The 144,179-nt window shown below is 43.1% G+C and overlaps 1 protein-coding gene across 1 annotated transcript; it reads right to left on the bottom strand.

Moving 5' to 3' along the window:
- Nucleotides 1–71,614: 71,614 nt before the first annotated feature.
- LOC105690834 (SKI family transcriptional corepressor 2) lies at nt 71,615–143,753 on the bottom strand. Its single transcript, XM_048656442.1, has 12 exons — nt 142,278–143,753; nt 131,167–131,465; nt 127,335–127,364; nt 92,284–92,449; nt 90,120–90,317; nt 79,662–79,915; nt 75,622–75,707; nt 75,163–75,487; nt 73,955–74,050; nt 73,358–73,588; nt 73,064–73,159; nt 71,615–72,520 (listed from the first exon to the last, which is right to left on the bottom strand). The coding sequence occupies exons 2-12, from the start codon at nt 131,336–131,338 to the stop codon at nt 72,243–72,245; spliced, it is 1,932 nt and encodes a 643-aa protein (XP_048512399.1). The 5' UTR covers nt 131,339–131,465; nt 142,278–143,753; the 3' UTR covers nt 71,615–72,242.
- Between the last annotated feature and the right edge of the window lie 426 nt (nt 143,754–144,179).

Here is a 144,179-nt window from a genome sequence, read left to right as displayed (position 1 = left end):
GTATCTCTTGAAGTGCTGAAGTTTCTTCTCGATGTTTCCTCTCAGTTGCGTATAAACTAATTTTACAATAAGACTCTGAACTAGGCTTGGAGTATGATATAGCTAGCTCCTCTTGATGTTTTTATCCTGAAGAATCTTCCCAAAATCATAATGCTAATTATAAAATCTATGTTAAAATCTAGACTTGGAGAAATGATGTTGCTTGTATCTCTTGAAGTGCTGAAGTTTTTCTCTTGATGTTTCCTCTCAGTTGCGTATAAACTAATTTTACAATGAGACTCTAAACTAGACTTGGATGTATGATATAGCTAGCTCCTCTTGAAGTTTTTATCCTGAAGAATCTTCCCAAAATCATAAGGCTACTTATAAAATCTATGTTAAAATCTAGACTTGGAGTAATGATGTTGCTTGTATCTCTTGAAGTGTTGAAGTTTTCCCTTGACGTCTCTTCCTAGTTGCGTATAAACTAATTTTACAATAAGACTCTAAACTAGACTTGGATGTATGATATAGCTAGCTCCTCTTGATGTTTTTATCCTGAAGAATCTTCCCAAAATCATAAGGCTACTTATAAAATCTATGTTAAAATCTAGACTTGGATGTATGATATAGCTAGCTTCTCTTGATGTTTTTATCCTGAAGGATCTACCCAAAATTATAAGGCTACTTATAAAATCTATGTTAAAATCTAGACTTGAAGTAATGTTGTTGCTTGTATCTCTTGAAGTGCTGAAGTTTTTCTCTTGATGTTTCCTCTCAGTTGCGTATAAACTAATTTTACAATGAGACTCTAAACTAGACTTGGATGTATGATATAGCTAGCTCCTCTTGAAGTTTTTATCCTGAAGAATCTTCCCAAAATCATAAGGCTACTTATAAAATCTATGTTAAAATCTAGACTTGGAGTAATGATGTTGCTTGTATCTCTTGAAGTGTTGAAGTTTTCCCTTGACGTCTCTTCCTAGTTGCTTATAAACTAATTTTACAATAAGACTCTAAACTAGACTTGGATGTATGATATAGCTAGCTCCTCTTGATGTTTTTATCCTGAAGAATCTTCCCAAAATCATAAGGCTACTTATAAAATCTATGTTAAAATCTAGACTTGGATGTATGATATAGCTAGCTCCTCTTGATGTTTTTATCCTGAAGGATCTACCCAAAATTATAAGGCTACTTATAAAATCTATGTTAAAATCTAGACTTGGAGTCATGATGTTGCTTGTATCTCTTGAAGTGCTGAAGTTTTTCTCTTGATGTTTCCTCTCAGTTGCGTATAAACTAATTTTACAATGAGACTCTAAACTAGACTTGGATGTATGATATAGCTAGCTCCTCTTGAAGTTTATATCCTGAAGAATCTTCCCAAAATCATAAGGCTACTTATAAAATCTATGTTAAAATCTAGACTTGGAGAAATGATGTTGCTTGTATCTCTTGAAGTGTTGAAGTTTTTCCTTGACGTCTCTTCCTAGTTGCGTATAAACTAATTTTACAATAAGACTCTAAACTAGACTTGGATGTATGATATAGCTAGCTCCTCTTGAAGTTTTGATCCTGAGAAATCTCTCGAAAATTATAATGCTACTTATAAAATCTATGTTAAAATCTAGACTTGGAGTAATGTTGTTGCTTGTATCTCGTGAAGTGTTGAAGTTTTTTTCCTGATGTCTCCTCTCAGTTGCGTATAAACTAATTTTACAATAAGACTCTAAACTAGACTTGGATGTATGATATAGCTAGCTCCTCTCGATGTTTTTATCCTGAAGAATCTTCCCAAAATCATAAGGCTACTTATAAAATCTATGTTAAAATCTAGACTTGGAGAAATGATGTTGCTTGTATCTCTTGAAGTGTTGAAGTTTTTCCTTGACGTCTCTTCCTAGTTGCGTATAAACTAATTTTACAATAAGACTCTAAACTAGACTTGGATGTATGATATAGCTAGCTCCTCTTGAAGTTCTGATCCTGAGAAATCTCCCGAAAATTATAATGATACTTATAAAATCTATAGTAAAATCTAGACTTGGAGTAATGATGTTGCTTGTATCTCTTGAAGTGCTGAAGTTTCTTCTCGATGTTCCCTCTCAGTTGCGTATAAACTAATTTTACAATAAGACTCTAAACTAGGCTTGGAGTATGATATAGCTAGCTCCTCTTGATGTTTTTATCCTGATGAATCTTCCCAAAATCATAATGCTAATTATAAAATCTATGTTAAAATCTAGACTTGAAGTAATGTTGTTGCTTGTATCTCGTGAAGTGTTGAAGTTTTTCTCCTGATGTCTCCTCTCAGTTGCGTATAAACTAATTTTACAATGAGACTCTAAACTAGACTTGGATGTATGATATAGCTAGCTCCTCTTGAAGTTTTTATCCTGAAGAATCTTCCCAAAATCATAAGGCTACTTATAAAATCTATGTTAAAATCTAGACTTGGATGTATGATATAGCTAGCTCCTCTTGAAGTTATTATCCTGAAGACTCTCCCAAAAATTATAATGCTACCTATAAAATCTATGTTAAAATCTAGACTTGGAGTAATGTTGTTGCTTGTATCTCTTGAAGTGTTGAAGTTTTTCTCTTGATGTTTCCTCTCAGTTGCGTATAAACTAATTTTACAATGAGACTCTAAACTAGACTTGGATGTATGATATAGCTAGCTCCTCTTGAAGTTATTATCCTGAAGACTCTCCCAAAAATTATAATGCTACTTATAAAATCTATGTTAAAATCTAGACTTGGAGTAATGTTGTTGCTTGTATCTCTTGAAGTGTTGAAGTTTTTCTCTTGATGTTTCCTCTGAGTTGCGTATGAACTAATTTTACAATAAGACTCTAAACTAGGCTTGGATGTATGATATAGCTAGCTCCTCTTGATGTTTTGATCCTGAGAAATCTTCCGAAAATTATAATGCTACTTATGAAATCTATGTTAAAATCTAGACTTGGAGTAATGATGTTGCTTGAATCTCTTGAAGTGTTGAAGTTTTTCTCTTGACGTCTTTTCCTAGTTGTGTATAAACTAATCTTACAATAAAACCCTAAGACAATAAAATGTTGTCTCCTCTGTCGTTCCAAGAGTTGCTCCGTCGACGTCGTTTTGAAAGAATATAAAACTTACGCGATAAATAATCTAATGTAAGCCTAATTACAAATAAAATACCCTATGGAACAGGTTTTGTTTTATATCTCCTCCAGGAGTGGGATAATTTTTTAAAACCGATGACGATTATCGCACACTATTCGCGTGACGAACACACACATTAGAGCACATTTGGATTTATATCTCCTCCAGGAGTGGGATGAATTTTTAAAACCGATGACGATTATCGCACACTATTTGCGTGACAAACACACACATTAGAGCACATTTGGATTTATATCTCCTCCAGGAGTGGGATGAATTTTTAAAACCGATGACGATTATCACACTCTATACGCGCGCAAAACACACACATAGACACATATTTTGATTTATATCTCCTCCAGGAGTAGGGTAGATATTTAACATCGATCGAACTGATCGCACATGTAACGAACACAACTCACACCATCGCTGCTATCCTGCGGATCCTCGATCTCTCCTGCTCCAATAATCCAATGACTCCGGCTCCGTGGTCGGCTTCCTCTCCGGATCCGGCCAAAGCTCTGTGTTCCGCTGCTCCTCGGGATTCGTGTCCACTCCGGTAAGACCCTGCTTCCAGTAGGTCCGAGCTGGCTGCGAGAGGTGTGGGTCGCGGCGTGACTTCGTCTCCAGGAACTCCTGGATATCTGGAAAAATCAGATACAATGTAACATGGATAAAATTCGAGAAAGAACAAACAAAATCAGACTTCCTTTTTTCGGAGATGTGGCTGCTCAGCAGTGATGAATTTCGATGTCATCTAATGAGCCCTTGATCCGGGGGGATGAGCGCATTTGCAGAGTTCCTCTCGTGGTCCTGATGTCCTCTTCTTGGAGCAGCAACCAAACATCATGACAACTACTATTCTAATCTATCGTAATATCTAGACTTGGAGTAATGTTGTTGCTTGTATCTCTTGAAGTGTTGAAGTTTTTCTCTTGATGTTTCCTCTCAGTTGCGTATAAACTAATTTTACAATAAGACTCTAAACTAGGCTTGGAGTATGATATAGCTAGCTCCTTTTGATGTTTTTATCCTGAAGAATCTTCCCAAAATCATAAGGCTACTTATAAAATCTATGTTAAAATCTAGACTTGGAGTAATGATGTTGCTTGTATCTCTTGAAGTGCTGAAGTTTCTTCTCGATGTTTCCTCTCAGTTGCGTATAAACTAATTTTACAATAAGACTCTGAACTAGGCTTGGAGTATGATATAGCCAGCTCCTCTTGATGTTTTTATCCTGAAGAATCTTCCCAAAATCATAATGCTAATTATAAAATCTATGTTAAAATCTAGACTTGGAGTAATGATGTTGCTTGTATCTCTTGAAGTGCTGAAGTTTTTCTCTTGATGTTTCCTCTCAGTTGCGTATAAACTAATTTTACAATGAGACTCTAAACTAGACTTGGATGTATGATATAGCTAGCTCCTCTTGAAGTTTTTATCCTGAAGAATCTTCCCAAAATCATAAGGCTACTTATAAAATCTATGTTAAAATCTAGACTTGGAGTAATGATGTTGCTTGTATCTCTTGAAGTGTTGAAGTTTTCCCTTGACGTCTCTTCCTAGTTGCGTATAAACTAATTTTACAATAAGACTCTAAACTAGACTTGGATGTATGATATAGCTAGCTCCTCTTGATGTTTTTATCCTGAAGAATCTTCCCAAAATCATAAGGCTACTTATAAAATCTATGTTAAAATCTAGACTTGGATGTATGATATAGCTAGCTCCTCTTGATGTTTTTATCCTGAAGGATCTACCCAAAATTATAAGGCTACTTATAAAATCTATGTTAAAATCTAGACTTGGAGTAATGATGTTGCTTGTATCTCTTGAAGTGCTGAAGTTTTTCTCTTGATGTTTCCTCTCAGTTGCGTATAAACTAATTTTACAATGAGACTCTAAACTAGACTTGGATGTATGATATAGCTAGCTCCTCTTGAAGTTTTTATCCTGAAGAATCTTCCCAAAATCATAAGGCTACTTATAAAATCTATGTTAAAATCTAGACTTGGAGTAATGATGTTGCTTGTATCTCTTGAAGTGTTGAAGTTTTCCCTTGACGTCTCTTCCTAGTTGCTTATAAACTAATTTTACAATAAGACTCTAAACTAGACTTGGATGTATGATATAGCTAGCTCCTCTTGATGTTTTTATCCTGAAGAATCTTCCCAAAATCATAAGGCTACTTATAAAATCTATGTTAAAATCTAGACTTGGATGTATGATATAGCTAGCTCCTCTTGATGTTTTTATCCTGAAGGATCTACCCAAAATTATAAGGCTACTTATAAAATCTATGTTAAAATCTAGACTTGGAGTCATGATGTTGCTTGTATCTCTTGAAGTGCTGAAGTTTTTCTCTTGATGTTTCCTCTCAGTTGCGTATAAACTAATTTTACAATGAGACTCTAAACTAGACTTGGATGTATGATATAGCTAGCTCCTCTTGAAGTTTATATCCTGAAGAATCTTCCCAAAATCATAAGGCTACTTATAAAATCTATGTTAAAATCTAGACTTGGAGAAATGATGTTGCTTGTATCTCTTGAAGTGTTGAAGTTTTCCCTTGACGTCTCTTCCTAGTTGCGTATAAACTAATTTTACAATAAGACTCTAAACTAGACTTGGATGTATGATATAGCTAGCTCCTCTTGAAGTTTTGATCCTGAGAAATCTCTCGAAAATTATAATGCTACTTATAAAATCTATGTTAAAATCTAGACTTGGAGTAATGTTGTTGCTTGTATCTCGTGAAGTGTTGAAGTTTTTTTCCTGATGTCTCCTCTCAGTTGCGTATAAACTAATTTTACAATAAGACTCTAAACTAGACTTGGATGTATGATATAGCTAGCTCCTCTCGATGTTTTTATCCTGAAGAATCTTCCCAAAATCATAAGGCTACTTATAAAATCTATGTTAAAATCTAGACTTGGAGTAATGATGTTGCTTGTATCTCTTGAAGTGTTGAAGTTTTTCCTTGACGTCTCTTCCTAGTTGCGTATAAACTAATTTTACAATAAGACTCTAAACTAGACTTGGATGTATGATATAGCTAGCTCCTCTTGAAGTTCTGATCCTGAGAAATCTCCCGAAAATTATAATGATACTTATAAAATCTATAGTAAAATCTAGACTTGGAGTAATGATGTTGCTTGTATCTCTTGAAGTGCTGAAGTTTCTTCTCGATGTCTCCTCTCAGTTGCGTATAAACTAATTTTACAATAAGACTCTAAACTAGGCTTGGAGTATGATATAGCTAGCTCCTCTTGATGTTTTTATCCTGATGAATCTTCCCAAAATCATAATGCTAATTATAAAATCTATGTTAAAATCTAGACTTGAAGTAATGTTGTTGCTTGTATCTCGTGAAGTGTTGAAGTTTTTCTCCTGATGTCTCCTCTCAGTTGCGTATAAACTAATTTTACAATGAGACTCTAAACTAGACTTGGATGTATGATATAGCTAGCTCCTCTTGATGTTTTTATCCTGAAGAATCTTCCCAAAATTATAAGGCTACTTATAAAATCTATGTTAAAATCTAGACTTGGATGTATGATATAGCTAGCTCCTCTTGAAGTTTTTATCCTGAAGACTCTCCCAAAAATTATAATGCTACCTATAAAATCTATGTTAAAATCTAGACTTGGAGTAATGTTGTTGCTTGTATCTCTTGAAGTGTTGAAGTTTTTCTCTTGATGTTTCCTCTCAGTTGCGTATAAACTAATTTTACAATGAGACTCTAAACTAGACTTGGATGTATGATATAGCTAGCTCCTCTTGAAGTTATTATCCTGAAGACTCTCCCAAAAATTATAATGCTACTTATAAAATCTATGTTAAAATCTAGACTTGGAGTAATGTTGTTGCTTGTATCTCTTGAAGTGTTGAAGTTTTTCTCTTGATGTTTCCTCTGAGTTGCGTATGAACTAATTTTACAATAAGACTCTAAACTAGGCTTGGATGTATGATATAGCTAGCTCCTCTTGATGTTTTGATCCTGAGAAATCTTCCGAAAATTATAATGCTACTTATAAAATCTATGTTAAAATCTAGACTTGGAGTAATGATGTTGCTTGAATCTCTTGAAGTGTTGAAGTTTTTCTCTTGACGTCTTTTCGTAGTTGTGTATAAACTAATCTTACAATAAAACCCTAAGACAATAAAATGTTGTCTCCTCTGTCGTTCCGAGAGTTGCTCCGTCGACGTCGTTTTGAAAGAATATAAAACTTACGCGATAAATAATCTAATGTAAGCCTAATTACAAATAAAATACCCTATGGAACAGGTTTTGTTTTATATCTCCTCCAGGAGTGGGATAATTTTTTAAAACCGATGACGATTATCGCACACTATTCGCGTGACGAACACACACATTAGAGCACATTTGGATTTATATCTCCTCCAGGAGTGGAATGAATTTTTAAAACCGATGACGATTATCGCACACTATTTGCGTGACAAACACACACATTAGAGCACATTTGGATTTATATCTCCTCCAGGAGTGGGATGAATTTTTAAAACCGATGACGATTATCACACTCTATACGCGCGCAAAACACACACATAGACACATATTTTGATTTATATCTCCTCCAGGAGTAGGGTAGATATTTAACATCGATCGAACTGATCGCACATGTAACGAACACAACTCACACCATCGCTGCTATCCTGCGGATCCTCGATCTCTCCTGCTCCAATAATCCAATGACTCCGGCTCCGTGGTCGGCTTCCTCTCCGGATCCGGCCAAAGCTCTGTGTTCCGCTGCTCCTCGGGATTCGTGTCCACTCCGGTAAGACCCTGCTTCCAGTAGGTCCGAGCTGGCTGCGAGAGGTGTGGGTCGCGGCGTGACTTCGTCTCCAGGAACTCCTGGATATCTGGAAAAATCAGATACAATGTAACATGGATAAAATTCGAGAAAGAACAAACAAAATCAGACTTCCTTTTTTCGGAGATGTGGCTGCTCAGCAGTGATGAATTTCGATGTCATCTAATGAGCCCTTGATCCGGGGGGATGAGCGCATTTGCAGAGTTCCTCTCGTGGTCCTGATGTCCTCTTCTTGGAGCATCAACCAAACATCATGACAACTACTATTCTAATCTATCGTAATATCTAGACTTGGAGTAATGTTGTTGCTTGTATCTCTTGAAGTGTTGAAGTTTTTCTCCTGATGTCTCCTCTCAGTTGCGTATAAACTAATTTTACAATGAGACTCTAAACTAGACTTGGATGTATGATATAGCTAGCTCCTCTTGAAGTTTTGATCCTGAGAAATCTCCCGAAAATTATAATGCTACTTATAAAATCTATGTTAAAATCTAGACTTGGAGTAATGTTGTTGCTTGTATCTCTTGAAGTGCTGAAGTTTCTTCTCGATGTTCCCTCTCAGTTGCGTATAAACTAATTTTACAATAAGACTCTAAACTAGGCTTGGAGTATGATATAGCTAGCTCCTCTTGATGTTTTTATCCTGATGAATCTTCCCAAAATCATAATGCTAATTATAAAATCTATGTTAAAATCTAGACTTGAAGTAATGTTGTTGCTTGTATCTCGTGAAGTGTTGAAGTTTTTCTCCTGATGTCTCCTCTCAGTTGCGTATAAACTAATTTTACAATGAGACTCTAAACTAGACTTGGATGTATGATATAGCTAGCTCCTCTTGATGTTTTTATCCTGAAGAATCTTCCCAAAATCATAAGGCTACTTATAAAATCTATGTTAAAATCTAGACTTGGATGTATGATATAGCTAGCTCCTCTTGAAGTTATCATCCTGAAGACTCTCCCAAAAATTATAATGCTACCTATAAAATCTATGTTAAAATCTAGACTTGGAGTAATGTTGTTGCTTGTATCTCTTGAAGTGTTGAAGTTTTTCTCTTGATGTTTCCTCTCAGTTGCGTATAAACTAATTTTACAATGAGACTCTAAACTAGACTTGGATGTATGATATAGCTAGCTCCTCTTGAAGTTATTATCCTGAAGACTCTCCCAAAAATTATAATGCTACTTATAAAATCTATGTTAAAATCTAGACTTGGAGTAATGTTGTTGCTTGTATCTCTTGAAGTGTTGAAGTTTTTCTCTTGATGTTTCCTCTGAGTTGCGTATGAACTAATTTTACAATAAGACTCTAAACTAGGCTTGGATGTATGATATAGCTAGCTCCTCTTGATGTTTTGATCCTGAGAAATCTTCCGAAAATTATAATGCTACTTATGAAATCTATGTTAAAATCTAGACTTGGAGTAATGATGTTGCTTGAATCTCTTGAAGTGTTGAAGTTTTTCTCTTGACGTCTTTTCGTAGTTGTGTATAAACTAATCTTACAATAAAACCCTAAGACAATAAAATGTTGTCTCCTCTGTCGTTCCAAGAGTTGCTCCGTCGACGTCGTTTTGAAAGAATATAAAACTTACGCGATAAATAATCTAATGTAAGCCTAATTACAAATAAAATACCCTATGGAACAGGTTTTGTTTTATATCTCCTCCAGGAGTGGGATAATTTTTTAAAACCGATGACGATTATCGCACACTATTCGCGTGACGAACACACACATTAGAGCACATTTGGATTTATATCTCCTCCAGGAGTGGGATGAATTTTTAAAACCGATGACGATTATCGCACACTATTTGCGTGACAAACACACACATTAGAGCACATTTGGATTTATATCTCCTCCAGGAGTGGGATGAATTTTTAAAACCGATGACGATTATCACACTCTATACGCGCGCAAAACACACACATAGACACATATTTTGATTTATATCTCCTCCAGGAGTAGGGTAGATATTTAACATCGATCGAACTGATCGCACATGTAACGAACACAACTCACACCATCGCTGCTATCCTGCGGATCCTCGATCTCTCCTGCTCCAATAATCCAATGACTCCGGCTCCGTGGTCGGCTTCCTCTCCGGATCCGGCCAAAGCTCTGTGTTCCGCTGCTCCTCGGGATTCGTGTCCACTCCGGTAAGACCCTGCTTCCAGTAGGTCCGAGCTGGCTGCGAGAGGTGTGGGTCGCGGCGTGACTTCGTCTCCAGGAACTCCTGGATATCTGGAAAAATCAGATACAATGTAACATGGATAAAATTCGAGAAAGAACAAACAAAATCAGACTTCCTTTTTTCGGAGATGTGGCTGCTCAGCAGTGATGAATTTCGATGTCATCTAATGAGCCCTTGATCCGGGGGGATGAGCGCATTTGCAGAGTTCCTCTCGTGGTCCTGATGTCCTCTTCTTGGAGCATCAACCAAACATCATGACAACTACTATTCTAATCTATCGTAATATCTAGACTTGGAGTAATGATGTTGCTTGTATCTCTTGAAGTGTTGAAGTTTTTCTCTTGATGTTTCCTCTCAGTTGCGTATAAACTAATTTTACAATAAGACTCTAAACTAGGCTTGGAGTATGATATAGCTAGCTCCTTTTGATGTTTTTATCCTGAAGAATCTTCCCAAAATCATAAGGCTACTTATAAAATCTATGTTAAAATCTAGACTTGGAGTAATGATGTTGCTTGTATCTCTTGAAGTGCTGAAGTTTCTTCTCGATGTTTCCTCTCAGTTGCGTATAAACTAATTTTACAATAAGACTCTGAACTAGGCTTGGAGTATGATATAGCCAGCTCCTCTTGATGTTTTTATCCTGAAGAATCTTCCCAAAATCATAATGCTAATTATAAAATCTATGTTAAAATCTAGACTTGGAGTAATGATGTTGCTTGTATCTCTTGAAGTGCTGAAGTTTTTCTCTTGATGTTTCCTCTCAGTTGCGTATAAACTAATTTTACAATGAGACTCTGAACTAGACTTGGATGTATGATATAGCTAGCTCCTCTTGAAGTTTTTATCCTGAAGAACCTTTCCAAAATCATAAGGCTACTTATAAAATCTATGTTAAAATCTAGACTTGGAGTAATGATGTTGCTTGTATCTCTTGAAGTGTTGAAGTTTTCCCTTGACGTCTCTTCCTAGTTGCGTATAAACTAATTTTACAATAAGACTCTAAACTAGACTTGGATGTATGATATAGCTAGCTCCTCTTGATGTTTTTATCCTGAAGAATCTTCCCAAAATCATAAGGCTACTTATAAAATCTATGTTAAAATCTAGACTTGGATGTATGATATAGCTAGCTCCTCTTGATGTTTTTATCCTGAAGGATCTACCCAAAATTATAAGGCTACTTATAAAATCTATGTTAAAATCTAGACTTGGAGTAATGATGTTGCTTGTATCTCTTGAAGTGCTGAAGTTTTTCTCTTGATGTTTCCTCTCAGTTGCGTATAAACTAATTTTACAATGAGACTCTAAACTAGACTTGGATGTATGATATAGCTAGCTCCTCTTGATGTTTTTATCCTGAAGAATCTTCCCAAAATCATAAGGCTACTTATAAAATCTATGTTAAAATCTAGACTTGGAGTAATGATGTTGCTTGTATCTCTTGAAGTGTTGAAGTTTTCCCTTGACGTCTCTTCCTAGTTGCTTATAAACTAATTTTACAATAAGACTCTAAACTAGACTTGGATGTATGATATAGCTAGCTCCTCTTGATGTTTTTATCCTGAAGAATCTTCCCAAAATCATAAGGCTACTTATAAAATCTATGTTAAAATCTAGACTTGGATGTATGATATAGCTAGCTCCTCTTGATGTTTTTATCCTGAAGGATCTACCCAAAATTATAAGGCTACTTATAAAATCTATGTTAAAATCTAGACTTGGAGTAATGATGTTGCTTGTATCTCTTGAAGTGCTGAAGTTTTTCTCTTGATGTTTCCTCTCAGTTGCGTATAAACTAATTTTACAATGAGACTCTAAACTAGACTTGGATGTATGATATAGCTAGCTCCTCTTGAAGTTTTTATCCTGAAGAATCTTCCCAAAATCATAAGGCTACTTATAAAATCTATGTTAAAATCTAGACTTGGAGTAATGATGTTGCTTGTATCTCTTGAAGTGTTGAAGTTTTCCCTTGACGTCTCTTCCTAGTTGCGTATAAACTAATTTTACAATAAGACTCTAAACTAGACTTGGATGTATGATATAGCTAGCTCCTCTTGAAGTTTATATCCTGAAGAATCTTCCCAAAATCATAAGGCTACTTATAAAATCTATGTTAAAATCTAGACTTAGAGTAATGATGTTGCTTGTATCTCTTGAAGTGTTGAAGTTTTCCCTTGACGTCTCTTCCTAGTTGCGTATAAACTAATTTTACAATAAGACTCTAAACTAGACTTGGATGTATGATATAGCTAGCTCCTCTTGAAGTTTTGATCCTGAGAAATCTCCCGAAAATTATAATGCTACTTATAAAATCTATGTTAAAATCTAGACTTGGAGTAATGTTGTTGCTTGTATCTCGTGAAGTGTTGAAGTTTTTTTCCTGATGTCTCCTCTCAGTTGCGTATAAACTAATTTTACAATAAGACTCTAAACTAGACTTGGATGTATGATATAGCTAGCTCCTCTTGATGTTTTTATCCTGAAGAATCTTCCCAAAATCATAAGGCTACTTATAAAATCTATGTTAAAATCTAGACTTGGAGAAATGATGTTGCTTGTATCTCTTGAAGTGTTGAAGTTTTCCCTTGACGTCTCTTCCTAGTTGCGTATAAACTAATTTTACAATAAGACTCTAAACTAGACTTGGATGTATGATATAGCTAGCTCCTCTTGAAGTTTTGATCCTGAGAAATCTCCCGAAAATTATAATGATACTTATAAAATCTATAGTAAAATCTAGACTTGGAGTAATGATGTTGCTTGTATCTCTTGAAGTGCTGAAGTTTCTTCTCGATGTTCCCTCTCAGTTGCGTATAAACTAATTTTACAATAAGACTCTAAACTAGGCTTGGAGTATGATATAGCTAGCTCCTCTTGATGTTTTTATCCTGATGAATCTTCCCAAAATCATAATGCTAATTATAAAATCTATGTTAAAATCTAGACTGGAAGTAATGTTGTTGCTTGTATCTCGTGAAGTGTTGAAGTTTTTCTCCTGATGTCTCCTCTCAGTTGCGTATAAACTAATTTTACAATGAGACTCTAAACTAGACTTGGATGTATGATATAGCTAGCTCCTCTTGATGTTTTTATCCTGAAGAATCTTCCCAAAATCATAAGGCTACTTATAAAATCTATGTTAAAATCTAGACTTGGATGTATGATATAGCTAGCTCCTCTTGAAGTTATCATCCTGAAGACTCTCCCAAAAATTATAATGCTACCTATAAAATCTATGTTAAAATCTAGACTTGGAGTAATGTTGTTGCTTGTATCTCTTGAAGTGTTGAAGTTTTTCTCTTGATGTTTCCTCTCAGTTGCGTATAAACTAATTTTACAATGAGACTCTAAACTAGACTTGGATGTATGATATAGCTAGCTCCTCTTGAAGTTATTATCCTGAAGACTCTCCCAAAAATTATAATGCTACTTATAAAATCTATGTTAAAATCTAGACTTGGAGTAATGTTGTTGCTTGTATCTCTTGAAGTGTTGAAGTTTTTCTCTTGATGTTTCCTCTGAGTTGCGTATGAACTAATTTTACAATAAGACTCTAAACTAGGCTTGGATGTATGATATAGCTAGCTCCTCTTGATGTTTTGATCCTGAGAAATCTTCCCAAAATTATAATGCTACTTATAAAATCTATGTTAAAATCTAGACTTGGAGTAATGATGTTGCTTGAATCTCTTGAAGTGTTGAAGTTTTTCTCTTGACGTCTTTTCGTAGTTGTGTATAAACTAATCTTACAATAAAACCCTAAGACAATAAAATGTTGTCTCCTCTGTCGTTCCGAGAGTTGCTCCGTCGACGTCGTTTTGAAAGAATATAAAACTTACGCGATAAATAATCTAATGTAAGCCTAATTACAAATAAAATACCCTATGGAACAGGTTTTGTTTTATATCTCCTCCAGGAGTGGGATAATTTTTTAAAACCGATGACGATTATCGCACACTATTCGCGTGACGAACACACACATTAGAGCACATTTGGATTTATATCTCCTCCAGGAGTGGAATGAATTTTTAAAACCGATGACGATTATCGCACACTATTTGCGTGACAAACACACACATTAGAGCACATTTGGATTTATATCTCCTCCAGGAGTGGGATGAATTTTTAAAACCGATGACGATTATCACACTCTATACGCGCGCAAAACACACACATAGACACATATTTTGATTTATATCTCCTCCAGGAGTAGGGTAGATATTTAACATCGATCGAACTGATCGCACATGTAACGAACACAACTCACACCATCGCTGCTATCCTGCGGATCCTCGATCTCTCCTGCTCCAATAATCCAATGACTCCGGCTCCGTGGTCGGCTTCCTCTCCGGATCCGGCCAAAGCTCTGTGTTCCGCTGCTCCTCGGGATTCGTGTCCACTCCGGTAAGACCCTGCTTCCAGTAGGTCCGAGCTGGCTGCGAGAGGTGTGGGTCGCGGCGTGACTTCGTCTCCAGGAACTCCTGGATATCTGGAAAAATCAGATACAATGTAACATGGATAAAATTCGAGAAAGAACAAACAAAATCAGACTTCCTTTTTTCGGAGATGTGGCTGCTCAGCAGTGATGAATTTCGATGTCATCTAATGAGCCCTTGATCCGGGGGGATGAGCGCATTTGCAGAGTTCCTCTCGTGGTCCTGATGTCCTCTTCTTGGAGCATCAACCAAACATCATGACAACTACTATTCTAATCTATCGTAATATCTAGACTTGGAGTAATGTTGTTGCTTGTATCTCTTGAAGTGTTGAAGTTTTTCTCCTGATGTCTCCTCTCAGTTGCGTATAAACTAATTTTACAATGAGACTCTAAACTAGACTTGGATGTATGATATAGCTAGCTCCTCTTGAAGTTTTGATCCTGAGAAATCTCCCGAAAATTATAATGCTACTTATAAAATCTATGTTAAAATCTAGACTTGGAGTAATGTTGTTGCTTGTATCTCTTGAAGTGCTGAAGTTTCTTCTCGATGTTCCCTCTCAGTTGCGTATAAACTAATTTTACAATAAGACTCTAAACTAGGCTTGGAGTATGATATAGCTAGCTCCTCTTGATGTTTTTATCCTGATGAATCTTCCCAAAATCATAATGCTAATTATAAAATCTATGTTAAAATCTAGACTTGAAGTAATGTTGTTGCTTGTATCTCGTGAAGTGTTGAAGTTTTTCTCCTGATGTCTCCTCTCAGTTGCGTATAAACTAATTTTACAATGAGACTCTAAACTAGACTTGGATGTATGATATAGCTAGCTCCTCTTGATGTTTTTATCCTGAAGAATCTTCCCAAAATCATAAGGCTACTTATAAAATCTATGTTAAAATCTAGACTTGGATGTATGATATAGCTAGCTCCTCTTGAAGTTTTTATCCTGAAGACTCTCCCAAAAATTATAATGCTACCTATAAAATCTATGTTAAAATCTAGACTTGGAGTAATGTTGTTGCTTGTATCTCTTGAAGTGTTGAAGTTTTTCTCTTGATGTTTCCTCTCAGTTGCGTATAAACTAATTTTACAATAAGACTCTAAACTAGACTTGGATGTATGATATAGCTAGCTCCTCTTGAAGTTATCATCCTGAAGACTCTCCCAAAAATTATAATGCTACTTATAAAATCTATGTTAAAATCTAGACTTGGAGTAATGTTGTTGCTTGTATCTCTTGAAGTGTTGAAGTTTTTCTCTTGATGTTTCCTCTGAGTTGCGTATGAACTAATTTTACAATAAGACTCTAAACTAGGCTTGGATGTATGATATAGCTAGCTCCTCTTGATGTTTTGATCCTGAGAAATCTTCCGAAAATTATAATGCTACTTATGAAATCTATGTTAAAATCTAGACTTGGAGTAATGATGTTGCTTGAATCTCTTGAAGTGTTGAAGTTTTTCTCTTGACGTCTTTTCCCAGTTGTGTATAAACTAATCTTACAATAAAACCCTAAGACAATAAAATGTTGTCTCCTCTGTCGTTCCAAGAGTTGCTCCGTCGACGTCGTTTTGAAAGAATATAAAACTTACGCGATAAATAATCTAATGTAAGCCTAATTACAAATAAAATACCCTATGGAACAGGTTTTGTTTTATATCTCCTCCAGGAGTGGGATAATTTTTTAAAACCGATGACGATTATCGCACACTATTCGCGTGACGAACACACACATTAGAGCACATTTGGATTTATATCTCCTCCAGGAGTGGGATGAATTTTTAAAACCGATGACGATTATCGCACACTATTTGCGTGACAAACACACACATTAGAGCACATTTGGATTTATATCTCCTCCAGGAGTGGGATGAATTTTTAAAACCGATGACGATTATCACACTCTATACGCGCGCAAAACACACACATAGACACATATTTTGATTTATATCTCCTCCAGGAGTAGGGTAGATATTTAACATCGATCGAACTGATCGCACATGTAACGAACACAACTCACACCATCGCTGCTATCCTGCGGATCCTCGATCTCTCCTGCTCCAATAATCCAATGACTCCGGCTCCGTGGTCGGCTTCCTCTCCGGATCCGGCCAAAGCTCTGTGTTCCGCTGCTCCTCGGGATTCGTGTCCACTCCGGTAAGACCCTGCTTCCAGTAGGTCCGAGCTGGCTGCGAGAGGTGTGGGTCGCGGCGTGACTTCGTCTCCAGGAACTCCTGGATATCTGGAAAAATCAGATACAATGTAACATGGATAAAATTCGAGAAAGAACAAACAAAATCAGACTTCCTTTTTTCGGAGATGTGGCTGCTCAGCAGTGATGAATTTCGATGTCATCTAATGAGCCCTTGATCCGGGGGGATGAGCGCATTTGCAGAGTTCCTCTCGTGGTCCTGATGTCCTCTTCTTGGAGCAGCAACCAAACATCATGACAACTACTATTCTAATCTATCGTAATATCTAGACTTGGAGTAATGTTGTTGCTTGTATCTCTTGAAGTGTTGAAGTTTTTCTCTTGATGTTTCCTCTCAGTTGCGTATAAACTAATTTTACAATAAGACTCTAAACTAGGCTTGGAGTATGATATAGCTAGCTCCTTTTGATGTTTTTATCCTGAAGAATCTTCCCAAAATCATAAGGCTACTTATAAAATCTATGTTAAAATCTAGACTTGGAGTAATGATGTTGCTTGTATCTCTTGAAGTGCTGAAGTTTCTTCTCGATGTTTCCTCTCAGTTGCGTATAAACTAATTTTACAATAAGACTCTAAACTAGGCTTGGAGTATGATATAGCTAGCTCCTCTTGATGTTTTTATCCTGAAGAATCTTCCAAAAATCATAATGCTAATTATAAAATCTATGTTAAAATCTAGACTTGGAGTAATGATGTTGCTTGTATCTCTTGAAGTGCTGAAGTTTTTCTCTTGATGTTTCCTCTCAGTTGCGTATAAACTAATTTTACAATGAGACTCTAAACTAGACTTGGATGTATGATATAGCTAGCTCCTCTTGAAGTTTTTATCCTGAAGAATCTTCCCAAAATCATAAGGCTACTTATAAAATCTATGTTAAAATCTAGACTTGGAGTAATGATGTTGCTTGTATCTCTTGAAGTGTTGAAGTTTTCCCTTGACGTCTCTTCCTAGTTGCGTATAAACTAATTTTACAATAAGACTCTAAACTAGACTTGGATGTATGATATAGCTAGCTCCTCTTGATGTTTTTATCCTGAAGAATCTTCCCAAAATTATAAGGCTACTTATAAAATCTATGTTAAAATCTAGACTTGGATGTATGATATAGCTAGCTCCTCTTGATGTTTTTATCCTGAAGGATCTACCCAAAATTATAAGGCTACTTATAAAATCTATGTTAAAATCTAGACTTGGAGTAATGATGTTGCTTGTATCTCTTGAAGTGCTGAAGTTTTTCTCTTGATGTTTCCTCTCAGTTGCGTATAAACTAATTTTACAATGAGACTCTAAACTAGACTTGGATGTATGATATAGCTAGCTCCTCTTGAAGTTTTTATCCTGAAGAATCTTCCCAAAATCATAAGGCTACTTATAAAATCTATGTTAAAATCTAGACTTGGAGTAATGATGTTGCTTGTATCTCTTGAAGTGTTGAAGTTTTCCCTTGACGTCTCTTCCTAGTTGCTTATAAACTAATTTTACAATAAGACTCTAAACTAGACTTGGATGTATGATATAGCTAGCTCCTCTTGATGTTTTTATCCTGAAGAATCTTCCCAAAATCATAAGGCTACTTATAAAATCTATGTTAAAATCTAGACTTGGATGTATGATATAGCTAGCTCCTCTTGATGTTTTTATCCTGAAGGATCTACCCAAAATTATAAGGCTACTTATAAAATCTATGTTAAAATCTAGACTTGGAGTCATGATGTTGCTTGTATCTCTTGAAGTGCTGAAGTTTTTCTCTTGATGTTTCCTCTCAGTTGCGTATAAACTAATTTTACAATGAGACTCTAAACTAGACTTGGATGTATGATATAGCTAGCTCCTCTTGAAGTTTATATCCTGAAGAATCTTCCCAAAATCATAAGGCTACTTATAAAATCTATGTTAAAATCTAGACTTGGAGAAATGATGTTGCTTGTATCTCTTGAAGTGTTGAAGTTTTTCCTTGACGTCTCTTCCTAGTTGCGTATAAACTAATTTTACAATAAGACTCTAAACTAGACTTGGATGTATGATATAGCTAGCTCCTCTTGAAGTTTTGATCCTGAGAAATCTCTCGAAAATTATAATGCTACTTATAAAATCTATGTTAAAATCTAGACTTGGAGTAATGTTGTTGCTTGTATCTCGTGAAGTGTTGAAGTTTTTTTCCTGATGTCTCCTCTCAGTTGCGTATAAACTAATTTTACAATAAGACTCTAAACTAGACTTGGATGTATGATATAGCTAGCTCCTCTCGATGTTTTTATCCTGAAGAATCTTCCCAAAATCATAAGGCTACTTATAAAATCTATGTTAAAATCTAGACTTGGAGAAATGATGTTGCTTGTATCTCTTGAAGTGTTGAAGTTTTTCCTTGACGTCTCTTCCTAGTTGCGTATAAACTAATTTTACAATAAGACTCTAAACTAGACTTGGATGTATGATATAGCTAGCTCCTCTTGAAGTTCTGATCCTGAGAAATCTCCCGAAAATTATAATGATACTTATAAAATCTATAGTAAAATCTAGACTTGGAGTAATGATGTTGCTTGTATCTCTTGAAGTGCTGAAGTTTCTTCTCGATGTTCCCTCTCAGTTGCGTATAAACTAATTTTACAATAAGACTCTAAACTAGGCTTGGAGTATGATATAGCTAGCTCCTCTTGATGTTTTTATCCTGATGAATCTTCCCAAAATCATAATGCTAATTATAAAATCTATGTTAAAATCTAGACTTGAAGTAATGTTGTTGCTTGTATCTCGTGAAGTGTTGAAGTTTTTCTCCTGATGTCTCCTCTCAGTTGCGTATAAACTAATTTTACAATGAGACTCTAAACTAGACTTGGATGTATGATATAGCTAGCTCCTCTTGATGTTTTTATCCTGAAGAATCTTCCCAAAATCATAAGGCTACTTATAAAATCTATGTTAAAATCTAGACTTGGATGTATGATATAGCTAGCTCCTCTTGAAGTTATCATCCTGAAGACTCTCCCAAAAATTATAATGCTACTTATAAAATCTATGTTAAAATCTAGACTTGGAGTAATGTTGTTGCTTGTATCTCTTGAAGTGTTGAAGTTTTTCTCTTGATGTTTCCTCTCAGTTGCGTATAAACTAATTTTACAATGAGACTCTAAACTAGACTTGGATGTATGATATAGCTAGCTCCTCTTGAAGTTATTATCCTGAAGACTCTCCCAAAAATTATAATGCTACTTATAAAATCTATGTTAAAATCTAGACTTGGAGTAATGTTGTTGCTTGTATCTCTTGAAGTGTTGAAGTTTTTCTCTTGATGTTTCCTCTGAGTTGCGTATGAACTAATTTTACAATAAGACTCTAAACTAGGCTTGGATGTATGATATAGCTAGCTCCTCTTGATGTTTTGATCCTGAGAAATCTTCCGAAAATTATAATGCTACTTATGAAATCTATGTTAAAATCTAGACTTGGAGTAATGATGTTGCTTGAATCTCTTGAAGTGTTGAAGTTTTTCTCTTGACGTCTTTTCCTAGTTGTGTATAAACTAATCTTACAATAAAACCCTAAGACAATAAAATGTTGTCTCCTCTGTCGTTCCAAGAGTTGCTCCGTCGACGTCGTTTTGAAAGAATATAAAACTTACGCGATAAATAATCTAATGTAAGCCTAATTACAAATAAAATACCCTATGGAACAGGTTTTGTTTTATATCTCCTCCAGGAGTGGGATAATTTTTTAAAACCGATGACGATTATCGCACACTATTCGCGTGACGAACACACACATTAGAGCACATTTGGATTTATATCTCCTCCAGGAGTGGGATGAATTTTTAAAACCGATGACGATTATCGCACACTATTTGCGTGACAAACACACACATTAGAGCACATTTGGATTTATATCTCCTCCAGGAGTGGGATGAATTTTTAAAACCGATGACGATTATCACACTCTATACGCGCGCAAAACACACACATAGACACATATTTTGATTTATATCTCCTCCAGGAGTAGGGTAGATATTTAACATCGATCGAACTGATCGCACATGTAACGAACACAACTCACACCATCGCTGCTATCCTGCGGATCCTCGATCTCTCCTGCTCCAATAATCCAATGACTCCGGCTCCGTGGTCGGCTTCCTCTCCGGATCCGGCCAAAGCTCTGTGTTCCGCTGCTCCTCGGGATTCGTGTCCACTCCGGTAAGACCCTGCTTCCAGTAGGTCCGAGCTGGCTGCGAGAGGTGTGGGTCGCGGCGTGACTTCGTCTCCAGGAACTCCTGGATATCTGGAAAAATCAGATACAATGTAACATGGATAAAATTCGAGAAAGAACAAACAAAATCAGACTTCCTTTTTTCGGAGATGTGGCTGCTCAGCAGTGATGAATTTCGATGTCATCTAATGAGCCCTTGATCCGGGGGGATGAGCGCATTTGCAGAGTTCCTCTCGTGGTCCTGATGTCCTCTTCTTGGAGCATCAACCAAACATCATGACAACTACTATTCTAATCTATCGTAATATCTAGACTTGGAGTAATGTTGTTGCTTGTATCTCTTGAAGTGTTGAAGTTTTTCTCTTGATGTTTCCTCTCAGTTGCGTATAAACTAATTTTACAATAAGACTCTAAACTAGGCTTGGAGTATGATATAGCTAGCTCCTCTTGATGTTTTTATCCTGAAGAATCTTCCCAAAATCATAAGGCTACTCATAAAATCTATGTTAAAATCTAGACTTGGAGTAATGATGTTGCTTGTATCTCTTGAAGTGCTGAAGTTTCTTCTCGATGTTTCCTCTCAGTTGCGTATAAACTAATTTTACAATAAGACTCTGAACTAGGCTTGGAGTATGATATAGCCAGCTCCTCTTGATGTTTTTATCCTGAAGAATCTTCCCAAAATCATAATGCTAATTATAAAATCTATGTTAAAATCTAGACTTGGAGTAATGATGTTGCTTGTATCTCTTGAAGTGCTGAAGTTTTTCTCTTGATGTTTCCTCTCAGTTGCGTATAAACTAATTTTACAATGAGACTCTAAACTAGACTTGGATGTATGATATAGCTAGCTCCTCTTGAAGTTTTTATCCTGAAGAATCTTCCCAAAATCATAAGGCTACTTATAAAATCTATGTTAAAATCTAGACTTGGAGTAATGATGTTGCTTGTATCTCTTGAAGTGTTGAAGTTTTCCCTTGACGTCTCTTCCTAGTTGCGTATAAACTAATTTTACAATAAGACTCTAAACTAGACTTGGATGTATGATATAGCTAGCTCCTCTTGATGTTTTTATCCTGAAGAATCTTCCCAAAATCATAAGGCTACTTATAAAATCTATGTTAAAATCTAGACTTGGATGTATGATATAGCTAGCTCCTCTTGATGTTTTTATCCTGAAGAATCTACCCAAAATTATAAGGCTACTTATAAAATCTATGTTAAAATCTAGACTTGGAGTAATGATGTTGCTTGTATCTCTTGAAGTGCTGAAGTTTTTCTCTTGATGTTTCCTCTCAGTTGCGTATAAACTAATTTTACAATGAGACTCTAAACTAGACTTGGATGTATGATATAGCTAGCTCCTCTTGAAGTTTTTATCCTGAAGAATCTTCCCAAAATCATAAGGCTACTTATAAAATCTATGTTAAAATCTAGACTTGGAGTAATGATGTTGCTTGTATCTCTTGAAGTGTTGAAGTTTTCCCTTGACGTCTCTTCCTAGTTGCTTATAAACTAATTTTACAATAAGACTCTAAACTAGACTTGGATGTATGATATAGCTAGCTCCTCTTGATGTTTTTATCCTGAAGAATCTTCCCAAAATCATAAGGCTACTTATAAAATCTATGTTAAAATCTAGACTTGGATGTATGATATAGCTAGCTCCTCTTGATGTTTTTATCCTGAAGGATCTACCCAAAATTATAAGGCTACTTATAAAATCTATGTTAAAATCTAGACTTGGAGTCATGATGTTGCTTGTATCTCTTGAAGTGCTGAAGTTTTTCTCTTGATGTTTCCTCTCAGTTGCGTATGAACTAATTTTACAATGAGACTCTAAACTAGACTTGGATGTATGATATAGCTAGCTCCTCTTGAAGTTTATATCCTGAAGAATCTTCCCAAAATCATAAGGCTACTTATAAAATCTATGTTAAAATCTAGACTTGGAGAAATGATGTTGCTTGTATCTCTTGAAGTGTTGAAGTTTTCCCTTGACGTCTCTTCCTAGTTGCGTATAAACTAATTTTACAATAAGACTCTAAACTAGACTTGGATGTATGATATAGCTAGCTCCTCTTGAAGTTTTGATCCTGAGAAATCTCTCGAAAATTATAATGCTACTTATAAAATCTATGTTAAAATCTAGACTTGGAGTAATGTTGTTGCTTGTATCTCGTGAAGTGTTGAAGTTTTTTTCCTGATGTCTCCTCTCAGTTGCGTATAAACTAATTTTACAATAAGACTCTAAACTAGACTTGGATGTATGATATAGCTAGCTCCTCTCGATGTTTTTATCCTGAAGAATCTTCCCAAAATCATAAGGCTACTTATAAAATCTATGTTAAAATCTAGACTTGAAGTAATGTTGTTGCTTGTATCTCTTGAAGTGTTGAAGTTTTTCCTTGACGTCTCTTCCTAGTTGCGTATAAACTAATTTTACAATAAGACTCTAAACTAGACTTGGATGTATGATATAGCTAGCTCCTCTTGAAGTTCTGATCCTGAGAAATCTCCCGAAAATTATAATGATACTTATAAAATCTATAGTAAAATCTAGACTTGGAGTAATGATGTTGCTTGTATCTCTTGAAGTGCTGAAGTTTCTTCTCGATGTTTCCTCTCAGTTGCGTATAAACTAATTTTACAATAAGACTCTAAACTAGGCTTGGAGTATGATATAGCTAGCTCCTCTTGATGTTTTTATCCTGATGAATCTTCCCAAAATCATAATGCTAATTATAAAATCTATGTTAAAATCTAGACTTGGAGTAATGATGTTGCTTGTATCTCGTGAAGTGTTGAAGTTTTTCTCCTGATGTCTCCTCTCAGTTGCGTATAAACTAATTTTACAATGAGACTCTAAACTAGACTTGGATGTATGATATAGCTAGCTCCTCTTGATGTTTTTATCCTGAAGAATCTTCCCAAAATCATAAGGCTACTTATAAAATCTATGTTAAAATCTAGACTTGGATGTATGATATAGCTAGCTCCTCTTGAAGTTATCATCCTGAAGACTCTCCCAAAAATTATAATGCTACTTATAAAATCTATGTTAAAATCTAGACTTGGAGTAATGTTGTTGCTTGTATCTCTTGAAGTGTTGAAGTTTTTCTCTTGATGTTTCCTCTCAGTTGCGTATAAACTAATTTTACAATGAGACTCTAAACTAGACTTGGATGTATGATATAGCTAGCTCCTCTTGAAGTTTTTATCCTGAAGACTCTCCCAAAAATTATAATGCTACTTATAAAATCTATGTTAAAATCTAGACTTGGAGTAATGTTGTTGCTTGTATCTCTTGAAGTGTTGAAGTTTTTCTCTTGATGTTTCCTCTGAGTTGCGTATGAACTAATTTTACAATAAGACTCTAAACTAGGCTTGGATGTATGATATAGCTAGCTCCTCTTGATGTTTTGATCCTGAGAAATCTTCCGAAAATTATAATGCTACTTATGAAATCTATGTTAAAATCTAGACTTGGAGTAATGATGTTGCTTGAATCTCTTGAAGTGTTGAAGTTTTTCTCTTGACGTCTTTTCCTAGTTGTGTATAAACTAATCTTACAATAAAACCCTAAGACAATAAAATGTTGTCTCCTCTGTCGTTCCAAGAGTTGCTCCGTCGACGTCGTTTTGAAAGAATATAAAACTTACGCGATAAATAATCTAATGTAAGCCTAATTACAAATAAAATACCCTATGGAACAGGTTTTGTTTTATATCTCCTCCAGGAGTGGGATAATTTTTTAAAACCGATGACGATTATCGCACACTATTCGCGTGACGAACACACACATTAGAGCACATTTGGATTTATATCTCCTCCAGGAGTGGGATGAATTTTTAAAACCGATGACGATTATCGCACACTATTTGCGTGACAAACACACACATTAGAGCACATTTGGATTTATATCTCCTCCAGGAGTGGGATGAATTTTTAAAACCGATGACGATTATCACACTCTATACGCGCGCAAAACACACACATAGACACATATTTTGATTTATATCTCCTCCAGGAGTAGGGTAGATATTTAACATCGATCGAACTGATCGCACATGTAACGAACACAACTCACACCATCGCTGCTATCCTGCGGATCCTCGATCTCTCCTGCTCCAATAATCCAATGACTCCGGCTCCGTGGTCGGCTTCCTCTCCGGATCCGGCCAAAGCTCTGTGTTCCGCTGCTCCTCGGGATTCGTGTCCACTCCGGTAAGACCCTGCTTCCAGTAGGTCCGAGCTGGCTGCGAGAGGTGTGGGTCGCGGCGTGACTTCGTCTCCAGGAACTCCTGGATATCTGGAAAAATCAGATACAATGTAACATGGATAAAATTCGAGAAAGAACAAACAAAATCAGACTTCCTTTTTTCGGAGATGTGGCTGCTCAGCAGTGATGAATTTCGATGTCATCTAATGAGCCCTTGATCCGGGGGGATGAGCGCATTTGCAGAGTTCCTCTCGTGGTCCTGATGTCCTCTTCTTGGAGCAGCAACCAAACATCATGACAACTACTATTCTAATCTATCGTAATATCTAGACTTGGAGTAATGTTGTTGCTTGTATCTCTTGAAGTGTTGAAGTTTTTCTCTTGATGTTTCCTCTCAGTTGCGTATAAACTAATTTTACAATAAGACTCTAAACTAGGCTTGGAGTATGATATAGCTAGCTCCTTTTGATGTTTTTATCCTGAAGAATCTTCCCAAAATCATAAGGCTACTTATAAAATCTATGTTAAAATCTAGACTTGGAGTAATGATGTTGCTTGTATCTCTTGAAGTGCTGAAGTTTCTTCTCGATGTTTCCTCTCAGTTGCGTATAAACTAATTTTACAATAAGACTCTGAACTAGGCTTGGAGTATGATATAGCCAGCTCCTCTTGATGTTTTTATCCTGAAGAATCTTCCCAAAATCATAATGCTAATTATAAAATCTATGTTAAAATCTAGACTTGGAGAAATGATGTTGCTTGTATCTCTTGAAGTGCTGAAGTTTTTCTCTTGATGTTTCCTCTCAGTTGCGTATAAACTAATTTTACAATGAGACTCTAAACTAGACTTGGATGTATGATATAGCTAGCTCCTCTTGAAGTTTTTATCCTGAAGAATCTTCCCAAAATCATAAGGCTACTTATAAAATCTATGTTAAAATCTAGACTTGGAGTAATGATGTTGCTTGTATCTCTTGAAGTGTTGAAGTTTTCCCTTGACGTCTCTTCCTAGTTGCGTATAAACTAATTTTACAATAAGACTCTAAACTAGACTTGGATGTATGATATAGCTAGCTCCTCTTGATGTTTTTATCCTGAAGAATCTTCCCAAAATCATAAGGCTACTTATAAAATCTATGTTAAAATCTAGACTTGGATGTATGATATAGCTAGCTCCTCTTGATGTTTTTATCCTGAAGGATCTACCCAAAATTATAAGGCTACTTATAAAATCTATGTTAAAATCTAGACTTGGAGTCATGATGTTGCTTGTATCTCTTGAAGTGCTGAAGTTTTTCTCTTGATGTTTCCTCTCAGTTGCGTATAAACTAATTTTACAATGAGACTCTAAACTAGACTTGGATGTATGATATAGCTAGCTCCTCTTGAAGTTTATATCCTGAAGAATCTTCCCAAAATCATAAGGCTACTTATAAAATCTATGTTAAAATCTAGACTTAGAGTAATGATGTTGCTTGTATCTCTTGAAGTGTTGAAGTTTTCCCTTGACGTCTCTTCCTAGTTGCGTATAAACTAATTTTACAATAAGACTCTAAACTAGACTTGGATGTATGATATAGCTAGCTCCTCTTGAAGTTTTGATCCTGAGAAATCTCTCGAAAATTATAATGCTACTTATAAAATCTATGTTAAAATCTAGACTTGGAGTAATGTTGTTGCTTGTATCTCGTGAAGTGTTGAAGTTTTTTTCCTGATGTCTCCTCTCAGTTGCGTATAAACTAATTTTACAATAAGACTCTAAACTAGACTTGGATGTATGATATAGCTAGCTCCTCTTGATGTTTTTATCCTGAAGAATCTTCCCAAAATCATAAGGCTACTTATAAAATCTATGTTAAAATCTAGACTTGGAGAAATGATGTTGCTTGTATCTCTTGAAGTGTTGAAGTTTTTCCTTGACGTCTCTTCCTAGTTGCGTATAAACTAATTTTACAATAAGACTCTAAACTAGACTTGGATGTATGATATAGCTAGCTCCTCTTGAAGTTCTGATCCTGAGAAATCTCCCGAAAATTATAATGATACTTATAAAATCTATAGTAAAATCTAGACTTGGAGTAATGATGTTGCTTGTATCTCTTGAAGTGCTGAAGTTTCTTCTCGATGTTCCCTCTCAGTTGCGTATAAACTAATTTTACAATAAGACTCTAAACTAGGCTTGGAGTATGATATAGCTAGCTCCTCTTGATGTTTTTATCCTGAAGGATCTACCCAAAATTATAAGGCTACTTATAAAATCTATGTTAAAATCTAGACTTGGAGTAATGATGTTGCTTGTATCTCTTGAAGTGCTGAAGTTTTTCTCTTGATGTTTCCTCTCAGTTGCGTATAAACTAATTTTACAATGAGACTCTAAACTAGACTTGGATGTATGATATAGCTAGCTCCTCTTGATGTTTTTATCCTGAAGAATCTTCCCAAAATCATAGGGCTACTTATAAAATCTATGTTAAAATCTAGACTTGGATGTATGATATAGCTAGCTCCTCTTGAAGTTATCATCCTGAAGACTCTCCCAAAAATTATAATGCTACCTATAAAATCTATGTTAAAATCTAGACTTGGAGTAATGTTGTTGCTTGTATCTCTTGAAGTGTTGAAGTTTTTCTCTTGATGTTTCCTCTCAGTTGCGTATAAACTAATTTTACAATGAGACTCTAAACTAGACTTGGATGTATGATATAGCTAGCTCCTCTTGAAGTTATTATCCTGAAGACTCTCCCAAAAATTATAATGCTACTTATAAAATCTATGTTAAAATCTAGACTTGGAGTAATGTTGTTGCTTGTATCTCTTGAAGTGTTGAAGTTTTTCTCTTGATGTTTCCTCTGAGTTGCGTATGAACTAATTTTACAATAAGACTCTAAACTAGGCTTGGATGTATGATATAGCTAGCTCCTCTTGATGTTTTGATCCTGAGAAATCTTCCGAAAATTATAATGCTACTTATGAAATCTATGTTAAAATCTAGACTTGGAGTAATGATGTTGCTTGAATCTCTTGAAGTGTTGAAGTTTTTCTCTTGACGTCTTTTCCTAGTTGTGTATAAACTAATCTTACAATAAAACCCTAAGACAATAAAATGTTGTCTCCTCTGTCGTTCCGAGAGTTGCTCCGTCGACGTCGTTTTGAAAGAATATAAAACTTACGCGATAAATAATCTAATGTAAGCCTAATTACAAATAAAATACCCTATGGAACAGGTTTTGTTTTATATCTCCTCCAGGAGTGGGATAATTTTTTAAAACCGATGACGATTATCGCACACTATTCGCGTGACGAACACACACATTAGAGCACATTTGGATTTATATCTCCTCCAGGAGTGGGATGAATTTTTAAAACCGATGACGATTATCGCACACTATTTGCGTGACAAACACACACATTAGAGCACATTTGGATTTATATCTCCTCCAGGAGTGGGATGAATTTTTAAAACCGATGACGATTATCACACTCTATACGCGCGCAAAACACACACATAGACACATATTTTGATTTATATCTCCTCCAGGAGTAGGGTAGATATTTAACATCGATCGAACTGATCGCACATGTAACGAACACAACTCACACCATCGCTGCTATCCTGCGGATCCTCGATCTCTCCTGCTCCAATAATCCAATGACTCCGGCTCCGTGGTCGGCTTCCTCTCCGGATCCGGCCAAAGCTCTGTGTTCCGCTGCTCCTCGGGATTCGTGTCCACTCCGGTAAGACCCTGCTTCCAGTAGGTCCGAGCTGGCTGCGAGAGGTGTGGGTCGCGGCGTGACTTCGTCTCCAGGAACTCCTGGATATCTGGAAAAATCAGATACAATGTAACATGGATAAAATTCGAGAAAGAACAAACAAAATCAGACTTCCTTTTTTCGGAGATGTGGCTGCTCAGCAGTGATGAATTTCGATGTCATCTAATGAGCCCTTGATCCGGGGGGATGAGCGCATTTGCAGAGTTCCTCTCGTGGTCCTGATGTCCTCTTCTTGGAGCAGCAACCAAACATCATGACAACTACTATTCTAATCTATCGTAATATCTAGACTTGGAGTAATGTTGTTGCTTGTATCTCTTGAAGTGTTGAAGTTTTTCTCTTGATGTTTCCTCTCAGTTGCGTATAAACTAATTTTACAATAAGACTCTAAACTAGGCTTGGAGTATGATATAGCTAGCTCCTCTTGATGTTTTTATCCTGAAGAATCTTCCCAAAATCATAAGGCTACTTATAAAATCTATGTTAAAATCTAGACTTGGAGTAATGATGTTGCTTGTATCTCTTGAAGTGCTGAAGTTTCTTCTCGATGTTTCCTCTCAGTTGCGTATAAACTAATTTTACAATAAGACTCTGAACTAGGCTTGGAGTATGATATAGCCAGCTCCTCTTGATGTTTTTATCCTGAAGAATCTTCCCAAAATCATAATGCTAATTATAAAATCTATGTTAAAATCTAGACTTGGAGTAATGATGTTGCTTGTATCTCTTGAAGTGCTGAAGTTTTTCTCTTGATGTTTCCTCTCAGTTGCGTATAAACTAATTTTACAATGAGACTCTAAACTAGACTTGGATGTATGATATAGCTAGCTCCTCTTGAAGTTTTTATCCTGAAGAATCTTCCCAAAATCATAAGGCTACTTATAAAATCTATGTTAAAATCTAGACTTGGAGTAATGATGTTGCTTGTATCTCTTGAAGTGTTGAAGTTTTCCCTTGACGTCTCTTCCTAGTTGCGTATAAACTAATTTTACAATAAGACTCTAAACTAGACTTGGATGTATGATATAGCTAGCTCCTCTTGATGTTTTTATCCTGAAGAATCTTCCCAAAATCATAAGGCTACTTATAAAATCTATGTTAAAATCTAGACTTGGATGTATGATATAGCTAGCTCCTCTTGATGTTTTTATCCTGAAGGATCTACCCAAAATTATAAGGCTACTTATAAAATCTATGTTAAAATCTAGACTTGGAGTCATGATGTTGCTTGTATCTCTTGAAGTGCTGAAGTTTTTCTCTTGATGTTTCCTCTCAGTTGCGTATAAACTGATTTTACAATGAGACTCTAAACTAGACTTGGATGTATGATATAGCTAGCTCCTCTTGAAGTTTATATCCTGAAGAATCTTCCCAAAATCATAAGGCTACTTATAAAATCTATGTTAAAATCTAGACTTAGAGTAATGATGTTGCTTGTATCTCTTGAAGTGTTGAAGTTTTCCCTTGACGTCTCTTCCTAGTTGCGTATAAACTAATTTTACAATAAGACTCTAAACTAGACTTGGATGTATGATATAGCTAGCTCCTCTTGAAGTTTATATCCTGAAGAATCTTCCCAAAATCATAAGGCTACTTATAAAATCTATGTTAAAATCTAGACTTAGAGTAATGATGTTGCTTGTATCTCTTGAAGTGTTGAAGTTTTCCCTTGACGTCTCTTCCTAGTTGCGTATAAACTAATTTTACAATAAGACTCTAAACTAGACCTAAAAGTATGATATAGCTAGCTCCTCTTGAAGTTTTTATCCTGAGAAATCTGCCGAAAATTATAATGCTACTTATGAAATCTATGTTAAAATCTAGACTTGGAGTAATGATGTTGCTTGAATCTCTTGAAGTGTTGAAGTTTTTCTCTTGATGTTTCCTCTCAGTTGCGTATAAACTAATTTTACAATGAGACTTTAAACTAGACTTGGATGCATGATATAGCTAGCTCCTCTTGATGTTTTTATCCTGAAGAATCTTCCCAAAATCATAATGCTACTTATAAAATCTATGTTAAAATCTAGACTTGGAGTAATAATGTTGCTTGTATCTCTTGAAGTGTTGAAGTTTTTCTCCTGATGTCTCCTCTCAGTTGCGTCTAAACTAATTTCACAATGAGACTCTAAACTAGACCTAAAAGTATGATATAGCTAGCTCCTCTTGATGTTTTGATCCTGAGAAATCTTCCGAAAATTATAATGCTACTTATGAAATCTATGTTAAAATCTAGACTTGGAGTAATGATGTTGCTTGAATCTCTTGAAGTGTTGATGATTTTCTCTTGATGTTTCCCCTCAGTTGCGTATAAACTGATTTTACAATAAGACTCTAAACTAGACCTAAAAGTATGATATAGCTAGCTCCTCTTGAAGTTTTTATCCTGAGAAATCTGCCGAAAATTATAATGCTACTTATGAAATCTATGTTAAAATCTAGACTTGGAGTAATGATGTTGCTTGAATCTCTTGAAGTGTTGATGATTTTCTCTTGATGTTTCCCCTCAGTTGCGTATAAACTAATTTTACAATAAGACTCTAAACTAGACTTGGATGTATGATATAGCTAGCTCCTCTCGATGTTTTTATCCTGAAGAATCTTCCCAAAATCATAAGGCTACTTATAAAATCTATGTTAAAATCTAGACTTGGAGAAATGATGTTGCTTGTATCTCTTGAAGTGTTGAAGTTTTTCCTTGACGTCTCTTCCTAGTTGCGTATAAACTAATTTTACAATAAGACTCTAAACTAGACTTGGATGTATGATATAGCTAGCTCCTCTTGAAGTTCTGATCCTGAGAAATCTCCCGAAAATTATAATGATACTTATAAAATCTATAGTAAAATCTAGACTTGGAGTAATGATGTTGCTTGTATCTCTTGAAGTGCTGAAGTTTCTTCTCGATGTTCCCTCTCAGTTGCGTATAAACTAATTTTACAATAAGACTCTAAACTAGGCTTGGAGTATGATATAGCTAGCTCCTCTTGATGTTTTTATCCTGAAGGATCTACCCAAAATTATAAGGCTACTTATAAAATCTATGTTAAAATCTAGACTTGGAGTAATGATGTTGCTTGTATCTCTTGAAGTGCTGAAGTTTTTCTCTTGATGTTTCCTCTCAGTTGCGTATAAACTAATTTTACAATGAGACTCTAAACTAGACTTGGATGTATGATATAGCTAGCTCCTCTTGATGTTTTTATCCTGAAGAATCTTCCCAAAATCATAGGGCTACTTATAAAATCTATGTTAAAATCTAGACTTGGATGTATGATATAGCTAGCTCCTCTTGAAGTTATCATCCTGAAGACTCTCCCAAAAATTATAATGCTACCTATAAAATCTATGTTAAAATCTAGACTTGGAGTAATGTTGTTGCTTGTATCTCTTGAAGTGTTGAAGTTTTTCTCTTGATGTTTCCTCTCAGTTGCGTATAAACTAATTTTACAATGAGACTCTAAACTAGACTTGGATGTATGATATAGCTAGCTCCTCTTGAAGTTATTATCCTGAAGACTCTCCCAAAAATTATAATGCTACTTATAAAATCTATGTTAAAATCTAGACTTGGAGTAATGTTGTTGCTTGTATCTCTTGAAGTGTTGAAGTTTTTCTCTTGATGTTTCCTCTCAGTTGCGTATAAACTAATTTTACAATGAGACTCTAAACTAGGCTTGGATGTATGATATAGCTAGCTCCTCTTGATGTTTTGATCCTGAGAAATCTTCCGAAAATTATAATGCTACTTATGAAATCTATGTTAAAATCTAGACTTGGAGTAATGATGTTGCTTGAATCTCTTGAAGTGTTGAAGTTTTTCTCTTGACGTCTTTTCCTAGTTGTGTATAAACTAATCTTACAATAAAACCCTAAGACAATAAAATGTTGTCTCCTCTGTCGTTCCGAGAGTTGCTCCGTCGACGTCGTTTTGAAAGAATATAAAACTTACGCGATAAATAATCTAATGTAAGCCTAATTACAAATAAAATACCCTATGGAACAGGTTTTGTTTTATATCTCCTCCAGGAGTGGGATAATTTTTTAAAACCGATGACGATTATCGCACACTATTCGCGTGACGAACACACACATTAGAGCACATTTGGATTTATATCTCCTCCAGGAGTGGAATGAATTTTTAAAACCGATGACGATTATCGCACACTATTTGCGTGACAAACACACACATTAGAGCACATTTGGATTTATATCTCCTCCAGGAGTGGGATGAATTTTTAAAACCGATGACGATTATCACACTCTATACGCGCGCAAAACACACACATAGACACATATTTTGATTTATATCTCCTCCAGGAGTAGGGTAGATATTTAACATCGATCGAACTGATCGCACATGTAACGAACACAACTCACACCATCGCTGCTATCCTGCGGATCCTCGATCTCTCCTGCTCCAATAATCCAATGACTCCGGCTCCGTGGTCGGCTTCCTCTCCGGATCCGGCCAAAGCTCTGTGTTCCGCTGCTCCTCGGGATTCGTGTCCACTCCGGTAAGACCCTGCTTCCAGTAGGTCCGAGCTGGCTGCGAGAGGTGTGGGTCGCGGCGTGACTTCGTCTCCAGGAACTCCTGGATATCTGGAAAAATCAGATACAATGTAACATGGATAAAATTCGAGAAAGAACAAACAAAATCAGACTTCCTTTTTTCGGAGATGTGGCTGCTCAGCAGTGATGAATTTCGATGTCATCTAATGAGCCCTTGATCCGGGGGGATGAGCGCATTTGCAGAGTTCCTCTCGTGGTCCTGATGTCCTCTTCTTGGAGCAGCAACCAAACATCATGACAACTACTATTCTAATCTATCGTAATATCTAGACTTGGAGTAATGTTGTTGCTTGTATCTCTTGAAGTGTTGAAGTTTTTCTCTTGATGTTTCCTCTCAGTTGCGTATAAACTAATTTTACAATAAGACTCTAAACTAGGCTTGGAGTATGATATAGCTAGCTCCTTTTGATGTTTTTATCCTGAAGAATCTTCCCAAAATCATAAGGCTACTTATAAAATCTATGTTAAAATCTAGACTTGGAGTAATGATGTTGCTTGTATCTCTTGAAGTGCTGAAGTTTCTTCTCGATGTTTCCTCTCAGTTGCGTATAAACTAATTTTACAATAAGACTCTGAACTAGGCTTGGAGTATGATATAGCCAGCTCCTCTTGATGTTTTTATCCTGAAGAATCTTCCCAAAATCATAATGCTAATTATAAAATCTATGTTAAAATCTAGACTTGGAGAAATGATGTTGCTTGTATCTCTTGAAGTGCTGAAGTTTTTCTCTTGATGTTTCCTCTCAGTTGCGTATAAACTAATTTTACAATGAGACTCTAAACTAGACTTGGATGTATGATATAGCTAGCTCCTCTTGAAGTTTTTATCCTGAAGAATCTTCCCAAAATCATAAGGCTACTTATAAAATCTATGTTAAAATCTAGACTTGGAGTAATGATGTTGCTTGTATCTCTTGAAGTGTTGAAGTTTTCCCTTGACGTCTCTTCCTAGTTGCGTATAAACTAATTTTACAATAAGACTCTAAACTAGACTTGGATGTATGATATAGCTAGCTCCTCTTGATGTTTTTATCCTGAAGAATCTTCCCAAAATCATAAGGCTACTTATAAAATCTATGTTAAAATCTAGACTTGGATGTATGATATAGCTAGCTCCTCTTGATGTTTTTATCCTGAAGGATCTACCCAAAATTATAAGGCTACTTATAAAATCTATGTTAAAATCTAGACTTGGAGTCATGATGTTGCTTGTATCTCTTGAAGTGCTGAAGTTTTTCTCTTGATGTTTACTCTCAGTTGCGTATAAACTAATTTTACAATGAGACTCTAAACTAGACTTGGATGTATGATATAGCTAGCTCCTCTTGAAGTTTATATCCTGAAGAATCTTCCCAAAATCATAAGGCTACTTATAAAATCTATGTTAAAATCTAGACTTAGAGTAATGATGTTGCTTGTATCTCTTGAAGTGTTGAAGTTTTCCCTTGACGTCTCTTCCTAGTTGCGTATAAACTAATTTTACAATAAGACTCTAAACTAGACTTGGATGTATGATATAGCTAGCTCCTCTTGAAGTTTTGATCCTGAGAAATCTCTCGAAAATTATAATGCTACTTATAAAATCTATGTTAAAATCTAGACTTGGAGTAATGTTGTTGCTTGTATCTCGTGAAGTGTTGAAGTTTTTTTCCTGATGTCTCCTCTCAGTTGCGTATAAACTAATTTTACAATAAGACTCTAAACTAGACTTGGATGTATGATATAGCTAGCTCCTCTCGATGTTTTTATCCTGAAGAATCTTCCCAAAATCATAAGGCTACTTATAAAATCTATGTTAAAATCTAGACTTGGAGAAATGATGTTGCTTGTATCTCTTGAAGTGTTGAAGTTTTTCCTTGACGTCTCTTCCTAGTTGCGTATAAACTAATTTTACAATAAGACTCTAAACTAGACTTGGATGTATGATATAGCTAGCTCCTCTTGAAGTTCTGATCCTGAGAAATCTCCCGAAAATTATAATGATACTTATAAAATCTATAGTAAAATCTAGACTTGGAGTAATGATGTTGCTTGTATCTCTTGAAGTGCTGAAGTTTCTTCTCGATGTTCCCTCTCAGTTGCGTATAAACTAATTTTACAATAAGACTCTAAACTAGGCTTGGAGTATGATATAGCTAGCTCCTCTTGATGTTTTTATCCTGAAGGATCTACCCAAAATTATAAGGCTACTTATAAAATCTATGTTAAAATCTAGACTTGGAGTAATGATGTTGCTTGTATCTCTTGAAGTGCTCAAGTTTTTCTCTTGATGTTTCCTCTCAGTTGCGTATAAACTAATTTTACAATGAGACTCTAAACTAGACTTGGATGTATGATATAGCTAGCTCCTCTTGATGTTTTTATCCTGAAGAATCTTCCCAAAATCATAGGGCTACTTATAAAATCTATGTTAAAATCTAGACTTGGATGTATGATATAGCTAGCTCCTCTTGAAGTTATCATCCTGAAGACTCTCCCAAAAATTATAATGCTACCTATAAAATCTATGTTAAAATCTAGACTTGGAGTAATGTTGTTGCTTGTATCTCTTGAAGTGTTGAAGTTTTTCTCTTGATGTTTCCTCTCAGTTGCGTATAAACTAATTTTACAATGAGACTCTAAACTAGACTTGGATGTATGATATAGCTAGCTCCTCTTGAAGTTATTATCCTGAAGACTCTCCCAAAAATTATAATGCTACTTATAAAATCTATGTTAAAATCTAGACTTGGAGTAATGTTGTTGCTTGTATCTCTTGAAGTGTTGAAGTTTTTCTCTTGATGTTTCCTCTCAGTTGCGTATGAACTAATTTTACAATAAGACTCTAAACTAGGCTTGGATGTATGATATAGCTAGCTCCTCTTGATGTTTTGATCCTGAGAAATCTTCCGAAAATTATAATGCTACTTATGAAATCTATGTTAAAATCTAGACTTGGAGTAATGATGTTGCTTGAATCTCTTGAAGTGTTGAAGTTTTTCTCTTGACGTCTTTTCCTAGTTGTGTATAAACTAATCTTACAATAAAACCCTAAGACAATAAAATGTTGTCTCCTCTGTCGTTCCGAAAGTTGCTCCGTCGACGTCGTTTTGAAAGAATATAAAACTTACGCGTTAAATAATCTAATGTAAGCCTAATTACAAATAAAATACCCTATGGAACAGGTTTTGTTTTATATCTCCTCCAGGAGTGGGATAATTTTTTAAAACCGATGACGATTATCGCACACTATTTGCGTGACGAACACACACATTAGAGCACATTTGGATTTATATCTCCTCCAGGAGTGGGATGAATTTTTAAAACCGATGACGATTATCGCACACTATTTGCGTGACAAACACACACATTAGAGCACATTTGGATTTATATCTCCTCCAGGAGTGGGATGAATTTTTAAAACCGATGACGATTATCACACACTATACGCGCGCAAAACACACACATAGACACATATTTTGATTTATATCTCCTCCAGGAGTAGGGTAGATATTTAACATCGATCGAACTGATCGCACATGTAACGAACACAACTCACACCATCGCTGCTATCCTGCGGATCCTCGATCTCTCCTGCTCCAATAATCCAATGACTCCGGCTCCGTGGTCGGCTTCCTCTCCGGATCCGGCCAAAGCTCTGTGTTCCGCTGCTCCTCGGGATTCGTGTCCACTCCGGTAAGACCCTGCTTCCAGTAGGTCCGAGCTGGCTGCGAGAGGTGTGGGTCGCGGCGTGACTTCGTCTCCAGGAACTCCTGGATATCTGGAAAAATCAGATACAATGTAACATGGATAAAATTCGAGAAAGAACAAACAAAATCAGACTTCCTTTTTTCGGAGATGTGGCTGCTCAGCAGTGATGAATTTCGATGTCATCTAATGAGCCCTTGATCCGGGGGGATGAGCGCATTTGCAGAGTTCCTCTCGTGGTCCTGATGTCCTCTTCTTGGAGCATCAACCAAACATCATGACAACTACTATTCTAATCTATCGTAATATCTAGACTTGGAGTAATGTTGTTGCTTGTATCTCTTGAAGTGTTGAAGTTTTTCTCTTGATGTTTCCTCTCAGTTGCGTATAAACTAATTTTACAATAAGACTCTAAACTAGGCTTGGAGTATGATATAGCTAGCTCCTTTTGATGTTTTTATCCTGAAGAATCTTCCCAAAATCATAAGGCTACTTATAAAATCTATGTTAAAATCTAGACTTGGAGTAATGATGTTGCTTGTATCTCTTGAAGTGCTGAAGTTTCTTCTCGATGTTTCCTCTCAGTTGCGTATAAACTAATTTTACAATAAGACTCTGAACTAGGCTTGGAGTATGATATAGCCAGCTCCTCTTGATGTTTTTATCCTGAAGAATCTTCCCAAAATCATAATGCTAATTATAAAATCTATGTTAAAATCTAGACTTGGAGAAATGATGTTGCTTGTATCTCTTGAAGTGCTGAAGTTTTTCTCTTGATGTTTCCTCTCAGTTGCGTATAAACTAATTTTACAATGAGACTCTAAACTAGACTTGGATGTATGATATAGCTAGCTCCTCTTGAAGTTTTTATCCTGAAGAATCTTCCCAAAATCATAAGGCTACTTATAAAATCTATGTTAAAATCTAGACTTGGATGTATGATATAGCTAGCTCCTCTTGATGTTTTTATCCTGAAGGATCTACCCAAAATTATAAGGCTACTTATAAAATCTATGTTAAAATCTAGACTTGGAGTCATGATGTTGCTTGTATCTCTTGAAGTGCTGAAGTTTTTCTCTTGATGTTTCCTCTCAGTTGCGTATAAACTGATTTTACAATGAGACTCTAAACTAGACTTGGATGTATGATATAGCTAGCTCCTCTTGAAGTTTATATCCTGAAGAATCTTCCCAAAATCATAAGGCTACTTATAAAATCTATGTTAAAATCTAGACTTAGAGTAATGATGTTGCTTGTATCTCTTGAAGTGTTGAAGTTTTCCCTTGACGTCTCTTCCTAGTTGCGTATAAACTAATTTTACAATAAGACTCTAAACTAGACTTGGATGTATGATATAGCTAGCTCCTCTTGAAGTTTTTATCCTGAGAAATCTGCCGAAAATTATAATGCTACTTATGAAATCTATGTTAAAATCTAGACTTGGAGTAATGATGTTGCTTGAATCTCTTGAAGTGTTGAAGTTTTTCTCTTGATGTTTCCTCTCAGTTGCGTATAAACTAATTTTACAATGAGACTTTAAACTAGACTTGGATGCATGATATAGCTAGCTCCTCTTGATGTTTTTATCCTGAAGAATCTTCCCAAAATCATAATGCTACTTATAAAATCTATGTTAAAATCTAGACTTGGAGTAATAATGTTGCTTGTATCTCTTGAAGTGTTGAAGTTTTTCTCCTGATGTCTCCTCTCAGTTGCGTCTAAACTAATTTCACAATGAGACTCTAAACTAGACCTAAAAGTATGATATAGCTAGCTCCTCTTGATGTTTTGATCCTGAGAAATCTTCCGAAAATTATAATGCTACTTATGAAATCTATGTTAAAATCTAGACTTGGAGTAATGATGTTGCTTGAATCTCTTGAAGTGTTGATGATTTTCTCTTGATGTTTCCCCTCAGTTGCGTATAAACTGATTTTACAATAAGACTCTAAACTAGACCTAAAAGTATGATATAGCTAGCTCCTCTTGAAGTTTTTATCCTGAGAAATCTGCCGAAAATTATAATGCTACTTATGAAATCTATGTTAAAATCTAGACTTGGAGTAATGATGTTGCTTGAATCTCTTGAAGTGTTGATGATTTTCTCTTGATGTTTCCCCTCAGTTGCGTATAAACTGATTTTACAATAAGACTCTAAACTAGACCTAAAAGTATGATATAGCTAGCTCCTCTTGAAGTTTTTATCCTGAGAAATCTGCCGAAAATTATAATGCTACTTATGAAATCTATGTTAAAATCTAGACTTGGAGTAATGATGTTGCTTGAATCTCTTGAAGTGTTGAAGTTTTTCTCTTGATGTTTCCTCTCAGTTGCGTATAAACTAATTTTACAATGAGACTTTAAACTAGACTTGGATGCATGATATAGCTAGCTCCTCTTGATGTTTTTATCCTGAAGAATCTTCCCAAAATCATAATGCTACTTATAAAATCTATGTTAAAATCTAGACTTGGAGTAATAATGTTGCTTGTATCTCTTGAAGTGTTGAAGTTTTTCCCCTGATGTCTCCTCTCAGTTGCGTCTAAACACATTTCACAATGAGACTCTAAACTAGACCTAAAAGTATGATATAGCTAGCTCCTCTTGAAGTTTTTCTCCTGAGAAATCTGCCGAAAATTATAATGCTACTTATGAAATCTATGTTAAAATCTAGACTTGGAGTAATGATGTTGCTTGAATCTCTTGAAGTGTTGAAGTTTTTCTCTTGATGTTTCCTCTCAGTTGCGTATAAACTAATTTTACAATGAGACTCTAAACAAGACTTGGATGTATGATATAGCTAGCTCCTCTTGATGTTTTTATCCTGAAGAATCTTCCCAAAATCATGAGGCTACTTATAAAATCTATGTTAAAATCTAGACTTGGATGTATTATATAGCTAGCTCCTCTTGATGTTTTTATCCTGAAGAATCTTCCCAAAATCATGAGGCTACTTATAAAATCTATGTTAAAATCTAGACTTGAAGTAATGTTGTTGCTTGTATCTCTTGAAGTGCTGAAGTTTTTCTCTTGATGTTTCCTCTCAGTTGCGTATAAACTAATTTTACAATGAGACTCTAAACTAGACTTGGATGTATGATATAGCTAGCTCCTCTTGAAGTTTTTATCCTGAAGACTCTCCCAAAAATTAGATTGCTACTTATAAAATCTATGTTAAAATCTAGACTTGGAGTAATGTTGTTGCTTGTATCTCGTGAAGTGTTGAAGTTTTTCTACTGATGTCTCCTCTCAGTTGCGTATAAACTAATTTTACAATAAGACTCTAAACTAGACTTGGATGTATGATATAGCTAGCTCCTCTTGATGTTTTTATCCTGAAGAATCTTCCCAAAATCATAAGGCTACTTATAGAATCTATGTTAAAATCTAGACTTGGAGTAATGATGTTGCTTGTATCTCTTGAAGTGTTGAAGTTTTCCCTTGACGTCTCTCCCTAGTTGCGTATAAACTAATTTTACAATAAGACTCTAAACTAGACTTGGATGTATGATATAGCTAGCTCCTCTTGAAGTTTTGATCCTGAGAAATCTCCCGAAAATTATAATGCTACTTATAAAATCTATGTTAAAATCTAGACTTGGAGTGATGATGTTGCTTGTATCTCTTGAAGTGCTGAAGTTTCTTCTCGATGTCTCCTCTCAGTTGCGTATAAACTAATTTTACAATGAGACTCTAAACTAGACTTAGAAGTATGATATAGCTAGCTCCTCTTGAAGTTTTTATCCTGAGAAATCTGCCGAAAATTATAATGCTACTTATGAAATCTATGTTAAAATCTAGACTTGGAGTAATGATGTTGCTTGAATCTCTTGAAGTGTTGATGATTTTCTCTTGATGTTTCCTCTCAGTTGCGAATAAACTGATTTTACAATAAGACTCTAAACTAGACCTAAAAGTATGATATAGCTAGCTCCTCTTGAAGTTTTTATCCTGAGAAATCTGCCGAAAATTATAATGCTACTTATGAAATCTATGTTAAAATCTAGACTTGGAGTAATGATGTTGCTTGAATCTCTTGAAGTGTTGAAGTTTTTCTCTTGATGTTTCCTCTCAGTTGCGTATAAACTAATTTTACAATAAGACTCTAAACTAGATTCGGATGTATGATATAGCTAGCTCCTCTTGATGTTTTTATCCTGAAGAATCTTCCCAAAATCATGAGGCTACTTATAAAATCTATGTTAAAATCTAGACTTGGATGTATGATATAGCTAGCTCCTCTTGATGTTTTTATCCTGAAGAATCTTCCCAAAATTATAAGGCTACTTATAAAATCTATGTTAAAATCTAGACTTGGAGTAATGATGTTGCTTGAATCTCTTGAAGTGTTGAAGTTTTTCTCTTGATGTTTCCACTCAGTTGCGTATAAACTAATTTTACAATAAGACTCTAAACTAGATTCGGATGTATGATATAGCTAGCTCCTCTTGATGTTTTTATCCTGAAGAATCTTCCCAAAATTATAATGCTACTTATAAAATCTATGTTAAAATCTAGACTTGGAGTAATAATGTTGCTTGTATCTCTTGAAGTGTTGAAGTTTTTCTCCTGATGTCTCCTCTCAGTTGCGTCTAAACTAATTTTACAATGAGACTCTAAACTAGACCTAAAAGTATGATATAGCTAGCTCCTCTTGAAGTTTTTCTCCTGAGAAATCTGCCGAAAATTATAATGCTACTTATGAAATCTATGTTAAAATCTAGACTTGGAGTAATGATGTTGCTTGAATCTCTTGAAGTGTTGAAGTTTTTCTCTTGATGTCTCCTCTCAGTTGCGTATAAACTAATTTTACAATAAGACTCTAAACTAGGCTTGGAGTATGATATAGCTAGCTCCTCTTAAAGTTTTTATCCTGAAGAATCTTTCCAAAATCATAATGCTACTTATAAAATCTATGTTAAAATCTAGACTTGGAGTAATGTTGTTGCTTGTATCTCTTGAAGTGTTGAAGTTTTTCTCCTGATGTCTCCTCTCAGTTGCGTATAAACTAATTTTACAATGAGACTCTAAACTAGACTTGGATGTATGATATAGCTAGCTCCTCTTGAAGTTTTGATCCTGAGAAATCTCCCGAAAATTATAATGCTACTTATAAAATCTATGTTAAAATCTAGACTTGGAGTAATGTTGTTGCTTGTATCTCTTGAAGTGTTGAAGTTTTTCTCTTGATGTTTCCTCTGAGTTGCGTATGAACTAATTTTACAATAAGACTCTAAACTAGGCTTGGATGTATGATATAGCTAGCTCCTCTTGATGTTTTGATCCTGAGAAATCTTCCGAAAATTATAATGCTACTTATGAAATCTATGTTAAAATCTAGACTTGGAGTAATGATGTTGCTTGAATCTCTTGAAGTGTTGAAGTTTTTCTCTTGATGTTTCCTCTCAGTTGCGTATGAACTAAATTTACAATAAGACTCTAAACTAGACTTGGATGTATGATATAGCTGGCTCCTCTTGATGTTTTTATCCTGAAGAATCTTCCCAAAATCATAATGCTAATTATAAAATCTATGTTAAAATCTAGACTTGAAGTAATGTTGTTGCTTGTATCTCTTGAAGTGTTGATGTTATTCTACTGATGTCTCCTCTCAGTTGCGTATAAACTAATTTTACAATGAGACTCTAAACTAGACTTAGAAGTATGATATAGCTAGCTCCTCTTGAAGTTTTTATCCTGAGAAATCTGCCGAAAATTATAATGCTACTTATGAAATCTATGTTAAAATCTAGACTTGGAGTAATGATGTTGCTTGAATCTCTTGAAGTGTTGAAGTTTTTCTCTTGATGTTTCCTCTCAGTTGCGTATAAACTAATTCTACAATAAGACTCTAAACTAGACTTGGATGCATGATATAGCTAGCTCCTCTTGATGTTTTTATCCTGAAGAATCTTCCCAAAATCATAATGTTACTTATAAAATCTATGTTAAAATCTAGACTTGGAGTAATGATGTTGCTTGTATCTCTTGAAGTGCTGAAGTTTCTTCTCGATGTCTCCTCTCAGTTGCGTATAAACTAATTTTACAATGAGATACTAAACTAGGCTTGAAAGTATGATATAGCTAGCTCCTCTTGAAGTTTTCATCCTGAAGACTCTCCCGAAAATTATAATGCTACTTATAAAATCTATGTTGAAATCTAGACTTGGAGTAATGTTGTTGCTTGTATCTCTTGAAGTGTTGAAGTTTTTCTCCTGATGTCTCCTCTCAGTTGCGTATAAACTAATTTTACAATGAGACTCTAAACTAGACTTAGAAGTATGATATAGCTAGCTCCTTTTGAAGTTTTTATCCTGAAGAATCTCTCGATAATTATCATGCTACTTATAAAATCTATGTTGAAATCTAGACTTGGAGTAATGATGTTGCTCGTATCTCTTGAAGTATTGAAGTTTTTTTCTTGATGTTTCCTCTCAGTTGCGTATAAACTAAATTTACAATGAGACTCTAAACTAGACCTCAAAAGTATAATATAGCTAGCTCCTCTTGAAGTTTTCATCTTGAAGAATTTTCCCAAAGTCATAACGTCTACTCAAAGAATCTATAGACAAATCTAGACTTAGAGTAATGATATTGCTTGTGTCTCTTGAGGTGAGTTTTTTTTTTTGATGTCTTCTTTGAGTACCGTAGTGACTGATCATACCATAAGACCCTGATCTAGACTCAAAAGTATTGAAGTGCAAGCTTCTCTCAAAGTTATCATAGTGAAGAATCTTCCCAAAATCATAACGACTACCATTAAAATCTACGGTGATATCTAGACTTGCGAAAGTAACTCCAAAGCAGCATTGAGAGAATACAATGATGTGAGAACCTTCATTATCCGAGGACTTCCTCACCGAAGACCCCGCTCTCTGGGAGACCTGAAACACGCAGCATTTTGGATTAGATTGAGATACTTATGGAACACAGAAATTTTCTAATCAAAGATCTCTGGTAGGCTCAATCCTCTCACTTGACGACCTGAAACATGCAGCAACGGAATGTGAGTATGTGGTATAAATGAGTACAAAGTTTCGAATCCGAGCTCTAATTGCAAGCTAGCTCGGAGTCTTTAACAACTCACGCGCATGCATCAAACGATAAGAGATAAGCAATCGACACGACGATCACAAAAATGACAAAAAAAAGAGGAAAGGAAAATAAAGAAAATAGAGATAGAGAAAATTAGTGGCACGGCGGTCGGCGATCCTCTTCCAGATGATGGCTTCAGGCGCAGCATCTCTCCTCATCCCTGTACTCCACGTTAGCACAGAGAGAAGAAAGAGCGTCTTACCCAGTCCAACAATCGCATAGCTATTATGTTTGTTGTTTTCCAAGACAAGACTCGCGAACAACACAAACTTTTGATATTTTTGTACCAAAATAGGAATGTTTTGCTAAAGTGAATTCAACTTTGGGAACAATTGCGATTGAAGGACGCTGTGAAACGAAGAAACATCCCGGCTTAAGAATTACCTTCCTACCCGTTCGCGGTTCCTGCCTACCCTCATTTTTCTGGGTCCCCCCAACCCAGCAGGCGATCTGATCGAACCATGGCATTGAAACCAGCGTTCCCAAACCAGTCTCAATCCAGGATTTTCTTAAATATTAACGCACATATAATGCAACCCACACACAGCACCCGGCCTACCCATTCCTACCTACATCCACCTATATCTAATTACGAAACTCATTTTCACCAACACACTCATTCTGTTCTCGTCAATCACACAACGTGGTTCAGGACTTACTTTGTTGGTTTTCACTGTAGGGGAAGAACGGGTCAGTACATCCTATGTTAAGATCGCTGGCTCTGGATTGATTTTGGGATCAAGAATAGACTTTCAATATAGTTTATCATAATCAGAATCAGAACTGAGCTACGTATGACTAAAATCATATGATGATTGAATCGACTTTTCTCACTAATCAATTTGAAAAGATAAAACAGCTCGACTATATTAAAACATTGTTTGAAAATTTCACAATCTGTACTGGGAACTCGAACTAACATTTTCAATTCTAAAATAATACACATAAATGAACATTGGTACCGCCATGCCACAAAGAGCAAAGATTGAGGAAAGATAGATAGCAAATCAAACGCATGCGACTTGCCAACTCTGCCGAAGGTGAATTTCTTCTTCTGGATTCACTGCATTCTGGAGCCGGTCCTCATCACTTATAACGCTCTCCGCATCTGCTTGTTCAGCCTTTGTTGCAAACACATCTTCAACATGTGAATCTCAGTGTCCAAGTCGCAGCACTCAGGTCTAATGTCAGCTTTCCAGTGTCATATTTTCATTCCACGAATGCCAAACTACACCAAGCATACTCTACAAATTGCAAGAAACAGTGTCAATTAGGTTTCGATATCATTCCAACTGTCACGATCTCTAGACCATTATCGACAACTCCTGATTGTAACAATGATGATCTATGTAATTGACGGCACATAATTACTCACCACTATCATATTGTCGAATACATCTAGCTCAACGTCCCTTGTTCCTTCTGTCAATTTATTCACGAGTTCGTTATCCACTGTAGTGAACATCATCTGGAAAAATCATGCAATTGATAACGATTCAGAATTCTCATGAGTATCGTCAGCATTCATTCAACATGGCATACTAACGATTGTACACAGATAACAGCGATCGACAGATGCTGTGAACCGTGAAAACTACTTACCACATTCCTCAACAGACACATGCGATGAGAACAACTTCGCTGGAATTGCCTTGGTCACATGTATTGGCAGCAAACGTCCTCGCCATGCTCCGATTTGATTGCTGCACAAGAAGATAGAATGCATCAGAACCCACCTTGAGAATGATCAGAAGCAGACTTTGCTTCATATGTTGGCTGTTAACGATAGTTAGCTTTCAATAGTTGAGTATGAAATTTACACAACGAGATGCGATAGAATATGAGCTCAGCGCCTGACAATACTTGTTCGAACATGCTCGAGAGCATATTTTTCGCGCTGCTTTACCTCAGCACTGCCACCTAGCAACATGTGACGCAATGGCTTTGTGGGATTCCCGCTCGATCGACTCGTTTGTTAAAATACAACCAAACCACGATGGCATGAGCTATGAACACCGAGACGTACCATTTCACCAGATAAACCCCAAGTTTCGTACTTTAGATTTCGGTGTAACTGCAATTTTGCTGATTCAACGGATCGCGAGCGGCCCCCCTCGGGCCACGGCCGGGCAAGCAATTACACCAAACCAACTAATTACATGGGAAATATGTGACTTCCATATTTGCCCCGATACTCCGATTCAACTTGCAAACATCGAGAAATGCTTTTCTTCACAAATACCTAATCCTCAGAGCAACTGTATGCTCTGTAACCTAATCTGATGGACTTGACTATTGCGTCGCCATCTTGTCACGCCACGAATCCGGGGTTCACGTTATCGAAAGCACGAAATCCAACCAACGACTACGTGATACATCTAATATGTCGAATATTACTCACTCAAACAACGCTGCTCAGCTCACACTCGTCACAATACGATCATCGCAGTTGTTGATCGATAATGTATCACAATTTAGCATCGGGGACAAGATATTTCAACAATAAAACCGTAAAAAAGTCGGAGCGACGTGCTTGCGAACAGAATCCCAGAACTTTCCAGAAAACGAGGCCAATCGTCCGATCGGCAATTATTTTCCGCGGCCTAGTCTGATGGACTCGACTATTGCGTCACAATTTTTTCGCGTAATCAAAAGCACGGAATCCAACCAACGACTATGTGATACATCTAATATGTCGAATATTACTCACTCAAACAACGCTGCTCAGCTCACACTCGTCACAATACGATCGTGGCAGTTGTTGATTGATAATTTGTCACTATTCGGCATCGGGGACAAGATATTTCAACAATAAAACCGTAAAAAAGTCGGAGCGACGTGCTTGCGAACAGAATCCCAGAACTTTACAGAAAACGAGGTCAATCGTCCGATCGGCAATTGTTTTTCGCGCTATGCCCGACCAATCAGCGAACGTGGCGTTTAACCGCTGAGTTTGAAAATGATTACCTTTTCAGACGAATTCAAACAAACTAAATATGCGTTATTGGAACTGGAATGCCAAAATAACGAGATAAATTTCAATAATGCTTGCCATATCTGACTCACTCCAAATTTCACGAGTAAAATTTCAGATGCAGACGTACTGCACTATCACTGCACGTTGAGAGAATACTTATGAGAATACTTGTTGACAACAAATTGCAATGATAGGTTAATGTAAACAGGAAATTTTCGCTTAGATAATATTAGATAAATAACCGAGGGAAAAGATTTGTATAAAATAAACCACTTCAGGTAACCTCCTTTGTGGAGGCAATACCAGGTAGGACTAATATTAGGGGTTTGTAAGAAACCAACTACTACAATAGAACACAATATCTAAGGGGGTGGCACGCACAGCGTCGGACTGAGTTGATCACTTATTAGAATGCAGCGCACTGCTATTGAATCCAACTAAACAGAGTATGCAATGAGAAGACGATGGCAGAGGATAAGTGTAACTTGGGGAGATTGAGCTCGAATGTAATAAAGAAAATAATCTTAGGAGATGAAACTCTATAGAATTCTGTGGCATATTGTAGAATTGAGAACAGTGAAAGAGATTCAAGAGTCAGATAAGTACACATAACTAAGAAAACGAATGATGATAGATGGTGGTTGAAAACGATAGTTGGGAGTAAAAACTATGCCACGCAGCTTTGCAACGCAGAAGCCGAAAGAATTATTGAAAAAAATTGAAGACTAAAGACTGTACTATGCAATGAGAAAAAGCAAGGGAAGTCGGTGTTAAATGATGATTGACGTAAGAATCATCTACAATGCCTACGATTTGCTTGAGAACAACAAAGTGATCATTTCCTATGGTTCTCCGAGGACAAGAACAAGAGCAGTGATCTCGAGAATCATCACGCACGAGTATATTCGTCGCGTTGATCCTATGTACAGCAACATTCAATAATTCTATAGAATTAACGCAGTCAGTGATCCTCGGTTCATATTCATCCCAAACAAGCTCCTCCAAAGAATGATCTTTCTATCAGCGGTGACCTGCAACGCGCAGCAATTCGTATCAGCATTCAAATACAGATGAATGACCAACCTGTCTCATTCGAGGTCCTTCCAATGTAACACCTCGCTCGCTCCGGTGACCTGAAACCCACAGCAAAACGGATTAATAAGAGAATTATGACGATGCGACAATCGTTCTTATCCGAGGACTTCCTCACCGAAGACCCCGCTCTCTGGGAGACCTGAAACACGCAGCATTTTGGATTAGATTGAGATACTCATGGAACACAGAAATTTTCTAATCGAAGATCTCTGGTAGGCTCAATCCTCTCACTTGACGACCTGAAACATGCAGCAACGGAATGTGAGTATGTGGTATAAATGAGTACAAAGTTTCGAATCCGAGCTCTAATTGCAAGCTAGCTCGGAGTCTTTAACAACTCACGCGCATGCATCAAACGATAAGAGATAAGCAATCGACACGACGATCACAAAAATGACAAAAAAAAGAGGAAAGGAAAATAAAGAAAATAGAGATAGAGAAAATTAGTGGCACGGCGGTCGGCGATCCTCTTCCAGATGATGGCTTCAGGCGCAGCATCTCTCCTCATCCCTGTACTCCACGTTAGCACAGAGAGAAGAAAGAGCGTCTTACCCAGTCCAACAATCGCATAGCTATTATGTTTGTTGTTTTCCAAGACAAGACTCGCGAACAACACAAACTTTTGATATTTTTGTACCAAAATAGGAATGTTTTGCTAAAGTGAATTCAACTTTGGGAACAATTGCGATTGAAGGACGCTGTGAAACGAAGAAACATCCCGGCTTAAGAATTACCTTCCTACCCGTTCGCGGTTCCTGCCTACCCTCATTTTTCTGGGTCCCCCCAACCCAGCAGGCGATCTGATCGAACCATGGCATTGAAACCAGCGTTCCCAAACCAGTCTCAATCCAGGATTTTCTTAAATATTAACGCACATATAATACAACCCACACACAGCACCCGGCCTACCCATTCCTACCTACATCCACCTATATCTAATTACGAAACTCATTTTCACCAACACACTCATTCTGTTCTCGTCAATCACACAACGTGGTTCAGGACTTACTTTGTTGGTTTTCACTGTAGGGGAAGAACGGGTCAGTACATCCTATGTTAAGATCGCTGGCTCTGGATTGATTTTGGGATCAAGAATAGACTTTCAATATAGTTTATCATAATCAGAATCAGAACTGAGCTACGTATGACTAAAATCATATGATGATTGAATCGACTTTTCTCACTAATCAATTTGAAAAGATAAAACAGCTCGACTATATTAAAACATTGTTTGAAAATTTCACAATCTGTACTGGGAACTCGAACTAACATTTTCAATTCTAAAATAATACACATAAATGAACATTGGTACCGCCATGCCACAAAGAGCAAAGATTGAGGAAAGATAGATAGCAAATCAAACGCATGCGACTTGCCAACTCTGCCGAAGGTGAATTTCTTCTTCTGGATTCACTGCATTCTGGAGCCGGTCCTCATCACTTATAACGCTCTCCGCATCTGCTTGTTCAGCCTTTGTTGCAAACACATCTTCAACATGTGAATCTCAGTGTCCAAGTCGCAGCACTCAGGTCTAATGTCAGCTTTCCAGTGTCATATTTTCATTCCACGAATGCCAAACTACACCAAGCATACTCTACAAATTGCAAGAAACAGTGTCAATTAGGTTTCGATATCATTCCAACTGTCACGATCTCTAGACCATTATCGACAACTCCTGATTGTAACAATGATGATCTATGTAATTGACGGCACATAATTACTCACCACTATCATATTGTCGAATACATCTAGCTCAACGTCCCTTGTTCCTTCTGTCAATTTATTCACGAGTTCGTTATCCACTGTAGTGAACATCATCTGGAAAAATCATGCAATTGATAACGATTCAGAATTCTCATGAGTATCGTCAGCATTCATTCAACATGGCATACTAACGATTGTACACAGATAACAGCGATCGACAGATGCTGTGAACCGTGAAAACTACTTACCACATTCCTCAACAGACACATGCGATGAGAACAACTTCGCTGGAATTGCCTTGGTCACATGTATTGGCAGCAAACGTCCTCGCCATGCTCCGATTTGATTGCTGCACAAGAAGATAGAATGCATCAGAACCCACCTTGAGAATGATCAGAAGCAGACTTTGCTTCATATGTTGGCTGTTAACGATAGTTAGCTTTCAATAGTTGAGTATGAAATTTACACAACGAGATGCGATAGAATATGAGCTCAGCGCCTGACAATACTTGTTCGAACATGCTCGAGAGCATATTTTTCGCGCTGCTTTACCTCAGCACTGCCACCTAGCAACATGTGACGCAATGGCTTTGTGGGATTCCCGCTCGATCGACTCGTTTGTTAAAATACAACCAAACCACGATGGCATGAGCTATGAACACCGAGACGTACCATTTCACCAGATAAACCCCAAGTTTCGTACTTTAGATTTCGGTGTAACTGCAATTTTGCTGATTCAACGGATCGCGAGCGGCCCCCCTCGGGCCACGGCCGGGCAAGCAATTACACCAAACCAACTAATTACATGGGAAATATGTGACTTCCATATTTGCCCCGATACTCCGATTCAACTTGCAAACATCGAGAAATGCTTTTCTTCACAAATACCTAATCCTCAGAGCAACTGTATGCTCTGTAACCTAATCTGATGGACTTGACTATTGCGTCGCCATCTTGTCACGCCACGAATCCGGGGTTCACGTTATCGAAAGCACGAAATCCAACCAACGACTACGTGATACATCTAATATGTCGAATATTACTCACTCAAACAACGCTGCTCAGCTCACACTCGTCACAATACGATCATCGCAGTTGTTGATCGATAATGTATCACAATTTAGCATCGGGGACAAGATATTTCAACAATAAAACCGTAAAAAAGTCGGAGCGACGTGCTTGCGAACAGAATCCCAGAACTTTCCAGAAAACGAGGCCAATCGTCCGATCGGCAATTATTTTCCGCGGCCTAGTCTGATGGACTCGACTATTGCGTCACAATTTTTTCGCGTAATCAAAAGCACGGAATCCAACCAACGACTATGTGATACATCTAATATGTCGAATATTACTCACTCAAACAACGCTGCTCAGCTCACACTCGTCACAATACGATCGTGGCAGTTGTTGATTGATAATTTGTCACTATTCGGCATCGGGGACAAGATATTTCAACAATAAAACCGTAAAAAAGTCGGAGCGACGTGCTTGCGAACAGAATCCCAGAACTTTACAGAAAACGAGGTCAATCGTCCGATCGGCAATTGTTTTTCGCGCTATGCCCGACCAATCAGCGAACGTGGCGTTTAACCGCTGAGTTTGAAAATGATTACCTTTTCAGACGAATTCAAACAAACTAAATATGCGTTATTGGAACTGGAATGCCAAAATAACGAGATAAATTTCAATAATGCTTGCCATATCTGACTCACTCCAAATTTCACGAGTAAAATTTCAGATGCAGACGTACTGCACTATCACTGCACGTTGAGAGAATACTTATGAGAATACTTGTTGACAACAAATTGCAATGATAGGTTAATGTAAACAGGAAATTTTCGCTTAGATAATATTAGATAAATAACCGAGGGAAAAGATTTGTATAAAATAAACCACTTCAGGTAACCTCCTTTGTGGAGGCAATACCAGGTAGGACTAATATTAGGGGTTTGTAAGAAACCAACTACTACAATAGAACACAATATCTAAGGGGGTGGCACGCACAGCGTCGGACTGAGTTGATCACTTATTAGAATGCAGCGCACTGCTATTGAATCCAACTAAACAGAGTATGCAATGAGAAGACGATGGCAGAGGATAAGTGTAACTTGGGGAGATTGAGCTCGAATGTAATAAAGAAAATAATCTTAGGAGATGAAACTCTATAGAATTCTGTGGCATATTGTAGAATTGAGAACAGTGAAAGAGATTCAAGAGTCAGATAAGTACACATAACTAAGAAAACGAATGATGATAGATGGTGGTTGAAAACGATAGTTGGGAGTAAAAACTATGCCACGCAGCTTTGCAACGCAGAAGCCGAAAGAATTATTGAAAAAAATTGAAGACTAAAGACTGTACTATGCAATGAGAAAAAGCAAGGGAAGTCGGTGTTAAATGATGATTGACGTAAGAATCATCTACAATGCCTACGATTTGCTTGAGAACAACAAAGTGATCATTTCCTATGGTTCTCCGAGGACAAGAACAAGAGCAGTGATCTCGAGAATCATCACGCACGAGTATATTCGTCGCGTTGATCCTATGTACAGCAACATTCAATAATTCTATAGAATTAACGCAGTCAGTGATCCTCGGTTCATATTCATCCCAAACAAGCTCCTCCAAAGAATGATCTTTCTATCAGCGGTGACCTGCAACGCGCAGCAATTCGTATCAGCATTCAAATACAGATGAATGACCAACCTGTCTCATTCGAGGTCCTTCCAATGTAACACCTCGCTCGCTCCGGTGACCTGAAACCCACAGCAAAACGGATTAATAAGAGAATTATGACGATGCGACAATCGTTCTTATCCGAGGACTTCCTCACCGAAGACCCCGCTCTCTGGGAGACCTGAAACACGCAGCATTTTGGATTAGATTGAGATACTCATGGAACACAGAAATTTTCTAATCGAAGATCTCTGGTAGGCTCAATCCTCTCACTTGACGACCTGAAACATGCAGCAACGGAATGTGAGTATGTGGTATAAATGAGTACAAAGTTTCGAATCCGAGCTCTAATTGCAAGCTAGCTCGGAGTCTTTAACAACTCACGCGCATGCATCAAACGATAAGAGATAAGCAATCGACACGACGATCACAAAAATGACAAAAAAAAGAGGAAAGGAAAATAAAGAAAATAGAGATAGAGAAAATTAGTGGCACGGCGGTCGGCGATCCTCTTCCAGATGATGGCTTCAGGCGCAGCATCTCTCCTCATCCCTGTACTCCACGTTAGCACAGAGAGAAGAAAGAGCGTCTTACCCAGTCCAACAATCGCATAGCTATTATGTTTGTTGTTTTCCAAGACAAGACTCGCGAACAACACAAACTTTTGATATTTTTGTACCAAAATAGGAATGTTTTGCTAAAGTGAATTCAACTTTGGGAACAATTGCGATTGAAGGACGCTGTGAAACGAAGAAACATCCCGGCTTAAGAATTACCTTCCTACCCGTTCGCGGTTCCTGCCTACCCTCATTTTTCTGGGTCCCCCCAACCCAGCAGGCGATCTGATCGAACCATGGCATTGAAACCAGCGTTCCCAAACCAGTCTCAATCCAGGATTTTCTTAAATATTAACGCACATATAATACAACCCACACACAGCACCCGGCCTACCCATTCCTACCTACATCCACCTATATCTAATTACGAAACTCATTTTCACCAACACACTCATTCTGTTCTCGTCAATCACACAACGTGGTTCAGGACTTACTTTGTTGGTTTTCACTGTAGGGGAAGAACGGGTCAGTACATCCTATGTTAAGATCGCTGGCTCTGGATTGATTTTGGGATCAAGAATAGACTTTCAATATAGTTTATCATAATCAGAATCAGAACTGAGCTACGTATGACTAAAATCATATGATGATTGAATCGACTTTTCTCACTAATCAATTTGAAAAGATAAAACAGCTCGACTATATTAAAACATTGTTTGAAAATTTCACAATCTGTACTGGGAACTCGAACTAACATTTTCAATTCTAAAATAATACACATAAATGAACATTGGTACCGCCATGCCACAAAGAGCAAAGATTGAGGAAAGATAGATAGCAAATCAAACGCATGCGACTTGCCAACTCTGCCGAAGGTGAATTTCTTCTTCTGGATTCACTGCATTCTGGAGCCGGTCCTCATCACTTATAACGCTCTCCGCATCTGCTTGTTCAGCCTTTGTTGCAAACACATCTTCAACATGTGAATCTCAGTGTCCAAGTCGCAGCACTCAGGTCTAATGTCAGCTTTCCAGTGTCATATTTTCATTCCACGAATGCCAAACTACACCAAGCATACTCTACAAATTGCAAGAAACAGTGTCAATTAGGTTTCGATATCATTCCAACTGTCACGATCTCTAGACCATTATCGACAACTCCTGATTGTAACAATGATGATCTATGTAATTGACGGCACATAATTACTCACCACTATCATATTGTCGAATACATCTAGCTCAACGTCCCTTGTTCCTTCTGTCAATTTATTCACGAGTTCGTTATCCACTGTAGTGAACATCATCTGGAAAAATCATGCAATTGATAACGATTCAGAATTCTCATGAGTATCGTCAGCATTCATTCAACATGGCATACTAACGATTGTACACAGATAACAGCGATCGACAGATGCTGTGAACCGTGAAAACTACTTACCACATTCCTCAACAGACACATGCGATGAGAACAACTTCGCTGGAATTGCCTTGGTCACATGTATTGGCAGCAAACGTCCTCGCCATGCTCCGATTTGATTGCTGCACAAGAAGATAGAATGCATCAGAACCCACCTTGAGAATGATCAGAAGCAGACTTTGCTTCATATGTTGGCTGTTAACGATAGTTAGCTTTCAATAGTTGAGTATGAAATTTACACAACGAGATGCGATAGAATATGAGCTCAGCGCCTGACAATACTTGTTCGAACATGCTCGAGAGCATATTTTTCGCGCTGCTTTACCTCAGCACTGCCACCTAGCAACATGTGACGCAATGGCTTTGTGGGATTCCCGCTCGATCGACTCGTTTGTTAAAATACAACCAAACCACGATGGCATGAGCTATGAACACCGAGACGTACCATTTCACCAGATAAACCCCAAGTTTCGTACTTTAGATTTCGGTGTAACTGCAATTTTGCTGATTCAACGGATCGCGAGCGGCCCCCCTCGGGCCACGGCCGGGCAAGCAATTACACCAAACCAACTAATTACATGGGAAATATGTGACTTCCATATTTGCCCCGATACTCCGATTCAACTTGCAAACATCGAGAAATGCTTTTCTTCACAAATACCTAATCCTCAGAGCAACTGTATGCTCTGTAACCTAATCTGATGGACTTGACTATTGCGTCGCCATCTTGTCACGCCACGAATCCGGGGTTCACGTTATCGAAAGCACGAAATCCAACCAACGACTACGTGATACATCTAATATGTCGAATATTACTCACTCAAACAACGCTGCTCAGCTCACACTCGTCACAATACGATCATCGCAGTTGTTGATCGATAATGTATCACAATTTAGCATCGGGGACAAGATATTTCAACAATAAAACCGTAAAAAAGTCGGAGCGACGTGCTTGCGAACAGAATCCCAGAACTTTCCAGAAAACGAGGCCAATCGTCCGATCGGCAATTATTTTCCGCGGCCTAGTCTGATGGACTCGACTATTGCGTCACAATTTTTTCGCGTAATCAAAAGCACGGAATCCAACCAACGACTATGTGATACATCTAATATGTCGAATATTACTCACTCAAACAACGCTGCTCAGCTCACACTCGTCACAATACGATCGTGGCAGTTGTTGATTGATAATTTGTCACTATTCGGCATCGGGGACAAGATATTTCAACAATAAAACCGTAAAAAAGTCGGAGCGACGTGCTTGCGAACAGAATCCCAGAACTTTACAGAAAACGAGGTCAATCGTCCGATCGGCAATTGTTTTTCGCGCTATGCCCGACCAATCAGCGAACGTGGCGTTTAACCGCTGAGTTTGAAAATGATTACCTTTTCAGACGAATTCAAACAAACTAAATATGCGTTATTGGAACTGGAATGCCAAAATAACGAGATAAATTTCAATAATGCTTGCCATATCTGACTCACTCCAAATTTCACGAGTAAAATTTCAGATGCAGACGTACTGCACTATCACTGCACGTTGAGAGAATACTTATGAGAATACTTGTTGACAACAAATTGCAATGATAGGTTAATGTAAACAGGAAATTTTCGCTTAGATAATATTAGATAAATAACCGAGGGAAAAGATTTGTATAAAATAAACCACTTCAGGTAACCTCCTTTGTGGAGGCAATACCAGGTAGGACTAATATTAGGGGTTTGTAAGAAACCAACTACTACAATAGAACACAATATCTAAGGGGGTGGCACGCACAGCGTCGGACTGAGTTGATCACTTATTAGAATGCAGCGCACTGCTATTGAATCCAACTAAACAGAGTATGCAATGAGAAGACGATGGCAGAGGATAAGTGTAACTTGGGGAGATTGAGCTCGAATGTAATAAAGAAAATAATCTTAGGAGATGAAACTCTATAGAATTCTGTGGCATATTGTAGAATTGAGAACAGTGAAAGAGATTCAAGAGTCAGATAAGTACACATAACTAAGAAAACGAATGATGATAGATGGTGGTTGAAAACGATAGTTGGGAGTAAAAACTATGCCACGCAGCTTTGCAACGCAGAAGCCGAAAGAATTATTGAAAAAAATTGAAGACTAAAGACTGTACTATGCAATGAGAAAAAGCAAGGGAAGTCGGTGTTAAATGATGATTGACGTAAGAATCATCTACAATGCCTACGATTTGCTTGAGATCAACAAAGTGATCATTTCCTATGGTTCTCCGAGGACAAGAACAAGAGCAGTGATCTCGAGAATCATCACGCACGAGTATATTCGTCGCGTTGATCCTATGTACAGCAACATTCAATAATTCTATAGAATTAACGCAGTCAGTGATCCTCGGTTCATATTCATCCCAAACAAGCTCCTCCAAAGAATGATCTTTCTATCAGCGGTGACCTGCAACGCGCAGCAATTCGTATCAGCATTCAAATACAGATGAATGACCAACCTGTCTCATTCGAGGTCCTTCCAATGTAACACCTCGCTCGCTCCGGTGACCTGAAACCCACAGCAAAACGGATTAATAAGAGAATTATGACGATGCGACAATCGTTCTTATCCGAGGACTTCCTCACCGAAGACCCCGCTCTCTGGGAGACCTGAAACACGCAGCATTTTGGATTAGATTGAGATACTCATGGAACACAGAAATTTTCTAATCGAAGATCTCTGGTAGGCTCAATCCTCTCACTTGACGACCTGAAACATGCAGCAACGGAATGTGAGTATGTGGTATAAATGAGTACAAAGTTTCGAATCCGAGCTCTAATTGCAAGCTAGCTCGGAGTCTTTAACAACTCACGCGCATGCATCAAACGATAAGAGATAAGCAATCGACACGACGATCACAAAAATGACAAAAAAAAGAGGAAAGGAAAATAAAGAAAATAGAGATAGAGAAAATTAGTGGCACGGCGGTCGGCGATCCTCTTCCAGATGATGGCTTCAGGCGCAGCATCTCTCCTCATCCCTGTACTCCACGTTAGCACAGAGAGAAGAAAGAGCGTCTTACCCAGTCCAACAATCGCATAGCTATTATGTTTGTTGTTTTCCAAGACAAGACTCGCGAACAACACAAACTTTTGATATTTTTGTACCAAAATAGGAATGTTTTGCTAAAGTGAATTCAACTTTGGGAACAATTGCGATTGAAGGACGCTGTGAAACGAAGAAACATCCCGGCTTAAGAATTACCTTCCTACCCGTTCGCGGTTCCTGCCTACCCTCATTTTTCTGGGTCCCCCCAACCCAGCAGGCGATCTGATCGAACCATGGCATTGAAACCAGCGTTCCCAAACCAGTCTCAATCCAGGATTTTCTTAAATATTAACGCACATATAATACAACCCACACACAGCACCCGGCCTACCCATTCCTACCTACATCCACCTATATCTAATTACGAAACTCATTTTCACCAACACACTCATTCTGTTCTCGTCAATCACACAACGTGGTTCAGGACTTACTTTGTTGGTTTTCACTGTAGGGGAAGAACGGGTCAGTACATCCTATGTTAAGATCGCTGGCTCTGGATTGATTTTGGGATCAAGAATAGACTTTCAATATAGTTTATCATAATCAGAATCAGAACTGAGCTACGTATGACTAAAATCATATGATGATTGAATCGACTTTTCTCACTAATCAATTTGAAAAGATAAAACAGCTCGACTATATTAAAACATTGTTTGAAAATTTCACAATCTGTACTGGGAACTCGAACTAACATTTTCAATTCTAAAATAATACACATAAATGAACATTGGTACCGCCATGCCACAAAGAGCAAAGATTGAGGAAAGATAGATAGCAAATCAAACGCATGCGACTTGCCAACTCTGCCGAAGGTGAATTTCTTCTTCTGGATTCACTGCATTCTGGAGCCGGTCCTCATCACTTATAACGCTCTCCGCATCTGCTTGTTCAGCCTTTGTTGCAAACACATCTTCAACATGTGAATCTCAGTGTCCAAGTCGCAGCACTCAGGTCTAATGTCAGCTTTCCAGTGTCATATTTTCATTCCACGAATGCCAAACTACACCAAGCATACTCTACAAATTGCAAGAAACAGTGTCAATTAGGTTTCGATATCATTCCAACTGTCACGATCTCTAGACCATTATCGACAACTCCTGATTGTAACAATGATGATCTATGTAATTGACGGCACATAATTACTCACCACTATCATATTGTCGAATACATCTAGCTCAACGTCCCTTGTTCCTTCTGTCAATTTATTCACGAGTTCGTTATCCACTGTAGTGAACATCATCTGGAAAAATCATGCAATTGATAACGATTCAGAATTCTCATGAGTATCGTCAGCATTCATTCAACATGGCATACTAACGATTGTACACAGATAACAGCGATCGACAGATGCTGTGAACCGTGAAAACTACTTACCACATTCCTCAACAGACACATGCGATGAGAACAACTTCGCTGGAATTGCCTTGGTCACATGTATTGGCAGCAAACGTCCTCGCCATGCTCCGATTTGATTGCTGCACAAGAAGATAGAATGCATCAGAACCCACCTTGAGAATGATCAGAAGCAGACTTTGCTTCATATGTTGGCTGTTAACGATAGTTAGCTTTCAATAGTTGAGTATGAAATTTACACAACGAGATGCGATAGAATATGAGCTCAGCGCCTGACAATACTTGTTCGAACATGCTCGAGAGCATATTTTTCGCGCTGCTTTACCTCAGCACTGCCACCTAGCAACATGTGACGCAATGGCTTTGTGGGATTCCCGCTCGATCGACTCGTTTGTTAAAATACAACCAAACCACGATGGCATGAGCTATGAACACCGAGACGTACCATTTCACCAGATAAACCCCAAGTTTCGTACTTTAGATTTCGGTGTAACTGCAATTTTGCTGATTCAACGGATCGCGAGCGGCCCCCCTCGGGCCACGGCCGGGCAAGCAATTACACCAAACCAACTAATTACATGGGAAATATGTGACTTCCATATTTGCCCCGATACTCCGATTCAACTTGCAAACATCGAGAAATGCTTTTCTTCACAAATACCTAATCCTCAGAGCAACTGTATGCTCTGTAACCTAATCTGATGGACTTGACTATTGCGTCGCCATCTTGTCACGCCACGAATCCGGGGTTCACGTTATCGAAAGCACGAAATCCAACCAACGACTACGTGATACATCTAATATGTCGAATATTACTCACTCAAACAACGCTGCTCAGCTCACACTCGTCACAATACGATCATCGCAGTTGTTGATCGATAATGTATCACAATTTAGCATCGGGGACAAGATATTTCAACAATAAAACCGTAAAAAAGTCGGAGCGACGTGCTTGCGAACAGAATCCCAGAACTTTCCAGAAAACGAGGCCAATCGTCCGATCGGCAATTATTTTCCGCGGCCTAGTCTGATGGACTCGACTATTGCGTCACAATTTTTTCGCGTAATCAAAAGCACGGAATCCAACCAACGACTATGTGATACATCTAATATGTCGAATATTACTCACTCAAACAACGCTGCTCAGCTCACACTCGTCACAATACGATCGTGGCAGTTGTTGATTGATAATTTGTCACTATTCGGCATCGGGGACAAGATATTTCAACAATAAAACCGTAAAAAAGTCGGAGCGACGTGCTTGCGAACAGAATCCCAGAACTTTACAGAAAACGAGGTCAATCGTCCGATCGGCAATTGTTTTTCGCGCTATGCCCGACCAATCAGCGAACGTGGCGTTTAACCGCTGAGTTTGAAAATGATTACCTTTTCAGACGAATTCAAACAAACTAAATATGCGTTATTGGAACTGGAATGCCAAAATAACGAGATAAATTTCAATAATGCTTGCCATATCTGACTCACTCCAAATTTCACGAGTAAAATTTCAGATGCAGACGTACTGCACTATCACTGCACGTTGAGAGAATACTTATGAGAATACTTGTTGACAACAAATTGCAATGATAGGTTAATGTAAACAGGAAATTTTCGCTTAGATAATATTAGATAAATAACCGAGGGAAAAGATTTGTATAAAATAAACCACTTCAGGTAACCTCCTTTGTGGAGGCAATACCAGGTAGGACTAATATTAGGGGTTTGTAAGAAACCAACTACTACAATAGAACACAATATCTAAGGGGGTGGCACGCACAGCGTCGGACTGAGTTGATCACTTATTAGAATGCAGCGCACTGCTATTGAATCCAACTAAACAGAGTATGCAATGAGAAGACGATGGCAGAGGATAAGTGTAACTTGGGGAGATTGAGCTCGAATGTAATAAAGAAAATAATCTTAGGAGATGAAACTCTATAGAATTCTGTGGCATATTGTAGAATTGAGAACAGTGAAAGAGATTCAAGAGTCAGATAAGTACACATAACTAAGAAAACGAATGATGATAGATGGTGGTTGAAAACGATAGTTGGGAGTAAAAACTATGCCACGCAGCTTTGCAACGCAGAAGCCGAAAGAATTATTGAAAAAAATTGAAGACTAAAGACTGTACTATGCAATGAGAAAAAGCAAGGGAAGTCGGTGTTAAATGATGATTGACGTAAGAATCATCTACAATGCCTACGATTTGCTTGAGAACAACAAAGTGATCATTTCCTATGGTTCTCCGAGGACAAGAACAAGAGCAGTGATCTCGAGAATCATCACGCACGAGTATATTCGTCGCGTTGATCCTATGTACAGCAACATTCAATAATTCTATAGAATTAACGCAGTCAGTGATCCTCGGTTCATATTCATCCCAAACAAGCTCCTCCAAAGAATGATCTTTCTATCAGCGGTGACCTGCAACGCGCAGCAATTCGTATCAGCATTCAAATACAGATGAATGACCAACCTGTCTCATTCGAGGTCCTTCCAATGTAACACCTCGCTCGCTCCGGTGACCTGAAACCCACAGCAAAACGGATTAATAAGAGAATTATGACGATGCGACAATCGTTCTTATCCGAGGACTTCCTCACCGAAGACCCCGCTCTCTGGGAGACCTGAAACACGCAGCATTTTGGATTAGATTGAGATACTCATGGAACACAGAAATTTTCTAATCGAAGATCTCTGGTAGGCTCAATCCTCTCACTTGACGACCTGAAACATGCAGCAACGGAATGTGAGTATGTGGTATAAATGAGTACAAAGTTTCGAATCCGAGCTCTAATTGCAAGCTAGCTCGGAGTCTTTAACAACTCACGCGCATGCATCAAACGATAAGAGATAAGCAATCGACACGACGATCACAAAAATGACAAAAAAAAGAGGAAAGGAAAATAAAGAAAATAGAGATAGAGAAAATTAGTGGCACGGCGGTCGGCGATCCTCTTCCAGATGATGGCTTCAGGCGCAGCATCTCTCCTCATCCCTGTACTCCACGTTAGCACAGAGAGAAGAAAGAGCGTCTTACCCAGTCCAACAATCGCATAGCTATTATGTTTGTTGTTTTCCAAGACAAGACTCGCGAACAACACAAACTTTTGATATTTTTGTACCAAAATAGGAATGTTGTGCTAAAGTGAATTCAACTTTGGGAACAATTGCGATTGAAGGACGCTGTGAAACGAAGAAACATCCCGGCTTAAGAATTACCTTCCTACCCGTTCGCGGTTCCTGCCTACCCTCATTTTTCTGGGTCCCCCCAACCCAGCAGGCGATCTGATCGAACCATGGCATTGAAACCAGCGTTCCCAAACCAGTCTCAATCCAGGATTTTCTTAAATATTAACGCACATATAATACAACCCACACACAGCACCCGGCCTACCCATTCCTACCTACATCCACCTATATCTAATTACGAAACTCATTTTCACCAACACACTCATTCTGTTCTCGTCAATCACACAACGTGGTTCAGGACTTACTTTGTTGGTTTTCACTGTAGGGGAAGAACGGGTCAGTACATCCTATGTTAAGATCGCTGGCTCTGGATTGATTTTGGGATCAAGAATAGACTTTCAATATAGTTTATCATAATCAGAATCAGAACTGAGCTACGTATGACTAAAATCATATGATGATTGAATCGACTTTTCTCACTAATCAATTTGAAAAGATAAAACAGCTCGACTATATTAAAACATTGTTTGAAAATTTCACAATCTGTACTGGGAACTCGAACTAACATTTTCAATTCTAAAATAATACACATAAATGAACATTGGTACCGCCATGCCACAAAGAGCAAAGATTGAGGAAAGATAGATAGCAAATCAAACGCATGCGACTTGCCAACTCTGCCGAAGGTGAATTTCTTCTTCTGGATTCACTGCATTCTGGAGCCGGTCCTCATCACTTATAACGCTCTCCGCATCTGCTTGTTCAGCCTTTGTTGCAAACACATCTTCAACATGTGAATCTCAGTGTCCAAGTCGCAGCACTCAGGTCTAATGTCAGCTTTCCAGTGTCATATTTTCATTCCACGAATGCCAAACTACACCAAGCATACTCTACAAATTGCAAGAAACAGTGTCAATTAGGTTTCGATATCATTCCAACTGTCACGATCTCTAGACCATTATCGACAACTCCTGATTGTAACAATGATGATCTATGTAATTGACGGCACATAATTACTCACCACTATCACATTGTCGAATACATCTAGCTCAACGTCCCTTGTTCCTTCTGTCAATTTATTCACGAGTTCGTTATCCACTGTAGTGAACATCATCTGGAAAAATCATGCAATTGATAACGATTCAGAATTCTCATGAGTATCGTCAGCATTCATTCAACATGGCATACTAACGATTGTACACAGATAACAGCGATCGACAGATGCTGTGAACCGTGCAAACTACTTACCACATTCCTCAACAGACACATGCGATGAGAACAACTTCGCTGGAATTGCCTTGGTCACATGTATTGGCAGCAAACGTCCTCGCCATGCTCCGATTTGATTGCTGCACAAGAAGATAGAATGCATCAGAACCCACCTTGAGAATGATCAGAAGCAGACTTTGCTTCATATGTTGGCTGTTAACGATAGTTAGCTTTCAATAGTTGAGTATGAAATTTACACAACGAGATGCGATAGAATATGAGCTCAGCGCCTGACAATACTTGTTCGAACATGCTCGAGAGCATATTTTTCGCGCTGCTTTACCTCAGCACTGCCACCTAGCAACATGTGACGCAATGGCTTTGTGGGATTCCCGCTCGATCGACTCGTTTGTTAAAATACAACCAAACCACGATGGCATGAGCTATGAACACCGAGACGTACCATTTCACCAGATAAACCCCAAGTTTCGTACTTTAGATTTCGGTGTAACTGCAATTTTGCTGATTCAACGGATCGCGAGCGGCCCCCCTCGGGCCGCGGCCGGGCAAGCAATTACACCCAACCAACTAATTACATGGGAAATATGTGACTTCCATATTTGCCCCGATACTCCGATTCAACTTGCAAACATCGAGAAATGCTTTTCTTCACAAATACCTAATCCTCAGAGCAACTGTATGCTCTGTATCCTAATCTGATGGACTTGACTATTGCGTCGCCATCTTGTCACGCTACGAATCCGGGGTTCACGTTATCGAAAGCACGAAATCCAACCAACGACTACGTGATACATCTAATATGTCGAATATTACTCACTCAAACAACGCTGCTCAGCTCACACTCGTCACAATACGATCATCGCAGTTGTTGATCGATAATGTATCACAATTTAGCATCGGGGACAAGATATTTCAACAATAAAACCGTAAAAAAGTCGGAGCGACGTGCTTGCGAACAGAATCCCAGAACTTTCCAGAAAACGAGGCCAATCGTCCGATCGGCAATTGTTTTTCGCGCTATGCCCGACCAATTAGCGAACGTGGCGTTTAACCGCTGAGTTTGAAAATGATTACTTTTTCAGACGAATTCAAACAAACTAAATATGCGTTATTGGAACTGGAATGCCAAAATAACGAGATAAATTTCAATAATGCTTGCCATATCTGACTCACTCCAAATTTCACAAGTAAAATTTCAGATTATCCAATTATTTTTTTTCAGCCTTAGAATTGATTGTTGGGTCGCAATCATTCTCGCGAAGATATCCAGGTACCCAAAGAAATAGATGATGAACAAAACCAATGTAATAATCCGGGAAAAAGAACACCAATCACTTTGATACCACAATTGAAATCTCAGAGGTAGAAATAGAATAGCGAAATTCGCATATTTGATATTCATGTCAGTAGAATATGTATATACATCATAAATATTTGATACGAATCCCCGCCTTTTACGTAACCGCGGGGAAGTGGCATAGGTAATCATAAGTTCCGAGACTGGCTTTACATCTTTCGTTCCACGCATCTCGATAGTATCGGACCGCTGTAATAATGGCTCGTACAGCTGTAGTTCGACTCTTGTTTGGCGGGGTTCCACGAGTATCAAGGAATCTGTCACAATTTTCATCCCTCAAGTTTCACTCGAGTGTGTACAACATAAGTTAAAATCAATGCATCACAATCCCATCTGAACTATCAATAAATGTAGTCCTTCCTCAGTCAACGATCGAATTGTCTTCACAATGAAATCAAAGATTAGGTCAATGATATCTATTCTGCACAGTAGATGATGTATTGCCGTTATCACTCACCAATAATGATTTAAATGATATGCGGTTCGTAGAAAATTATTCTGTGAAGCTGGATGATCTCTTCTGCTGAAGATACGAATATGCGGTCATTACCTGATTTCAGAGCCCAAATCGGGGCTACTTGAATATGTGCAGAAAGTGTAATTCAGGCGATAGAATAGTTATTACATGAATTGCTTACAGAAGAGGTCACTTGTGATATCATATTAAAGTTACTGAAATCTCGTGACACGTCTGTTTGCGCAGATATCATGTAGTGAATGTCAACGATTATACAATTCTGAACTCATGCAAAATTCCTTACTCTCAAAGAACAGGTTTTTTTTCCTCAATTAGAAGAGTGAAGCGTTCGAATTGTATCACTTCATATACAATACCTTACATCGCAGATTTTGGCGAACCTTTGGTCCACCACGTGACTGTTAATAAGGTGAACTACCGAGTCTTCCATCCGAGGTTTTTCCCAAGATCAATTTATTCGAAAAGTGGATGGCGTCGAAGTATCTTCTCTCTAGAAATCTTCTGTTTTAGGAACAAGAACGTGCTCCGGTGAACTCAGGAGCAGAGATTTAACATTTCGTACAATCGTGTTGAGTGGAATTTGTAGTCGTATCGTTTATTGTGCGCACGTGGAGAGCGAGCTTCGGTTTGTGGTCGGAACGAACAGCCAATTTTCATTGGCCATCGTCAGTAGAGGTGCTTATACGAACGGGCTCACGTAATGGCGTCCATTCGACCGCTCCTTGTCTGGATTGTCGGCTACGATCGATCCTCGTTCTGAAAATTAGGTTCTTACGAATTGCAAGAGTTTCATTATTGGTGAAAAACCGGAAAAGCTCGGGAAAGCTCGGAAAAGCGCGGGAAAAGCTCGGAAAAGATCGGGACAGATCAAGAAAAATCGGAAAAGCTCGGGAAAGATAGGAAAAGCTCGGGAAAGCTCGAAAAAGCGCGGGAAAAGCTCGGAAAACCGCCGGAAGAGCGCATTCTGCGGAAGAATCATATTCTGTCCAAACGATCCCGCCGGCTCTAGTTCTGTCCAAACGTACCTAACAATAGGTCGAAATTTCCTCTGTCCAAGCGAACCCTGGGCAAATTTTCTCTGTAGAAACGAATTCTGTCCAAACGATTTCTGTCTAAACGAACCACTCCCGCTGGTGCTATGCTCACACAAAATTACAATAAATGGAAAGATACTTATTTCTGAAGATGAATCTTTAGATAAGCTAATTATTCATGGAAGAATTATTACGTGATGACCAATGCAAGTTCGAAACTGTACGAAGTTCGTGTATTGTATCATTAGAACCTGAAATAAATCGATACATCTTGTTTGAGGTACATTTTAGCTCGTCAAAGAATCCCTATCATTGAAGTTAAAATACATGAAAAAGTGCTTACTTATAGGTCTGAAAAATATTTCATTCTTGGCCCCGACAATCATAAAAATTTAAATTTCATATAATTGATAGATGGTCAGCCCAAAAATCAACATTTCCTGTGGGAGTATATTCGGATGTATTGGAAGTATTTTGAGCCTGAGAATCTTTGTCTCATAACCGAATCGATCTACATTCTCATATAATTGAGTTATCGCCTATTTTTTTGTTCGAGTGACAAAAATATTGAGCTATCAGGAGGAGCTTCACCTATTTTATGGGTTTGTGTTTCTGGAATCAAAATGTTTCGAAAATCAAGAATCGAATGTCTGGTACAGGGATGAACATATTTTCATCAGTTTATGGATTATCCGGAAAAAAATTCATTCATATACTTCTCGTTAGCACCTAGCCATATGCGACCCCTATTCAATTTATGATTTACCTTCTTAGATTGCCTTACATCAAGCTCTCCATTACCAATCTGCAGTCAACGCTCTACTTTTATCAACACTCGGCTTGCCCTTTACTTCGTTGATTCATTAAAATCCCAAGGGATGGCTCTAGCTCATACAACCCCATAAATCGAAAAAACTTATCTTCGATTTGAATACGATTCATCTTCAGCTCGAGACTCAGAACGGGCACTTTGAAAAAAGAGTGAGTCATCGACCGTCTTCCATTTCCAAATTATCTCAATTAATCTTTCCCGATCGAAAAAGGGAGATATGATGAATAATTTAATTTCAGCTTAAGCCCATACAGATCATCAGCTAGCAAATCTCATGTCGGAACTGATGGATGGCTTTTGATTCTAAATTTTCGAATAATTTGAAAAGAAACCAGTAGTTCGAGAGATAGGTACTAGCTCTATGGCATCATTATGTTGAAAATCTCTGGGCCATGGTTCTGCTCCAGACATTTGGCGATCCAGTTGTCATATGTACCTACGTTATATCTAGGGTATGAAAAATCTCCAATCTTACCGTATTCTAGAAAATCTGCTGCAGATTTCTTCCATTTCCGTTATGCTGCGAATGCAGTTGTGAAAAATCAAAACCTCATGTCATATTCGATGCTCATGTCAATGATACGAATCGGATCCAACTGTAGGTACACTTATTTTTAAGAAGTCATCATAGTATACATACCTACCATACAGCCGATGTATAATAGGTCCATGGATTATTAGAAATCGTTCCAGATTTCGCTGGCGTTTTACTTCTTATACGTACTTAAAATAATTTCTTCCATTTAATCCAATTGGAATGGAACGGTATTCTGCGATTACACGCGATCGTTGAAGATTTTCGGACTTTGATGGTTTTCGACGGTTCGTCGCTGAAAATTCACATAATATTTTTTTACCCACATATCGCATGTCTTCCAGATTTCATTTTCAAATTTCATTATTAACTTCTTTTTTTTTACCAAAGAACGATTTCGAATTTTAACACAAATATATATATCTATATGCGGATAAGTCACACATAATTTGTCGGGCATACTACGTATATACATATATAGGTATATATTCATATATAAACTTGAGATTTATTTAAAAAGGATTTACAGAGTTATTGTTTTCGGGGGTAGTTTCACGCGCCATCATAATTTTCATATACATCATGTGCCACACGTCACACAGATTTAACTGCGGGGCAAGAGTGGCGCACGAAACGAAATAATGTATCAAGTCATACACACATTTACACACGCATCACACTCGCAGAAACGCACAGGTGAAGGTAGATAAAATGCACATGGAGACGCTGAGAGTAGGGCGAAGAGAAGAAAATAATCAATTAGTATTTAAGCACATGCTTAGGTTCAGCGTTGTACAAAATACGGAAGATTTCATAACTCGAGATCTCTCAATAATCCCCACAGCTGTAGGATCCAGGAACCGGAAGTCCTTCGTAATTTTAAATCTCATTCTCCTTGATATAGTCATAATTATCATAACTCGTGCCTATTAATTATAATTAATACCACGCGTCCTACTGTATCATGTTAATACAATGCAGAGGTGTTTTCTTCTTTTAATTATCCCATCACATAGAATATAATTTTTAATGTATTATTTCTTTGTAATTTATTTGAATCGCATATGCAGAATATTATCATTTTTATATATCATGTATAAGAGGCTAAAAGTATTACCGTGATATTGCTTTGTTTTCAGTGTTCTTTGGCAAAACTTATTACACATAGGTTATCATCGAATATAATCAATAATAATTAATAAATAATATAAGTATTAAATAATAATAGTAATAAAATGATGTTGATTGAAAAAAAAATAGATAATAATTAATCATGACGGTGTGTGATGACATTAATTATAATAATAATCATGAGAATAATAATAAATGTAACAGTGAATATAAGGTACGTACTCAATATATAATAATAATAATTTTAATTACCTAGACATAATCGTATTCCAATTGAATATACATATCTATAGATGAATTATAATCATACATATGTGTGTCTGTCTATAAATTTATGTACAACAGAATATAATTAACAATGCATAAATAATGTTGTACATAAATGATAAAAGTACGTTGCGTTCAAGTGATCATTTTATTTATAAATATATATGTACCATATATTGTTATCATCACGATCAGACTCTGTCTCAAGTATATTCAGATGTCGGTTAATGCTTTGATAAAATAAAGAGTAAACAAATTGTCAAGAAAATCAATCGTCCTTTCCTTTGAAATCCATTCACATTATACATGATAATAGCTAGCTAATTTTCTCCTCTATTAATCGCCTTATTTCAATTATAGTTAATTTATTAATGATAATGATAATAATCTATTAGTGCGAGAAATGAAATAATAATCGTAATGATAGTAATTATCTTACAACATTATATTTATACATATCAGCGCGTTTATTCGAAATAACGTGGTGAATTAAATTGAAAAATAACGTAATTTGCGGGAAATAATTTACAGCGATTACTTTCAACACATAAATACCTTCGGGCACAGGTATGCCGCAGATGTAGCCGAGCGGAATTTTACTAACGCGACGTATGTTTCGGTACACCCGCCGCGTCAGGAAGACAGTATTTGGTAGGGCAACCGGAAACGCGTCCGGAAAAACGACGAGTACCAAAACCCTGAACGGGAGAGAACCGGAAAGATCTTCTTTAGAGCTTCTGACTCAAAGACCTACACGAATATTTTCAGGACGACAAGTGTGATCGTTCTAATTTCACGAGCCCACAGCCGCATGAATGTTTTTCGTAACAACTAATATGTTATAATTTGATACCGATAAGCCGATATCGGTTTCCAATCTCATATTATATGTATATTTCGTTGAATATGCATACGGTGTGTAAAACATGATAGATGATACATAAATTCACAGAGCTGTTTGGCGATGGTTTACAAATATTAAATAAAATTCAGACTCCCGATCAGGATTCCGATTTATATATTCTACCTTTTTCTCGTGTATTCCATGTGCTACGGAATTAAGAATCAGCAAAACTCGGCCAATTATTAGATATCACTACTGTTAGTTTCTTCCCTCTATTTGTCATTTTCTCTCACCTCCATCGATAAAAACTATGTACGTACGTATGTATACTAAATGTTATACGCTAATATATCTTCTTTCCAATGAGATGTTAATATTTTCTATTGTGATTCTCTGCGGTTTCAGTTTTAAATTTTATTCTTATTTGTTTTCTTTTTCGTTTCATCATCATCATTTTAATTATACAATTTTATTAATATAATTAGCAATAACGTTTTTTTTTTTTTTGTTACCCACTTCCCTTCTACTTTTTGGCAAATTAATTTTATTCATTTTCTTTGCTTCTTTTGTTCACTTTAATTTTTCATCTCTCCGCCTGTCGTCAATTATTACACCATGTGTATTTATATATATATCTATATTTTCTTCACTTTTTGTTCTATCTATTTACAGTAATATAATGTTAATAATAATAGTGATGATAACAACAATAATATTAATGACAATAAAAAGGAAACAACGACCGTAATAATCATAATAATAATAAATGTATCAATTGATTGTTGTTATTATTATTATTATTTTTATCACAATCGGTACAACTTTCAGCATAAATTAAAATTATTACCATTATATTATTATTGTTATTGATAAAAAAAAGTCGCTGTAACTTTGCCTGCCGAACACGACGTCGTGGTCTTTGGTTTCTACAAAAAATATATATAATATTCTTAACAGTACGATAATGAAGACATTAATAATAAAACTCATAATGATAATAAGAAAAATGATAATAGTAATAATAATAATGATAATAATGATGATTCTATATTGGTACAATTAATAAATCGATAAATGATTTTATGTAATATTGATCAAAGTAATAGTGATGACAATAATAATGTAATAATAATAATAATTATAATAATCAAAATATTCATAATAATGTTAATGATGATAATTATAATAAAAAAAACTCTCAATTAAATGGTCATTATCCGTATATTAAGAATATACTACGTGGGTGTAGCAGTACGTGCCGGGAGACGATAATCGCTTTGCGCGATATGGTTTGTTATACAATTATTTGTTTATTTAATTTTTATTTCTCTTTCTTCTCTTTTATAACGTTATCATAACTAGTTATACGATTTGTTCATTAAATTTTCTTGTATAAATATATCGGTGATTGAATACCTCATAAAAATTAACCTAATTATTTCATAAGGATAAAAATTAAACTACCTAAAACTGCGGGTACCGAGTTTTCATTTCGTTTTTCTTTTTCCTTTTTTTCTGTTTTTGTCACTTAATCCTTTTCATTTCGTCTTTATCTTATGTGCTCATTGGTTTCTTTTGTTCAATTATTATTATCATTAATCGTACAATTCGCTTTTCGCGCATGTAATTGTGATGATGATTATACGAGAAAAGGATGTTGAATTCGAACGATTTTTATCAGAAACAAAGAGTCGCGTCGGCTTCTTATTCGTAACTCTCGACATTATACATATAATAGTTTTCTCTTTCTCCGGCTCTCTACCCTATTCACATTATTCGTAAGATAGTTACAATTATTTTTCTCTTCTTTTCTCTTTCACGTTGATCTGTTTGTTTTTTGCTTTTTTTTTTGTTTCTTTATTTTGTTGTTTTTGCTTCGAGAGATCAGTGGAGGTATATGAATATAGATTATACATATTAGATGAATTATTTTCCCCCTCGACAATGATATGGCGTCAGTTCTCACTTGTGGAAATTCAACTCGTTCCTTTCCCTCGACTTCGAATGAAATCGGGCGCTGGGAAAATGAATGGATGGATGGATGGACGAATGAATGTGTCTTCTTTTTCTCTATTCTTCTGTTCTTTGTCTTCCTATTTTCTCTCCGCAGGATGCGTTCGTGTACCATTTCAAGCGAGGTACAAATCTGTGGGTGTCCCGACTCCAGGGTGCTCTGGTTTTACGCAGGCGCTTCCGGTAGGGGATGCTGCACTAGCTCCGCTGCTCGCCCTGGTTGCTGCCAAAGGCGAACGACTCGCTACTTCAGCACTGCTATCCGAACCGGTGTTGTTGCAACCGATTCCAATACCGACTCCAACACCGACTCCGTTTCCACCCCCGCCTCCTTGTTGCGTTGCGTTATGGGAAGACGCCAGCGTTTCCCCATTGCAGTAGTAATACGTCGAATCTAAGGGAACAATACAGAGGAAACAATGATATGAAGTTAAATTTGAAAACCGAAAAAAATATATCATTTAAATTGATTTATACACGGGGCGAAATTGTAACGTACATAGAGAAATTCCGCACGTCAAACGAGCCACTTTCTCCAAAATGTCTTTCAGACTCAAATTACCGAAATTGAAATAAATGAGAGTTTTTTTTTTTCGATTTCTGAGACCTCTGAAGAGATGGGAAAAATTCGGTCAAGTTGAACAAATATTTTAGAAAAAGTAGCCCGTTTCACGTAGAATGCCCCATATTATATTATATGCAGGCGCGCCGTCTGCACTTTATTTTTTTGTTACGCAGCTACAGACGGAGCAGCGGAATGAATGAATTCGGTAATTAACAGAGGGGAGTAGTTTATTTGTTGTGTCATTTTGAAGATACTAAAATTCATCAGGAAAGATACCGAAACCCATTTGCACTTGAAATGCGTGTTAGGATTTTAAAGACGGCTCTTGGATCTACCTGATCTAATCGGTACTCATACTCACTGTTTACTTACTGAGCAACCCGCTTGTCGCCGTCCCGTATCCGTAACCACTGTAAGGAGCACTCGAATACTGCGAGTAAGCCGCACTGTACGCGTAATCGCCACCCCCTGCAAAAAGAAAAATCGAAAGAAAATAAATTAACAATAGAAATAAGAGATTCCAAACACATGAACACGGAGCAACGAGAGGGGGATATCTGAAGCGTTGTGCGACGGCAAATCGAAACACCGATTTCTTTTCTATTTTCGTTCGAGAAGAGAGATAAAAAAAAAAAAAAAAAACAAAACGGGGGTTGCGGTACTCACCGGTTGCGTAGTGTCCGAAGCTGGGCAGCATACCGGAGTACGGTGGAATGGCGGACGATACCTGAGACTGGGAAACTGGTGGCTGAAGGACCGTCAGTCCCGGATCTCCTCCGGGAGTATTGGGGGCGGCAGGGGCAGCGTTCGCCTCGCTGTGCAGCGATATCGGCGGACTCTGCTCACCCCCACCGGCCCCTACGACAACGTATGGTACTGCGACGGCACCGTTCTCTCCTACGCCATGCACAACACAACACGACATTCGAATCAAGCACTATAATAGCCAATTATAATAACGACGAAATTTCTACCACTCGGCCCAAACGAACCTCTCGGCGTCGGGGGTGCGAAAATTTTTTTCAGCTTTTTCACGGTTCGCATGCCACACGCATCGATTGTTTCATTCTGACGAAGAAAATCTGCACACCCCACGCCGAGACGGACGTCCTTGCATGAGCTGGGATGGAAATGATATGACGGTCTCGAATGGAAATCGTTTGGCTTGAGGATGGAAAGGGGATGCGGATGTTGGTTCGGCGGCGTTCGAGTGACACGAGGTTATTAGCTGTTCTGTGGTCGAAGCGAGTTCGATAAACTCACCAGTGGTGTGATAAGGTGACATGTTAGCCGGGTCCAGTGTTTGGCTCAATTTAAGTTCCTGCATCGTCAACGGGGCGAGCGGCGTCAAGGTACCACCTGGTATCGGGAAATCCCAAGTTTTGGTTTTTTTTTTTTTTCGTCTATTTCTATTTTTCTGTTTTTTTTTCTTTCCGGTCTCAAATTTTCGATAACGATTTCGGTGGAACATTATGTTACATTTGTGGAGATTTCCCCCTTGGTAGTCGGTAACCGGAAAGGGGTTGAACGAATCTACGGGGGTTTATATAATAGAGTTGTTGTTTGCTTCATTTTGGACCCTCGATTTTCCAAACTGCATCCCCAACATGTGCGGGGGTACACGACTGCTGACATTTGACATTTCGAATAATCGACACCGATGTTATTGCATCGCGAGTTAAATGGAGTTATAATTATAAATGTGGGGAGGGGGTGAAAAAATGTTCCACCGTATACCGTATCAAATCAGATCGCAATATTTTCAGATTGTTCAGTTTTTCTTTTTCTTTTATGTACAACGTAGCGCACAGTGGCGCCCGTTTTGAAACATGTGCGAATCCATTTTGAATGTTAAAACACGTGAAACACCGAAGCGGGAGTCCCAACCACCGAGTGAACCGTGACCTCTGCCTGCACCACCGCAAGCTCATGCATTATTAAACAAGCAGAAATTTACAAAGCTACGCAGGCAAAGATACTTCGTAATATGGTGTGGTAGGTATGTATGTGTACAGTTGTATAGCCGTGTGTATGTGTATGTACGCGGCATATGCAAAGCTTGCGAAACGTAGTTACGCCAAACCAGCGTAATAATAAACACGCTAAAGCTAGAACTGAGGTTTTACGTATTGCACACAGGAATAGCAGAGAGAGAGCAAAAAGAGAGAGAACGTAGGGGAGGGGGGGAGGGAACCTCGAGTCGTGTGAAAAGTAAAAGGTGGAGGAAATTAGAAGGGTGAAGAAGACGCATCCCCGGCAACACACTCCTCGAGTGCATGAATAAATTAAAATAAAATGAAATGAAAACGAAGAGAGGAGAGGGAATACAAAACGACGAGCGTGATCAAGGGAGAGCGAGAGCTTTGATATCGGAATGCGCCGCGGATGAGAATATAAAGAGAAAAGAGTCTGCGAAAGATTGAACCATATTCCAGGAGGAGGGATGGGGATCGAAAAGCAGAGAAACTTACCTATGGTACCCCCTATGGGCGGGGTATAAAGATGGGGTGTTTGCGCTTGCGTCATGGTGCCGATGGAGCCAAGGGAGTCGTAGAGTTCGGCGGAGGTGGCCACCGCGGACCCGGGGAATCCCCCGTGTTCGTAGTACCCTGGACCACCACCTCCGCCACCGTTTGTACCCGCGTTACCTCCTCCTCCTCCTCCGCCCGCACCGCCGCCGCCGCCACCTCCTCCTCCTCCTCCTCCTCCTCCTCCTCCTCCTCCGCCGCCGCCACTACCGCCAAGTTCACTGAGGAGCTTGTGTTCGTCCTTGATGCTCCATTTACTCGACCATAACTGCAGCAGAAACGAGTAGGATCGAAAAATTACTTAAAACATACCGTTGCGCACGCGGCGACTTTTTACTCTTCTTTGTTCTTTATCTAATATCGTTTCCTCTTATATTCTTTTATGCACGGCGAGAATCTTACGTTGGAATAAAGCTGATCTCCGTTATAGGTACTTCGTTGTCTCTTCAGATCATCCTCGGGGTGGTCGTTCAGGTCGCGATTCTCATCTGCGGATATCAATAGTACAACAATCAGTATAAATATATAACGGGGGCGAAGGCGCGAGGTATTGCGTTCGTCGCGCGGGAATCGGTGGGGTCGAAAAATATATATCCCAGGGGCATATCCTGGAGGAGTAAAGTATACCGTACCAAAGATATAGAAATATTATTTATTGCCGGAAAATGACACCTTGCGGAGCGAGCATTTCACACCTAACTAAACGGCCGTTAAACAACGTCGAGGTTGGTAAATCGCATCGCGGTCCCGGAACTCCATTTCACTTATTCCACTTCGTTCGAAGACGATCGTTCGTTCCGCGAGACGCGAGCTCGCCCGTTAGCTATATTTTTCCACGAAGAACTTTCGTCTACGGAGTACACTTGCGGGCGGACATTGTACCCGCGATATATAAAATGAAAAAAAACGAACATGGTGTACGTACGTACAGTAAAAGCATAAGGATATAATCGTACGAGTTTTACGAACGGCACATCTAGATCCCGCGAACAAATGATACCTGTGCGTGGCACCGCACACGTACCGACCGCTTATACATATGCATCGGTAATTTCACGGATTCCTAAGGACACTTATCGATTCCGCTAAGCACAGAGCACGGACGTCAAGAGGGAACGGGTACAAGTTTCGCCGGTTGCACCGGCTACGGGGCGAGCGGTACCCAGACGGGGGGAAAAAAGGGGGGTGAGAATTGACGAGTAACGTGATCCAAAGACACAAATCAAACGTGCTCTCGCGTTCTCTACGTTAGAGTTAAATTGAATCTGTCGACCTGCCTCGGGGCACGTGCTTCATGCAGCCCAACGCCCGGTCCGGGCATTGATAGATATAGAGAAACAATTTCGATTCCATTATACATCTTTATTATCAGCGTGCGCATACGTGGAGCGGTTGGAGGTAGCGGGGGGGGGAAGGGAATCGGAGGGAGAGAGAGAGAGAGGAGGGCGAGAGGGAGCGCGCGGGAATCGCGGATCGCCTCGATCCTCCGACGGTTTAATACCACAGGGGCATACGTACGTACGTACGTACGTACACTGTGTGTATGTAAATACGTTGTAGCTCCGGTGCGCTTTTCGTTCGCGCGAACAACGCCGGATTTCGGGGACGGGGGTGGCGTTCAGTTTGGGAATACAGGGGCGGCGGGCGAGTATCTAGAATAATTAAATGACCAGTCGAGGGTCGCGGGTGGGGCAAGGGGGTAGGGGGACGGGGGGCGAAATCGGGCGCGGCGTACGTCGGGGAGGAGGGGGATGAACGCCGAGCAGAGGGCTCGTTAAATCCTGTCCTCCCTGTCAAGTTCCCCAACGATTGTCCGCCGAGTTAACTCTATACTTCCACATATTCCGGCGTTCCTACGCGGACTCTACATGTGTAAGCCTAGATTCATACAATACGTATGCACACGCGAACGTATAAGCAGGTTTGGCAAACGTGTGTATACACGGGCATTGTACCGTCGCTACGGGGGTAGTGGGTAGATGGGCAGCGGTTCGTTTCAGGGCGGTCGGACGGACGACCGCTATAAAATCTGCTTTCGGTCGGGGTTTAAACCCGCTTTGAAGCTACCACTGGTAGCTGACCGGTCGCTCGGTCGTTCGGACTTTGCGATTAAATGGTTCGGGTTAATCGTCGTCGTAATTAACCTCCGGGCTAGCTCGGTTTCTGTCCTTACGACGGTGTAGCGCGCCCCTCAAAGTTAAGGGCGGGGAGGGAGGATTTTTCTCATCTTTGCTCCGCTTTGCGCGTCGGCTAGCGGAGACGTCGAAAGTTCTTCGGCTCTTTTTTTTTCCTTCTCGTTTTACTTCGTCCGCTACTTCTCGGTCCATGGTATCGGTGTAAGGTCGGAATTGAGGAGAAAAGTTAACGGGAGCCATAGGAGCAGAAGCGGACCGGCAGACGCAGAAAAGTTAACGTCTCCTTGAAAGGAGCGGCAAATTGAATAATTCGATCATCGGTTGAAAGGGCCGAGTTCCCATGCGTTATTCGAAAGCAATTGAGTCAATGCCGAGCCATACAATACGAGGGTAATAATGGACTTTGGGGTGAATCCGGCCCTAGCGACGAAACGCCCGTGTGTATTATTATATACATCGTAACATATATACCCACTTCTACTCCGACTGTGTGCCGAACGCACACCAGCCGCAGCGTAGGAACCAACTTCCATATGGGTGAACGGGCTACACGGACACCGTGCGTTGTACGTGTACATTTTGCGACGGGGTTCGTGACATCGGGGGCCGGGTTCTGAAACCTGCGGGGTCGTCGAGGCGCGCAGATGTAACTAAATATATATATAGATCCGCTTTACATCGCGAGCTCATACTTGGACATAATGCCCGTGGCACATGAATTGTGTCCGAGAACCATGCGAACCGTACCCCGCGAGGAAATGCGAGCCAACTCCGTGCAGGGATTCGAGGTACGGTACCCACGCCGAAAGATCGGGTGAAGCTGGACAGGAGCGAAAGAAGAGAAAAAAAAAGAACGGAAAAAGAAAAAATACTCGGTACACCGCACGGGGGGGTTGTGGTTTGTTTTACCTAAATACCAAGAGCGGAATATACCCGGCTGGATATGACGAGAAGAGGATGGGAAATGGGACGAGGATGAGGACGAGGATGAGGATGAGGAGGAGGACGAGGCGCCGGGCGTCGCGACTGACAACGCTAATGCACCGTCCGTTTGAATTAGAAGCGACCGCGGTCTTTGAAGTTTATAATCCGATACCGCTCGCCCCGGGGCTCGTCAACGGCGCATTGAGTGCTTTCGCCGCAGTACTCGCCACTTTGCAGTCAAGTGTAATCGAGTTCTGTTCCTGCTCCTATCCCCCCCCCTCTCGCCGAAAACCACCCCACACACGCCCGCAATTTTTTTATTTTGCCAAGCAAATTTATTCATACTTTTAGTTTGCCTGCAAGTTGTTTTTTTCGCGAATTTTGGAAAAATTCGAACGATCCTTCCGATTGGAAACTTTTTTGTTTCCGAGGGGTGTCTCGCGGATGTCGTCGAATCGTCGTTTCTCTTTCGTTTCCGAGCTTTCGACACGGCTATGGAAATGGCGGGCGAGACGCGCGTCCGCCACGTGTCCGGAATATTCGAAACGCGTTATATTCACGCGGCGTGACTAAGGAAAGAATCGTTGGACACGTGCCGAATGACATTTGACCGATAGCCTTGCGCTCCGGTCGAGAATTAGAAAATTCCCGTCGATAATCTCGACCGATTCGTTCTCCGGTTACGAAACAAACCCGATTATTGCCGCGCACGTTGTTATAATCGAGCACCGATACACCCCACCCCGCAGCGTATTTTATGCCTCGGGAAAAGCCTCACCCCCCGCCTCACCCCCCGTCGCTGAATTAAGCTACTGCAGATCCTCGATTCTCTTCGCCATTGTTTTTCTCATCGTCAACAGAATTGTTACAACACTCGACTCTGTTTTCAAGCTCACCCTCCGGAATGGCCGCAGTCGACGTTGCGTTCCGTTTCTATTCCTTTGGACGAGTGCGGCATTGTTCGTAAAATATTATTGTTGATACGTAGACGCGAAACGTAATATGATAATGAAAGCGTAGCAGCCGTATTTTCGTACACTTATATATAGAAATGAAAATTACGTTGATCGTTGAATGCGACCAACAAAGGGAAGCGCCGCGGTGTGAAAGTTGAAACAGTTATCCATGTAACGGAGTGACAAACTTTTCTTATTGTCGCAGATCTGAATTGTTCGTTCGCTCGGTATCGCCTTTGATTCTTTTCCGGTTGCAAGAACACTCGACAAATTTCGCGAAGACAACGTTAAAATAAACCAATTGTACTCAACGACGACGAAACTGAGACTCGCAATTATCATTATTCGGAGTTTCAACCCCCCACCCCCCCCACCGTTTCCAGCCCTCGAATACATCAGAGAAAAGAAAAAAAGTCGTCACGCTTACCGTCGTCGCTACGTTTCCGTTTGATACTATTTCCGTTGGGGTCCTGATGATGCACCGGGATACCGAGGATACCGCTGATGCTGTAGGCGTTCGGCGCTGTCGCCGCAGGGTGACCACCGGCAGTCGCCGATGCGTGCGTTATCACCGATACGGAACCACCCGAACCTGGTTGACCTTGGGGCTGACCTTGCTGTTGGGCCTGCTGCTGCTGGTGCGCGTGTTTCGCCTTCTCCGCAGCCTTGTTCCTCACGATCCTGCGAATATTCACATGAAAGAAGAACGTGGAAAATGAGATGAAATGTTCCTGCGGCGTGTGTATCGGAGAGAAAATTAAAATAGAGACGAAAAAAAAATAATATGCCCCCCGCTCCGGTTTCGGGATCGCGTTATTATCCGGCGTCGTGGATTGAGGAGTTACGAGGAAGGTGGAAGAGGGGGAGCGGCGGCGGTTATCGAATGATTAATTACGATTAGGATACGGTCGTTGGGGGGGGATTGCGCGATCATGCCGCGGAGTCGATGAAAATTCCCGTGTATACCTATACGGCGTCCGTAACATTATAGATCGCACACGTCGAGCGACGTGAACACGTATTATTATCGGTCAATGCGAGACAAGTTATAGTTATATTGTACCCGCGCAACGGAATGACTATGCGGTTTCCCCTGTATAACGTACACACGTATACACGTATACGTAGGTAGAGAGCGCGATCGCCCCGCGGGTTTTGCACGTTCACGTTTACGTCCATATCCGCCTTTGGCCGTGCCGTAATATTATTAGATATCACCGTTACCACCCTCCCTCTCGTACGACGTACACGGAGCGTCTCGCAACGATACCAGATCTACACCGATCGTACGTCCAATTCGATTAGATAACTATCCTTATCCCCCCCCCCCCCAGTTTCAACTCCTGATTCCGACGTACCGGAAGACGAAGAATTATAATTTCTCGGTACGCGCGTGTTCCCGGTGGGTGTCGGCGATAGCCGGTGTTCGAGCGTGTAGGGATAGGAGGAAGGTCCTTATGTGGAAGAGCGGTGCGCCGTTAGGCATCGGGATTGGGGTGCGGGGGACGGTGATCAATCAGGCGACACCTGTTGCCCCCGAAGCTCCGCAAGTTCGGTATACCTCGACCTCCGCTAACTCGAGGCGATTAGGCCCGATTCTCGCTTCTAGGTCCGCCCTTCTAGTTCTCCTTCACCCTTCGCTTTCGGCCCACTGGTAGCTGCGAGGCGATCCAGCGATAAGGTATACCGAGATACGATCCGTTCATTCCGCACGTTCTGCGGCGGCCCGAAGGATACAGGGGGGGGGGGGGGGGGGGGAAAGGAGACGGCCTCCCAACGCGTTTGGAAAATTGAAATTTCATATCGATATCGAGATACGATTATGTCTAATCTACACTCACGCCCACGTGCCACCGCTCCACTCCGGGCGCGTCAGAAGGGGCCTCGAAGAGCGAAGGGGAGGGTGCGTTTCGATTTAATAAAACAATATCGCTCGTCACTTTTCGGAGGGTCAAGTGCCCCGATTATCGGAGTCGGTGCAGCGGCTGATTTTACGTACAGATAACGAGTGACGCGTGTAAGAAACACGAGGCTTCGAGAGGACGACAAACAAAAGCGTTCCCCTCGATTTTTCTCCCATTTGTTCTACGAAAGAATTTCAGTTACGCGATACAACAACTTCGTAAACCTGCACACACCTACGTGTAAAATAACGTGAATAAAGATGGAGTCTTTTTTTTGTCAAAAGGAACAACCAATTTTGCGTGGAACTTTGTTTTACAATTCCACCCCCCGAAGACGATTTTTCGTTTTTTCCTTTTTTGCTTCTCATTCAGAACTGCGGAAGGAACGAAGCTCGCCAAGCTGGTCCCTTTACGTTTCATGGGGGGGGAGGAGAATCCGACTATAGGTCGGTCAGATTTGCGTTTTCCACCAAAAGCGTTGAATCGCCATACTTTAAAGTACACAACCATCTCGTACATACGTCCGTATAAAAACCTAAGCGCATCGTACGTGTGTACCTTATTTCCGCATACATACACATCCCTTTTACACACGTAAGATAAGTTGGAATCGTCGTGGAGTCGGGAGTCGCATGGAAGGTGGAGTATTCGAAGTAACGGGAGGAAAAGAGGACGTCGAGGATACGGGGAGGGGGGGGGATGGAAAGAAAGGGAGAATTATGGGGGCAGCGAGGCGAGGCGCCACGTGGGTGGAAGCTATGCCTCCCTTGGCGCCGGACGATCGCTCCCTAACGGCCACTCGACGACTAAACTACCCCGAGTCCTCCCTCGTCGTTGCTCCTTATCTTAACCGTACACGGAACCGCGTCTCCGTCGTTTCGTCTGGTGCCTCCGAGAGAAGGAAACGAACGCGCCGTCGCTGCAGTCACCTGACCGACTTTTTCCGCAGTATAATCTTTCGTCCTTTTTCCCCCCCCTTCTCTCAACCACCACCTCCGCGAATCGACTCGAGTGAAATTACACGCACACATCCGACATCCAACCGGCTATTCATCTAATTTTATTCGACGGATTCCGATCGATCTTCGATATGGTTTCGCGATTGCGTAATTTGCAATGGCGAGGCTCGGTCGGTCGGTTTGAATCGTGCTTTTATCCGAGCGAATAGAAAAAAGGTATTGCGGTATTGTTACCGCGGTCTCGTTTCCGGTCACGTGCAACGCGGTCTTAACACCCAACTATTTTCTCCGTGCGCGCACACCCACGTCCCCGATACCGCACACCTTCGCGAGGACATGATTACTTTTTTTTCATCCTCCCGTTCTCGTTCACGGGCTTTTTTCCTACCTACAACTTTTTCACCTCCTCGTTCCTCCTCATCGGAACGATCGCGTCCTCCGCGAATATAGTACACGCAATACGTATACGCTGTACCGTAAACACCGCGTTATATTTTAAATAAGATTAGGTCGGGAGGGAAAAAAAAAAAAAAAAAAAGGAGGAGGAAAAAAACTCGGGGCATTATAATATGAAAGACAAGACGAAGAACAATAACGCTCTCTTCTCTTTTCTCGAGAGCAGTTTATATATACCGCTAATTTTATACGTAAGTGAGCCCGTGGAGGTGAACGCTGGAGTTTTGGAACTCGTATGTACCTCGGCGGTGGATGCGGAGAACGGGGGGTTGCGAGGGCTCTGGTCTGGAACCGCAAACTTTAACGTTGGCATTACTTTTATGCGCAACTTTATGCCAAGTATCCCATCAAATATATGAGGCGCGCTTCTACGGCTCCCTCTTATAGTAGTTGTAGAGGTAGGCTATGGAAGCTGGAAAGGTGGAAAGGTGGACAAGCAAGCGGGGCTTCGTAGCTCGCTTGTACCACCTCCATATCCAGCGGGCTAAATTATTGCAAATAAAACTTTATACACTCAAATTACCTCTGAGCTAACTTTATCGCGTTACACAGTATCCCTATATCATCCATATTTCTTCGCGGGTGGGGGGGGTGGGGGGTGGTGGCCAACCAATTCTCTACGAGCTCAAACGATTCGCGTGAACGTACGACGATCGTTTCGTTTGTTCGGTAATGAAACGATAAAAAAGAAATCCCCACGCGTTTCACCTGGGTCGATATTTTCGAGTGTTGTTACAAATCGTATCACGAGGAATCATTGTAATAGGCGGTGGGTAGTGCGCCCGGCGTTGCACTCGAGAGAGGATTACAAGGGATTTCGGTCTGTATTCGCCCCTAAGCTCATCCCCGTCGCTGCGTCGGGTAAACGGGAAAGTCAAGAGGGTCGCGTTCCGGTGCAACAACAACCGCACAATGCCGACGAAGTCACTACGGGTATTGTAGTTGGAAGCGCCGGTTCGCATAATACCCATGCGGACCTGGAGAATCCGTGTGCCCGTGCACAGCTCGCCTCGGAGGTGTAGGTAACTCCGGACAGCAGACGTAACTATCAATTTATCTTTCGGTCTGACGACGCCGTTTCGCGCTCACGAACCGGCCGGACGACCGTACGAAAATTTTACTCTTCGAATGAAATCCTCGCCGCTATCGACAGCGTTTTTGGATTGTCGGAAGCGTTGCGCCGTTTATTCGGTCTAGGAATCGCAGGCGCAACTTCGGCACCCCTGGTGGTCTAGGTGTTTCGTCATTTTGATGAACTGCTTCACGGCAGCGGGATCGGACCGGCGTGGAGTATATTATACGTCTCCGGGTACCTGAAAACCATTGTCAAAACGGTGCAGCTGCCGCATACCCGGCGGTGGCCCCCATCGGGAACACCGCGTGTTCACGTAGGCGACTATATTAACGGAGCGGCACTCTCTCTTCTCTCCTCCTGTCTTTTTCTCTTTTTTTTCTTTTCTTTTTTTTTCTTTTTTTCTTCCGCCGCTCCCCGCACGGGAACCCCGAATTCGAACGTGTGTATAAGGACGACACGTCGCATGTGACTCGTACACGCCGTTCCCCGTTAGTGTTTGTTTGCGTTGTGTCGCCGAGTGCACAAAAGGTGCTCCACTGACAATGCACCGGCGAGTCAACAGCCACGAGGACGCTCCATCCCCCGGCACAATAATAACGTACCGTTGCTGCCGCTCCACCGTCGGCGATACGATTTACGATGTATCATTTCGATGACCCCCCCCCCCCCCCCCTACCCTCCCCTCCTCGTTGATCTCGTACCTCGAAACACTCGACGGGGGGCTGCTTACGCGATGATGTAGTTGTGATCCATGGGAGGAAGAAGTTATTTATCATCCCATCCGTTCGTAATTAACACAATTATTGCAGCGACCGGTTTTGGACTCGAACAGTCCAAACACGAGGACTTGGTGCGCTCCAAAATCGTGGATAAGAGTCGTCTAGGCGAAGCGTGGAGAAAGCCGCAGGATTTGTCTAGGATTAACAGGATATCCGAAGCGTTTGAAAGCCGGAGGGCGATTTTTCTTTGGTTTCCTTTCAGTCGTCCAACCTCGATCTCTCGGATATATATTCTTGATTTCAAAGCCACGGTTTCCGCGTCGCCTTCGGAGACCGCAAGCGAACTTGTAGCAGTTCGTTCGTCCTACGCGTCAACCTCCATGCCGACGTTCGGTAGTCGGAATTTCGAGGCAGGGGCTGCTTCCGGTTTTCCCGCGACTCCGTCTGTCCTCGGAGGCAGGTCTCCAGGGCAACGGATCGGCCCTTGGTCCGTCCTCGTTCGTCTCTCTCTCTCTCTCTCTCTCTCCCTTCGTCGTCTCGTCGGGGGTGCGAGACAAGGGCTATAGGTACGCGTACACAGCGAGTACCGTATCGTATACCCACCTAATACCTAGCGCTCGCTCGTTGAGTCGAAGGGATACGCCGCGTAATTGTAACTTCGTTTGAGGCTAATTTTGGGCGGTAGGGTATGATGAAACGCGGTCATAATTGCGTTATTCAGACAAAGGACCGTTATGGATACGCGCCGGTGGTAACCGCGCGCCGCGTCCTCCACCCTCTCTTTCCGCGGGCCTCTCTCTCTCTCTCTCGCTCCTCGCCTCGCCTCGCCTCGGCATCCAGATTCTCCCCAAAAGCTTGATCCTCCGCACACCGCGACCCCCCTCCCTAGTTGCTCCCGGTCGGGTTCGCGGGGTTGGCGAATAAGGGAGGAGGGTTCACTCCGCAAATATGGCCGCTTTAACGTACCTCCGCACCCAGGAACCATATTGTCTCTCTATACCATATATTGTAAAACAAAATTATGTCCCTCGTGCTCGCTCGGTATCTACCCGGCCGAGGCAAATGGCGAACCGTACCTTCCCCACCCCCGTCCCCTACCTACCTTTCTCCTCTCGTCTACCTTCGCGTTAGGTTGGACCCGCGAGAATATTTCCGCTAATTTATACCACGCCGAGGAACGTCTGCGAAGAATCCCCCACAGATTCGTTCCAATTAATGGGTGAAAAAAGACTCGACTATTTCACAGTCGGAGGTACAAGCGAAACACGGAAATCTAGACGACGGTAATCGAGGTTCGTTTTTGCGAGATGATTTTCACAAGCGCACCTGTCCGGTTCGGAAAATATTGCTCATTATGTAAGTGGCATAATATAACGCTTTTGAGGGATGCGTTTGTTATTTATGGACGTGTAATTTAATAAGGGAAAGATGAAGAGGGCAGATATACAGAAACTGCGGGGTAGACGTGTAGTACCTATATTTGGAAAATGGGTATACACACATATATATACCTATGCAGAAGCGTAGAGAAAAGCGCGTCGGCGTTTTATACGTACGTCTATATACCCATGCGGTAGCTGGTTGTTCGTCGGTCGTCGTATTCCGCACGGGGGCCATATGGCCGCGGGACTCTGAGCGCGCGAGTTTCACAGGGGTGCGAAATGACATGGAAGTAATGGACCCGCCCTTATTGTGCATCCGGCAGATTGACCCGTCAGATAGACTCGAGAGAGAACCGCTCCGGGGCTCCACGGAAACTTACGCGATGACGGATTGATACAATTCCCGAGAGCGAGATTTCGCGCGACAGATTTTCTACCAACTGTTACGCCTCGCTCGACTTGTTCCTTCGATCCCTATTGCCGCGGGTCCCGTCTTCTGGCCGATGCTTGTCGCCGCCCAATGATAATCATCGTGTTACCCGCAGGTGAATTTCGCCCTTCAACGTGTCCCGATACGCTTCTCAAAAATCCTAACGATCTAGATGAAAATTCCTCGTTAATCGCAATCAGTAAAAACGAAAGAAGTTTTCGCAATTATTCCACAATTTTTTCTAACAACGATTCCCGTCGATTTTTCGAATCCCGTTATTATCCTCTTCCTTTTCACGGAGCAGTTTCTCTCAGAGTTGCACGGTACCCTCTCACCACCGCAGGAAACAGTTGCCTCTGTTTTTCTCTTTCCTCGACGCAAAGAAAGAAAAAAAAAAAAAAAAAAACCTAACCAGACCAAAAAGAAAAAAAGGCACCCACCAAGAAAATGGGGGCGCGTGTAGACGGCACGCGAGAAAGCGCGGAGTACAGAAGAGGGATGCGAGAAGCTTCGGAAGCTGGAAAGCTCTCTCCGGTTTCGGTTTGCCGCGAGATCGTCGAGGACGAGGGGCCCGGGGGGTGGGGAAGGATTTTCGGGAGGAAATATTGATAGGCTTGGCTTTCGCTGCGGAGTCACGGTTGAGCGGTTCGGCCGTGGCCCTCCGGCTCACAATCAGAGCCGTTCGTATCTTGAGCGTACCGGCCGTGACTGTGTAACCCGACGTAACGCGACGTAGTAACGTAGTACGTAGGGTTTTATCCCGCACCCACACCGCCCTCTGATTTCATGGTGTTTTGGCCTGTGCGTACGTCGCTTTCCGCAGTCCACGGTTACACGTACGATCGAGCGACGCGTATGAAACGCGGCGGTGTGTGGAGCTTGCGCAAGCTACCTACGTCGAAACGTACGGCGTGTCTCGCGCGTATAACGTAGAACTTGTGTGTACACTCGTACACACCTCGTCTACGCGTATCTCTGTGTAGAGAAAGAGGATAGAGGGAGGGAGGGAGGGAGGGAGGGAGGGAGAGAACGCCGTACGATAGTGTAACGTTCGCCGTTCCGCTCTCGGCAGACTCTTAGGCGCGGATCGATAGGCACCGAGCAAGGCTTGCCCAAGGATCCGTTCCGTTCCACGCAGGGTCCGGCCCAGTCAGCCTCCTCCTTACGCCTACCACTTTGCCAAGTTGGGACCCGAGTGTACGCGATAAGGAGGGGGACACGGGGGCGAGGATCTCCGGCTTACGAATCGCCGCAAGAAAACCTTTTTGCTCGACTTCCTGTTGTTCCAAAATAAAGAAAAAAATAAATAAATAAATCCCCTCACTACGCCTCGCGAACGGCGATAGAATCCGGGGAGGGGGGTATCCTTCGGGATTTTTTCATTCTCTGCCCCAGATTGGCGCTGGTGCGACCTATTTTGCGGTCACGATTTGCGAGGAATGGAGAGAAATCTGGATCGATCGATTTTCCCGAGTTTTTCCGGCATCGCCACCGAGGTGTACCTCGAGTCGAATCGACGAAAAGCAACTGACCTACGCACCTCCGCGGATCGCGTGGTTAATCAGGGTGTTTAATCGTCGGTGGAAACGATTGATCGACTCTGGTTCGTGAGCCATGAAGAGAGAGGGATATCTCGGGCGATTTCTTTCCATTCTCTTCCTTTCTTTTTTCCCTTCGTCCCTTTCCTTCTATTTTACGGAGGGAGGGGAGGGAGGGGTTACAACGTAGCGTGTCTCAATTTCCGTCTCCTTTTGACTCTTCTTATTCACCATTTTTTTATCTCCACGGTTTTGGTCGCCATCACCGACTCGATTTGTCTTCCTCTACTTTACACGTGTATACGTGAAACACAGACGAAACTGGTCGTAGAATAATAGCGGCGTAACTATAATAATAACGTATGGTCCATAGCTTTGCCAAGACACTTTTGTACAAGCGCGCTACTTCCGTACAAAAAACATTTAGCGATAGCTGTAACTACCAGCGGCATCACTACACCACCGTATAAACCGTAGTAAAATAATAGAGTGGCTTTCTCCTCGAGAATAACAGCTCTAATCTATTTCGTTCCGAATACACCAGAACGCGGGACGTTTCTCGTGCAAAACAAAAAATAACCGGCGCTCTCATCCCTCGCGAGAAATAATTCACATATATATATGTATACGAATCATATTCGATGTACAACCTGCACAGTCCCGGCGTGGGAGGATCGTTAGCGAAAACCTGACAAACGAAAAGATGAAGAGAAAAAAAAAAAGGAAAAGGAATTTCTCACGTGTATCGAAAAATATACATGTAAAAGCTATTTTCGTACTTTGTCTGAGGTTATCCGAGATGGAGCAAATAAAAAGGGAGGAACGGATAGAAATAAAAATAAAAATGAAAAAAAAAAAAAAAGAAAGGAGAACGAGGAGAAGCACCGACAGAGCTGGTTTCTTCCGTAGGAGGTAAGTTTTTCCGAGCGATCTGCTCTCCAGATTCAGATCAATACCCGACATCTGGGCTCTCGGGTCGCGCGCGGGGCAGAAGAGGACAAGGAGGGAGTGGGAGGATAAGGATGAGGTGGCGGAGAAGAAGGTGGAGGACTCGCTCGAGCAACAAGCCACCGCGGCACACCCTTGGCTGCTGCTGCAATCCCACGAACGTAATACACGACCGTTTTTTCCCTAGCCGGCGTGCATCGAGAAATTTTCCGCGCGTATACGGATCGTGATTTTCAACTGGAAGAAAAAAAATGGAACGATAACAATTATAAAGTGGACGATGAAAAATTTCGATCGCCGATGTTTTTTTCTTCTTCTCCTCCGCGGTCAAGTGGAAATGACAGGTGTACGAGCAACGATTTACGATACCTCCTCCTATCTAATAGAGTTTATCGATAACACCGTGAGCAGCTTGCGGGGAGTGTTGGTGTCCCTTTGGCATATGCTGGTGTTCCGTGTATCGTCCCCCCGTAGGGACAGAGATCGCTAATCACTGCCGAAGTAGTAGCAGCAGAGCAGCAGCGTACGCGGTAGATCGGTTGTAAGCAGCGGTGCGTCCGTCGATGATCGCGGACAAGGGACAAAGTTATCCATTAACGTCGTTGTAAACGCGAAGGAAGGAAAAGCGTACACGGACGTACAAAGCAACGTTATACAGCACCGCGCGGCGGCGGCGGCGGCGGCGGTCCCCGGGGCTGGTTGACCTTTTCCAGCCTGCGGCAGGTCCGTCGAGGGAATTGGCGGATTAATTCAAGTGTTTTTCTGCGCCGGGGTGGCGCGCGATCCCTTATATTCTCGTACGTAAACGCGAACGCGCGAGCATAGCAAAAGCACGGATCGGGGGTGAGGAGAAAAGGGGGGAAGGGAAGGAGGGGGGGTCTAGGGTTGATGTTGCCCTCCCGAGGGACGGCATTACGGCGTATCAGCACCGCACAAACCCGACGGCAACCCCCCCCCTCCCCCTCTTTTATACCCCCGACGCGACCCGACGCTCCTAACTCTACACTCGAACACTCGGATATCGTTCCACCGATCGCCCCCCCTTTCGTCGCGACCGCGCTTCTGATCCACCGGCTACACTCTCCGCGTCGGAGCGACTCGCTCCCGTATACGCGTACGGTTGATCTGCTCACATATGTCCCGAGATTTAATCAGCCGGTACTCAGCCCGGCTTTATCTCCTGCTTATCTGCGAGCCCCGACTCCTCCTACGTCCCCCTCGGAGCCCTCGCTACCGGCGGTGCTAATGAAATTGAGTGTAACGCGGATCGAATCCTCTACAAGTGGAATCCGCTAACGCGATCAACGAGTGCTAATGGATGCTCACGCAAATTAGTTAGGCGGAGGTGGTGCGAGAGGGGTAGGAGTGACGCTCTCGCCGTTCCGCTTATGGATTATCAATTTTCGTAGGATACGCGCCGTCGTTTCAGGCGGGATTGAGGGGAAACGAGGGATTTTCTTATTTTAAAACTCACCGGTTGATGGACGAGACGGAGGGAACGTTGTCCTGCGAGCAGATGCCCTCGGCGAGAAGCCTGTCCCTTATCTCCCACGCGAACATGGTCGGGTTGTCCCTTTTGTAGTTGGCGATAGCGTCGACCACCGGAGGTGTTGCGACCTTTGGTTTCGATCCCCCTATCACACCGGCCTTGAAACTCCCGGTTTCGTAGTACCTGCGAACAAGATCGATAACGATACTGCGATTAAATTGAGGGTTCAGGGCGATCGACGAGAAAGAGGACGACGAATTCCGCATCTTCTTGAAATCGAACTCTTTCTCGCTGAAGACGATGCGAGGCTCGGTAACGGGGAGCCGGCGGCCCGGTTGATGTAACGAAGTCTTCGGAACGGGACCCCCCGTTGTCCGATCTTATCTGCGGGGTGGTCGTTGTGAACGAGCCCTTTGTGCCTAATTAGTTAAATAATATCTTCGCTCGTAGTTAAATTCAATTACGTTAAACCCGCGCAATAATGGTTCGGTTGTGGGCCCGCTGCTGGTTTCCGTCCTGATTGATGCTGATCCCAAACCGCCCCGTACCGCATCGCATCGCATCGCATCGCAGTTGCCGTACCGTACGTTGTAGGTATACCTACCTACCTACCCGCTGTGTGTTCTACGCGAATTCGCATACATATAGAAGGTAAAATAATACACCTTATTCCGCACGCGTATACGTATATGTATTTATAAAGTGTGTGTGCGGTACGTACGGTGAATGGGAAATGGAAAATGTAATCCGGGAAATTTTTCCATAAAAATCCCATAAAACTGTGCACGTAATAACGTTCGCGTAAATATAGAGATCCGCAGGTTGAAAATAAGCTGGGGGGGGGGGGGGGGCGATTTTGCCCTTGAGAATTAAGTTTACCGTATACGTATTACCCGGTAGCTGTGTATAGAAACGCGATTATGGTTACGATTATAGTAACGGTGAAAAAGGAAAAATAATCGGGCAACCGACACATGGCGTTTGTGCGGAGCGTAAAGCGGCTTTTTTTTTTTTTTTCGTCGGTTATTGTTGTTTTCCCGCACCCTTTATCGGAATATAGCTATTAAGGGTTGATTTATTTTTTTAAAAACCTATCCCACTACCCCGTGGCCCGGAACACGTGTTCGGATACGATTCGCAGTCTGTTTCGAACGGTGTTCGAAACGAAGATGGAATAAATCGTAAATTTTTTAATTTCCACCCCCTCGCGTGGTTAGTTTCGTAATTTTTTTTCATCGGAAAATTTGCCAAGATTTATAATTACGTCGTAGAAAAAGTGATTATAAGAAAGCCGCGGGGGTCGTTCGCTTTCTCCGTTGTATATCATATATATACGTAAGGCAATAAAAAGGAAATATATAGTTGCGACTGCGGCGAGTACGAGGGGAGGGGTGGTAAGAAGACGTGGCGAAGAGTGGAGGGTGAAGAGGAAACGCCGGAAGGAAGACCCCGCGTGGTGCCCGATGCGGTTTTCATGTTTTTTCGTACGCGGCATAACCGGCCTCGTGGCCGTTTGATGGGTCTCCGATTGTCACCGATTCCCCACTGCGGAATATTTCACAATAAGTGTCGCGCATTTATTATGAAGATATTTATTTGCGCACGAGCGCAGCCACGCGGAAATCGCGGGGATGGCTGCACGTCGCGTGTTCTTCCGCCGTTCGTGACGAGTTGAAAAACAAAATAAAAATTTTACCCCACGTACGTCGAGACACGATCCGCGCGATCGACCCACCCGGGATGCGAAAAATCGTAGAATCGAATCAGGTGCGGATTTTCGTTGCGAAATCCTCTACGTTACGCGAAGATAACGCGAGTAGAAGTTAATAGCAAAATAGTCTACCCTCGAGTTTTAGAATCGCTTTCCTCCTCCATTCATCAAGGTTCCGGTAGCGCCGGTTTCCTTTCCGCAAGTAAGCTCGTAACTCTGCGCCATCGCACCCCTCGAATCTACGGCGGATCGAGGAACCGCGGCGGAATTCACCCCCGACGATCGCCGTATCGGTTAGAGCCTTCGATCTCTTTATTTCGTTTATTTTTTTTTCGCCGCGAAAAAAGTACGAGGAAACGAAGGGAAGGGAACGAGATCTCCCCCTCTCCTCCTTTGAAAAGGATATATAACTGGAATTATTGTAATGCGTTTACTCACCTCGAAAGTATTTTTGAAACACAGCCATGCGATACCCTGAGTTGTCTGCTGATATCGCAAGGCCTCACCCCGCTGTGAGCCAACTCGACGATTCGCTGCCTCACCACGTCCGGCAGAGGTCTTCCATTGACAAATACGCCGCCGAGCTGATTCACCCCACCGTGACCTGCGGAAAATAAAGAGATGTGAAAAAAAAATATAGTAAATCGGCTATCCGTCTCGGTTCGCGCAGCGTTGAAAAAAATTTCACCATTCCCTCTCTAGGCCAGCACGGATTACACGCCTCGAAACGTGTGACGCGCGATTATTATTTCCACGTTAGCGGAATTCCGCATGTATCGCCTCAATTTTCCGTAGTCGTAACGCGAACGGGGGGCAGGGGGGTAGGGGGGGTAATAACAAGTAACAATCTTCGACGGAGACCAGAGCGCGGATATAACGAAATTAGAACGTCACGTGGCCGTGCGGCTCGTTGTGTTCTTTCGCGTTGTTGTTGGGGCCGATCATTTGATCATCGGTGCCCCAAATGCGAGGACATATGTCGAGAACTTCCATTACAATATTAGCCGACGCGTATCCAGCTCGTCTACCGGTGTACGTCAATTTATTGCACCGTAATTTCATAACGGAGAAGCAGCCCTTCCCTTCTTCCCGTTTCTCTCGGCCAGATGTCCCTATAGGCCACTTGCTTTTCCTCAAAAGAACACCTCCACGGTTGGAGCTCGCGTTCGTAATGTAATCATACCATTATTCGTCATGCGGAAGCCGCGCGAGGTAATTAAACGCGATAATTTTTTTGACGCGTAGAATTATTTTCACGCACCTCAACAAGGACGAACGAAACGGATGGACGATAAAACGAGGGGTGAAGCAAAGAAACCGTGAAATATTCCAGGGATTTTAACGATACCAGTGATAAATCTAGCACATCCGAATACGACTTGTTGCGGACAAAAACTTTTCGAAATATACATACATATTATACTGTACGGATATAAACGAGGATATTCGGAACCCCGCTGTTTCGCCGATGGGAAAATATACGGTGACCGTTATTTTCGTTGATCGATGAACGGGAGAAGTGTGGGGGGTGGGGGGTGCGGAGGCGATCGGTTGTTCTTCTTAATGCATATACATACACGCGTTTCGCGGACTGGAAGAAACAATGGCGGTGAAAACTGGCTGGAATCTAGACGACTGCGTCGCGGTACAGCGTACTCCTCCTCCGGGGTGAACGTTAGACGCGACGGTCGTTATCGGAATCCTGGCCAAAGCCTACAGCCTCGAACTTCCGGTCGCAAATCAATTGCTCCGCACGTTTATGGTTGCATCCCGCGGTGCCGCAGGGGCGAAATCGCGGCGCTACGCCAACGACGCCAACGACGTCGAACGTCCCAAATGACGACCGCAACTACCCCTCCCCGGGTATCCGCGACGTGGAACGTTGATATATAAGGTACGCGATTTCGATTATCTCTGGATTAAACGCGGATTTGAATTCCCGTTGTCTCCGTGACGTTTGATTCCCCGTTAGCTGATCGCGATTGGTTTTTCCAAAGAAATTGACGGATCAATCGGTGGACGTTACGCCGTTCTTTCGAGGGTCTCTCGTAGCCGTTATTGTAATCGAGTCGGAGCTCTGCAACCTGTGGATTATTTTTCGGGGTATTTAAAATCGCTATCATCGGTCCGATTGAGATGTAGTTCAGCTACGGAGTGAGATCGATCATTTTTCTTTTCATCGTTTTTGTTGTTGTTTTTTATTTTTTTTCTATCGCCATCCGATCGGCCGCAGCCTTCCACTTCCCACGTGTAATCAAAACTGTGGCACGCGTTGACGGTGCGAGTCTCGAATCTCACGCGGCGAAGTAAAGTAATACCCGATATACCATACCTCGCGAACGCGTGCTAACGGCGATGAGAGACGCCGACTACGTTCTGTCACTAGAGACAAAGTATCGTATCGACGGATCGAGCATGCGGAGCTTGTGAGATGATATTCGATACTTTTGTCCTACTGCGGGCTTAAACCCTTTCCAAACACCCCGTACGCACCGATCGATACGCCGATCGTTCGCAATCGGTTTTACACGCGGCGATATCGCACGCATTGTGCCCGATGTAATGTGAAAAATTGTAAGGCCTCTAAATTGTTACACGACGTCGATTCGTAACGATCATTTTCTTTGGCTTGGCTCGTACAGTCGGCAAAAATAATCTGAAAAACGTTCCTCAGGACAGAAAGTTCGCCTGTCTCACACCGTCGGCTCTTGCACGGTGATATAGAGATTCGGTCGCTTGTATATGATCGAAAATTAACCGAAATAACAGCGATTGTTATAACCCAAAAATCCCTGGGGATTGATCGAACGAAATTTCAATTTCGAGGAGATTCTGCGTCCGACGAACGGAATTTATTACTATCTATATAAAATGCGTGCGGGCTATTCGAAATAATAGATCACAGCAAGTCAATGGAGTCGAATCGCCGAGCGACGGCTCGCCGATCTCCCGATACCGAGGTTTGCGATTTTACGTTGATAGAAAAATTTCGGCATATCGGCGGAGTATCGATGTTAAATAATTGAAAAGTATCAGCGTCTCTTACAGGTATAATATTCCATCATGTTTTGATTGTAGCGGTACGCGGTGCTCAGGTCCATGGTGCCTAAGATCAGCACCTGGTCCCGATAATCCGTCGGTTTTAGCCGCCTCTACTTATTTCGGCGAGAGTCCGATTGTCGAGCGGTGCGAAGTAGACGCGGGGGTGTCCCGCGTGAGAATCGTGGACAGACTCGTGTGCGAAAATGGGACGTGTCCCAAATTTTACGGGGACGGGTGAGCTCCGGGACAATGAGCGTCGTCAAGACCTTTTTTGTGAACGACGGCGGGTGGCTCTTCGAGGGCACAGCGGTCCGCCGGCCATCCGGAGCACCGATGCATACCGGCGCTCTTAGCAATCTCGACACCCCCGGAAAATTTTTATTCCTGACCATATATTTGATTCTTTTTTTTTTTTGTCGTCGATTTCTCGTTTCCCCTGGTCCACCGGCTCTCCCCTTTGTGCTCGATGTCTCGTGTTCTTCCACTGCCGATTTTAGAAAATTTCAAAAGTTCTACCACAACTCTGTCCTCGATATTTTCCACGTATCCATTTCGGCACCGATTAGTTTCACCCACGAAACACTGGAGTCATGGATTAGCACCTCAACGTCCGGGTATCCGTTTTACGCTCATTCTTTTAATCCGTAAAAGAGGAACAGAAAAACGACGAGAGGAAAAATGAGAAAAGAAACCGGTCGTAAAATCGGCACGTGCCTAGATTCCGTCGGCTACCGGTTTCTGGCTTTCGCACTTGAGGTTTTGAGGAAAATAATGGGGAACGAAAAAAACTAAAATACACGGAACGGCGACGATCGACTCGTCCGATACTCGGGCCTCTTGTTTTAACGAAATCAAACTTATTCCACTTCTGATGATCATTCACGCACGTCCGTCGCACTGCGGAATATCCGCGGGCACTAAAAAATAACGTAGAAGGATGAAATTTATTTTCCGCGTTCGGTTGCCAAATTCCCGATCACCGGGGGCGGGAGGGGGGGTCACACTGTAATTACCGCGTTATTTTTCGCCTATTCCCTTATCGTTTCTGATCGTTCTTTCGACAGGTGTTGTTTAAATCGCATCGCAGCCGGTGCGATACAAACGTGGTTACCGTGGGACTTGGGGCACGTGTGATTTTGACTTCTTGGTCGAGAGAGCCGCTTTCGAAACAAACTCCGTTCGGATCATCCTCGGCGTTCTTACGCCCCGCCTTCAACCCCTCGCGCTGTATCCAGCATCGCGTTGCCTCGCCTCTATTGGTCCGTTTTCAGTCACGTGGCGACGCAAGGGCGGACTTTGCACGGAGGGTTGCTACGACTACCGTGCCGGCGTCGCGATAACGGTATTATTGGCATCGCGAGCCAAAGATTGCCAAATAAACGTCGGACGCACCGGCTCGACGAATGTCAAACAATGATACCACCGAAAATCAGCTGCCACGGTTTTTTGTTAACTAAAATTCCGCACGCAGAAAAAAAAAAATTTTCTAGCTTTTTACGCAATCAGTCGTGTTACGTGAAATGTGTCGTGGCGACGCTCATTAGTGAACTGATTACGCGGTGCGGCAGAGGAGAGATCTTTGGCGTGGTTGTCGTCGTCGTCGTCGTCGTCGTCGTCGGTACGAAGCGACGGAGGTGGGGTGAGGTCCGCACGAAGTTGAGTCAAGATCGGTGACGAGACGAGGCGAGGTGAGATACGGAGGAAGGCCCGGATCACCCTGATCGCCCGGAAGGTGCGGTCAACGCCGGTGGGATCGTCGGCGAGCCGCGAATCTCACACGGACCGGCTTACATTCGAGTGTCCAACGCAGTCGGACGCCTCGCTCGCCTCGTTCTCCCTTTTCTCACCGAGGGAGTTCCGTATCTTTTTCCTCTGCTTCTTTCGAACGCATTTTTATTATTTTTTTTCTATTTTTCGCTTCAATTTTCTCTCATTTCTTCGCACCGTCCCGCTTCCTCGGCTGTGGGGTGCCTCGATCCGGTTGCGGGGGTGAGGAGGAGGGCTTTCCTCTCGGTCTTTCTTAGTTTCGCCGTTGACATTAGACACTCGCTCCTACGGTCGGGTTGTGCAATGGACACGCGAGTAACGCGAATATACGCCTTGCGTACACCTATGAAGCACACGTAGCGATGTTGATACATCGCTGCGAGGCTCCCCGTCTTCCTGTACCGGAGAATCGAGTGCTGCCTTGCACCGCTGCACCGCTTGCGCAACTTTTATATTCCAACTATACTAGGATGGGTTGGAAAAATTTTTTTTGTTCTTATTTTCTTAGCATGGGGGCGGAATTTCTCCTCATGAGAAAGGAAAATTTTTCAAGTGTGGAACAAATTTTTTATTTGATATTTTGAGGTAGCCCACTCGTTTTTTGAATAAATAAATAATAAGTAGGGTACTTCCAGCAACCTAATGATTACTCGATCGATTACATGAGTAGATGATTTTGGCTTTCAGATTTGAATTCCTGAGCTGATTATACGTGAGATTACTCTTGAAGGAGCAATGAAAAATTCGATTTCTGAGCAGAAAATAAATCATTGTTTTAATTGGGTTTAATATGCTTTTCTGACGTATTTTGACCTTAGGAATCCGAATCTGAAAGAAAAATTGCTCTATCTCTGAAATTGACCGAGTTATCGCCAATTTTCAGCTTTTTAGGGTCAAAAATTAAAAATTTATTTTTTTGTCTGTCCTAATGTAATTTGAGCTCAGGAATCCGAATCCGAAAGAAAAATTGGTCTATCTGCAAAAATGACCGAGTTATCCCCATTTTTTCGCATTTTTTGGTACAAATTTGAGGATATCTCGAAGGGAAAAAATCGTAGCTCAATTTGGACAACGGATTCGTGTTCCTGAGGTCAAAATACATAAGAAAAGTGCCATACGATTAATTTTAAAAAATAAAAATTTTTGGCCAAAATTTGAGATTTTTCCAAGGGGTACCCCTTACGATTTTTTCAAATTTTGACCAAAAATTTTTATTTTTTAAAATCGATTGTATGGCACTTTTCTTATGTATTTTGACCCCAGAAACACGAATCCGTTGTCCAAATTGAGCTACGATTTTTTCCCTTCGAGATATCCTCGAATTTATGCCAAAAAATGCCTAAAAATGGGGATAACTCGATCATTTTTGAAGATAGATCAATTTTACTTTCGGATTCGGATTCCTGAGCTCAATTCACATTAAGATAGACTAAAAAATCAATTTTTTATTTTTGACCCCAAAAAGCTGAAAATTGGCGATAACTCGGTCAATTTCAGAGATAGATGAATTTTTCTTTCAGATTCGGATTTCTGAGATCAAATTACGTAAGAAAAGTGTAATACAATCAATTTTTGAACTACTTTAGGTTTGGCCCAAAAAACGAATTTTTTTTGGGTTTTTCAAGAGTAATCTCACGTATAATCAGCTCAGGAATCCAAATCTGAAAGCCAAAATCATCTACTCATGCAATCGATCGAGTAATCATCAATTATTCGCTGTTAGGAGCAGAAAAATTAAGACATATCGATTGGTTTCAGTCGTAGACCCACTTTGATTCGTCGCAATCCATGCGTGGGTCGAAATATTCGAATTTCTCGGTCTACGAGTACGGGGTATCCAGTCCGAGCTTATCTGGAGTCAGGTAGCCACGGGCGCGCGGTTTGTTTTGGGGCGTCACCTCTGCTCAGCTCCGAAGGTGACGTCTCACAACAAAGCGCTACGCTGCTGGCTACCTGACTCCAGCAAAGCTCGGGCTCCCCGAGTCAGCTTCAATTTTAAGTCAAAAGAAGAGCACGTCATTTTTTGATTTTATACTTGAATTACAAAAATAATAGGAAAAAAATAACCCTCACCTATATACCCTTACATATGTAGAAATTCATACGCGAACAGCGTAGACTATCACGTTATGCCGAATACGTGAGCATATGCGATCTTTCGATGCCTTTGTCTCTCCTCTACCTTCCATTAATTTCAAGTCCCTCGTTAACCGTGTAAAGTGTAACTCATTCGACGAAGGGAATGAGAGAATCTACCGAAGTGCGAAACATTCCGTACGATTTTTTCATTCACTTCGGTAAAAATCCAAATTTTCCATCGAACCTCTGACCTTTACAATACGGAAATGTGCGCGAGATGATGGAGCTTATTTTTCGACCGGGGCTGCTCGAAAACTGTAAAGTACGTGCATAAGAAAGAGGAGAAATGAGAAAAAAAAAATATGAAAAAAACAAAGCAGAACGAACGCACCCCCCTTGGTACGGATAGAGTCGAAAGCGAACCCCTCGCCCCTCGCCCCTGCCCCCCCGAACGTCCGGGCGTCATGATCCCATCGTTTGTCATTATTCCCGCGGTTATAATCCCGGTATAAGAAGCGAGATTTTAGTTTGGCATATAATTTTCGCCAAACGAACGAGGAGCTCAGCCCCCGTTGACGTGCAATATGTCCGTAACATGATTGCGCCGAGAGGTACCGCGATGCTGCATCGGGACGGCTAGACGCCGGTATATACATACATATATAACGTTCCCGAAGAATTTTCCGCACTCGCGTACCCGTAGATAGCATCGCGTACGCTGAATACGAGTGTGCAACAATCCTGCAGGACACGTACGACGTACGCTACGCGTTACACTCGTGCACCCCGCGGAGGACAGAGCGACGCCTATACGTCGCTTCGGGGGCGTTGAAGTGGGGGCAGAGGCAGATGCAGATGAGGTTGGCCCACCGCGGGGTGCATCGATCACGAGTGCACCGGGACACGTAATCAGTGCACGTCGCTACCGGGGCGTCCGGGAATCTCTAGGGGTGTCGTCCAGGGGATGCTTCGCGCTCTGTACCCGCGTACGGGAATCCATCCTTCCCAATATTCTTCCTAATCTTTCGAAGGAGTATCGCCATCGATCAAAATTTTTCCGTACACTTTATGCACCGCGCTCGCAGGTCGATGGAAATTCAGGGCTGATATACGAGGTCGGGGGATCGGCGATTTTTTTTTTACCGACTAGGATTTCTAGTTCGGATTGGTTTTTGTCACGTACAGTTGTTGTTGTTCGAGAGTAGAGAAAGGATTAAGAGAAGGATATCATTTCGGAGTTCGAAAAGAGCTGTGAAATCCGTTTGCGAATTTTCCTCCGGTTGTAGGTACGGCGTGGACGATCCATCGCGAAAGGAGGGGCAATTTATTTTTGTATCAAGTGGATGTGTCTAACTAGTTTGTCCCGAGTGGAAATAAGAGGCCTTTTCCCAAGATTAACGATACTTTAGTGCTGTTTTAAAGCGACCAGAGTCTCTCCTCACCCCCCACCCCCCCCCCCCCCCCCCCCCCCATTTTCTCTCGCCGTTGCTCGTCGTCTGCTTTTCCACGTCCCGCAAACTCGCTCCCCTAAAGTTGTGTGCGGTGCGGGTGCTCTCTGCGGGATAAACCCCATTTCGTTATTTTATACCCCCGCTTCTCTTTTTTTTTTCCATCCCCTATGTATAAAAGAAAGAAGCTGACGAAGAAGAGGAAAAAAGGTACGAGAAGAAGCAGAAGAAGAAGAAGAAGAAGAAAAAGAAGAAGGGGAAGGAGAAAAAGGGAAGAAAAGTTAAGTATAGCAATCGTCGGGACTTGAAAGCGGAGCGCATTTTACGATGACTACAGAAGTGGTCGCGGGGATCACTCGATCCCACCGTGTGGCATCGCGGTACAGTGGTATAATAAGTAGTCGCGGTAGCGGCTGAGGTTACAGGGGGTAGTAGGTGGTAAGAAGAAAACGAAGAAAGCTCACCACTACTCGGCGTTACAAGGTAGGGGGGGGGGGGGGTTGCGCCAAAGGGGTGGGTGGCGGGGGTCGGACTTGAATTGATTGCTTTCATTACGCATGAAAAATAATAATCATGATAACGAATTGAGAGAGAGAGAGAGAGAGGGAGAGAAAAAAATATAGAAAGTTTCTCCCCTTCGCGACTCGCGGTATTTTTAACTCGCGCCGTTCTGGCGAATAAGTAAGTGCGCTATTTACATCGGATCTCGTACATAAGTTATCGTTCGGTGCGGCGAATGTACAACGCGCGCCGTATCTCCGCCTTATTCCGATCTTTTTTCTTCTCTTCTTCTAATTTCGGTATCGCGAAAAAAAATTATATTTTCCTCTTCAATCGCTTTTAATCGAGAACAATCGACACGCTCTACGTTCGTTCTTCCCTCGTACGTGGTCGGTCGCAACGGCGGTACGAAAATCTCGGGTATCGTTGGCGCCGATGAAAAAGCCCGAGGGTTTCGAGGCTGCGACGCCCCCCACCCCGCCCCGCGGGAAATGCTAAATGTCAAACACAACCCCCCCGGTTATTCCCCGGGGAGGTAAAGGCCACGAGATCGTAATATTATTAGGCTCTATCCATCATCGGCTTATTTATACTCAATTATATTTTCCACCTCGAAACTTTGTCGTACGCCGAGAAGACGCCGCGGAACACACGACGAAACCGTCGCGTATCAGGCACCTCATTTTCACCACCTCGTAACGATGTTGTCAAACAAAAACCCACGGGGCTGGGCGAAGCAAACATTACGCGACGACGTAATAACGTACGATTTTCTTACTCTATTTTCTGTTTTTTTTTTTTTTTTTTTTTTTTTTCCCTGTTGCCGGTATTACCTGTACGTATTTCGAGTTAACGATTCCGACCTGTCCTTCTGTTTGTACGTACGTACGTGGATATTACGCCGGTGAATACGTGAATACAACGTATAGCCTAGCGCATTACTCTTTCGCCTCTAATGCAAGGAAATATATTTCCTTTTCCCTCCCCCCTTGGGCGGGGGGTGGGGGGCAATCTACTCAAGAGCGTCGAACGAAATGCACCCTTCGAATTTCTTTTTCTTCCTCTTTTTTTCCACGGAAAAAATACTTCCATTCATTTATTCGCGTCTAATGGCGATACTAGCGCGCGGGGGTAATTGATGTAAAAATGAATACGTACGTACATATGTATACGGGAACGCGTATGGGTATAAACTTACTGAATAAAATGATGTCGGTTTTCTCGTTACGTCTGCTTTTGAAACGGCGGTAATTATCGTACGGTTTGCAGGTGAATTCCTCGCCCCACGTGTTGGCGTGCTGTTGGATGACCACCGACATATCGGCGTGCGGATTCTTTTTAAAAGCCCCACTAAATTCACTCAGTTGGTCGTTAACGGGACCCACACCACCGATTAACCTCCTGCACTTGATAAAACTCTGAACATCCCTCGTCGATTTTATTTTATCTCTCGTTGTTTTTTTTTTTACTCTACTCGCTTCGTAGTACACGGAATGAATAGGATAACGTACGTTGTATGTACGGTAAGGACGTCTATTCGGTATCGGGACAGAGTTATCACTGATCGAATGTTCGGCTTCTCTCAATCGGCCGAGGTCCGAATCGAGTCTGTTTTCGTGAAGCGAGAATCCCGGTGTGTTGTGATGGGAGGGATTAACGCGAAAATCTCAAAGCCGTCGCAGAACCTCTGGAATGACAATAAACCGAATGAATGAAATTCGAGACGGCCGGTGCGACGTGTATTCTTGACCTCCTCAATCCGATCGACGCTCGCCTCGCACACCCCCCTCCCCCCCCCCAGTTGCCACGAAATTCTGAAAATGTATTTAGCCCCCGAATAACGAGTAAAATTGATTTATGACAACGTGAATAACGAACTTCCGGCCATCGCTTTTTCCCTGCAGGCTTCTAGTACGCCGAATAAAAGAGAGAGCGTGGAAGAAATGTAGGGAAGCCATAGCAACATTAACGGGCATCGAAGGGTTGCGCGTGGCCAAGGGATGGACACGGAGTAGCTCTTAACTCTCGGTACTCGAGTGTATCGTCGTTGCGGTGTTCGCGGCGTGTCGTCGGTTCGCGCGTTGCTGAATTTCCAAGTTGTGCCGTGTCGCGGCGATAGAGCAGGGGGGTGGTGGGTGTTTCCCATACACCGACGACGACGACGACGTCGGCGTCGGGGTTTGTTTCGCGGGCGTCCTTCTTCTGGGCCCCGGGCACGTGCCGCCACGTGGCCCTCGGATGGGGTGCGTCCTTATGATCTATGCCCCGTCACCGTGCCCATATATATGGAAATAGTTGCTTCGTCGTCCAAAAATACCCCCTTAACGTCTCGCGAGTTATGGGGTAAAGGTTTTCATTGAGTTTCCCCGAAGAAGCGGGCGTCTCGATGCCTTTTAAATAATTCGGACGCGGAACGCTTTCTGCACTCCCTCTTATTTCGATGCGGACGCGAACCGGACCTTTGTTGTCCCGAACTCGCCCCACCCTACCCGTGTTACGCGCGAGCGTGTTCGTTTAAAAAATGTGAATTTTTTTTTTCAGCGAGAGACAAAATGAAAATGGAAAAAGACGCGCGAAATTCCGCGAGGTGGCCCTGAGGTGGCGATGTAATCTCGAACATGAGGAAGGAAGGAAAGTCCTGTGGGATCCTGTGGGATTCTGGGGGGGGGGGGGAGCCTTCGGGGGTGGTACATATTTCACGCTCGGTGGTTTCATCTCGCGACGGAGACAATCTGAAGCAGGATGGATACATCATCGCCGTGACGCCCCGTATAATAACCGCGGGTGGGTCCGAGGCGGTGGCGGTGAGCCTCTGAAAAATTTTCTTTTTATTTATTCATCTCGTACTTACCTAGAAAAAGCCCTACTCCGATATTCCGAAAATTCCTTCCCTCTTTCCCCCCGGATTTCGATGGACGGTAATAAACGCTCTTCCGATTCGGCGAAGCAACCGCGAAGCGGTTCTTTCTTTTTCTCGTTATGCCTTCCCGAAAGCTCGGCGAGGATCATGCACTTTTGCAGCTACATGGAAATGGGATATAACTCGATTCGGTCGTGGTTTATTATTCGCAGGCTGCATAGTGTGAACTTGGAGACTGGAGGTTGCAGTTGTCGGCAAATAAACAAGGCTACTGCATGGGTAATAATGTATTCTGGGTACGGTAGCAGCTCGTTCGCGTTATAGGTGCAGAGGTGACGGTAGAATGAGAAGCAGAAGAAGCAGAAGAAGAAGAAGAAGCAGAAGAATAAGAAAGAGGAGAATAAGAAGATGAAGATGAAGCGGCAGAAGAGGGAGAACAAGAGGAGAAAAAGGAGGGAGGAGTTCGAGAGGAGGAAACGCCCGGGGGCAGCGAGGCGGCGGAGAAGCTATTTGTCGCGTGACAAACGAGCCCGGAGCGTCGCCAGGCGTCGTGGGTGGCTCCGAGTTCTCGGGCTTCGGGGTTTCGACGGGGACCTCGTGGTCTCCGGTCGGAGGAGTTCACCTCGTTGAGGACGGGAGCGAGGAAAGAGGACCCGGGGAAACGGCGAGCGGAGCTCCGTGTCCGCGGTCTGGTAGGAGAAATCAAAGAGTTTTCGGCGGCGCGCACGTGACTCCCGCGATCACTCATTTAGCCAGTTAACCATCGGTCGCCCCACAATGCGAACGCGTATTCGTATACAATTTTTCAACGTCTGGAGCACCGCATATAGACAGACCACCTCGCGCCGTGGTGGAGGAGGAGATTTTTTAAACCCGCTATGCAAAGGTAGTCATAGACCGTGAAGAGTGACACATCGCCGCGCTACCCGCGCGACTCCGGAGTTACCGATATTAATCAGAAATGACGTCGCGGAGATCCCGCAGCTGAATCCGTAGGGGCAATAACAGCGTAAAAAGCTGCAGTCTCTGTCCGAGGCGGTGAATCGCGTGCACGTAGAAATACCTATAAAAAGATTTCGGTACACTTAGCTCCGTGAAAAGCGTGAAAACTATTTTGAAAAGTTCGAAAAAGAGAGATATAGCTCGGAAACGCGGTACACCCCGAACACGTGTGCGGGATTCGTTCGATGCGAGGATTTGGTTTAACCCGACAATGCGCGACTCGATACGCGGATGCAACTTTAACTTCTTTACCTACCCTAACGGCGCGTTCGCGGAACGGTATACCGTAAAATCTCTGTGCGCCGTGTTATTCATTTGGGAAACGACAAAGTGTATTTCGTCGAACGTAAACGTAAACTCGAACGTAAACGCGGGGCCGGCCGCTGCGCTCTCGGATTTCGATGTGACCGGGAAACACATAATGTCTAATGGGGGTGATTGTGCCCACGTTCCGTGACGGATCAATCTGCCACCCCCCCGGCTTTGCCGAGCGCTCGCCTCTCCTCTCCGGCCTTCGTCTCCCTCCCTCCCTCCCTCCCTCCCTCCTTCCCTCCTTCCCTCAATCTCGCTAACTCTCTCTCTCTCTCTCTCTCTCCGCAGCAGCAGCAGCAGCAGCCCCTGGGCACCCCGACAACTGAGCCGAAACCCAGGCGCGAATTCGAGCGAACAACGATCATATACTCGCGGTGGATGGAGCGCCGTGTTTATAATACCGTTTATACCGATACTCCGGCACTCGCTTCGCCCCGCGACTCTATATATTAAACCGGTCGCAGCCCCCTCCCTCCCCTTCCCGCGAAATCTCTCAAAGCTTTGATAATACTTCCGAAGAAGTTATTATACGGGGCGAATTATTAGGCGTATAGAGTCCGCAGCCAACCGCGCGACCGATTTTCGTCGGATTAAGGCCGACAACCCCCGCGTCTTTACACCCCCCAAGATTTATTACCAGATATTTTTGATTATACGTACACCGTAATAATTCATTCACCTGTTAGCCGTATCGTTTTTACGCCGCTGTGCTCCCTTCGCGAGGGATCCCGTAGACTTGATTTTTATTTTCTTCGTTTCAAGAATCAATTCGATATACCGTGATATCGGAGTCACGTACGTCCGACGACGTGTGTTACAGATATAAAGGTGCGGCCTCGCTACACGTTACTCATTGAAAGCCTATAAATAGTCGCGTCATACACGGCGTAAAAACGACGAGTAGATTTATGGCAGAGAATGATTTTTTTTCATTTTTTCCTTTTTCCTTTTTTTTTTTTTTCTTTCATCCGTTCAATAAATTAACGATATCTCGCACGTTAATTAATTATCGTATATACGACCGTGAGTTGGGCACGGGCTAAGCATAATTATGACGTCTGTACGTAGCGGTCAGGACGACGACGCCGATGGTATTACACGCGACATCCTCGCCCGACGAATGAGGCAGAGGGGAAAAAAGAGAGGGGTGAAGGGAGGGTGAGAGGGTGAGAGGGTGAGAGAAATCAGGAGGGGATGAAAGAGAGAGAGACGAGATGTGGACCGGTCTGCACAGCTTAGCGATAGGTGGCAGCAGATATTCGTCGAAAGCTCAGGTGTACTTTGTCGGAAACGTAGATCTTCGCAAGCGTAGAACTACGTAGCGACGAACGTTGCGTCGGATTATCGACGTGCCAATTACGTTCGGAAAATATATTCACGCGTTCATGGATATCATTGTTTCATTTCAGGGAAGCGTGGAAAAAAAAAAAAAAATCGTATCGACCCAAATTATTTTTAATCATTCGGTCGAAATTTTTTTTTTTTTTTTTCCTCAACATTACGGGCGGCGATCCGAAGAATCGGAGAGATAGAGTCATTTGGAGGTCGTATCGTAAAACTGGGCGGGTAAACTTGGCTTTGGTGAGTCAATTTCCCGTGACAAGGAAAATAAAAGGATAAATTTTTGAAGAATCACAGTTTGCGGTCAGACGTAATGATCGGTAGCTCTAATAGAACCCCCCGGAATTATTAAAGATCAAAAGCACCTGGCGCTGCGGGTCGATTCGGCCGAGTGATCCGATCAACGATAATCTATACTCTCGTATAGTATGCAACAGGTTCACCGGATCGTTCGCTGGGAATATCGTAGTTTTTCTCGTATTACAATATGAGAGGTAACAACGGTATTTCGGACGTATTTAACGCATTGTTTAATTGGGCGCATTTTTTGCGTACAAGTAGCGCAACGATCCCGATCGCGATCGGGTGTACGGAAATACATTGGAGCGGAAAAAAGGAAGGAAGGAAGGAAAAAAAATCAGAGAAAGGTATCCGCAGTCCGGGTGATTTAACGGACATACTTTTGAGTTTTGAAAAACTTTGAACCTGTGCAACGGCGTGTAATGTCGATCGGTGTGTACAAACGGAGATACAGTCTCTATTTAAGGAGATCACGCGATGTCGAACGCGAGCCGCACCAACATCATTGCAACGAAATGGCGTGGCAATGCGAATAGGACTGTACGGAGGTAGTGTACCTGCAACGCGGCTAACTGCCGGCCACCTAACGTACGTTACACACCTATAAGATACTCGGCCGAAAGCCGTTCTCACTTCTCGCTCGTATACTTGTAACCATATCGACGTACGTACGTACACACGTGTACATACATCTGCATCTTGTGCCGCAGAAAGTGCATTAGGTAAGGCCGGTGATTATCTCGTTGTACAACGTTATTTACCATTAACATTATATGTATACCATCGGTCCAAACCTCCCCCCACTCTCACGACTGCAAAGCCGACGTACGCCGTTCGTACGTACGTTGTGTGAAAACTTATGCAACTCATTATAACACGCCACGAGTTTCGAAATTTTCATTACTTTTTCAGCCGTCTTTTCTTATCCCCGATGCGTTACGATTCGAAAGACTTGTACGGGGGGGAGGGGGAAGGTGATTTCAGGATACGGTGAACTAGGACTCGGCCGGGGCACGAAGGGATTGGAAGAGTCGGCGGCGCTCCGAAGGGAGCTTGTATAATAATCGCGGTACGCCCGAGGATATTGAATATATGATGCCGAGGGTACTTTGGCACTCTTTCGTCGGGTTTGCGGTCTGCTCCGACGGTTGCGGGCCTCGTCGGTCGGTCTGGTTAATAATTGGGCTGACACGATTCGCCTGATATTCCTCTTTACGCATATACATAAGCCGCGGGTGTCGGCGGCGCGGATATAAAACGCGGCGTATCTCGGTGTCCGTCGTCGCTAAGGACTTTGCGTTTCGCCAATCCGAGTCTCGAGACTCGAGATATATGTATACCTCTGCACCACCTTATCCGCGGTGCGCAAGGGCAGCGGTTAAGAGGTAGCTAACTATTCTGGATGTATTATATGTGTATATATATATACCTGCCGCGTGACCGCAACACCGTGAAACTACGTCCGCGACCACAGAAAATCCGCGACTCGCGCCTCTCCTCAGTTTTGTTGTTTTTTTTTTGTTTTTTTTTGTTACCCCTCAACTTTACGGACTTTAATAATTGTCCCCCCATGCGACTTGGAGCGAAAATTCACCTCAATATTCGTGGAGTTATCGGATTTTCGGTCAACGTCGAATATGGCTACCGGTGAGGAGCCGTATCTTTAGTCTAGCGATACGTACGCATAGAGGCAGGCGAATTAATTTTACCGACTATAATGCCTGACGTCACCGTGCAACGCGGAGTGATTCATTCCCCCGCAATTGTATCAGAAGCGAAGCGAAGCTACGACGACGACCGCGGAATGGTATCTCTCTCTCTGCAAACAGTGTAAAGCTGGTGTGTATACGTTAAATGTACGTAGATGTATACACATAGGATACGGAACGCCGCAAATCGTTTCCTGCCCGCTTCTGCCATCGAGGCAATTACCGTGTATACCTACGTAAATCGTAAGCGTCGATGTAGCGCACACGAATAGTGGCGCGGTTCGCTCGCTTTCGGTCGAGGTACGTACGTACGTACCTTTGTGGTCGAGTGACTGGTCGCCCGGTCGGACTCGTTGACTCGTCGTCTACAGACGTCGATGATAAAACTCCGGCGCACCTCGTTCGCTTTTGCGCGAACCTCAAGGTTGGACATGATCGCCCCCCCGTTCCACGGTTTACGGGATATCCGCCAACTCGGCCCGATAAACTGTAGAGATCGCGAACTGAGGAGATCTCCGTTCGGAAATAAACTTTCGCAAAGTTTTTTTGGGAAATATCGCACCGGTCCGCACACGCACCTCCGTTAATTAGCGCTGATTTGAATAGCGATATTTCGCAGTTACATAATCAGCGAGCGCGTGACGCGCCTAATGAATTTTTGAAGATCGTAAGATTATTTTTACCCCTCCACTGAGCGACGTCATTATCGCACGCTTTATTCATACGGATCGAAATCTACATACTTCAGGGATACCGAAACGATTCGATGTCATGATCCGCGGCGTTATTCGTCGATACGTATAAAGTACAAATTACGGGAGCGCAACTTTGCTGGCAGTCCACTCGATACACGCCGCCGCCCAAAGGACGAAAGGGCGGCTCTCTCGGCCCCCCCACGACCTCGCAACTCGCGGAGGTTCGAAGATTCAGCCTGGAAGAAACACCCCGTGTGGTCTCTCGGTCGCGCGGCGCAGAGTCTCCCGAAGTCCTCCCGGAGGACTCGAACCTCGGAGCGGTACTCGCCCTCAATCCGCCCCCGCCCTCGCTGACCCGTCATCGTCGATGATAAATCTCCGCGACCGTTGCACTTGCCGCGAGTGTTCAATTTATACCGGCGATACTCGCGCCCCTTCGAGACACCGGGAGCCGGGAGCCGGGAGATTTTTTTTTTTTTTTACAACGGACGCGCGAGTCTATGGTTTCCCAAGTTTCTCGAGGATGTCAAATCCGCGGGGAGTGCGGAACCCCCCCGTGGCGGGTGCGACTGCGGAGGGGAGCGCACCGGAGACGCGGCGAGCCGGTAGCAGTCCGTGTGGAAGAAGGAGGAAGTTTGGTCCTTGGCGCTCCGTGTGCGCCCGCCTCGACCGTTTTTCTGTCAATCTCCCGTGATCCCTGTAATTTCCTGTCTAGCGAACCACGCTGCGCGGGGCTTAATGTTCCATTGTCTCAGCGGCTCGGGGAAACCGAAGAGGCGTTCACTCCCACTATTTTAACTACGGGCAGAGATTCTCAGCCGGTGGTACCGGATAGGATATACACGTACGCACGTGTATATCTCTCTCGTAACGCGCGTTCAACCCATACGCCGAGGGCGAACGCGAACGTTACGAACGAACACAGTAGTTCTCACGACGAGGTACCGACGAAACTCAGGTGGCCATTTAAAACGACGATCAAAGGACGCCCTGGATACGGTATGCCGCGGTGATCGCCCGCCGCCATGGTTGAATAAACCACCGACTCTTTCCCCACCCCACCACCCCAGCCCCCTTTCATGTAGATAAAAAGACACAGCCAGAGGTCCGCCTGCGGTACGGATAGCTTTCCAGGAAGCAGGAACAATGTTGCGTAAAATTTGAATTTCGGATGCCATCGGTGCTCGGTGTAACAACCGCCGGTTAAAAATGGGATGAAATCGGAGAGCGGCCTCTGCCGCTCCGCGTGCCTCCGATCCCGATTTATCTCGTATAAAGGCGACGCTCGGCTCGCTCGGCATTGCGGTAGCCGTCGTCTAATCTAATGACGGCAAAAGTGGTGAGGGGACGGGGCCCACGCACTCGGAGGTGCGATTAACCCATGAAAGCAGACTGCGGTGGGGTAATTGCCTGGAGCTACGGACCGAAAGGTAGTAGTAGGTAACCACCGAAACCCGTGGCGCGTCCTTATTCTACCGGGCAAAAAACGACGAGTCTCCTCGGTCTCTCAGGAGTACGGAGTACGGTGTCGAAGAAGTGTGTCCCCACCGGCGCGGGCCGGGGAGGGGAAGGGAAGGGAAATTAAAAAAGGAAAGGGACCCCGAAAGGAGTCCGAGACTACGGAGTAAAATATAACGCGTGTACACGAACCGTACGTATGAGCTCGAAGAATGACGCGGGGCTCCGAAAGGGGGTATTGTGACGAACGAGATGGGTCACACGATACCACCGGTCAAGGACGAACATCGACTAGAAGTATCTAATGAAAGAGGCATCGCGCGACCCGCGAGTTCCCAGTGGTAACAACCGGCCCCTTTTTCGCACCTGTACCATTGCTGTGCCGTGAAACGGGCGCGCACGAACATTTTTCACCCCCCTCCCCCTAGCATCGATGGTAATAGACGAGCCAAAAAAAAAGTGCGCGCGGTAAATATCCAGTTAATACCATTCTCACGGCAGGCAAGAGGATCCCCGAGGTTCTTCGTCCCTCTTTGAGCGGGTACTCGATTACCGAGGAAAAAGTTGGCGGAGGATTGAAGAAGGATTCCCGAAGAGAGTGACGATATCCTGTCCTCTGCCGATCCGCGGTTCCTCATTTTTCTTACCATCGTTGGGTCCCCATTTTTTATTTCCACCGAGGAATATTTTCGTTCGTCTATTACGTACGTTACACCGCTAGTCCTACTTTCGTCCTCCGTATCCGACGTGCTTAATGAATCACCCGTCGTAATTGCGAGCGTTACGTCCGTTTCGTCGAGAGCGTGCAAAAGTTGGCGTAAATTAGAAAAAAAAAAAAAAAAAAAAAAGGCGCGCGCGAGGTGTGTAAGGAGGACGCGGTGTGGAGAAAAAAAAATATTTTCTCGTCGCGAGCGCGAGTCGACTCGCGGTACTCCTCGCCTTGGGACGTTTCGTATACGGGGAGTTGGGAAAAAAAAAATCCCAAAGTGAAGAACCTCGACGTGCACCATTCCCGATGGAGTCGGGGAACCCGGGGAGTTTTACATCGGAGAGTGGAGAGAGAACCGCGCCGGCTAAAACCACGAACGGCATCAGTAAGTCAAGGGGGACAACGGACAATGGGGGCCGCGGGAGCGAACACAAGGACGCTCCCACGTCGCGCTACTCCGGCTCCCACAACGTCTTACGGGCGTCTGCCGACACAACGACGAGACGAGGAGAGCTACCAAGCGCTCCCAACGTACGTACGTACGTACGTAGGTAACGACGAACGAACGACGCCTACGATAAACGACAGCGAAACCGAAACGCCGTCCGACACTCGCTGCAAAGTCCTGTAATCGACTTCGTTTCTGTCTAACGAATTCAAACACTCGTCGCAACGAGTCACGGACTTCATCACTTTTCGTCCGGAGTCCGAAACCCCGCGGACGCACTTCGATATTTTTCCGCGCGCCTTCGGAGGATTATTTCCGAGGATTCGAGTCGGTTCCAGGGTACGCCCGACGAGGAGTCGGTGGTACCATTAAAGTTTCTTATTTTACCGGATGAATAGAAGCCGGCCGTACAGAGGCGGCAGGTTTTCACCGCGTATTTACGGAAATTACCGAGTCACGGGCACCTGCCGGTCGTCGGGGGGATTCGTACGACTGCCAAGGGAGTGATTACTCCGTCCGTGTTCCGGGAAACTCTTTCTCTCCTCACCCCTCCGTTTCCGAAGTCGGCCCGTAGAAGCGCGACTGGAATCGGACTCTCGAGTTTCTTATCGAGATAGACACGTTTTTAAATCGGCAGCGATCGGTGGCGGAGTTACCGAGATCCCAGGTTGCCCGGAGCCACCAATTCGACGGCTCGTAATACCCCGGGATGTGCGGCGGGCGGGCGTTTCTTTGTTCACCTCGGATTCTTCGAAATCGAGGCTGGATCGCAATTATTTAATTTTCGTCCGATTCGTATCGCTCCGCGGCACGGTCGAATGTTAATTTTCGTAAGGCTGGTACCGAACGGATGGTCGGGGGTCGCGCGAACCTGCGGGAGCGGTTCGTTTCCCTACCGGCCGCCGCCGGATGAATTCCAGGTTCCACTCGGTGCGTGCACTTCCGGTGGACGTTACGCACTGAATTCCGTTGTACACACCAGAGTCGAAACGAAATTCTTACAACGCCACGCAAACGACGTCTCGTTTTTCGTCCGACTTCGTACCCGCGCTCGATCGCGCGATGAGAAATTACGCCGCGGCACCGAATACTTCCTCCAAGTTTTTTCGCTCGGCAAATCCGATTTTCTCTCATTCCCTTCCTTCTCACTCAGCGCGGAATTCAAGAGAATCGAATATATGTACTTATAATACCCGTTCCCCCGCCCCGTGCGCCGCGTTATTACGGGTGTAAAATGTGGGTCGCATGTACACCGGCACGAACCTACGTACCGAACGGTCGGTGCGAGGCATTGAATAAGTGCAGGAATAGAAAAAGGAGGAGGTGAAAGAGGGGCAAGAAGGGAGGGGGAGGGGAGGAGGAGGGGGATTATATCGAGCAACGGTCCAGCGCCGGCCGTTGGTGACGGTGATGGTGACGGAGGCTTGTTAAACCAGCTACGTGCGTACATCTACATACGTTTCCACCGTTTTACACAGGACGTCGTGTTTCATTTCTATCCGCGAGCCGTGCTCCTGCGCCCGGATACTTTTTCATCAACGTCGTATCTACCCGTGTACCCGCCGGTCGCATGATCTCCTAGGTACATACATACATGTATATATACCGTGGATACCTACCAACGCAAACACGACATACTCACGGTATTTATCTACTTTCATGGGTGTCCCCACAGACGTTGTGCACGGCTAATAACAGTTTCAACGTCGGTTAGTTCCACGAACGACGCGAAAAACGTCTTCATTCGAACGTAGGAATCCTCTGCGGTTCATCGCGTCGCACGGAAATATCAATTTGACAAAAAAAGTCGACGAAACGAAGCGTTAGAACTTTTTTTTCAGGACCAGCCAAAAGCCGGATCGGCGTGCGTGTAACGTTCAAACGCCGTAGATCGAACGCTCTTCGGTATCAGCCAGAGGCGAGTAGCGGAAGAGGGGGGAGAAGAAGTAGACGAAGAGAGGAAGAAGGATAGGGACTCTGAGATATCTGGTGTGCATTCGTTCTCCGGAAGGGAGAAAACTGTAGCTCGGGCTGCAACACGGAGGTCTGATCGGGGGCCGACTGTGTATATCCAACGCGTGTTAAAGCAAGAGGTTGGCTACAGATATATATGTATATAGAAGGATTCGCGTCTCGTTTCATTCGGCGCAACGCCCGGACCGTTTCCCGTTGCTCGTTCCTCGTTGCCGGTTGCAGTTCCCTCTTGCTTCTCGGTCTCTCGGTGCTAATAATAATATTGTATACTATTACGGTTCACTCTTGGACGGTGTAGATAATACCGACTCAACACAAATAAAATGAATCCATAGGACTCGGCGAGATACGCATGTAGGTAGGTAGGTAGGTAGGTAGGTAGGTAGGTTCCCCTGTACTCGGGTACGTAGCTCGGACCACGGGACTCCGTGAGCCGATCTCTCGCTGAATACACCGTCATTAAAGTTTTACTGTTTTGCTGCTCACGCCCCAGGATCTCTATCGTCTTTGTAATGACGTTACGGTAATCGTATTTCTTTTGTGATCTGCTCGAGGACAGGCCGGTCCCCGCGCGCACACAACAACCTACGTTATCACCCCAAACAAATCTCTCCTCCGCGATGTTATTCAGGAGTCCGGAAAAATCACATCCTTCCACCCTTTTTATTTTTTTTTATTTTTTCAAACGCTCTTTCATCATCCTCGGTAGGATAGCTTTCCGATTCAATTTCCGATCTTTGAATGAAAAAGAAAAAAAACCAAAAAACAACAAAAAAAACAACAAAGGTCAAAAGAGAGCAAAATCTGGGGTAGGGATTTATCGGTGGCGCGGCAAGGACGACACGCGCACCCGACCTGGGTCAACTCTGTGGATACCGTAGTCCTGGCGCCGGTTGTGGACACCTGTCGCGAGTGGCGCACGGTACCCGGGCGTTGGCCCGCGATCGCCCAGGAAGAGGATCTCGAACCCGGTGCCTCGCGGAGGTCAATGGTCCTCCCCGGTTTCCCCGTAGATCCCCCGCCGCACGACTAACCCCTCGAATACCCCGGGGCAAGGACGCCCACGGATTCCTTCGGCGGAACGAAAGCCACCCAAGCACTCGCCGCAAAGAATTCCGAGTCCCGAGGGAGGAGACGACGACGTCCTCCTCCTCCTCCTCCACCTCCCCCCTCGATTTCTGTATCTCCGCTGGAACTCGCCCGATGCGATTGTGTTGCGCGGCACGCGGGAGCTCCCGTTGATTTTATAGTTTTAGCGAAGCTCCCGGTGTTAAAATTCTCGTATATATATATGTATATGTGAGGGAATAATATCGCGTGGCGTACAAGAATGAGTCAGTGAGTCAGTAAGTCAGTCAAATGGTCGGGGGAGCAGCGGACCGGCTGCAGCAGCATTACTCCGGCTGGCTGGGACTTGAGAACTGTGAGCTAATTGAGCCAACCGGAGTCAGTGAAGCGCGGAACGAATCTTTCCGCTTGCTCGAATCTTCGAGGTGCTAAGCGGACAAACGTTTATGCTAATTTTATTGATAAATTGTTTACTAAACACGAACTAGTCCTCTCCCAACGCTGTAATCATCGTGTAGTCGGCTCTAATGAAGACGTACTGTTCTCCATGAATATTCGAGGGTGGGATAGACGTGCAATTAACTCGCAGATGCGAAGGTTGAAAATTGCCACTCGCGTCGACCGCGCAAATTCATCACCATCGTCCGATCGCAACCCGATCGGGATCCGAACTCGTTCGAAATAGCGAGTGGTTGTGAAAAAAAAATAAAAAATTTCGGTTACCCGAATAAAAACGGGGAGATTCAGATCGGTGGCCATTCTCGTTGGACGTGCACGGGCCATCCGACGGTATAATCGATACGCACTTTTTCCGTCATCTTCTAACCACAGCGAAGTATCTGGTGGGGTTTAGAGGAGGAGGAGGAGGAGGAGGAGGAGGAGGACGCGAGAAGCAAGAGAAGAGAGATAGGAAGGGGAACCGGGATATCGGAGGACTAATCCACACGGAAGTGATGTTGTTCTTCGGCTATGGAGTTCCCATGGATCACAGGGCGACGAGGCAATAATAGCTGAATAGGAGACCGCAGAAACGGAGGACTTGGTCCGTCGCTCAAATACGACCACGAAGATGAGAAGAAGATATTCTCCTAGGGGGGAGGGGGGGGGAAGAGGATAGTTTTATTGTTAAACTCGCCGCGGGGGTTACGGAAAAATAGAAGATCTCCGAACCGAAGCAGCGTGAGATCCTCCTCTCCGGATGATCGCTCTGTCGCTAAAAGCCCCGAACCCCCCCCCCCCCCCCCCCCCCCTACCGGGGAAAATGGATTTCATATAATCACTCACTCGCTCCGAGAACAGATTCCGCGGGTACCTCTCGGCGGCCACGTCCCAACAATTATAGAGAGCTGACTCCCAGTTCTTCCGCTTCGCGGGAATTATAATAACAAATCAATTTGTTCTACGACGTTTATGTCGTTAACGATACAACCTCCAACAGATTATTCTCGAGGTTTTTTCCCTTTCATTCGGCATCCCCCACCCCGCCCCACCCCCTCGACGGAGCCCTTTTAATTCACGTGATGAAAATTCGAAGGATCGGTTGGCTTTAATAGCGACGGTGGTAACCGCTGATTATTCGCTCTTCCTTTTTCACCGTGCAAATAAAATATCATTTATACTCCTCGCGTAGGTGTATAGTGTAATATCGTAGCGGCTTACCAGCGCTACGATATATTGTATGTAACCCGCGCCTCACTGTTTACTGTTAAAGAACGAATGTTTATCCTTATTACATAGCAGGTATAGCGCAGTGCGTCGGAGTGTAGGAGAGCAGATTACACCGGAGGTTGTAAAATGATTACCGAGGAATATATATACTTCGTACGGACGGACGACGGGTAGAAGGGGCCCCCGGAGTGTATAGGAGAGGCTGAAGATACGAATCGTACCGCGCGCCGATCATCGTCCGCGGGCTCAACTTCAACAGGACTTTTAGCGATTCAGATTTTCGATACGCGAATTATCCGGCGTAATATCTGGAGATTCAACCGCTGAACGATACCGCCACGCCCAATCGCCCGACGTACTTACGGGACAAAGTATAGGAAGTTCTACTTGAAAATGTCGCGCTAGTTTGATACTATTTTTTTTTTTTTTTTTTTTCTACCCACTACGTATTACATATTTTCTATTTACTGTTCCACAATTTACGCGTCCCGCAGAGCGTATTCTCAGATCGCGCAGATTATCATTCTACTCCGCGCATCGCGTCTTTGTATAATTTGCATTCGTTATTTTTACTTTTATCCGTACGCGGAAGGGCTGCGAACGTTGGACGCTTACTTTTTATTTTTTATTTCTCCCATTCTCATATCTCCCAGTCGTTCTGCGACATCGCGCGCAATGAATACACGTGTCTATCTGGAAGGGCGGGAGGCTGAAAAGGAAAAAAATAAAAGTTTCGCAAAAAGAAAAAGAAAAAAAAAAAAGAAGAAAAAATTGGAACGTCGGTAAATTATTATACGCGGTGGCATCAGCCATCGTCCATTGTTCCGAGGTATATCAATCCCGGCGATCTTTTTCAAGTATAACCTTGCGATCGGATGATGGTATAACACAGGCAAGGACGAGACGTGAGCGCGGGTTGTGTACAACGTTACAGGTTCTTTCAGCGAAATAATAATTAACGCCTTTGAATTAACTCCGTAACGTTCGCGGTATTAAGAAAAACTTTACACGGCAATTGCGTTTGCCGCCCGCGTATCATCATCCGGGCGATTTTTGTCGTTCGAAAAACTCTCGAACGCTCGCCGGGGCGAAGAGTCCGATCTGTAGAGCTGCGTTTGCGGCCTGTGACAACCTGTTATCCTCTAAAACCTCATTACCTGGCGCAGGAGTGTACGGCCGAGGTTGGCATAAGGTTAGATTATTGTATTAACGGAGCTTCGGGGCCGCAGGTTGGACACAGACAACGGGCAATTGTGGCCACGTTGCGACCCCACCGCAGTCATTATCCACGTCCGGTCGATCGCTTTCGGATCCAACGGCCGCGATCGCCCGAACAAACTCCGCACATCCGATAAACGAACGGGCGCGCTCTCCTCGATTCATCCCCGCCGTACGGGGGAATCGATTTTTCGCCAGCCGATTTCTCAACCACGAATTTTCGTAAAATTCGTGGACGAGAAATCGTCCGAGCTCCGATTCCGCTACTTTCATCATGCTTTCTAGATCGACTTAACAAGCTCGTTCTCCGGAATCGGTTGACGATTTTGCGACAGAAGCTCGGCCAGGAAGACGCGCTCTGTTTCGTCGGTCAACGCCATACGTCGCCCGCCTGTGTCACGAGGTTTACTCGAAGCCATTAATTTACTCGCCCGCAGAAGTATAAGTAACACACCGAAATTAAGTGCGAAGCATGAGGATATAATTACGGTCGCCGGTATCGTATCCTGTACGCGTCGACACGTCAACTTCCAAACGTACCGTGGACGACGCAAGACTCTCCTCCGGAAATGAAATTTTTTCGATTCTAAATTTCATTTTTTTTTCCACCACTCCAAGGGGTATTTATTTCAATCCTTTATTTCAACTCTCGTAATAACGACCGCACTTACGTAATCGTTACCTAAATCGTTCTCAGCGTCTGAACCGGAAGTCCTCGTAGACGGAGAGACACCCGTAAGACGCTCACCGCGTTAGAAATTTTTTCAAACGAACGATATTTCGGCTCGGAAATTTCGTTGAGGGAACTGGAGAGCTGGCCGCGGATTAAAATACAAACCGGGAGATATTTAGCGCGCGCATTACAACTACTCCGGTAGTTGATTATACCTTTAACAGTAAAATACGTTTACGCCTAGCCACGGCGGGCATTAACTTACCCGCGGGATAGCTGCAGGATTAACACGTCAGGCGCGGGACAATGGCCCGGTAGGGTCCCCCCCAACGTTACATTGTTACAGGTTTACACGTACCCATGGTATGGACAACGGACAACAAACAGTACAACATAGACAATGAGCTCCGGTGTATTCCACCACCAACTCTCGCGAAAGCTTTATCCGGGCTGCAGTTTGCACGCTACACCCGGAAAGACACTTCCACTCGACGTGGACTCAAAATTCAACCGACAAACATGGGAAAATAGTAAAGTAAACAAAACTCCGACAAATTACGTCTCGACGAACTCTCTCTGTTTTTTTTTTGTATTTTATTTTAGTTTTATTTTTATTTTTTTTTTTTTTCGTTCCCTCTTAAACAAATAGCAGCGATTATTCATTCGTCGGATTCGTCGTCTTTTCTTCAATCCAGCGGTCGGAGAGGTGCGAACTCGATATCCACGCACGTATACGTATACGTGCAGCTGTTGGGGAGTCGGAGGCGTCCATGACCGGTCGATAAATCCAATAAATCTTAAAACGATAAAACGATCGCTGTTTTACTGAGTAACAAACAGGTTACTAATGCGCTACGCTCCAATCACTACTCCGCGTACCTTTAATTTTTGTGTCTCGGGAGGCTCGCGAGCGTACAGTATATCGTCGTATCGCCGCGTGTAACGAGCAACTTCAACCAGTAATACACACATAAACGCGCGCACACGCACACGCGTATATTCAGACGCGCGTTCGTTTTTAACCAGTGTAACGAATGCGGGGTATAATAAACACACCTATACGGATAAAAATTTTCCCTTATTATTCGACGCTCCGTAACAGCGGTAGGCGAGGAGCAGCAGCAAGCAGCAGCATCATCTGGGAGCCGGACATGACGTACCGTAAGACCTGGCGAGACTCGGAACGTCTTCGCAATTTGTTCGAGTTTCCGAACCAGCGCCCGTTATTGTTGTCTCTGAGCCGTTCGGGCAGAAGGATACCGCACTTCCTGATTACCTCATACAACCAGAACGAAGCGGAGATCGTAACTCATCTTTAATAATTATTTACTTATCAACGTCTCGTTAATATCCGATTCGCCGTCTGCAGGCTTAGGGTGATGGGAACGACGGGCGGTCCCGGTCTCATTGAATAAATTCGGATACATTCGATTCCTTTCATAAATAGATTTGTCAGTTTTTGTTGGCGGACTGGTCGAGGAGCGTTTGCTCGCGCACCGCGATCCCGACGTATTAATTACGTCGTTGTTGCGGGATAGCGAGGATAAAGGTTCGGGATGTCGGTCGGTTCGCGGAGTCCGCATAGCGAATAACAGTGACAGCTACCCAGGGGGGTTTCGAAGGGGGTAGGAAGGAACTCGACTCGATTCCTAGTTCTCGATTCCCTCTCCTCTCCTCTCCTCTATCCTCTATCCTATCGCGCTCGATGCTAGCCGAGCGTGGGTGTATCTCGCGGGTTCTCCCTAGGGATATGCTAAGGTTGGACCATCGTATGTATCTTACCACGTATACCACGGAAGCACCGGATTACAAGCACTCCTAACTTACTATCAGCCGGCTCGGCTGTCATCCGACTTAAAAGTCAAAGTAGTTATGCAAATAGATCTTTTACCTCCTATATTATACATTATATCCCCGATATACCTATACCCGTAACCACCCCAGGGAGTATATTTTTTACACACGTCATATCGCAGAGCATGTGATACCGCGGTGATGATAATAACAACAATCCCTTACCCAGAGGCGAGGGGGTTCGCCAATTTTTTTCATCGTTCTTCGTTTCTAATTGATTTTTTCTTCCCCAAGTACCAATTTTTCTACTCCGTACCATTTGCACCCCGGATGTATTGTGTATTCGATAGAAAAACAATCGCACGGTCGATAACCGTGATTTATGGCAAAATAATTATCGTTGCGTAGAACTGCGATAGCCAAGGTTCGTTCCTAGAAAAGTTTACAACTGAAATAAGAGAAGTTCAACAGACTAGACACACACATCGACAGATCTGTACGATTTTACTATGCAGTCGCAGCCCAAAGACTTCTCGTTATTTTAACAGCCCTATTACGTGTGGGTTTGTAGCCCACTTAACACCGGAGTTTGCAACGTTAAGTTTTTATTCGTCGCTGTAATCGGTACGGGCGTACAACCGGCTGACAAGAATCGTACGTAACAAAAGATCGCTCCGATATATCTCTGATTTAGAAGGGGGGGCGGAGGGGGGGAGCGGGTGGACCGCCCCCGCAGGTGCACGTTGCGGATAATAATCTGAAATAATAATTATCGGTGCTACGTGTAACGTGTGCGCGGCGATTGTTAGAAATCTTGTTCGGGTGTACAGTGCGCTGAACTTATCGCGGATTTGATCCCGTCTCTCCGGTGACCATAATAACGCGGTGGTAAGCGCGCTAAGGAAGGTCAAAAGGTCATCGGTAGTGTTGCTACCGATATCCAACTATGAACCGACAACTTTCGTTTTGCAACGTTCGCCCGCGCCTTTAGTCCACAAACGACCGATTATCGTTACCGTATCGTGTGTACGTGCGGCCAGATATTACACACATTTTGAGTACGAGTTAGACCCTATGAATAACATTTTATGCACGGTTCGTTTCGCGTATTATTTTCTATTACGGTAATAAATTGGCAGATGAAGAAGAAAGAAAGAGAGAAAGAAAGAAAGAAAGAAAGAAAGAAACGAAGAAAAAAAGGGAGAAGGACAGGGGTATATAAATTGTCGGAAGATTATAGGAGGATCGGTGCAATACCCTAATCGATATTTGAATTAAATTGCGAAGCGATCGATGTGGGAGAAGATCGGGATTAGCGTTCGTCGTGTGCGTCTTTTGTGCCTTACAATTGTTGCGTTATATGTGTATGTATACGCGATAGATAGGCGGGGTGGTAGACGGGTGGAAGATGCGGTGGATCTGGTATGTAGCGCAGGAGAAAAGGGAGATGAATTGTAATTCGCAGTTCCCCACCACGTCTCTCTCTCTCTCTCTCTCTCTCTTTCTCTCTCCGGCGGGTTTCCCCCTAGGTATTATCAGGGGCACGAGGCTGCAGAATCGCGCGGTGCAGTTCACAGTCAACGGCAGGCCCGCAAACCCGCGCAGGGTCGACCGACCGGTCACGATACCTCGGATAAGTAATGATAGGCTGCCCTCCGCTCGTAATCAGTCCTCCATCTTAATTTATGTTTGCCCCCGCCGGGGGCTCCCCACCCCCGTTCGCTTCCTCCCACTTCTTTGTACCCCTCCCCCCCTCGTTTCATTTCCCCTATGCACTCGTACATGCGATCTCGCATCCGATGCGTCCGTCCGACCTCCGCACGGGGGATCGTTTTCATCTTATCGGCCGATTCCTCTTTTTTTTTTCTCCTCTTCTTGTCACCTCGGATCAACGATCGCCGTCGCGTCGAACGGTGCGGGCGACGTTTGTTCGAGAGTGGGTATACCTACTTTCAATTTTAACTGCAGGTGCAACCGTTTCAGGATCGATACACACTCTCCACCGCTTCGCGCGACTCGGATAATTCAAGGAGAGAAATAAACAGAGATAGGATACGTGGAAGTTCGCAGTTGGTAGCGTTCCCCAAGTCGAGTTTCAGCCGTAACGTTTATCCGTATACACCGTATACACCGCAGGGCGTGGACTCAGCGTGGAAGGTGTAGGTAGAGAGCGAGCGGTGCAACTCGCAAAATTACGAGTCGCGACTCCCGTTACGCCCACGCACCCGGACCGAACGACGAACGCGAGCCCGTTACAGGGCGCCGACCGGGTCACCGCATTCCAAAGACACGCGCGCGGTCCTCGAACGGGCTGAATCCTAAAATCCGCCTGCCTTTTCGCAAGATCCGAATTTTCTTAAGAGTTTCATGGAAAACAGTCGTCGGTCGAGCACGGGTGAGAATTTTTTTCGGTAAAACTGATCGCACTCGGAAACATTGAAACGCGCGAATTTATTCATCTGCAATTTAACCCCCGGCGGGGCGGTGCGGAGGGGTGGGTCGCGACTACGACTTGTAGTCTCGTTACGGTTACGGCGTCACGCACCGTCGCTATTTAGTCGGTTGCAGCCACGTTGCAAACAAACCCCCGACCGTCCGAAATCGCCCCGCGGCTTCGAAACCACGCGCGAAACGATCCGGCGAAAGTTCGCAATTTTTTCGTCGCGTTCTCAAAAATTCCCGACATTTCGTCTCTCCGTTTGCTCGGTCCGATTCGGAAATCCCGACCGGCACCACCCGTGACTAGAAGAACGTTCCGGACCAAATTTCTCCCTTGTTCGAATCTTCGTCGGTTCTAATTCGTCGCTACGCAGCTCGGAGGGGTGCAGCAGCGTCCGTAGGTAGCCAAATCTACGGTGAAACCCCGCTCTCGCTGACTGGCGAGCACCCGTCCCCATAACCACTACTCACGGGCTAATTGCTGCACGTGTCCCGATCCACTCCCAACCCTCCCAATTTCCTCCCCCCCCCCCCCCCCCCCCCGTCCCCTTCCCACTCCTGCACAGCTACACTTTCGCCCTAGGATTTACACAAATTTGAACAACCTTTTCTCCCTTACAGGTGTTAATTAACGCGTCGACACCTCCCTCCAGGTATTTTTATAATCACCTGTTTCTCGGGACGATAAAGAAAAATAGAGCAACTAATAAATCGACGAATCAATCGCGGTGGGCCAAAGATCGCTCGATCGTTCGATCGCGATGATTGGGAATTGAGATCGATGCGTCGGTGTGTTTGCGGAGTGACGCCGGTACAATCTCCGCGGCGAGCGATGTGAATCTTTTTCCACTACCTTACCTGTAGGCCGGCGGGCACTTTTCAAGGGGGTGAGAAAAAAAGAAAAAACTTTATCGAGTTTACCGTACTCGTCGAGGTAATGGGACGTTACACCTCGCCGAGGCACGTGTGCACCTCGATACACACGCGCGCAGTCGATGAAAATCGATCCACGGCAGGGGGTGAAAAAATAGGATAGCGGTGATCGCGTGATTTCTGGGGACGCTTCGTACCTCCGAAGCTCGGTTATAAGTGTATCGCGATTGACGGTTGATAATGCCGCGGAACTAGTACCTTATACCTTGCCCGGTTGCCCACCGGCTGCTCATTGCCCGCTACTTTCTCTATATATATGTATATTCTCGGCAGCGGCTGCTGCATTGGTAGCCGGATTGCAGCTCGCGGTTCGCTCTCCGGCATTATTATCTATCTACGATCTGCTATCAGTCTCTCGTCATTTTTATGCATCGTGGCGGACGTATGCCGTACTCGCCGCATAGCATTACCCCGGCGCGTAGCCGAGTCCGGCACACATATTCCAACGGAGGCCGTACGTTACGAGCAACATGTGTGTTTTCATACCTGTTATAAACCCATATGCATACGCTTATCTATGCGTTAGAGGCCTCATGCCGTACCGCAGATGTATTTTTTTCTTTTCCTTCTTTCTCTTCTTCTTCTTCTTCTTCTCTTTTTCTTTCTTTTTTTTTTTTTTTGATTCCGTCTACAACGCGAGGGATGTACGTACGTACGTACGTTCGGACTTGATGAAAGGTTCGTTATTGCCAAGCTGAATCAGGTTTGTCGAGTGATTTTATTTTCTCGAGGTCCATACGGATCCGCGATCGTTAATCGTCCGATAAATTCGAAAGAACCGTTGGCAACGCAACGGAACAAGGCCGACGATTCGCTGCACTCCCCGCGCACGTCGAATTTAATAATTAGAAATTAATTTTTCGACCTACCGCGAAAGTGTCTCCGATCACGCGGTCGGCGGAACGCACGTATATTTTCAGCGCGTTCGTTTTTTCCTCCAGTTTTTGAGACCCACGCGCCTCGCGAAATGTAAAATTCCCGGTTGCTTATCGCGCGATAATCCGCGTGTACGACACGCACACCGCGAAGTCAGTCGGTGGTTGAAAATGACCAATAAAATGTATAAAGTGAAACAAACCTAGTTACTTCTGGCCGTAGCGGAGAATAACTAATAATTGCCAGGGTACTCAAATAATAGACAATTGCTATTAGATACCTATCCCGATGCTCGCGGTATTTACTCGTTGAGTTTCCTAGGTGCGGTCGGAGATCATAATGCTTCGAGTTATTACGCTTTCCTGAGGTAATATAATTACCGTATTTCCTTTTTTATTTATCTTATTTATTTTATTTATTTATTTATTTTTTTTTCTGTTCACTTCTATTACTTCGATTCTCCTCCACTTCCACACAGTATTCTCTACATCCGATCTCGTTCGGTACCACCGAGACCGTGGCGGGCATCCGACTGCGGCATTGAGGCGGTAAAAATTCGAAGTGCAGGCTCAAGATCCTCTCGTACCTCCGCTCGAAGTTGCATGCGTTGCACGTATACATATACATATACACGGAATGTGTCCACGCGTGGCAGCGGTAACCCGATCGTCAATCACGCCCACGTGCCAACGGCGCGCCAATCGGCAACTCCAACTAGCGAATCGCGACAAAACAACACCCATGGCTATGCTTAAACCGAGCTTTGCTAATCGCCATTGTGATCATAAACGCACTCTACCTTCCTTCGCCGAACGATCTTCCTCTCCGACGACCGTCCATAGCGGGGGAGGGATTTTTTCCTACGGGATTATCGAAACTCCTCGGCCGCATATTTTCCAACTTCCATCTCCGCTCGATTTTCGCCCGCCGATTTCTTTTCTTTTTTCTAATTTATTTCATCTACTTTTTTCACTCTACTTCTTTCCATCTTTCTTCCCGTCTTCTCTTGTTAGTGACGAGGGTTGACAGATGCGCTAGACGTCGAGATGATCTTATATCGCTTCTTTTTATCATCATGGAGCATTACGGCGAAATAAATCATACACGTATTACATACACACACGGCGCGTACCTATGTATACATACCTATATACACACGTTCGTTCGAAACTATTTCGCTCGCGCTTACGCTGTGACTTTCTACTGATTAAATTATTTATTTCCGTACCTCCGTAAACGTACTATATATTATTATAGGTAGGTAGGTAGGTAGGTAGGTAACACACGAGCCACCTCGGACATAGGTGTGCATATAAGCGAAGGTATACGGAGAGAGAGATGCTCGTTGATGATACCGTTGCAAAGGAGAGCCACACCCCTGCGCGCAAAGGCGAACGAACGTACGCCAACACCTAACCGTAGATACGCGTGATTATATGTGTCTCGGTATATCGGTACCTATAGGTACACCGACCGTCTACGAGCTGCTCATCCGTACTTGTTCAATTTGTTCTGGCGCGCTCGACCCGCGCTAACTAAATAACACCGGGCGCGAGCGTATCCAGAGATTTCGGTAGGAATTAATTACCAGGAGATCCGCGTCGACCCTGCGGGATATCCGAATTTCACCTGAATTCGGAATTTTTATCATCGCCGGCTGCCGTACGGCCGCGCCTAAGATTATGGTACACTCCGGACCTCGCGGAACACGCGGGGAGTCGGGAGGATCGCAGCAACTCTCTAGGAACTTCCCCTGACCCCTCGAGTCTGCGGGAGCTCTCGTTGCGCGAGGGCACGGAGAGAGATACTGGAAGTATGTAGGTCCGCGCCCCGTGCGTCGCATCCGTATTGCTTCGTACTTATCCTTTTTCTCAACGCGGTTGCAGCGGAGTACAGCGGAAATAGGCGGCGCGATTGATTCGGGATTTCGATGAAACAAGGCGCGAGAGGCTATCGAATATAAACAACAATCATCGTATATTTGAAATCGAGGTCTCCGATTCCCGATGAATCCGATAGGGAGGAAGCGCGAATTACCGGGCGATATCGACGAATCGAGTATCGCACGTCCCCGTTCGCAATGCCGACGATCCTTCGCTTTGGAAGCGGGGAGTAATTTCCCGAGGAAATGAGGATGCCCCGAGGTGAGTTGCACTTGCGTCGCTTCTCTACTACGGCGAAGGGTGCAGTACTCCCTGATGTGTCGGTTCGTTCGTTTCTGTACCTACGGTTGTCGTAATACCAGTTTTATTCATAACCGTACAGAAAACTCGTCCGAGGTTTGAACTCCGTAACTCCCCCCCTCCCCCGGAGGGAATACACGGGATTATATTTTTATCGAAACTAGGATAATACGCCGCGGCGTAATCGCGTTTTCGTATACGGACCGTGGCATGCGGCATGCATCGTTGTCGAGATCAGCCCGAGGATAAGATGAGGAGGCGAGGTCGTAGAAGAAGAAGAATAAGAATAAGAAGAAGAATAAGAAGAAGGAGCTGGTGGTCCCTTCCAAAGCCACGTGCGAGGCGCTAAACGAACATCTGACACATCTCATCTCGCGCCCTGACGTAAACAATTTGCGAATGTAAATATTCGCCTGCCCCTTTCGCAAAGTGGTAAATCGCGGCTGCCTTACCCTTTCAACTCTTGTAATTACCTTCGTCATCCTTCACCTTGCTAACCACCGCTGGCTCCTCCGCAGATCGTTTAACCTTCATTATTTAATCGCTCCATTCGGAACGGCTTATGATTTTTCATCTCCCTTCGAATTTTCTCCTCTCATTTTTCATTCTTCAACTTCAACTTTATCGTTACGCCAACGAATACGCAGCGCCGACGTATCGCGTGCTTCGGAATCGCGTTCGTGCTCCGCGGCAACTTCTCTAATTGTTGTATGTAAATATACCTTCGGGTCATAACCATTAACCAGACACCGTCCGCTCACAACCCCGGGGCTTTTCTACGACGACGCACATAATGTGACGTCCTTTCCAATTTGTGGAGGGTAACGCGAACCGTGACGGCGAGTTGACGTTACACATTTCCACACGGAGTGATCCGCTCGTACGCCTGCGATTTCACCGACATTCGCGCCTACGTATTTTCCATTCTTACGTCGATAATTCTGGATAAAGATGGGAAAGAAAAAATAACGAAAAATATTGTCTTCACTCACCGTCCTGGTTCATCCCGTGGCTCCCGTCATCTGTTGCAACAAAAAAAAATATATTCTCATTTAATAAAGTCGTTTATAATTTTAATACGATTGAATTACTACCTCGGTAGTTATATTGCACAGTGGTAATATGTAAGATGGAATTTATTCGCAATTCCTATCGCCGGATTCTAAGTCTTGATTCTTTTTTTCCTTTTTTTTTGGTTTTGCTCTCTTAGCCCCATAAATTACGCCACCATCTCGAGAGATTCTTTCGCATAAATATACCGCTCCGCACACCGCGGAATATTACGCAGGAATGTGGAACGTCTACGAGACCATAACGCCGGGTAATATTATAAACGTGTCGTATTCCCCCACGTGAATTCGAGTTCGACGGTTTTTCTCGCCCTACCGATAGTTCGGTAATCGTAACCCCGGATTTTTCCACCTAGACGCCCGCGTCGCGTTCATCCCTACGATGCGTCGATGCAGCTGTACTACTTCGTTTCAGATTTTATTTAAATGAGATAAAAAAAAAATAGTACGTATAATTGCGAGACGCCATATGCACGGCCGCTCCATTTCTCTGACGCGGTATGATCGGAGCAAGAAAATACACACGTATATTTTTGCCTTGTAAAATATCTATTTTATTTCCACCACGTTTCCAAGTTCGTACGTATGTACAGAAATATGTTATACGAATGGAAAAAAAGTGGAGATACCGTAGCTGAGGGGGACACAATTAGGTGTCGGAAATATCGTTCGCCTGGTTACGCAAAATGCCGGTAAGAGTTGTGCGGTACAATAAAAAAAAAAAAGAAATAAATAAATAAAAATAAATAATCCAGGGAAAAAATGAAAAATAAAAATGAGGAGAAGGAGAAGGAGAAGAAGGAGGAGGAGATAAAAAATCAAGGTGATGCAGCGGTTTTCACGACCCTGCACAGTGGCTGTTTTATATATATATATATATGTAGATAGATCGCGGGTATATAGGTATACATAATGGGTGATTCACCGGCAGGTTGATACGGTCGGCAATAAAAATTCGACGTTTTACCATTAACAAATAACCGCTGTTACAGACTCCTCAACCGTTTGTTGAAACTCGATGAGATTCCGTGTTGTTGTTGTTGTTGTTCTTGTTGTTGAGTGTGTGTAAAATATATATATATATATAAATAAAAATGGAAACGAAGAAAGAAGGGGGGAAAAAAGTACAAGAGATATATACACATACAGCGAACAAGAAATCGTCGCGCAGTCTCCGGTAAAACGAATCGATTATCCGGGCGACATGAAGCCAGCAGAACTGTTCAGAAGTTAATTAAGCATAATAGCGGCTGCAGCGGCTTTCAATTCGTCCGATCGAGCACGAAAATTTCAAAAATTCAAAAATTTCACCAAATTCGTTCTTCGGACACATCGAACGAGCTAACGAGGAATGAAAAAAAAATCGTATCGGCGACGGACGGTTCTGTGCGAGCGCGAACATTCGTTCGTCCGTCGAATCGGCGGTCAACTCCGGAAAGCTAGAACTCGAGTCTAACGAAGTTTATGTCCCTGATACGGTACGGGCTGGTTTCGCTGAGTCGGAGAGCGCGAGTAATCGGCGTATGCTAATAATTCCAGTTTTAATTTTTCCCCCCAAGCGTGTACGGAGAGGTGGGCATGCGTGTGTGAGCGGTCACGTACATACCTCGGGAAGGCACGGCATGCGTTCCGAGTTTGCGGTATAAAGGAACGGGGAGAATTACGACCCGCTAGGTGATACAGGCGAAACGGATCCCCCTCGCCTCTCGCGTGACTACCGGCGACTGAAATCGCCGCTATAACCCAAACCGAACGCGACGATTCTCGTCCGCCGAAGGCGAGCGCTCAGGATCCTCATATTTCGATCGTATGAGAATCCGTCTCCCGTCGAACGGTCCCCGCGACACGGGCGTCTGACGCAAGGTACGGGATTTACCGTAGATATCGCGGGCACCGCGACCCGTACAGCACCCGGCTAATTCGAGATCGGATGAAATTTATCAACGCGTTCGAATCCAGCCTCCCGTGATCAGTCCGATTGTTGGGAGCAGAAGTTTCTCCGTACGTAAAAGGAATGATATTTATCGATACGCCCAATCGAGGCGCGTCCGGAGTTCGGAGGCGAAGCGCGGTATTACGTATCGCCGGTATATTATTGACTCGAGGAACAGCAGCGTCAGCCTGGATCGGTACTTCATTTTTTATAATTTGGTTTTTTTTTTTTTTCTTTTTTTTCGTTCCCTTCAATTTTTTATTTGTCTCGTTGCCGGTTTTGTTTTTTCTTTCCACGCGCTCTCTCGGTGGGTCTTTCGTTTGATTTTATTTTTATATTCGACCCGCGGTCCCATGCAGGCAGCGTCTGACGCGCTTTGTCAAATACTTGATATCATTAGATTTAACGACCTAGGACTCGTGCAGTGTCACTGGCTCCCGCGCCAGCGGCTTCCTTTCATCTCATTCGACCCGTACTTACCTGGTTACTTACGTACTTACTTATTTACTTAATATACACGCCGTTACTGAGACTCGACTCCACTGCAATCAGGACGTTGTACACACGTATAAAGACTCCGATCCATCGGCGGAGGATCCATTACCCGGCCGTATCGCGTCGTTCGGTAAGATGAAAATGATCGTATGAAAAATCCTAACTCGACGTCCCTCCGACTTATTTTTCGCCATACGTAGCTACCCCCGTGCATCGCGACATTTCGGTATTTTTCTATGTAATATTTCTCAATAAATAACACGAGTGTAAAAGAAATGATAGATGGCGTACGGTACAACAAAGATCGTCTCACAATCGACTTTGTACATCAACGAGACCCGCGGGGTGGTGGCTACGCTCCGATGGTAGATTTTATGTACGTTCAAAGAAACTTTTTCCGACAGATGTAATATTGTCTCGTTAAACCGAAAATTAGAGTCACGTTTTCGTAATCATGCGGATCATTAGAAATACGTTGATGTAATTAATAGAATATCGCGAAGCGCTTTCACTTTGTACCGCAATCGAAAATACAGACGCGGGTATACGTTCGTTTCGACTTGCGAGTACAATGCGAATACGTATACGTATATCTGTAACAATCGAATAAATTGGCAAATCGCGTGTTTGCGAAAAAAAACGACAAAATTTAGTTCCATATAAAAAAAAAATTGCAATACTTGAGCCTAATTATTTCTGCATAGCGATACACGTACTACGCGTATCATACGGTGTACGTACATTTCAATATGATAATCAACGCGGATATTGTGTACAAAATATGTGTATAAAATAATTGCAGGTTATCTGCCGGCACCGATGGACGATGGGTATAATATTGCGGTTTTGTTACAACGACGCGATGTATATCGTCTTGTATGGCGGCTTAATCGAGAGAGAAAAAGCCGCGTTCCGATCGACGCCTATAGAGAATCTTTTTATTCGAAATACCTCGCGATAGCGACGCAAGCGCGCCAATAACGCGGGCAAGAAACGGTCACCAATTACCCGGCATACGACGTGCTCGCGTATTATACATCTCCGGTGCATACTGTCAGTTTGCTCCTTTTTTACATGAGAGAAAAATAAAAAAAAAATGGAATCGGTAGGAATAAAAAATCAAATGGACCGAAACAAAAATTCACCCCGCGATTACTCGCGACCAAACTTGACCAAACAATTAGAAATACTCGAACGACGTCCACGAAATGAGAGAAAAAAGGAAAACGGACATTGAATCGAGGGTGAATGAAATTTCGGAACTTTGAGTTTTATGTATTCTCGTTTGCAGAAATGATTAAATTGGATTCGGAAGAAGAAACATACGTTTTTTCTCGGAGTCCTCATTCATACCTCCGGGTGTTGCATTCCCTGATGCATGATGGTGATGCATCCCTAGGGAGTCCTGGGGGTGCGGATGAATGGCAGCCAGGGCGGAATCGCCCAGGTGAAGCCCGCCGTGTTGGGTCGCGTGCGAGGGAAGCTCCATGCTGATCATAGCCGTGCACCGATTTCGCTCTGTTTTTTTTTTTTTTTCAAACTTCCTCGCCTCCTTCCCTCTTTTCAGCGGCTCTCTACGCCCTCCGAGGCCCTCGACGCCCCGTCTCCACTTCCGGCGTCGCCTCCTAGAACCAAACGATGTCATTGACTGGTCCAATGTGTAATTCCTATATGAGATGAAAAAGCGGTAAAAAATTATCTGAAAAATTAGACAGGTAAATCCGAAGAGAGAGGAGGGGGATGAGGTATCCCGCTACCGCGTCCGTGATCGAAATCGCTTCATATCTCATATACGCGGTGGGACGGTGGCGCGTTATAATACAGCCTATGGTCACGTAGCGGCACATACACAACGGCGACGACCCAGTAACAACTATTTTCAAGATAAAAATAAAACCTGGTGTGGTGGTCCAGGTTCGAGGTGAATTGCTCGCGCTACGCTTCTTTTTTCACGGTAAAAACTAGATGATTTCTTAGCCCCTTTCTACGTAATGGTTCGCCGTGGCCAACACTTTTTGTCCACCTTATTTTAGAACCTCTCGTCCCGCGCCTCGGGGCTTCGGACCTCCGAACCGAGGCGGAGCCTTGAAAAGACCGATGTCGGAATCAGCTGGATGAATGAACGGATGAATGAAGTGTAATTGCGTCGCTCTCGGTATACATATACTACGAAACGGGGTGTCCGTCCGCGGTCCGCGTCTTCTTTGTCGCGTCGCATCGCGCTCGCGGACGCTGACAAATCGATCCCACGATTAAGCTACCTCGATCAAATCCCCTCAATTTTTCGAGGGTTGAAACAAACGTTGACCGGCGAAATGAAAAATGATACTTTCATCGCGCCTCCGGTCCTCCCAGGTTCTGGCGTCGGACGTTTTCTTAGCCGACGGTGAATCCGGTCCACGTTGGAAATTGTAACAGCAACGAAAACGGGCCGAGGCCCGAGTAACGCGGTAACTTCGGCGGCCGGATAAATCAGGTGGAAAGTAACTGTTTCACTTTTTTTTCCCGAACTCTCCGTCATCGTCGACGCCTCCGCTTCCATCCCCACTTCGACGCTCGCCGTCATTATTCCGGTAATCTGGTACAACACGCGAACATCGATACGAGAAGAGACACGGATACGGATAGAATAGTTTGTACACGTACACGTACACGTGGATCGCCAAGCGAGTGTTACCTGTAATGGTAGAAGCGCGCCGTTTCACCGGTGAATTCGGTGCCTTTACTTCCCGCGCGCTTTTTTGTCACTCCGTATCTTTTACAAAACGCGGTGTAGGCAGACACGAAAAAGGTGATCATCTGAGTGAGGAAGGACGAGAATACCGAATTTTAATTGCCCCAACCATTATAATCTTCTTACTCGTATCCCGCATGCTACTCTTTTTTTTCTTCTTTCTTTCTTTCTTTCTTTCTTTCAATTATACCTACAGTCTCGAAAAACCGTAAAATTCGCGAAACGCCACGTTTCACGACCTTCTTCGAAATCGACCCAATTCGAAGGGGAAAAATTCGATCGGCCGATTTCAGGTCGGTTTATAATACGTACGCGAGATGAGAATTGTTTCCGCGGAATTGTACGGAAGCCGGTCGTAACCCCGGCACTAGCGGGTAAACTCGCGCGCGTGTATTAAAACTCGTAGGAAAGTAACAGAGAGGCGTGATAGCCGGGTTGGCTAGGAATTTCACTTACTTCGCTCCTATGTATATATAGAGAGAGAGACCCGGTAAACTTGGCCATTCCGTATTTTATGCGACGCGCCTCTATCCTAATGGACACTAGTGCAACGTAGTAACGCAATAGAACGCAGCGTATAACGTAAAACGCCAGAAAGATTGCCTCGTAAGTCTTCGACTCAAGTTCGACTGTGTATATACGAGTAGATACTTTTGCCCATTTATCCCCGCGGTGTACAATGTGCGGAATATGTGCGGGGAGCGAGGCAAGTGCAGGTAGGTAGACGTATGTACGCGAAACGTATTATATGTATAATATACAATATACGTTACCGGCGTACACACCTGAGCTACTAACGCCGACCGTCCGACGAAGCGAAAGATTGCCGTGGGAGTTTGTTTGCACCGGGTGCGCGCATCGCTTAACCGTTGTTTACGGGCCGTCAAGCACTTTGTACTTTACTAACTACCTTCCCCCTCGGACACCCCACTTTTCCTCCCTCCCTCCCACCCTCCCTGCAGCGCGATCGGGACCAGAGTTTGAATCGCGCATCGCCAAGAAACCTGGAAAAAGCTCACCCCGTTCCCGCCGAGTCTCTCGGTGGTTGGCGGGGGAAGAAAAAAAAACCAAAAAAAAAAAACAGGAATCCGAAAACGATAAAGGGTGAGAGGGCAGCTTCCGTGGGAGCGAAATGTTGCCGCTCGGTTATCGAATATAATAAATGGAGATGATAAAAAGCGTTGAAATGAAGTTTAACAGCCCGTGACAATAGGTGAGTATATTTTATTCAGATTCGTATCGAAGAGGGTGAGAATGAGAGGAGGAAGAAGCGTAAGAGGAAGGATGCTGCGGTAGTGAGGGAACAGGAAACCAGAAAACGTCGAGTCGCGGTGCGCAGCGGAAGGATCGTCGGCACAGACATACATTATGCAACTTCTTGGTTCATAAACGAAGACCTATGCCAGGAATTTGACGAGTTAGCCATGAATTTCAACGCCCCCAATTACCCCGGCGAAGAAACTATCCGTAAAAGTATTCCGGTGGCGTTCAGGTATACGCGGAACAAACGGAACCTTCTTCCTACGGGGTAATTCTTGCGAGTTAAATGAAATGCTAAAAATTTTGGAAAAAATGCCGCCGCTGCGAAGGCGGCTGCGGGTCGCTTCGAATCCGTGTTACTTCCACGGCGTATCAAGTGCGAAATTCTTCTGCTATATGTGTGCAATAACTCGTCGTCGTACGCACGCACTTTACGCCGGTGTAATATAATAATATTCCACGCGAAAGAGAACGTACCGCGGATCCGCGACTCTGTTCGTGATTTTCCCTCCGTGCAGCGCGTGCTCTCGGATATATTAAATATGTGGTTATTGTCAATCAAAGTGTCAAAGACGTCTGTCTCGCCGCACGCAACGTATTGATAATTTTCCTCCCCCCCCAGCCCCCATTTTTTCTCAGGGATCTCATTTAACGGTAACGTCGCATCGATTATATTATTACCGAGGGACCCGGTGAAAATTCCTGCGGGAGGCCGAATCCGTTTTGGCCGATTACAACGAGGAGGCGTTACAGGGATTACAGGGATACGGGCTGTAATTGAATCGGAGAGTATACGTATTGAAAGGGAACCGATTCCCGTTGCGTGCAGTTTATAAAGCATGCGGTGCGGAGAGATATCTCAGCCTCGGTTGTCACCGTTGCCGATCGTTCTGCGTATTATGTACAGAAAATTTTGTACCGGTGTCCACGGAGCCGCGCGGCCGTTTGCCGTATCGCCGTTCATACAGCTGCGGCAGCGCGCCTATTACTCAAACGCATGACACGCGCGTTACGTATTAACGCTAGATATATACCGGTCACCGCATAATCTATGGGTTAATGAAGAAAAATCAACCATACCTACTAGAGCATGGCGACGGGACGGCCTACGTATATCAACTGTGTGTATATAATAAATATCGGGTACCGATTCTCCGCGAGCCAACTCGACTCTCAAGGTGTATCGGAATTATCCGGCGTACCGGCTGCCGCCCGTTCGGTCGTTCTTCTTATTTCGCATCGATGATCGTTGGAATAAAAACCAAAAAAAAAATAAATAAATAAAATGGAGAAGAAACGGAGAAAAGAGAGAAGAGAGAAAAAAAAAACAATTACTCCCTCTCCTCCCGCGCGACATTCGAGATTTATAATTTTATGATAATACCGATCTAACCGTGAGAGAATTTACGAAGGTATATAAAAGATCCGTAACGTTACGAGATGGGAATCAAAGACGGTCGCGGTTTACTGGCTTTAGTTACCGGTCGTTCGAGAACCGAAGAATCGCTTTTTAACGATTTGCACCCTATGGGTTGAGCCCTTTCGCCGGTCCCCCTGGCCTACCGCGTAATGCGATAACGGCTCCGCGGTCCTAATGATCGCTAACGAGACCGGCGTCCGAGCAACGAACGATCGTCTCTTCGGTCCGTCTCGCAGTCACCGCGACTGCACACCGGCTCGCCGCTCTTTCCAGATGGACGAGTCGCTGATCGTTGCGACTGCAAAAAACAATTATTCACACGGAACGATCGACGAGCGAACGATCCGCGCCGCGATATAGTTCACAGCAAACCGGAAGGAAAAATCGCGGAACCCAAAGCTCCGGGGCATTTCAACGTGCTGCGGCTCGATGATGAATCGGGACACCGGTAAGGTACGTACGTGAATGATGGTGGAACATCGACTACGATTTTCAACCGATGCTGCTACCTCCGAGAAATCGGTGAATCTAATCGGCGTGGGTTTCTACAAAGTAGGGACTAACGGTCGTCCGTAGATTCGGTGCTAATCGATTGATCCGCCATTATACGTGGTGGCCGTTGAATAATTATTGCGCGTAACTATAAATCGCGATCGGTTCTTGAAGAGAAAAAAAAAAGAAAAAAAAGAAAAAACCGGAGAACCGATAAACGGTACGTGACTCTGTATCACACCGACGTTGGGCGGATGGTAGGCAGAAAGGCTTCCACCGGCTTCTGGCCGCAAAGAAACTCGAGGACACGCGTCGTTTCGTTTGCCTAACGCGATAGGTATACATACACACCTTATCTCCCCGTGTAATCAATTCACGCCTTTTACAACTACCCACCTTGAAAATTTGAATTAGGCGTATGTGTTACCGACGCGATTCCCTTCGGTCAATTATACGAACGAGGGGATGAGTTTTAGGCGTTTTTTTTTTTTTTATTTTTTTTACAACCTTCGCCCGCTACCGCGGAGATTCCTGTAGTGCGAAGAGGACGCGCCTCTTTCTCCGTTCACCGATCTCTGCGGCACGGATCGTATCGTGGAAAAACTGTAGCCTTAATATACAACGATCGGGGGAGAGGGAAAGTTCGCCACGATCAGGAATTTAGATCGGCTACTGCACGTCGCACGCGTGAACGATCGATCCCCATTGTGTTTCGATACTGACACACTTATTGGCCGCATTCTGATATTCTTGGAGCCGTTATTTCGTGCTCGAATGTATCGGCAGAGACGGTGCGTCGTTTCGAAAAAATTTCTCGAGTCCTTCGAAGGGAATCGTGGATCGAGCGGAGGGTTTCGGGGTGGGTGACCGTCTCATGCGTCGAGCGACGCGTGGCTCGCTTCCGTCAATCGAGGGATCCGTCGGTGCAAAGTGGAGAGAATCGTGGAGCGGTGTAAACGGAGACGACGAAGATCGGAATCGGTAGGAGGACGCGGCAGGAGGGGACGGAGAGGTACCGGCGTGGACAATCGATTGGTCCTGGAACATCCTGCCCCGCGTCTATGGGAAAGTCGAGTGAGACTTTTTACCGAATAGTCTGAAACCCGGGGGCCGCGGTGATTCTCCTCTCTCGTTCCGTTCCTCGTTTTCTCTCTTACCTGTGGATCCGTCTCTCTCCGTCTCACGAAACAGGGTCGACGGAACGCCGGTTCACGCCGACGAGAAACATGGACTTCCTCGAATCGCTTCGCGCGGTATCACCGAAGCAAAACTAATTCTTTCTATCCGACGATCTCCATTCATTAAACAGTTACGCAAACTATACGGGGGTGTGTAAATCCGTAAATGGGTCGTATGAAAATTTTTCTAAACTCGGAACAGAAAGAAATGAAAACTCGTTGTCCTCGTTTCCCGTGTATTTCGCTCGAGAATCATCAGCGAGTGTTTAGCTTATGTGTTTACGTATTCCGGGCGCCGAGGTTTCAGCTGGTAACCTTGACGAGCAGGTTGACGCGGCATTGTATAGATACGAAACGGGTAGCGGCGTCGCGTATACGAGGTATACGGATAAAGTAGCCCTGTGCTTCGACACGTAACGGCGATGACCTTGGCCGAAGGTGGGTGGCTCGCACGGGAAGTGGACGAGCTTTTTATCAGTGGCCCCACTCGGTAATAGCGCGCGGGTAAAATACCGAACGGAAAACCGTGAGACGATGACGTCGGGGAAACGAATGAGGCGGGATAAAAATATTTTCACTCTCAACCGAATCTGCCGATCCGATTCGAAGCGGGTCGTAACGCGGGTATAACGTATGGAACGGCGAACGTGCGTACAGGTGAGTTACACGCGCTCCTAGCATCGCGAGCGGGTTTATACCCGTGGGCCGGATGCTCCCAGCGGACGTCAAATTCCTTTTTTTCATTTGACTCGCTTCCGCTGTCGCTTGTCGGGCGTAATTGAAAGAAAATTAGCCTGATTTTAAGCCCGTCGCTAGGTAAAACGTACGAAAGTCACCGATCCCCGTTCACCGGCGATTTCAAGCTCACTCGTTGTATGTAAAAGAGAAGAGAATTCGTCGGGCGAGTGGAATTATTGCGGCGTTAGGAGCGATTCTTTCCGTACGGAAACAATCGGACTAACGTGCACGAGGGTAATACGTATCGAGGGTAAACGAAACTCTACTTTGTTGCCGACTTTCGTCGTAAATACGTACGTTAATGTGTCGAAGGGAGTAGTAGGTAAGGCACAATGGCGATACTTTTTTTTTTTTTATTTATTATTTCGTTTTACATCAAAACGGGCGCAGGGGAAGGCGTCGTTTGCGAAGTGGGTGCGTTTATACGCGCACCATCGACGCGGGTATAATACGCGGCGATCGTCGGAGGAGGCGCCGAAGATTCGATCTGATTCGATTCGATTCGATCGCCGATATAGAAGAAGCTCGCAAATAATGATTGTTAAACAAGGCGACCGATGGTGCGTGCTAAACAACGAACGCTCTCCACCGTCACCTCGTTAAACTCGAGGGCGACAAGCGAAACGAACTTTTAAAATCCTACGTACGTAAAGGGGATCTCGGTGGCCGGGATGAGAGGAGCGAAGGGAAAAAGAAGAAGAAAAAGAAAAAGAAAAAAGAAAAAGAAAAAGAAATTCTAGGCGCCGATAGGAGGAGATCAGTTTGTCTGAAAGGGACAAAAGGATTTTTTTCCCTCCGCATGATCGAAACGCGTTTACTCCCGGGAGGCTTAATTTTCCGGAGTAAATCGAGCAGGTTCATCCTCGTAAAATATATCTATCAACCGAGCGGACGCTCTGGCTATCGGCTGCCCGCATTATTATATATATATATATATATATATATATATATATACAACCTGCGATTCCAATTAGTTAGCTTTGATACGGCACGAGTTAATCTCGCACATACACGCCGCAAAATCTTATTACATATTCCACGCCACCCCTCCTCTTTTATTCTACTCGTATCCCCGTTTCCCCTCGTACTTTATTCTCCGTCCGAATGCATAGGTAGGTAGGTAGGTAGATAGGTAGGTACAGGTATGATACCTGTACACCGTAATTACAGACGAATCTTCACTCGCGCCTCTTCATGTACTCCTGATTCCGGGGACACGCATCAATTCCAAAGACAGATATCTTCGTCGTTCTCGTGCGCAACCAATATTTTTTTTTCAAAACGGCGACGATCAACTTTTCTGCAGCCTGTATAGCCGGGGTCCAGCACCGCCAGCCCGCGCCAATACCAATCGAAGCACTTCTTCTCCAATAAATACCAATAAAGTATCTCTCTCTCTCTATATAAATGCGGTACGTGTGCAAAATTATAAAAGCTACTGTGTACAAGTAATTACCGATTTATACCGGCGTTCAATTATTGCAGAATCACCATCGACCGAGCGTACTGCATATCTCGCGATAGGTGGCAACTCCGCGCAACTCGATCGAATTCTTCTCTCATCCTACGGGTTGCTCGCTCGCTCGCTCTCCTCGCTCTCTCCTCGAACGCCTCGTATATTTGGTTTTTATCCTACGATATGAACCGTATTTCTGGATCCATTACGCCTCGGGTATAGCCACGTTTCTCCCTCTAATTTGAAGATACGGAAATTTTGAAGGAGACGGAAGAGAAATCACTCAACCCTCTTCGCGCGTGCAGCGTTTGATGTAAATAAAGACATCCGAATGGAAAATTTCTTTCCTCTTTCCTCTGTTTTTTTTTTTTTTCATTTTTCTATTCTCATTGCTTTTTGATTCGCCTCGTTCGAATAGATCATTCGGAGCACGAAGCTGCACCTGTTCTGCTCCACGCACTTTGACTTTATTACGTACAATATCCATCCCAGTTGTAGGTGTGCGCGTATCGTATGTGCGTACACGTGTGTGTGTATATATGTAGGCAACTAATAGCCAGTTTTACGACTTATAAGCGCGCTATAACGCCATTTATGACTTACTGAAAATTTCCCCCCGTACACGTTGGACGGTACGTGCGGTGGAGCGCAAGCACCCGGGCAAACGCCGAGAGTAATTACAATGGATTTAATGACCTAACAACTATCCCGATCAACTGGGCGATGGCGTTACTTCCACGGGCATGGCAAATAATTTTCAATTAATACTCACGGTCAAAAGCTGCGGCTATCATTACAACAACGATGCACACGCATCCTCGCCGCTGCGCAATACACACACGCGCGAAGAAGCGCTACCCTTCGCCCCGCCACTGCACACGAACGAATCCAGAAATTACGAACGCCCTTTCTCATCGAGCACGCGAATAATGCAGAAAAAGGTGCATATCTTTTTTTTTATCGAAATCGACCTTGATTGGATTTAATCGCTCCCGATAAATAAAGCTCATTCGCGAAAGACACAGCTGATCCCGATCGATCGGTGCATCGGGTTTATCATCCCGGCGTACAATGAAAATCCTTTTGCATTTCATGTTCGCCAATGTCGCGAGATCGCTAGAAACTGGTTATTCTTCCTTCAATCGAGTTGCGTATTCACGGTTTCTTTGCGCGGGAAACGTCGGTTTTTTTTCGTTTTTCGTTCGACAATTTTCGAGGCGGCCGAAAAATATGGAGTGGATCGAAAAAATTAAGGGACGATATCGGCGGCGTCGGTCGAAATCGCGCGAGCGAATGCAGGCGCGATGGACAGATACTAGGGATAAGGTGTGTGTCCTATAAATAGAACAGGAGCGCAACCCAGCGCTATCCGTACCGCAGATCGGGGCCTGCCGTCGCGGCAGCTTATATGCACATCAGGAACTGCATAGGTATACGGCGGCTATAGCGGCTGAACCGACCGGGCAGAGTGGCCGGTTCGCGCGTCCGCGTAACTGTATACCTAACTCGGTGCAATGCCACTCTGCAATTAACCGCGTCGAACCAGCGACCGCTGTGTACTCGCGTTGTAATAAACAAAACAGGACGACGACCACACCCGCGCGCATCCTCGACACTACCGGGCACACGCCGAGTACTCCGATGTACGTCCGTCCACTTTCGAAGTGGATTAATTATGGGACGCGGGGCGAAGGACTCGCGACGTCACGACGCCCGTATTAATACCACGCTATTGCACCGAACCGGAATATTCAGTTGATCGGTATATTTTTGTTACGCAATCTCGTACCATACATCGGCTAATGGACGATCATCCCCGCGGGCCGTGGAGTCGATCGGAAAAAAAGAAAAATTAGAAGCCGTCGTTTTTTTTTCTACGGACCGGTACGGACGGCACGTGCCTCTGTCCGTTGGACTCTTCCCCAAAGGATCCGGTCGGGTGATCGAAGTTTGTTCGGTTTTTGTGACTAGCTTTTTTTTTTTTCGATTATTCAATCGAGCTTTTCTCGAAGGAGGTAAGGAACTCGGATACAGACGGGGCGACCCGATACGACGACCGGTGAGTTTCTAGGGTCGACTACCACCTGACGCGGCAACTGCTACTTTACAGAAGTGGCAGTTGCCTTAAACGCACGGCTACGAACTAGCCGAGAGAAAGATATATGTACCCTCTACACTTTTTCGAAAAGGGTGGCTCGCGCCCCACTTTACGGTATAAGATACGACGCGACGTCGACGCCGAGAGCCAAAAACTTAACGCACACCCGCCCAAGAATATACACGAATTTAAGGGCAGATGCTACCGTATACGCTGTAACCGCGTTACAAGTAGAAACTGAAGAAGCTATTAGGGGTGGGTTCCGAATCGGGAGTCGGAAAAAGACATTCCGAACGCTCTGGAAAGTCGACTCGACGGACAGAGGAACGCGGGGTGCGGACGCGTTGCGTAATTTTTATTTTATTTTATTTTACTTTTTACTTTTTACTTTTTACTTTTTACTGCATCGGTAGGAAAACTTACGAGTAGCGAGGGAAATAAATAGGAGGTAAGCGATCGTGTTCGGGTAGAAGGAAGGCGAGAAAAAGGCGTCGGATCATGCAGATAGTTGAACGCGATATGAGCACCTGGGAAGGTATATAAAGAGACAGGTACAAACCTACATGTACTCGATATTCCCCCCTCCCCCCGTTCATTATTATTGCGCATATACGCGCGATGCAGGATATTTACGCAGCGCGGTACATATCCCATACCTTTAACGTTACAAGGTATGTAAGGTTGTATTATATCTGCTGGAAAAGCAGCGGCGGCTTCAACGTTGCGGCTGTAATTGGCGAATGTAAACACAGTGGCGTGCGGCTCGACGGTGGCCGCACGGTTTCATACACACCGTTCGGCTCCGCATTACGCCGTATAAAGAACTCAAGAGCGAACCTACGCACGTATTAACCTACAGCCCACCTGTAACTACCACCCAGTGAAAACCCATATAATCGCGCCGTGAATTGTATAGGCGAAAATTATGGGAAGAAGGTTGCGCGAGGTAGCGAGTTGCCACGTTCTACACATTTTTCAAAAATTGGACACGTTGCTCGTATCGTTCGTTCGATGCTCTGTTTCAAATTTTTATAGCGAATAAAAGTATCGGTTGAACTCACCTCAGAGACGCGGGCCGTCGCGGCGCCTCGGTGGTTTATTTGGTACGTATAAATCCAGAGTTTATGCGGACGTTTATAATTCCGATGCGGCCAAGTCCCAAGAACTGCGGATATCGATGTCGCTCGCTTACCCCAGCGTTCAAATCTCCGGAGTCGCGCGCGCGGGGAATCTCCGGCTTGTCGCGTACCGCACCGGGAACTACCCTTCAAAGTTTTACCTCCTGCACCCGCACTGGACGTTGTTTCCGATGAAATTTTTTTTTTTTTTTTCTCACCCCTCTTCTTTCAACGTTTGTCCGAATTACCTCACACTCGACACGATTTTATTATATCCATATCAACGATCGTTTCACTCATCATGTCACTGGATAACGCGCACAATTTTAACGAGTCCACGAATGAAATTATTTCAATTGAAATGGGGTGATCACGGACGAGAAACCTCTGGATAAAAAGCACTGAATTCAATCGCAACACGTTCGTCACCCTCCTTGACCACCGCGGTAGCGAGGGGGTTTTATCCTCGCCCCGATATCGCGATTCGATATCCTTCTTCGCCGATCACCAGGTGAATCCTTCCGTATCGGTGAACCGCGGTAAGGCACCGACGATTTCAACGAAGTCCAGGGTGGTGTGTCACAGTCTCGTGAATTCGCGGGATATCGATCTCTCTCCTTTTTTCCTCTCCCTCCCCGACACACGTACGTCTCTATCCCTCCCCCGTGTCGCGGATATTTTCTATTCGAACAGGTACCACCCCGGGAATATATTTTTGCCGCCTCGTTGAGCAATGATCCTCGCAGATCGACTGCTACCGGTCGTCCGTAGGTATATGTACCTATGTATGCAGTACGCGTATGCTGGGAAACCCTCCGCGTAAAGCGACGTGGAGGCGAATACGTCGGTGGAGGTTCGTGTTACTTTGGTCGGTATATTTAACGTAGTGGTACGAAACAGCGATCGGCGAGAGTCCGTGAGAGTCTCACCTAGGCTTGCGTACCTCTTGAAGCGTGCAGCGGCGGGAGGCGTGCTGTCCTGTACTGGACTAGTCGACGGACGGCGAACTTCGGGCCCGCGGAGGGAGTCGGTCTCGCTTCGGTCCCCCTCCTCGGGTTCCTGACGTTCCTGCTGCCGCTGCCGCTGCTGCTGCTGCTGCTGCTGCTGCTGTTTCTGTTGCCTTCCTACCGGAGGTCGAAGCTCTGTGTCTTTTGCTACTCGCGCTTCGCGGGTTACGGCTGAGGCCCACCCGCGCTACGGGGCGCGGAGGGATCGAGGGGAACGAGGTCCCCCTTCCCCGATTCATTTCCCTCTTCCTAGACCCATCCCCCTCGTCTCCTCCACACCTTGACGACCACCGAGCGAACGGTTACTCCTTCCGCCCCCGCGATCCCTAAACCGAACGCGACGATCGGCCGAAAGAGATCCTCCGGATTGCGACGAGCGATCCTGCGCATCCCTGGAGAACAGGTGATTCCCCGTCATCGGCTCGGTGAAAGAAAAATAAAATCGATACACACCTCGACACCAAAAATTTCCAATCAAGGATAAAAGGATTACGAACACAGCGGCGCGCGTGCAGTCGAAAGGGCGGTGGGCGTTGGGGGGAGTGAGAAATGACGAAGAAGCGTGATAATTATTTGTTCGAATGGGTCCATGTGACCAGCTCAAAACGTTCGCGCCAATACCGTTACAGGTGGAAAACCTGCAGGCGGAAACACGGTTCTTGAACAAGAAACACCCCGTGGCGTTTAACTTCTTTTTTTTTCCACCCTATTTCGTATCGTTCAGCCCCCGACTTTTTCCCTCGTCATCGTCTATTCAAATTCAACTATATACGTCCGCATAAACTTATCATAAGCGATGCGCGTCGGTGTAGGAGCCGATGTGGCAGCCAGCGTTTCG

This window comes from Athalia rosae, chromosome 6, assembly GCF_917208135.1.
Source record: "Athalia rosae chromosome 6, iyAthRosa1.1, whole genome shotgun sequence".
Classification (NCBI taxonomy): domain Eukaryota; kingdom Metazoa; phylum Arthropoda; class Insecta; order Hymenoptera; family Athaliidae; genus Athalia; species Athalia rosae.
The sequence above is the reverse complement of the archived record's forward strand: the minus strand, read 5'-3'. Positions and strand labels throughout refer to the sequence as shown.

What these genes read in the sequence shown, in the direction of transcription:
- LOC105690834 (XM_048656442.1), bottom strand. Translation starts at nt 131,338, where the DNA reads ATGATCAGCATGGAGCTTCCCTCGCACGCGACCCAACACGGCGGGCTT. An exon ending in GTTTCAAAAATACTTTCGAG is followed by an intron (nt 90,318 to 92,283) that starts GTGAGTAAACGC and finishes TCTTGTTCGCAG; the next exon opens with GTACTACGAAACCGGGAGTT. An exon ending in CTTCGGACACTACGCAACCG is followed by an intron (nt 73,160 to 73,357) that starts GTGAGTACCGCA and finishes TTCTTTTTGCAG; the next exon opens with GGGGTGGCGATTACGCGTAC.